At 42.0% G+C, this 122,268-nt stretch overlaps 4 protein-coding genes and 1 long non-coding RNA gene across 8 annotated transcripts; 1 reads left to right on the top strand and 4 right to left on the bottom strand.

Annotated features, from left to right (window-relative positions):
* Window positions 1-4,776: 4,776 nt before the first annotated feature.
* Window positions 4,777-22,183, top strand: LOC124145963. 3 transcript variants are annotated; one of them, XM_046515957.2, is made up of 13 exons: window positions 4,777-4,953; window positions 7,697-7,753; window positions 10,577-11,693; window positions 11,959-11,991; window positions 12,199-12,315; window positions 12,623-13,349; window positions 14,572-14,723; window positions 15,179-15,249; window positions 15,440-15,506; window positions 16,021-16,061; window positions 19,510-19,720; window positions 20,784-20,870; window positions 21,366-22,183. In XM_046515957.2, exons 4-13 carry the CDS (start codon window positions 11,961-11,963, stop codon window positions 22,040-22,042), a joined length of 2,181 nt encoding a protein of 726 aa, XP_046371913.2. In that variant the 5' UTR covers window positions 4,777-4,953; window positions 7,697-7,753; window positions 10,577-11,693; window positions 11,959-11,960; the 3' UTR covers window positions 22,043-22,183. The 3 variants fall into 3 exon arrangements, with proteins under 3 accessions (XP_046371913.2, XP_046371911.2, XP_046371912.2); XM_046515955.2 differs by having other exon boundaries at window positions 14,569-14,723; XM_046515956.2 differs by lacking the exon at window positions 7,697-7,753 and having other exon boundaries at window positions 14,569-14,723.
* Window positions 22,184-24,883: 2,700 nt separating this feature from the next.
* Window positions 24,884-26,450, bottom strand: LOC125377560. The gene is made up of 2 exons (XR_007219737.1): window positions 25,948-26,450; window positions 24,884-25,578 (listed from the first exon to the last, which is right to left on the bottom strand). It is a non-coding gene; the product is annotated as an uncharacterized LOC125377560 (long non-coding RNA).
* Window positions 26,451-26,505: 55 nt separating this feature from the next.
* On the bottom strand, window positions 26,506-39,554 carry LOC124145961 (laccase-1-like). The gene is made up of 10 exons (XM_046515953.2): window positions 39,343-39,554; window positions 38,508-38,728; window positions 35,503-35,669; window positions 34,040-34,290; window positions 32,902-33,139; window positions 32,009-32,186; window positions 29,783-30,064; window positions 28,813-28,998; window positions 27,987-28,134; window positions 26,506-26,991 (listed from the first exon to the last, which is right to left on the bottom strand). The coding sequence occupies exons 1-10, from the start codon at window positions 39,407-39,409 to the stop codon at window positions 26,711-26,713; spliced, it is 2,019 nt and encodes a 672-aa protein (XP_046371909.2). The 5' UTR covers window positions 39,410-39,554; the 3' UTR covers window positions 26,506-26,710.
* Window positions 39,555-48,723: 9,169 nt separating this feature from the next.
* Window positions 48,724-82,183, bottom strand: LOC124145941 (laccase-2-like). Of its 2 annotated transcripts, none has more exons than XM_048390920.1 (10): window positions 81,966-82,183; window positions 73,406-73,626; window positions 58,967-59,133; window positions 57,815-58,065; window positions 56,328-56,565; window positions 55,459-55,636; window positions 54,114-54,395; window positions 52,566-52,751; window positions 50,745-50,892; window positions 48,724-49,611 (listed from the first exon to the last, which is right to left on the bottom strand). In XM_048390920.1, the coding sequence occupies exons 1-10, from the start codon at window positions 82,030-82,032 to the stop codon at window positions 49,355-49,357; spliced, it is 1,995 nt and encodes a 664-aa protein (XP_048246877.1). In that variant the 5' UTR covers window positions 82,033-82,183; the 3' UTR covers window positions 48,724-49,354. The 2 variants fall into 2 exon arrangements, with proteins under 2 accessions (XP_048246877.1, XP_048246878.1); XM_048390921.1 differs by lacking the exon at window positions 81,966-82,183 and adding an exon at window positions 79,091-79,120.
* A 12,680-nt stretch (window positions 82,184-94,863) lies between these two features.
* Window positions 94,864-102,644, bottom strand: LOC124145940 (monocarboxylate transporter 12-B-like). Its single transcript, XM_048391133.1, has 5 exons — window positions 102,292-102,644; window positions 98,961-99,104; window positions 97,784-97,930; window positions 95,715-96,776; window positions 94,864-95,126 (listed from the first exon to the last, which is right to left on the bottom strand). Exons 1-5 carry the CDS (start codon window positions 102,515-102,517, stop codon window positions 95,014-95,016), a joined length of 1,692 nt encoding a protein of 563 aa, XP_048247090.1. The 5' UTR covers window positions 102,518-102,644; the 3' UTR covers window positions 94,864-95,013.
* Between the last annotated feature and the right edge of the window lie 19,624 nt (window positions 102,645-122,268).

The raw sequence follows: 122,268 nt of genomic DNA, 5'->3' as shown, positions 1-122,268 counted from the left end.
ACAAGATTTAAAGAAGGCATATCATTTCCATACGAATTAAATGTTATGAAACTGTTAGGGACATTCTATGGAAGAGACTATTTCCTCATTAAAACAACCGATAATAACAGTAAAAAACACATTAAAAAACATGTTTGAAGAAACTTTATTCATGAGAACATGTTGTTTACAAACCTTTTTGGGATATTCATTGCCATCCCCGTCTACCACCACCATAAGGATTTGGCCGAAGAGGATTTTAAAATCCATCAGAAAACACTCCTAGATTCTCCAGCACCCTTCCAAAGGAGAAAACAATGTCCTGACATCTCTGAAGTCAAAGCACACCTAATCATAGCAACTTATCAAACTTGATGAGATTCATTTCAGAACACACAATACATGAACCACTGTTTCTGAGCCACAACAACAATTTTCTTCACCACACTTGTGTTGAATCCGTGAAAACTGCAAATTGACAGGTCAAATCATGCAGATTCCTAGTGTCAAAATAGCCGACTTGTCCGCAGACGTAAAAGTGTCTTGTCTGCAGCCTGAAAAGCAGCTGTTCAGTCAAACTCCAGTTCCATTGGTAAACATATTGTACCAGCAGGCTGATTCCCAGTGAATCTACAGATTAATGTTGAACCACATCATAGAGCGGGGTTGTCATCCTGCTCCCTCTGCTGAGGCACAGAAAATGTAAACATTGTTAGCCATATTGAGTGTGAGTAACTGTGATGTAAGTCAAGTTCTGCCACATCCAAGTTTGGGGTGGAGAGGCGTTTATGTTTTTTTTATATATTATGTACTTGGGGTAATTGCTAACAAACTAATAAGACTTTCACATACTAAATATAAAGTAGAATGTTATTCATAAAGTTTGTTGTAGAAATATATTCGTTTAGCATTTTAAAATCTATTTCTACAACCACTCACCCATAAAATGGAAATGGCATGTTCGATTTCCAAGAAAATCCCTCCCGCGCTGGTTTCCAAGACATGACTTGGTCAGTCCAAACAGTGCACAGCAGGTTGTTAGAAATTAAAATATCTGCCATTGGACTAAGTTTGGAGGGTTATTTGTCAACTTCTATTTTTAAAACTATGTATTTTGAGCACTTATTTTGAACTACTCAAGACTGGTGTTTTTAATCTTGAACTTCAGTAATATTTGTTACATATATAACTACCTGTGACCACTTGTCGGAATGCTCTAAGATTGGGACCTTTGTACCGTGTGTTGTTACGCGTTGCAAGAGAGGACCGTTTGCAAAGCATTGTTGCCGTCATAGTAGAATGGAGATAAACATACTTTGTTTTGGAATATGATGTAGTCCCACTGTAGAGTAAATATCTCTTATTTAAATTTGGATTTCAAATGTATAAATAAGTCAATCAGGTCAATTTTTATATGACATCATGTTTGAGATGATGTCACGACTCCTGGCTGTGATGATGTCCATTACCCATAAATCATTTGAAAACGATGGAGCCGGACACCATAGAAAAATAAATAATAATCATTATAATATAATTCTTATTATTCTTATATAATTCTTATTATAATTATTATTCTTATGGGGATTCATGTCAGCAGAGGAAGAAACCAGTATCGAAACAACATAATACTGAAACGTTTTAATTAATATTAAATAAATCCAAGAAGTTCTTGTTAAGGCTCTGAATCCGAAGTGCAAAAGTGTGAAAATATTCAGGATTTTATCAACCCCGGCAAATAAGAGGATGGTACAGAAGGTGTTAGAAAATTATTTCTATGATGCAACAGGAACGTTTTTAAGAAAAGTACTGATATGCTATTCCTGCACCAATGATGCTGTTCCAAAGCGAAAATGATAAAAAATATCAAGAGAAATCACAACATTGATCATCGGCAGTCCTCTGCTGTACATATATATATATAGCGCTATAGAAATTATTATTATTATATGATTATTATTAAAATTGTATGATAATCTGCCTTAGATCTGAGTATGCACCAATATCTGCCCCATTTGTGGAATCAGCCACAGATCTGAGAATCCACCACGGATCAGAGTCCTGCCATAGACCCAAATCCCACATATATACTCACATTGTAACAACTAGACATGCGGTGTGAGGAAGTGAAATGGGGTTTAACATCGCTTTCAAGAGTATTTCAATCGTGTGTGTGTGTGTGCGTGTGCGTGTGTGTGCGCTTGTACTAGTTCAGACTAAACCAATTTTAGAGTGCTAGCACACTGACATACCATGCCACAGTTTAACATGAATGCCCCTCATCAGACAAAGTATACTGACTCGGACCTGAACAGTCCTTGTTTTATCGCTTTAATGTCGAGGGCCAGGCAGGGTACCAGCAACTACCATCTTTTAAAGTCTTTTGGTATGACGCCCCCGGGGATCGAAACCCCCGACCGTCCGCTCCCCGGGCAGACGTTCTACCACTAGACAACTGAGGCGTATTGTTGCCTCTTGGTAATATCCTTGCATTTCAGATATTCTTTCACTTTATTGTTTTCAAATTCATGGCCTTTATCTGACCTTATGATTAGGGGTAAAGTTGTTGTAGCACATGTATTCCTCAGGAATTTGACAACAAAGTCGGATGTTGTATTTGTCATGGACACATGTTATAAATACCGTGCAAATACATTGATAACCTCAAATATTTGACACCATAAAAGTTGTGTTTGACACATCAGCACAGTCAATATTTCAACGAGAATTCAGTCCAGAGGTTCTATATGACCCTCTCTTAGTATCTGTCCTAGGAGAATAATCTTAGGTTATTCCTGGCGCTCGAAGGAACCCTGCAATTTAAGATCTCATAGCCTTTGGAATTGATGTTTTGAGAGACAACTTTAATGGATGTAAAAGTCAAAGTCTATGTCTTCACCCTTGATGCAGTAGGCATCCGAGTATGAGACATCCCTAGATGGGGAGTCTGTCTGTAACCCAGGCTGTGAGTTTGTAGTCCTCGTAGATGAAGGGAAGATCCTCCACTCTGGTTGACTCATCTTCAAACAGTGTCTCGAACACATCCACATCCTGTAAAAGTAACAAGGAGTTGGGGTTTGGAGCAGTAGACGAACGGCATGAAGGACGTTGACGGGGTAAGCTGCGTGGAGACCTCAGACATCGACTGGTGTTGCTGCATGGCAAGTAAAACTTGTGTGACGCTTGCTACTAAATCAGAGTTAGTAGATGAAGCTAGTCTGGAATCTTACACCTGTGCCTGCTTGTAGACTTGTTGACACATGAACCCTTGCATGAAGGGTTGAAACTGCCAGAAGGCCGGATGCTGCGTGAAGGTCTGAGGCTGTGTGAAGTCCTGTGGTTGTGTGAAGATTTGTCCAAGATGAGTGGATGTGTCTGCGTTGATAGAGGTGTAATCTCTTTGCGAGATTGCGTGAAGGTCTTTGACTGGGTGCAGATAGACGACTGTCTTCTGAGACTTTGCATTGAGCTTTGTAGTGATGATCACGTTAGCTTAGACATGTTCCTTCTTTGAGTGAGCTGACTTTTCCCGAGGGATTGAAGATTCTTCTAAGTGTCATCATCTTCTTCTTCTGCTTCGAAGTACCCTCAGTAAGGGTGTCACCATTTCTGCTCAAGGGGAGACTGCTGAGGTAACTAGCTGGAACTGCAGCTCCCTCTCAGAAGAAGGTGTAGGCGCAGTAGTTAGCTTCTTTTACGACAATGAAGTCGTTTCAGAAGAGGATAAAACTGATCGAGATTATTCCCTCCTTTGGTCAGTCATGTTTCTTTTGACTGCAAATAGGTACGGAGGAAAGGGCACAGAAGGAACACCTCTTGTCTGCTGTACAGGCTTGAGGGATGCAGGTCGAGCAGATGAGCGTCCCGATCTGAACCACGGACACAGCAAATAGTACATGATTTTATTAGATAACAGTTCAAACAGTTTAAAAATATTAAAAACTTTAAGCCAAAATTACTAAATAATTTTAAGATGTGATAATTAAAAGTCTGAAGAATGTAATCCGAGAAAATGTTTGGATATGATGGCTCGGATGGCGCGACAATGAGAGAGTTACGAGTACAGCGGCTTGGTCACGTGTTTCCGGTGCGCATGCGCGGGAGAGGGGTGCGTTCTAGTGAGATGTTTCTCTGTTCTCCAAGTTTTCCACTACTAATCGGAACTGAGTTGAGTCGGACTGATTGTACTGCTAGTCGCGGGGTCGGACATGGCCGTCGCCTCAATAAGAACGTCCTTCGACGATGAAGAATCGCCGTCCGATTTCCTGTCTATGTGTAAGGGACAGGGCGGTTCTCCGCACCGGAAACACTGGTCACTCGGTCCCTGTGAGCATTCTGTACCGTTTTGACCTGTTTCAACATCTAACAAGAAACATGGCTGCTGTCTTCAACCCTGCAGCCCTGAGTTTTGTCTTCCGGCATCACCCTCTGAGGGCCTTCTTAGGGCACAACTAATACGCTCTTGGAAATACACATTTAGCTTAGGGATTTCCTTTCGTTAAGTTCTGGTTGCAAAGACGTCACTCCGACCAGAGTGCTCATTTGAACAACCCGTGTGGTATGCTGAAACACTTTACTCAGGAGACAGCAACATAATGATGTGTACATGTACGTAATTCAAGGGACGGAGCGTACGGTAAAAATATCAACACGTCCGAATGTATAAATATCTGAATGTGAAGAAAACATCAGCGAGCCTTAACCCGAAACCCGAATGTAAAACCGGTTTAATTGATCACCTAGATCATTGGATAACTGTTCGTACACGACAATGACAAACCGGTTTCTGAGCAAGCTTGGTAAACAAGAAGCACGGATGTGTTCGTACTTCGACTCGATACATTAAAACGAAGATGTTGTAGCCGAGATATGGCCGAGACAATCAACACCACGGCAGCGATTTCAAACGTGTTCTCGCCGACGATGTAGAGAATACATGTTCACCATCATTGCTGAATTGGACGATCATTCATGGTGAGAATATATTGGTGTCAACAAAATGCTACCACATTTTAAAGATAACTGATAAAATTGATATCCCGCTCAGACAAAGTATTCTGACTCGGTGCGTATTTTGGTATAACGCGCTAGACGCTCCAACACTAGACCACGGGGGTGGTCATATTCAGCTAAGTGCCCTTCTTATCCTGTCTGGTGCTCGGCATTAAGGGGCTAAAACAAGGACTCGGAGTCAGTATACTGTGTCTGAGTGGGGTATTCATGTTAAACTGCAGCATGGTATCTCAGTAGGCTAGCACTATAAATCGGCATCAGTCCGGATTTGACGCGAAGTTAAGCCCCACGTCACCTCAACCACCCAATAAGTCCCCGCTTGGATAGGTGCCCTTCAGGAAAAGATCACGGGGGCGCTCCGAACTTTTGTGGTATGCCTCAACCACCAAGTGCTGATTAAATTGATCGTAGCGACGACATTACCTCACGGATAAACATTACATGATTACAAAGTCATGTAGACTGATTCCAAGCATAAACTGTATTAACGATTTTAAAATCAAATAATCTTAAACAAATATTCATGAAATATCACGGATGGAGATGTTTTCAGATCTCGCGATCAAGTCCTAAACAATATCCCGGGGAAACATTCTTGATATCAGTTTCCTATCTCGGCGTCTCATTACAACAAGAAAATACTACTGTCGTCACCATGTTATGCTTCGCGACTTGGGATGATGAAACTAGACGCCAACTATGTCAGTTTGTGGAATGTCCAGGACAATAAACCGCTGTTCTATTTAAGTACACGCAACTGCCATAAAACCACTGATGCATTGACAGTAAGTGCGCCTCCGTTCTCGGATCGGTCTAAATTGTAAAGAGAGGTGTACAAGTGCAGTTATGACTTTTTGTTTGTTTGTTTGATTGTTGTTTAACGCCGCACAATATTCCAGCTATATGACGGCAGTCTGTAAATAATCGAGTCTGGACCAGACAATTCAGTGATTGATATCAATCCTATCCACGTAATTGGGATCGATGACATGCATCAACCAAGTCGACCACCCGATCCCGTTTGTCGCCTCTTACGACAAGCATAGTCACCTGTTACGGCAAGAATGGGTCACTGTTCAATCAGCAGCTAGCACTGACGCGCACAAAACCCTGGTTCGATTCTCAACGTGAGTACACCGTGTGAAGCCCATTCTTGGTGTATACCCCCACCCCACCCCTTGATCCCCGCTGTATACTGCGGAAAGAAGCAGTGAACCCAATTCTTCTACTACCTCTGGGTTTCGTTTATTATTTTATTTGGGGATCCATGAGGGTCTAGGATCAGTCACTATTATCTATTGTTTCTGTTGAAGTGTTGTTCTGTCAAACAATTTAAACGTTTTCATTTATTGTGAGGACATCCATCGTCTCCAGCGAACAATTTGTTTTTCAGTAAAACCTTAAAAAATCTCAAGCCCCCACCCACCTCCAACACTTGTGGGGCACGGGTGACCCAGTCGTCTAAGGCGCCGCAATTTGCTGTACAGAGTTGCGTCCCTTGGACACGCCAGAAACCTCTGATTGTGGGTTCGAATCCCGGTACGCCCCGATTGAGTTTCTAGGTTTGTCAGCACCATACCCGTGCTCGTGGGTTTCACCGAAGTGGTAAACGTCTGAGACCTGCATCACTTCGGGCTTTCCTCCCACATTAAGCTGACACACCGCGATATAACTGGAATACTGTTAAAAGGGATTTCCCTTCGTTAAGTTCTGGTTTCAACGAAATCGCTCCGACCAGAGTCCTCATTTAAACAACCCAATGTTTTTAATACCTACGTGTTTCGGTTATTATAGACACAAAGAAAAAAAGTTAAGTACACCCTGATATATTTCATTTTTATTTGGTCCCAATATTTGTAACAGTCATGAACGATATAACAGGGCCTACACCCCCAGGAACATTAAACCGACTATTGCATACGGCGGAGGCTCTGTCGTGGTTTGGGGGTGTATCTGTCATGATTGCAGGTTGGATTTGGTCACCATAAGGGGCACCTTAACAGAGGCTCAGTACATCCGGGACGTTTTAAGGCCAGTCGTCGTTCCTCATTGGAACCCCCTTGAACATGTTTTGGATATTCTGGGGCGGCGCATATAGGCACGAGATCCTCCTGTACAAGATTTACGCCAGTTGGAAGCAGCATTGCACCAGGAGTGGTTGTTGTTGACCCATCAACAGATCCAACGTCTGACTGGAGGCATGAGACGTAGGGTGGAATGCGTCATCCGGGCACGTGGCGGTTATACCCGCTACTGATCTGTTTCACGTGTCATGTCAAGTAGAGACTTTAAGGAACATTTTCACATGAAACATAAAATGTACTTCGTTTACTTAATCCTGCAGCTCCATACTTTTTTGTGAGGTATTGTCTAGGGTCATAAACAGTACATGTGTTACCATGATGTTTTTGTCAGTAAATTTCAATCACAGCTCACCAATATCTTCTTTATTTGTTGTCAAATGTTTGTTCTATCCGATGACATTGGTATCGCCCAGCTCCTGTGGTCAATCATCCCATGCCATGATTTTTGCCATTTGTCATGGTTCAGAAATAGGGGTGTGCTTAACCTTTTTCTTTGTGTACATTATTTAGGGAATCCATGAGGGTCAAGGATCTTTCACTATAATCTTCTTGTTTCTGTTAAACCCAGAAATATCAAATGGTGATCCATGCAATGTGGTTCTTGTATTTTCACTTTACAGCACAGGTGTGTACACAATGTCTTGCGAAAGAAAGAATGGAGGGCACCCATGACGACCGTGAGTAGTAATCGTTGAATATTGCAGACAGATATGATGATTCAAAATATGTACTAGACGTATAACATGATTCAATACTTTTGCTTTACTTACAAGGCCATCATAATAAAGCTTTGGAAACGTTTCATGGTAGAGATATGGATTGGCATTTCCACATTTGACACATCAGTGACCAGACCGCCTCCGTGGTCTAGTGGTAGAGCGTCCGCCCGGAGAGCGGAAGGTCCGGGGTTGGATCCCCGGCCGCGTCATACCAAAAGACGTTTAAAGATGGTTCTTGTTGTTACCCTGCCTGGCGCTTGGCATTAAGGGGCTAAAACAAGGACTGGTCGCCTTGGAGTCAGTATACTGTGTCTGAGTGGGGTATTCATGTTAAACTGGGGCATAGTATCTCAGTGTGCTAGCACTATAAATCGGCATTAGTCCGGACTAGTACAAGCAGACCGCCCCCCCCCCCCCCCTTCCGAACACACACACGCTATATAACTGCAGTAATCTTGGATGCGACGTTTAACCCTAGGTCACCTCACCTCACCAGTGACAGAAATACAAGCCTGAGGTAATTCCGTATTTTAATTTGTATCTTAGGTTCCATGTGTCGGCGTGAACAACTGATATAATCACTATTTTATGATTTGGAAAATAGGAAATATGCTTTGCGAGCTCGCAGGGCGTGAAATCACGCTATAAATATTTTCAGACAACTACGTAAAGTTTCAAGAAAACCTTTTCAGAAAAGATAACAACGTATCAGGACAAACAAAAACACAATCTAGTACAAACCAGGGCCAACCCTAAATTGTTTTGGAATATTTTTTGGAAGTCTAAAGTGTCATCACAGATTGCTCTTAACATAACGGCACAACTGTGGATGCAGCACTTTAAGAATCTACTCAGACTCATACTGTAACTAGCTATAATACCTTCATCAATGACATAAATATAGAAGAGGCTTTGACGGAAATATTGATGAAATAAATATGCTGTTTACTTATGAGTGTGAGTAAGTTGGGTTTAACGCCGCTTTTAACAGTATTCCAGTTATATCACGGCGTGTCAGTTTAATGTGGGAGGAAAGCCCGGAGTGATGCAGGTCTCAGACGTTTACCACTTCGGTGAAACCCACGAGCACGGATATGGTGCTGACAAACATTTAAACGTAATCGGGGCGAACCGGGACTCGAACCCCAAATCATAGGTTTCTGGTGTGTCCAAGGGACGCAACTCTGCACAGCGAATCGCGGCGCCTTAGACGACTGGGCCACCCGTTCCCCCTAAATATTTTGATATTGGAGCTATAACAAGTAACCCGTGACAAGTGGAGTTGGTAATGCATTTTTAAAATCTACAAAACATCTTATTACACCCTTACTTACTAAACTCCTCAACGGGATACCTGTTACTGGAACTTTTCCGCAACAACGGGGAAGAAGTATATGTCCTATTCCCACATCAGTGGACCAGGATATCACTGATGATTACAGGGGCATATGGAACGTTCTGACATATATTCTGGTTAAAAGACTACAGTCCTGGTGTGACATTAATGATATCATACACGAATCTCAAGCTGGTTTTAGACCCGGAAATTCAACAACTGATCAGCTTTTCACATTACAGGCAGCTGGACAAAAATACCTCTCCGAAACAAAGTGTAGATTTTACAGCATCTTTATTGACTTTTCAAAGGCATTTGACAGAGTTAATCATGAAGTTATATGGAGTTTGAGGAGAGTAGGTCTTAAATGCAACTTCAATCAATTACTTGTATCTATGTATTCTAATCTATCAGCACGTGTAAGAACACCAACCGGATTATGTGATTACCTTAAGTGCGACTTGGGAATCCGTCAGTGGTGTGTTTTAAGCCTCAAAAGGCTTTTCGACAATTTATTTCAAGACTGGCACTCATCCTATCAAAGTGAACAAATATAAACAACATACATCACTTTTCAATACTGAATCTTATCTGACAATAAACATACCCCGATATGTTTAGTGGCATTTATCAAAATTTAGACGTAATGATTTTGGATTACATGTTGAGATTGGAAGACACAATAATATTCCTCATGATGAAAGATATTGTGAATTTTGTTTCACGAAAAATGAGAAGTTTGTAGAAGGTGAATACTATGTGATGATGATATGTGAACGCTACTCCAAGCTCAGAAACCAATATCTACATCCATATTATACAGATTATTATAAATGTATTAACCTGATGAAATCTACAGAGACTGGCTATTTTTTACCAAAAGGTTTACAATGAGAAATGAGAAAAACGTTATAATAATACCCTTGTAAGCAGGATAAATAAATATTCATATTATTGTATTGTGGGCCGAATGCCTTTATCACTGACTCAATTTGATTCTGTCTGATAGTGATTCTAAAACACATGCTTATGATATAGTTGGAAATGTCCAATGTAACATGGAAAGGGTTTTGTCGGGTTTTTTTATGTTTCATTTAAAAAAAAAGTTATTGTAGGTACTGCTCGTTGGAAATCTTAGAATAGGTATTCAGCAACCCATGCTTGCCGTAAAAGGCGACAATGCTTGTAGTAAGAGGCCACCAATTAGCTGGTCAGGCTCGCTGACTTGGTTGGAGCATGTCATCGTATCCCAATTGCCTGAATCGATGCTTATGATGTCAATCACTGGATTGTCTGGTCCAGACTCGATAATTTATAGACTACCGTCTTATAGCGGGAAAAATGCTGTGTGCGGCGTTAAACAACAAACAAATGAACAAGCACAAGCAAACAAACAAACTTTGCACTCTGTTTTATTTAATTGCTCATCTTTCTCTGACCAACAGGTTGTTACATCTGTAAAGAACTCATACGAAATAAACAACAAATACTCATTCAAGAAGACAACTTCCTCACGATAGATGTCGTTGCATCTCTTATCAATAAACCAAGGAAGGCCAGTACACCAAAGGCAAACTGCACAGTAAAAACTTCAAAAGACCAGTGGAAAAAGGAAAGAGATCAGTTCACGCTGAAATTGAAGAGATATGTCTCAGCGCTTAGGAACAGCAAGGGAGGGGCAATACTTGTACACATAACTGATTTAGATAAGAAAGATAGAAATTTGGATCATTTCCATGAACTTGTTGATGCAAGACTCAATGAAATGATAGAAGATGGTTGCTTGTTTGTCCTAACATACAAAAAGAATTGGCTTCCTTGCTTAAATGACAACTACCAGTTTGTTGCTGTTGTTGTATCCCCGTCCACACTGGTCGTGACAGTTGACTTCAAAACAAAGACTCCCCTGGACAATAGCATCGTTGATCCTTCAGTTACGACCATACAGTATATGCTGGCGTCAAGTCAGACCTTTGGGTCTATTAAACCAATCCTTCGTGGTATAGACATCGAGGACATAGATGAGAGTCGCTGTATCCAGGCTAAAGGTTTTCAATCTTCATTCAGTGAACTTTTGGATGTTAGCAGGGTTTCTGAGTTTATTCAGTACATTTGGGAAAACTTAAAATTAAAATATTACGTGACCTCGTTTTCGAAAATAGATGGTGGGGGATCTTTCTACTTAGGGGTGGATGAGGTGGATGTGCAGTACTGTACCTACAGCTCAAAGGCTTTGCTTGTAAAAGGATTCGAATACCCCGAATCATTGCATACTGGTTTCCGTGAAGGTCTTATAAGAAAAGTACAATCTGAACTGCTAGTTCTTCTCAAAAACGATCGTGGTATCGTCTTTGTTGAGCCACAAGACTTGATAGCTGTATATTTTCATCCAGTCAATGGCAGAGATGAATCGTACGTCTTGGAAGTAGCAGTGGCAGCAGTCGAAGGGATTGTTTTCTACGACAAGGAGGGTCCAGAAGCATATCAAATTGACGATAGAGGATCTGTGTGCAGGATAGATAAGAAGGATTGGTATAGGCGTTTCAGGGGGCTTCAAGTACAGTGAGTTGAACATACTCCTCTTGTACCTTCTTGCATGCCAATTACAATGTTGTATTTTGATGATGGGAAGACGTGATTTTTATTTTAAAAGTTGTTTTTATGTGAACATCGAATTGTGTAGACACCCGTCAACCAAACAAATGAAGAAAACATTTTCCCCCATTTCATAATCAGTTATTTTGTAGGAGAGAAGATTTGTTACATGCATATTTTGTGTTCAATTATTGTGTTTGTTCAGTGAAGATATACCATCTTGTTTCGTCAGCGATGCAGTCAGGAAATGCGGTGTGTTTGAAAGGTAGTTTTTTTATTGACCTCTCCCTTCCAAATTCGTGTTTGTTCATTTTGTATTTTGATATTTATTTAAAGAGCAAAAACAATACTTTCACAAACGGTGTAGCTTTTAGTAGGACATGATCTGTCCAACCATTTGAGTTTCTGAATACAAAATGTTACGTGTAACCTTGTTTCATGCATTCACGTTCTGTATCCTTGATACTGATAGATCCTGTCACGAAAACACAAAGGCATGAGGTCAACATAGTTTCCTTCGATCAGTGCCCTCCAAATATAAAACAGATAGAAAACAGCATTGAAGACATTGAAGATTACGTACATAAAGGTCAGTAATTAAATTCTAATGTGTGTCAAACATTTGTTCATATCGGAATAATGCAAGATTATTTTGTTAAAAATTGAATGTCTTTTGATTATCTTTTCGTTTATTCACGCGAGTTACCCTCATGAAAGTGACAGTTTCTCAAACAAACTGGGGAGGTTTTAAAATTAAACAGGAACATGAAGTGTTAAATTTCTAGAGTTCATTTCACAAACTAAGTGTAAACATACTTCTAGATCAATATTTTAAATTTGTATACATGTTTGTAAACCTGTAATGTACAGCATTACATGTATTTCTTTATTTTCAGATACTTTGGTTGTATACCCACCAAGAATATGTCAACATCATTATGAAATATGCCTGTTCAAACGACTTGAAGAGCTTTCTGACAGAGGTCTTGCATATGTTTCAAATAACTTATCAGTGAGTGCAAACATAGAAACGGCTACCAGATCAGACGATGTTGTGCTTGACATCTTTCTCCTGTTAGAAGGTCATCCACCTTCAGTAATTTCTATCGTGGGGCGCGAAGCATGTCAAGACTCCACAGGTTTCAGGCAACGGGCCGCACAGCAGTACAATCTTTCCCTGACAAAGGGTCTCATTCAGGGTGTTCGTAATTTCACAAGTGAACAGTTCAGTGCTGTGTTCGGTGTTCTGACAGAAAGGGAACTAGAGACTGAGAAAGAGTTCAAGGTGGCGCTTTTAAACATACGGAAAAGGACATCAGGTCTGTGCGTTGCTGGTTCCCTCAGCCTAATGGAGGTCAAAAGAAAGAATCTTATTCGAGCATTTCTGTTGTCAGTCTCCGTAACTGCATCTGTTTCTACGGTGGAGGAGGACTACAGTTTGTGGATCCTTACTCTGGAACAATTCCGTGTCCTCACTGAGAACATTGACAAGCGACACGTCACTGTAAGGACAACACCGTCCACCGGAGGAAAGGTTTTGATGCGAGAGGTTGCTAGAAGACTTGAGAGATCTGGGCCAACCGTTTTGATCACAGAGACGGAGGAGCAGACACAGAGAGCCAGGTAATGAACCAAGCATCTTACGTACATGTAATGCACTACCCGTTACCGTCAAGAATCGCACAATGACAACATATGTATTTGAAAAATATTCGTTCGATATCCACGAATGCAGCTAGGAATGGACCACTATATTTTCAGTATGGGAAGAGAATGCTGGTTGCTGATGAAAAATGTTAATGCTATTTTATTGGTCCTATTTGTTTTGTAAAATTGCCTGCACTCTTCAAACCAAGTACAGTAAACTACGTTTAAAACGAACACGCTTATAACGAACTGACCGATAAAACGAACTTATTTTTTAGTCACGGCCATTATATATTTTATAACTACGATTATTACGAATTACAATTAGTGGTCCCTTTGAGTTCGTTATAACCGTAGTTTACTGAAAAGTACAAACATAAAAATAATATAATTGAAAATATTTAAAATCTGAGTGTGTGTGAGTGAGTTTGGTTTAACGCCACTTTTAACAGTATTCAAGTTATATCGCGGCGTGTCAGTTTAATGTGGGAGGAAAGCCCGAAGTGATGCAGGTCTCAGACGTTTACCACTTCGGTGAAACCCACGAGCACGGGTATGGTGCTGACAAACCTAGAAACATAATCGTGGCGAACCGGGATTCGAACCCACAATCATAGGTTTCTGGCGTGTCCAAGGGACGCAACTCTGCACAGCGAATCGCGGCGACTTAGACGACTGGGTCACAGATATAGGATATGACCTTCGAATATAACGTGAACCTGAGTTACGTGAATTCAGAATATATCAATAGCACATTTTCGTCCTAAATAATGAACTCTACTAAAGTGGAGATGAAGTGTTCGAAATAAGGGGGTGGGGTGGGGGTGGGGTGGGGGTGGGGTGGGGGTGGGGGTGGGGAAGGTGCCTGATTATTTTTCAATGACATTACTATCCGTGACTGATGAGGGGTGGTCGGGTAGCCTAGTGGTAAAGGCGTTATCTCGTCACGCCGAAGATCGGGTTCGATTCCCGACATGGGTACAATGTGTAAAGCTCATTTCTGGTGTCCCCCGCCGTGATATTGCTGGACTATTGCTAAAAGCGGCGTAAAACCAAACTCACCCACTCACGTGACTGATTAAATTTTATTTGGCCCAATGTCGATTATTTGCAAGGGCTGTGATATAACTGGAATAGCATTGTATGTCACATAAAACAACATATACTCATACGTTCATACCACATTCTTGCCCAGAAGGATGGAATTATGCTCCTTCATGATGACACTTGATACATGGAAAAGGAGACTAGCAGATGGGGGTCAAGTCGGCGGGATTAAGAATATAGTGACCAATTGTCTAGACTGTCCTTTGCTGGACAATTGTGACAGGTCGTGGATCTTCGTCTCAGGTGATTTGATAAACCCTCACTAGAAACTTTAGCTGAAGATAAGTAGGTCATCCAGGAAAAATACGACAATACATCAAATGATGTATATCATTCAGTTTTCTAGTTGTTAGTGTGATGTATAAATGCAGCAAAGATATTTTTTGTTCCTTCACATCAAATGTTTAATATATACATTTTAGACAAAAAGGTCCCTTTAAATATGGCTGTATCGCCTGTGTTGAAGGTTTTCACATTCGTCGTAGCTGATAACTGGACCGATATTTTCTACCAAATGCGTAGTATTTGTTGCGTCGGCCAGTGCAAATCTTTGCTTCTATTACATTGATTCATTTGGCTAAATTGGACGCATTTGTTTAGATCCCGAAAATAATATTTGGCGCCAGAGTTTATTTTATTTAGAGTAGGAGTTTCAAAAATGGTACTAATACCATTGTGCCTTCTTTGCACTTCCCTAGACGGGGTAAAAACACCAAGTCAGCAAAGTGAAGCTATGGACCGGGGTCTTGAAAGACAAACATTTGCACAGGTGAAACAATTTTAGTAAAATTTATCAATTTGGAATTCAAAACGTCAATCAATTTCAAATATCTGCCAAAACAGATTCCATAAGACGTAAAAGGCAAAATTGTGATGACAAATTTATAAATGCGCCGCGGAAAATGTTAGCCTCGTTTTGGTAATATTGAAATTGTCCGTTTTATTTTTATTTTTGTCAGGATTCTGGAAACGTCACTGATATGCCAAACGAAGACGTAACGAAAACCATGCATGTTCTTGAGAAAGGTAATCCTTTTTTCTCATTATTGTCACAAGAAAGTTCCCATAATCAGTAGACCCGTGAAGATCCGGGGTAGAATAGGTCTTCAGCAACCCATGCTTGCCGTAAAAGGCGACACGCTTGTCGTAAGAGGCGACTAACGGGATCGGGTGGTCAGACTCGCTGACTTGGTTAATGCATGTCATCGATCCCAATTGCGTGGAACGATGCTCATGATATTAGTCACTGGATTGTGTGGTCCAGACTCGATTATTTACAGATCGCCGTCATATAGCTGGAATATTGCTGAGTGCGGCATTAAACAACAAACCGACCAAGCAACCAAATCTCTCTCCCCCATTTGGTTTAGAAAGGTGACCAAGATTGCTGGAACGTTTGAGGATTGATGTGCGTGTGACAGTTAGGTCGCACACCTTATAGTGTCTCCCGACCGATGTTGCCTGACATAAATTGCTTCGTGTGTCATGTGCATATATGCATATAATTCAAATATGTAACATTTACTTATTTCATTTACAGACCTACAAAGACTGAAAACTGAAAATGAAGCCCTAAGAAAGGTAAACATTGACCACGTGACAAAATGATTTATTGTCACTATTGTCGTGTAGTGAATCGAGAGTATAAGCGCAACATTGTGCACGACAGTTAGGGCTGCAACGATACACCTAGGTCACGATACGATACGTATCTCGATACTTACATCACGATTCGATACGTATCTCGATACGCTACGATACACGTAGTGACAAGAGAAGACAACAGATAAATGAATTAAACTTAGTTTATTAACATGAAAAATTAAATGAAAGTTAATGAATGTTCATGAGTCATAAAATATATACTGTAATGAGTATTTTAACTTAATGAATCATCTGCCATTTCCATGTAATGGCTAGCAAACACAAAACTAACAGTTCTACATATTTGTGAGTTGTGACTAGATGGTAGATTCTAGGAGTAAATACTAAATACTAAATGTCCCAGTGTCCAGTAACTAATGATTTGCCATTTTCATGTATAAAGGCAAAAAAACAATTAAAAATAATTATAGCAACAGCCTTGTTATACACCGTTTGAAAGGTATAATCCTAGTGTTTATAAGTTATGTTTATCACATTATTTAAATAATGCATTGACAACTGAAATATTGTAAATAAAAAATGTAAGCTGGCACATTCATAACGTCCAGATTAAGGACCAAGGAAGCGAAAATTTGACGATTTGGGGCAAATGTAAGATTTCAAAAGATCTACTTATTTATTTTTTATTTTCATTGATTACGTAGATCTAATTGGAAAATTATTTTAAAAAGAATTATGAATAGCATCTCTTTTCACTCATTTCAAGTTAACAGCGGCTGTCCGCTCAGTAACATACCTCCGTTTTCGAATGCTTCGTATGAATAACACGTTTGTCGGTGTCTGACATATGACACATCGCTAGAAAGCTTGTTTTTTCATCTACACGCTCGTAACATTGCCTTGAGTCTTTTCGTAGCTTAACATAAGATTTCATTGGATAAAAAATGGTTTCTAATGACGCTTTCTTGCCGAAATCTGCTATAAGGTTCATGATTGGTCAAATTTGAGCACGTGACCTGAGGCAGGCAATCAAATTACAAATCCTCGTGTACGATGAATTTCAGATTTTTACGAAATATTTTGGTTAAATCGTGTTATTCTGAACGTTTTAAGCAGGAAATCGCGATCTATATTAAAACTATGGAGCTTCGTGGATGTATCATGCTAGGTTGCAAGCTATGACAAAGACTTTTCATGCATATATTTTGGCATTGAACATCGTGTCCGAGCCGAGAATTCGAGGCGCCGAAAGCCGAGATGTCATTTGACTAACATTACACGCGAACGCACGAAAAGTTGGAAATAATAACTTAGCTGTAAGTTTGACCACTTTTAGATATATTTATGTTGATTATATTTATCACTTTGTATGATATATTTAAAGATTTGCTTGAAACGTCTTTGTTTTGCTCTTTGACACTTTCGATGTGCACGTTGTCGAAGTGTATGTCCGAGAATCGTTTCAGCCCTAACGACAGTTAGCCCGTGAATAGCCGCAAATGTCTGATGTGACATGAAGTAAAATAATTTTATAATGTGGAGTTTATACGGCTTTTCCATTGGACGAGAGGACGGTCACATGACCGTGAAACTGAGGTTAAAAAGTGTATGAACGACACATTTGATGTTCATAGGGGTTTTTTTTAGCTAGCATTGGGAGAGTCAGGGAGTTTGACTGCATGGGCGTTCAACCCACCCTAGAGAACAAAACGAAGAAAAGCACTCTCAAAGTACCGTAGTGTCAACTCGATCCGTGTCTGGACTGACTGTCTACAGCAATCTATGAATTTACCGTATTATCTATAGGATACGTCTTTGCAATCACCTTTCAATGATCTGTCAATTGATCAGTGATGACTAACACTTGCAATAGCCACAGGTTCATTAACAACTTCGGAAATCTCACCCGTCAAGTTTATCGTGTCGTCCATTTTGACGTCTTGTACTTGATGTAAATGTATTACGACGTGTCACTTCTCGTTTTGAAGAACTATTCAATCTGCGATACAGCTGGTTGTTGTATGGCTGTCAGTGTCATTATGAAGTTACATGTATTAGGAATCGTGTTTAGATCAACAGTCGCAAGTCACTGTGAACTTACCTGTGAAAGTCCATTCTTAAATGTATCTAGAATCACAGGTTCTGAAAAGGTTTGTGCGATTTAAAATACTGCTTATGTTTCCGTTCAGTCGGACGAGGGAAACCCTGTCAGAATTATACTCGAAAAATGCCAACTTGTCATTTTTGAAATGGACGTATTGGGCACGTGGAATATTGATGCATCTTGAAATAGAAGGCAAAGCCATAGTGACTTTAGCTGAATGTCGCATTTATGCAGCCTTTGATATTTATGTTAGTGGGCTAGCCAGAAACTCCTACATTGTGCTGAGAACAAGTAAAAACTTAACGGTATTACTCATTGACGAGTAACATTTGAGCGCTACAATTCTGAACCGGTTCTCTATGTTCCAAGTTTGCTACAAAATATGTAAACATGGTAAACATGTTTGTGTTATTTAAGCAGGACTAACTACAAACTCTGAGGTGAGGTGAGGTGAAATGGGGTTTAACGTCGCGTCCAAGATTATTGCACTTATATAGCGACGTGCATGTACGTGTGTGTGTTTGTGTGGCTGCTTGTACTAGTCCGGACTGATGCCGATTTATAGTGCTAGCTCACTGAGATACCATGCCGCAGTTTAACATGAATACCCCACTCAGACACAGTATACTGACTCCGAGCCGACCAGTCCTTGTTTTAGCCCCTTAATGCCGAGCGCCAGACAGGGTAGCAACAAGTACCATCTTTTAACGTCTTTTGGTAAGACGCGGCCGGGGATCGAACCGCGGACCTTCCGCTCTCCGGGCGGACGCTCTACCACTAGACCAAGGTGGCGGTCCCTAACTCTGAGAACTAGTCAAATAAGGTACTATTATCCTCTGGACTAGCCTTAAAAACATAAATTTCTGGGTCTGTTTATGTTAGGAAGCGACCTTTTAATAAGCGTTTGGGAGGGTGGGGGACTGTTTGGTCTTTTTGCACAACACATGTTTTCAGCAGACATGTGGAGGACATTTACAAATTTGACGCTTTATTGACAAAAATCATGTCCGATGCAATTCCTTAATTTTTCTAGAACCAAATGTTCCCGTCTCGTTTTCAGGTGACCAATTGGCTTGCCTTTGCATGTGTTTGTGACATCGGTGGGGGCAGGATACGCTCACCATTTCGCGAACTCCTGTTTGATAGTGATGCATAAAAACCTGATATGGTCGGAATCAATACAATTGATATTTCTTATGAACATGTAAAGGGTTTTGTCGCTTTAAATTCAGGACAAATAACAATATTAATTTATATTTTCAAGTATTGGAAATCGCACCAACGACCATATGTCTTGTCTGTAATATGTATGTTTTCCAGACAGAGGACGACCTCACAAGGATGCTTGAGTCTGTTTCCCTAGGTGGGTTTTCCCTGGACAGCAATAGAAGCCGCTATTTCAAGAGTGGTTCCGGTGTCGGTAGTGTTCGGAGTCTTGACCGGCTGGCCGAATCAGACAAACAGAGCCGAAGCTATCATGCCTTGAAAAGTGTGAAAAAGCGGCTTACAGTGGGATTCGGGAGAAGGAAAGGTACGTAACATCTATGACACACTGAAGTGAATTTGTGGGTCCACATACTTGTTGAAAGAGGTTAATTTATGGATCGGTTGGTCAGCCTCGGAGACTTCGTTGATTGAATGTCACCGTCCCCCGAACATGGTGGACCGACTTAAGGAAGATAACGCATACATAACAAGTAGGTCCACATGGGAGCTTGTCGTAAGAGGCGACTAACGGGATCGGGTGGTCAGGCACGCTGACTTGGTTGATGCATGTCATCGTATCCCAATTGCGTGGATCGATGCTCATGACATAAATCACTGGATCGTCTGGTCCAGACTCGATTATTTACAGACCGAGGTCCTATAGCTGGAATATTGCCGATTGCGGCGTTAAACAACTAACAAACAAACAAATCATTCTATCAATCACTGGATTGTCTGGTCCAAACTCGATTATTTACAGACCGCGGTCCTACAGTGCGGCGTTAAACAACAAACAAACCAAACAAACAAACCATCTGGTAACCTAACAGTAACAACAGGTAATATGTCAGGAAGATGTGTTTTGTGTTGATATGATGTGATATATGTTCCAAATGATAAAAAGACAAATTGTCAATTTTAAGTTTTACTGAGTCACAATACATGCCCTATTTCCACAATTCTATTTACAATAATCGTATCCCATCACCTACAACAGTAGATATATATTCGCATTTACACGGTTCATGATATCAAGCACTGGGTGGTCTGGTCCAGACTCGATTATTTACAGACCGCCGTCATATAGCCGGAATATTGCTGAGTGCAGCGTTAAACAACAGACAAACAAATCATTCTATCCATCACTGGATTGTGTGGTCCATACTCGATTATTTACAGACCGCCGTCATATAGCTGGAATATTGCTGAGTGCGACGTTTAGCAACAGACAAACAAATCATTCTATCAATAACTGGATTGTCTGGTCAAGACTCAAATATTTACAGACCGTCGTCATATAGCTGGAATATTGCTGAGTGCGGCATTAAACAACACACCCAACCAAAACCACGTGTAAAGATGTCCTTACATCATGTTTGTTGTTGCAGCCCGACTTGATCCAACATACCTGCTGGAAAAGGATGCTGTGTATGTCATGACTGACGCGTTAAATCGACATCCGCTTTATGTGATCTGTAAGTGAATAAACATACGAAATTTTTATTCTGTGGAATAAGGCGCAGAACAGTCTGTTTCACGACCGATTCGCTGTCCAGAGTTGCGTCCCTTGGACACGCCAGAAACCAATGATTGTGGGTTCGAATCCTGGTTCGCCCCAATTATGTTTCTAGGTTTGTCAGCACCTATCCGTGCTCGTGGGTTTCACCGAAGTGGTTAACGTCTGTGACATGCATCAAGTCGGGCTTTCCTCCCACATTAAGCTGACACGCCGTGATACAACTGGAATACTGTTAAAAGCGGCGTTAAACCCAACTCACTCACTCACTCTAAAACAATCACGTAACTAAGACAATGATCCTGGTGATGATCAACAACGACCGTATTCGATTGAATATTTGCCAACATTCTTATGATAATGGAAACTATTTTGACCGTTTTGATACATCACCGTTTTGATTATGGAAAATGTTTTGCCGCTTTTTATTTATTACAACTTTTTTAATTTCCAGGTCGACAACATGACATGGATAACGACCGGATGAACAAGTACTACGGCCGAGTGAGCATGCACGGTCAACCTGCGACATCACAAGAAGCTCGGTTTTACATGTTGCACAAGGGTGCATGCGTCACACAACGCGTCACCTTGACGCCACCCCCTCCTACGCCCGCTTCTCTCAGCTCCCACTACTGGGAGACTCACACAGTGGTTGAAGCGAGGGAGCCGTACCGCTTGTTGGGAGTACCTCTGTTAGAGATGGGAGTTTCTGAAGAAAGCCACGTGCTCAATAGCAGCTGGGTTTACCAGCAGCCGGGCTCCTGGTCCATACGTGTGGTATTCTGTGACACCCACAGAGGCATCTGCACACAGGTATGGGAGGATGGAGAACGTATTGCGTGTTATCCAGGCACCATGTCCGATGCTGCTGGTGCACGTGCCACACTGAGGTATGGTCTAGTGGTGGACGGAAATGGAAGAATTGGATGCATCGACCTGGACAGACACATTGTGTTATATAAACTTGACACGCCCATCAGAAATGTATTTTACCCAGTGTTTGGGGTGAGCATATCCCCCTGCGTCACCATTAAGATGAGGATGCTCAGCGGGAGTGGAATCATCGTGACCGAAGAGAAGCAATCACTCATATACTCGGCATTGAGAGAAACCGAAAACAGACGTTGAATCCCACAATGTTCTCTTCCAACATTGGGGCGGTCGGGTAGCCTAGTAGTTAAAGCGTTCGCTCGTCGCGCCGAAGACCAGGGTTCGATTCCCGCCATGGGTATAATGTGTGAAGCCCATTTCTGGTGCCGTGACATTGCGGGAATATTGCTAAAAGCTGCGTGAAACCATACTCACTCACTCACTCACTCACTCACTCACTCACTCACTCACTCACTCTTCCAACATTGAACATGTACAAGTTGTCGCCAAACTCAACTTCTCCGACAACTACTTATGTTGATTTAAATAGTGGGATTTGGCACTGACGAGGTGAGGTGAGGTGAGGTGAGGTGAGGTGGTGTTTATTAATAATGATAATTCACTTATGCAGCAACGTGCATGCACGAAGAGACTGCAATTAAATTGTTTGACTTCTTCGTTTACTGAATGTGGATTGTACTAGTGACCGGTCCCATCCCCCTAGATAATAAAATGCTGGGTCCCTGGGTAACATGCGCCAGTCACCAAAACCCAAAAGAATTGGAAGAATTGGGTTCACTGCTGCTGGTCGGGACTTTATAGTGCTAGCCCAGTGAGATATCGTGCAGCAGTTTAATATGGATACCCCACTCAGACACAGTATACTCCGAGCTGACCAGTCCTTATTTTATCCCCTTAATGCCGACCTCCAGACAGGGCAACAAAAAGTACCATCTTTTCAGAAGTTCTGTTTCATATAAAAAGACGCTCTGGTGAGATTTTCCGTATCTTCACACAGCTCGGTGGGACTCACCAGGGATGTATAGTAACCTTGACCTTATTACGGAGGGTAGGACATGTTACAGGGGGTACGGAAACCCCATGTCGTAAAGTTCATATTTCGTGTCTACTGTTTGGTATCTTAAGTTTTGTTTGCATCTTGTCTTCTATACAGATACAGGAACGGACACACTAGTACTGAGGATTCTGACGTCTACGTTATACCTATTACATACATACATAAATACATACACACACACACACACACACACACACACACACACACACACACACATCAATACAATGAGCTTGGTGTTTACTTGAATTATTATCCAATGCAATGAAGCATGACGGTGTAAACCGTGTTTGTTCTAAATTTCGTTTGGTAGTTGTAACGTCCAGTAGATACATGTAAGGCTGTAGTGTTAGTACCTCATTCACAGGTTGCGGTATTTACCTGCCATTTATATATGCTTGCATCTTATCTTGTTTATACTCCTTACAGTGAATATGGAAGTTGGATACTGGTATTTGTCTAGGGCACCGTTCCACAAAGCGATCTTAGCGCTACGATTGTCGTAAGTCAGTGTTAAAGAATGGGCGTTACGACCGACTTAGCGCTAAGATCGCTTTGTGGTACGGGACACAGGCGTGTAGTTTGTGAATCTGAACTAAATGTCCGATTGGGAAATTGTTTTTACCACAACACTTGCAAAACGTATTTAGATACATGTATTAAACGATCTGGTCATGCATACACTGAAGTTGACTTAAGTTATATCTTTATTCAACCATATAAAAAATCAGAAGGAATGGGTGCATAGTCAGAAAGAAATGCGAACATTAGTGACTTGTAGTGTAACCATTGAGTTCTAGTACCCATCCGACCCGAGTACCCGAGTACCCGAGTTACCCGTCCCAGCCAAAGAACATATCACACACATATTAACATATATAAACATATTGGCAAGTTTCCTGGGTTACGGGCGGAAATCTTACCAAAAATATGAAAGCAAATTATCCTTTCGTCGACCATGAGGACAGTATATTTCGTTACAGAGGTAGAATGTGGATAAAAATTTCACCAGCAAAGTTCGAACTGAATAATTGCAGTAACTCAGTGTTTTTACTTGCAAGTTTAGGATTTTTGAGAATCTCCTCCCATAACTTGCTCTTTCCTTGTCCCGTCCGCTGACATCAGTCCAGCTTTCAAAACAGAGTACCCTCCCTTGTCGACACCTCTACCAAAACCACCTGTACTCCCTTAGCCGAGTTTATCATTCGTTTCTTGTCATCCATGTTGGACAGCTAGAGCAGACGACACGCGACTGCTGTGTTTACAGACAACCCGACTTTCGCATCTCCCATCGCTGAAGAGTTCCTGTGATTACCGTAGTACGGATAACGTGCGGGCGTCCCTACGACGACGGTCTTAGACTTACACTTAGCTAAGATGTTGCTAAGACCGTTTCATGACCCAGTCTATGGCCGAATCTTAACTTAAGACAAAATTCGTGCTAAGCAAAATTTGAGCTAAGATCACTTTCCTGATCCCGGGGCCAGGACAACTACATGTGATCTAGGACATCTGTACGGTGGCCCATAGGGGACATGGAGTCTGTTTTTCAATATTTTGATATTTCACTTACTGTTATCGTAACCATTTGCAAATTAACACGATTTGTCATACAAATATGTGATTAATCATGTATAAATGATTTAATGATTTATGACAAATTGTGTTAATTTGCAAAAGGTTACGATAAAAGTAAGTGAAATATCAAAATATTGAAAAACAGACCCCATGTCCCTTATGGGCCACCGTACATTTGCAATATTCAATGTTGAACAATATACTTGCAGTACAATGATGCATACAAATCGCAAGTACTGTTAAACTTTTGAAAAGTTTTACTTAGGTCTTGAATGTTGTAACCTTGATCAAACAACGTCTTGTAAACCTCTTTGACATTTTCGTTGAAAGAGCAAGCTGGATTGTACCTCAAAAGTTGTGAAATGTAGACACATTGCTCAACATTGATCGAAAGTTGACTGTAAAAAATACAGCCTTCTTGTCATTATATCATGTAGTGTTTTTTGTCAGTCTGAAATTGTATGCATAGTGCAAATTTGAACTGCTCCCTTTAATTTCTAGTACTTGAGCCAGCGTTACAGAGTCATTAAGCATGTATAAATTCTCTTTGGTTTTAACCAAATACAACATCACGACAAGTGAATAGCAGTAGATTTACGTCTGAATAGTTAACATATACTGTATCGTGTGTATATGCCTACTAGGGCAATGAATAAAATGCGAATATTAAACAATCGCTTGCAAATTGTCGTATGCAGATTATGATCGCGCTATATACAGTCAAACACCGTTGTGTCGAACTTTGAAGTGTCGTAATTACGGTTGTCTCGAAGGCAGAGCATTGTCCCTGTGTGTTCCGTCTTTACTCGCCATTATTTAACCTCTGATGTGTCGAAACTGATGAATTAGAAGATAGGGTTGTCTCGAAGTCTGTTGTCAGTCCCAAACGTACTTCCAGCACAATTATACTCTTTTAGTCGATCTCGCCTCTCTGTTTGTCTACATTTATTCAAACAATTTTATTTCCTCGTCGTTTGATGTCACATATGTTTCGTGTTATTCATTCTCATACCAATCGGTGTATGCCGCTTGTGTCGAACCTCGGATAACTCGAAGTATTTACGTAGGCAACTTCAACACATTGGTGTTCGACTGTTTTAATCATTATTTATCAATCTTTTTCATGTTCGATATATATGTTCTCCATTCATATAGACCGCCTCCGTGGTCTTGTGGTAGAACGTCCGCCCGGAGAGCGGAAGGTCCAGGGTTCGATCCCGGGCCGCGTCATACAAAAAGACGTTAAAAGATTGTACTTGTTGTTACCCTGTCTGGCGCTCGGCATTAAGGGGCTAAAACAAGGACTGGTCGGCTCGGAGTCAGTATACTGTGTCTGAGTGGGGTATTCATGTTAAACTGCGGCATGGTATCTCAGTGAGCTAGCACTATAAATCGGCATCAGTCCGGACTAGTACAAGCAGCCACACACACACATACACGTGCATGCACGTCGCTATATAAGTGCAATAATCTTGGACGCGACGTTAAACCCAATTTCACCTCACCTCACCTCCATTCATATATCCCTGCATATCTACAATTATTTTTAAACATCAATGGACTCTGTGCCTGACTAATAAACTCCTGTTTATACACTCATGTGTTTGTGTTTTGTGTAATAATAACAAAGTACATCGAACTTGTTTAACCACAGGTAAAAATACTTGTGCCGTACTGTACTCGGTACATGTCAATCCTAAACCCGCAATGTGAAAGTAGCGCGTGGAAGAAAAACCCACGACATTATAAACACAATGGATACACTGAAACATTTTTAATACAGATAAATAATATTTTTGAGGAGTAATTGCACATCAGAAAATCAAGTGCATAGACACTTAATTCTAACATCAAGTTTACATGGACGTATGTATATAAGTACCAATCACAAGTAGAATAGGTCTTCAGCAACCCATGCGTGCTGAAAAAGGCGACTATGTTTGTCGTAATGGGCGACTAACGGGTCGGGATTGTTCCTCATGATGTCAATCACTGGATTGTCTGGTCCAGACTCGATAATTTACAGACCGCTGTCATAAAGCTGGAATATTGCCGAGTGCGGCGTTTAAGAACAAACCAACCAGCCAAAACCAATCACAAGTTCAGTGTTTGTTTGTTGTTTAACGCCACACTCAGCAATATTCCAGATATGTGACGTCGGTCTGTAAACGATCGTGACTGGACCAGACGGTGCAGTGATTAACATCCTGAGTATCGATCAACGCAATTGGGATACAAAGTCAACGAGCCCGACCACTCCATCCTATCGCCTCTTACGACTCGAGTTCGAGTGACGTCAAGGTAGAATAACGGTTACATCCGACTACGACCATAGACCACACTGCAAGGAGCCACAACGATCCTTCATTAAGTCCAGCTCCGCTCACGGGGCACCTGGGCTTCTCCTCCTCCGCCTCCCCCGTGTACTCCCAGTTCCCACACCGGGGGAAGTGTTTGGGGGGTCGGGGCATCTGGTTCAGCTCCCCCACCTGCACGATGAGAGCCATCCCGACTGACACGTGGAATTCGATGTGGCAGTGCAGCAGCCAGAAACCTGAATAACAGAAATAAAGAATAATATATCCAAACTTATCCAAGCCCTCCACATTAGCACTGTACATCATCTACCAGCATTGTCAGCATGGAAAATATTGATGATTTACCAATTGCAATGGGATGATTGTGCAGAAATTACCCGGGTTATCTGACTCCAAAGTCAGTGAGATCACACATTGTTACCCTCAAATTTTGGTATTATTCGGCTCCTGCAACAGACTTGGTACTAGACTTGGTTTAATTCCACGTTAACAGTATTTTCTTTATTAAAGTGTATCAGCTTGATGGAGAAGGGAAACCCAAGGTTATGCATGCCTTAGACGCTTACCACAAGGTGAATGTTGACAAACCAAGAAACGTAATGAGGTGGAATCTTGGAATCGTCCTCAAGAGTCTCAGGTGCAGGAACGCCTGTGGACGCCAAAATTGACAGCCCCACCCCAAGCGATATAGAGGGTTTATATTGCATCTATCTATCCAGGAAATCTGATAATCTTGGACCACCTGCGCAACATATCAACCACCACCTACCAGGATTATTAGCATGAAATCATACGCTCGTCGACAACCTACCTGGGTTATCAGAATGAAATCATACGCTCGTGGACACCCTACCAGGATTATCAGCATGAAATCATACGCTCGTGGACAACCTACCAGGATTATCAGCATGAAATCATACGGTCGTGGACCACCTACCAGGATTATCAGCATGAAATCATACGGTCGTGGACCACCTACCTGGGTTATCAGCATGAAATCATACGCTCGTGGACAACCTACCAGGATTATCAGCATGAAATCATACGGTCGTGGACCACCTACCTGGGTTATCAGCATGAAATAATACGGTCGTGGACCACCTACCTGGGTTATCAGCATGAAATCATACGCTCGTGGACAACCTACCAGGATTATCAGCATGAAATCATACGGTCGTGGACCACCTACCTGGTTTATCAGCATGAAATCATACCGTCGTGGACCACCTACCTGGGTTATCAGCATGAAATCTGATGATTGTATACCCTCCATCCGGAACCGTAACAGTGTCTTTAGCTATCGGTGTTTCCAGGTTCCTTTGAATCAGACCATCTGCATCCATCTGTTTGATCTCCTCTAAAGAGGTTGATACGTTCACCTGCATCAAAGGATACGGCTTTTAACTGTACACACGTATAAAGCTTCGCTGAAGCTGATATCGATATTCCAGCCATATCGTGGCTTGGGGTCAGGACACTTGAAACTGGTGTCACGCTTTGAACCATGTGGGGAATCGAACCCGGGTATTCGCGTGACGAGCGATGCTTTAACCACAAGGTTACCAGACCGACCCCCCAAAACGGAAATGCGGGATATACAAGAGCAACGAATCGGATTCGATTATCTATAAAGTTCGAAAGAGTCCACACAAAGTGATAAAATTGATATAAATACTAGCACTTAGCAACACTAAACCCGTGAAGATCAGACTCGCTGACTTGGTTGATGCATGTCAACGATCCCAATTGCGTGGATCGATGCTCATGATATTAATCTCTGGATTGTCCGGTCCAGACTCGATTATTTACAGATCGCCGAATATAGCTGGAATATTGCCGAGTGTGTCGTTTAACAACAAACCAACCAACCAACCACTTAGCAACACTGGATGTTGCTATTCAGCCGTACTGGACGATCACCAGAGGTCCAGCTAATGCGACATCAAAGCCTCAAGAACTGATAACTTCACTTTGCCTGTGCATGTGTATGACCAAAGAGGGTTTGCAATATTAACAACATATCTGGCAATTGCATAATCGGCAACACCAGGACTCACTTTCTCGATAGCGACGACCCGGAAGTGATGGCCATGTAGATGCATCGGGTGGTTAGAGTTGTAGGTGACGCCCTCATCAATGATCACCATCTCCACGGTGTCGTCCAGGTCTACCTTGATGATGTGGATACACTCACAGAACTCCTGGCTGCAGTTCCTGGTGTTGTGGGGGCCGCAGAACATGTCCTACAGGAGAAGGTATCTGGACTAAAACGTTCCATTGTCTGCGTGACCATGTGTTTTAATAATGATCCTGTTCATTTGCAGCATAGAGTCTCTGAGATGGTAAGAACAGACCTGTTCTACGGGAGAAGGTATCTGGACTAAAACGTTCCTTTGTCTGCATGACCTTGTGTATGACCAGGCAATCCAGTGATTGACATCATTAACATCGATCCATGCAATTGGGATACGATGACATGCATCAACCAAGTCAGCCAGCCTTACCACTCGATCCAGTTAGTTGCCTCTTACGACAAGCATAGTTGCCTTTTACGGCAAGCATGGGTTGCTGAAGACCTATTCTACCCCGGATCTTCACGGGTGTGTAGGTGGTGCCATGAGCGGAGTCATCCTTAAAGACAAAGCTCTGGTAAGCCGTCTCATGGGCCGTGTAGTCGTTGACGACGTTAAACAGTATTTACGACTAATTTCTGAGGCCTCCAAAAAAGCCTGGAAGAAGCAGCTTAAGAGGTAATTGCTATGGCGCTTTTTACAAGGGAAAACGCGCAGACCTTAAAACATCATCTGAGAATAGTTATGCACCGCTTCCAGTAACATTCTTTCAATTTCTCGACGCAGGACAGAGAAAGGACAAATTATACCCATGTAGGGAATCGAACCCGGACATTATGTTGTCGAAATAAACCTAGGGCAAACACAAAGTCCCTCAAAATACCACTAGGACGAAATGAGCTTGTCATGACGTTTCACCAAAGTGTCTTACAAGATAATGTCATAATGAACGAACCTTCGGGATGTCATCATACTGAGAGAGTGGAGGGGACGGTGGTTGACGATGGGTGATATCATTTAACTGTGGCATATACAGCCTCTTGTCCAGGTTGACGGCAGCAAAGGGATAGAACTCTTTCCGGTGGAACACACCGTTGTCTATCTGGTTGAAGTCCATGGTGACATAAAACTTCTTATCGGGCACCTGTTTCATGTGGAGGGGGTCTGCCGGGGTGGTGTTCAGCCAGGACACGGGGGTCAGGTCAGGGGTGCCGTTCGTGTTCCAGGGGTTCAACAGCTAAAACATGGATTAGTCAATACAATTACAAGTTGAAAGCATATAGCTATTCAGCAGTATTGTACATGGCAGAGGGTGAAGGCTAAAGTTCTCGATTACATTAGAGAGTGAGTGAATATGGTTTTAGACCACATTTAGCAATATTCCAGCAATTTCATTAATATTTGTGACATTTAAAAATGGGTTTGACAAATTGGTCACAGGCCTTCGGCGTGTCAAGCAACGCTTTAACTGCATGGCTACCCCACTGCACCTCCTTTTTACATTAATGCATTGACAAGGATCGTGCAGTCAGCAGTATTCCAGCTATAGCACGAGACCATGTAAGCGGTCGAATCTGGACCAGGGAAACCAGTGACTGATCCAAAGCAACGGAAGGTGATGAGAAGAAACAGAGCTACCCGATTTAATTTAGATGCCTCTTCAGCTGACAAAAGAATGAAGTGTCCAGTCACCGAGCCTCTCAATCCAATCCACTCTGTCTCTAACATATAGATCACTTGAGACCTATTCAAACACGGAATAGGGGTTGGACATAAAGGAATTCTCTTTGATGCCTCGCCTTACATGACTAGAGTTAGGTTGTAGCCATGCTTACATGCGGACGGAAGGTCCGTGGTTCGATCCCCGACCGCGTCATACCAAAAGACGTTAAAAGATAGTACCTGTTGTTACCCTGTCTGGCGCTCAGCATTAAGGGGCCTAAACAAGAACTGGTTGGCTCGGAGTCAAATACTGGGTCTGAGTGGGGTGTTTATGTTAAACTGCGGCATGGTATCTCAGTGAGCTAGAACTATAAATCGGAATCAGTCCGGTCTAGTACAAGCAGCCACACACACACACATTCATGCAATAATCTTGGACGCGACGTTAAACCCCATTTCACCTCACCTCACCCATCATGCATATCACCTTCATGCGTCCCTTCCCTTCAAAATCAATGTTGGAGTTATATTACTAATGAAAAGAGTGGTAAGTTTAGAGTGTGGATGTGAATTGAACAAGCGTTTAATTCAAGACATCTTTTGAGCATTGATTGTATTTTTAATATCAGGCACTCTTAAACCTCCCTCTTCATAAGGTTTCATCATAACATTTCTACTGATTTTGTCTGGTTTATTTTTCCATATAAAACGAAAACACAGTGTTTCGAGTTCTTTTATAAACCTTTCACTGGGATTAGGTAGGGTTGAGAAAAGGTGGGTTAGTTTAGGTAAAATAAGACTTTTTAGTACTGTAATTCTACCTAATGGGGTCAGGTCACGTGCTAACCAAGAGTTCATGATGATTTTTAAACTTTTAAGTTTGTCCGTAATTTCTTTCTATTATTTCTGCCAAATTGTGAGTAAAAATAATACCGAGAGGAGTAAAACTTTTTCTTGGCCAATCTAAATTCCAACATTTGCACATAGTTTTATCAGAGAAGCGTTGTGAGCCAATCCACAACACTTGCGTTTTGCTTGTGTTAATTTTTAGGCCTGAAAAAGACGCATATGTTTGAAGAGTTGTCATGGTGTTTTGGAGACAATTTTCAGTTCCATCTAATATGAGAGATGTGTCGTCTGTGAAGTGTGAAATTAGATATTCTATCTCATCGATCTTAATTCCGTTTATATATTGATTAGTGCTAAGCCTTATTTCCAAAATTTCTGCTCATATTTAGAATATATAAGGAGATAACGGGTCACCCTGTCTACACCCTCTTGTTAGTCTAAAAAATCTGAAGCAAAACCGTTAACTTCAACACTAGATTTTATATCGTGATAGAATGTTGGTCCAAAATTAAAAAAAGGTCAAAGCTTCTTGGATGAAAACCCAGTCTACTGAACCGAACGCCTTTTCAAAGTCTATAAGTAACAATTATTCCCTTCTCTCCTCTCACTCCCATAGTCAGTAGGCCCACAAGGTTCTCCCTCCTGTCATGTATATCACTACCATGCTTACCTTCCCTCCTCTCCGCCCACTCTCATAGTCTTTGGATCCACTAGGCTCTGTCTCTGTGGCGTTCTCATACCTCAAGATTGCCAACTGTTTCGCTGACTTAACAGTGCAGTCTCCCATACCTCGACTTCGAATCCAGTAGTTGTCAACTGCCTTGTCAGCGTCCAGTATGAAGTCGTACCTACCAACACAGATAATTCACAGGATACAAGGTTTGACTTTAACAATTGAGGATTAACCCTGTAATAATCTGGTTTTGTATGTTAGAGACAGGATATGTTTTTGGTCACAGCTTCATGGCATACAACAGTTGTTCCTGAAGTTATTATTTACAAATTAAAATACAAAATGCAGCAAAGAGGGTTTGGGTGTTCCTGGCACAGTCAGGATGCTAAGGTTCATCACCAGATCAGCTCAGCTCACTGTGAACACTCCCGAACACTGCAGCCTTAGCATTACCAAGATTGTCAGAAGGGCTGTATTCCTGGTAGCAAACCCGGATACTCTCCCAATGTCAGACAACAGATTGGGAGGTACCAAACCTAAAGCACCGAGGACAATTGGGAGTCGGACAACTTGGTACTTGCGTGACATGTCGAAATTGAGGTTGGCATATTTGGCATGTTTTTCCTGCATCTCGTCAATCACATTAGTGTCATAAGGGACAGAAAACTCAATAATAAAAATGATCTCACTTGATTTATCAAAAAGGACAAGATCAGGTGTGGATACGTCTGAGGCTGTAAACGGGCCTATTCCAAAGGTTTTGTATTATTATTATTAGTATTATTATTATTATTATTATAGGTGGTGGTGGTGGTGCTGATGGTGATGGTGCTGGTGGTAGCAGTATTAATAGTATTGACACTCCTGCTTGCAAACCACAACTTTGGTACCTCTCTCCCGCCCAGATGTTGAATGAGCTGACAACGATTGGCTGGTGTGGCACACCATCTGTGGCAATCATGGTGATGTCGTGGTGGTCCACGGAGACCTGGATTGGGCAGTTCAGGATGCCGTTGCTGATGACGCGGAAGCGATACTTCTGGTCCTTCCTGACAATGAACACAGAATATGGGGTGTAGATGGTCTCGTTGGTGTCTGAAGTCGGGAACTCACGGAATGCTCCCCGACCTGGAAACAAAATGGAAACACGTGGAGAGCTCACTCCTACACGAGTGCTTCTACAAAGATGCCCAAATGACCAATTTTTTAACAGTTTGTCCGAACCACGTGTGTTAAGAAAAGTAACGGTATATCTACCTGTGTTAGTACAGTTTAAGTTATGAATGATTTCATATCAATTTATCAAAAAAGAAACACCCTGGTGCAGAAAAGCATACAACGCACAAATTATGTGACAAAAATAAAAGGCAACACATATCTCTATATTATTCTATATATTATATCAATGGGTATTTATTCCGCCCGCTATAAATGGTATCAAATGTACTCAGTATACCACTGTTTGGTTTGGGGGGCACGGGTGGCCCAATTGTCTATGCCGAGTTGCGTTATCGTTGGTTCGAATCTTTTACCAGCGAGTGAGGGCATGGGTGGCTACACGTACTTAAGCTGTTGGTTGGTTTGTTGTTTTACGCCGCACTCAGCAATATTCCGGCGGTCTGTAAATAATCGAGTCTGGACCTGACAATCCAGTGATTGATATCATGAGCATCGAAACACGCAATCGGAATCGATGACATACTTCAACCAAGTCAGCGAGCCTGACCACCCTCGTACGACAAGCATAATTGCTTTTTACGGCAAGCATGGGTTGCTGAAAACCTTTTCTACCCCGGATCTTCACGGGTCCGTACTTAAGCACCTCTTAAATGTTGTGGCCCTTAGACTTTCCATGATCCAACAATCAGTGGTCTGTCAGCACCACTCCCGTGTTTCAGCACGGGTAGACGCCTTCTATCTGCACCCTTTTCCTCCCACACCAAGCTGACGTGCCATGATATTACTGTAATAACTGTTGAAAGCGGCACTAAACCAAACAGTAATGAGTGATTGAAGATATGACGCTACCGTTGATAAGCATAGATGCGGGTTTGTTTTCGTATCCTGCGTGATGGTGGCCGGCAAACCTGTTGATGGTCAGTTTAACAAGCCAGTCGTGTACTATCATGGTGTGTTCAGGAAGGTCATGGTCATACAGGTGTGAGGATGGGTCACGTGACGGAGGTTCCCGGATGATCAGCGCCCCGAACAGACCGTCGGAGCGGTGGACGCCAGCATGACCGTGCCAGAAGTGAGTGCCTCGGTTACCGGCCTTGAACCTGCAGGAGCACACAAGATGAACAGTTACGGTTATGGAATAGCCTTTATTGTTGCAATATCTGGTTCAAAACAACAGCAACAACACTAATGATATTAACAGTAATAATTTTTAATGCACTGTAATCCATCAGATGAAGCATATTCAAAGCACTGCAATGTGCAAATGTATGACAATGATATACAAAGGAAGAATGGATAGATGATGACTGTGGACTAATGAGAAATATGAACACAATCTCAGATTAGAAGAGGTCTTCAGCAACCCATGCTTGCCGTAAAAGACGACTATGCCTATCGTGAGAGGCGACTAATGGGATCGGGTGGCCAGGCTCGCTGACTTGTTTGATGCATGTCATCGTATCCCAATTGTGTAGATCGATGATCATGATGTCAATCACTGGATTGTCTGGTCCAGACCGCCGTCATATAGTTGGATATGGTCGCTACCCTGTGCAGCGAATTGCTGCGTGAACCTTAGACGAGTTGGCGCTCGTGCTCCCTCTCCCAAAATGACAAGACATTTCGTAACACTTTTGCCCTTGCGAGATGTGTTGCAACTGATAAGTATTGCTCTGCTCATTGTACAAAATGATTTCCAGTACGATTCAATAAGTCGTTGACTATAAGATGGACAGAGGATGGGTGAGGAGGCTAGAACATATCGTGTGTGCTACGCAACAACGCACCTGTACTGGAACTTGGAGTAAGCTGACACTCTACAATAAGACAGGGGTAGATCCTCCAAGTCTCTTGACTAGAACATATATTTTGTGCACTACGCAACAACGCACCTGTCCTGGAACTTGGAGTGAGCTGCCACTCTACTTTAAGACAGGGGTGGGTCCAGCAAGTCTCTTGATCAGAACATATATATTGTGCACTACGCAACAACGCACCTGTCCTGGAACTTGGAGTGAGCTGACACTCTTCTATAAGACAGGGGTGGATCCAGTAGGTCTTTTGACCAGAACATATACATTGTGCACTACGCAACAACGCACCTGTCCTGGAACTTAGAGTGAGCAGCCACTCTACTATAAGAAAGGGGTGGGTCCAGCAAGTCTCTTGATCAGAACATATATGTTGTGCACTACGCAACAACGCACCTGTCCTGGAACTTGGAGTGAGCTGCCACTCTACTATAAGACAGGGGTGGATCCAGCAGGTCTCTTGGCCAGAACATATATATTGTGCACTACGCAACAACGCACCTGTACTGGAACTTGGAGTGAGCTGTTATTGGGCACTGGGTTACCATGCTGACGCCATCATGATGTTGATAACCTTTCTGGAAGACTCCGTGCCAGTGGATGGTGGTCCCCTCAGAACCTGCCAGCTTGTTGTCCACGTTGACAACGACCATGTCGTTCTGACAAACCTTGGGATAAGAGAAAAAGTTGGCGTGAACTAATTTTAATTGGAAGTGGATGTCGAGGCGATGAGATTTGAGAACCTGGCCAGACAAGGCGGTCGTTTCCTGCATGTGTGTGTGTGTGTGTGTGTGTGTGTGTGTGTGTGTGTGTGTGTGTGTGTGTGTGTGTGTGAATCAAACCCGGGACTGCGGCGAGATGAGCGACCACTTTAACCACCAGGCTACCCCACCGCCCTTCAGGGCTATGTCAGCTGGGAAAACAAAGGTATGCCGGTGCTCTCTCATGGTCAACTGTTGAATTATTCATATTCAATTATAATGATGTTTACAAAAGCGCTAATGTTACGTACTGAACACAAAACAAAATCCGTTTCGCAAACACCACGCTTACATCGGATGCTTGTAACGAACCTGAAACGGGACAAGTTCACACAATAATTCTTTATAGAGGGGCCATGCCATTCTGACTGTGAGGTACAGTGTTGTACTGGTGCATGAAAGCGTACGTTTATTGTACCAACCGTCACATAAAGATACATTTTAGCGTAGCTTGAATATGAAAATGTACTCTTGTTTCGATTCTCCCACAAAAACCTTCTCTACCAAGCCTTTTGGGGGTTTGTTATTTAACGCCGCACTCAACAATACTTCAGCTATATGACGGCGGCCTGTAAATTATCAAGTCTGGACCAGACAATCCAGTGATGGATATTATGAGCAACGATCGCTCTACCAACAAACTCCCTGTTGATCTCAAGATCTTAACTATTTAAATAAATCATTTCAAATTTTGTAGGAAAACATGCGATGCTAGCGGGGCTTGAACCGTTTCGTAAGATTTGCGGCCGTGTAATAGTCAAATTCGACTTCCGCGGCAAACGGAAGGACGATGTGAGATTAAGTATTTAATTTCAGATGAAACAAGATTGGATACTTGCTCCCCTACCAATCCCGACCCCACACCCCAAGCCCTGGTTGCATAAGTGTATACATAATTACAACACTTTTCATACCTTGATCATAAAACATTCGACCTTTCAATCATCGTGTGGTGCACACACTTTGCCAATCAAAAAATGACATTTCTGCAACAGTATTGTATTAAGTGGATAAATTTGAAAAGACGAGGGTGTACATATCAGTTTTGTTTGTTTGTTTGTTAATTAACACTGCACTCAACAGTATTACAGCTATATGACGGAGGTCTGTAAATAATCGAGTCTGGACCATACAATCCAGTGATTGACATCATGAGTATCGATCCACGCAATTGGGATATGATGACATGTACATATCCGTATTTTACTAATACAACCGTCGTAACTCTATATATTTTGGCCACTTTATTAAGACATGGTATTTGTCCTCTATATCGGTTTCACAAAATGAACACTATAATGTGGGACTCACCCATCCCCCTTTTAAATAATATGCGAGCCCCGTTAATTAATTCGCTGCTTAAATTCAGTAAAGAAATCCAGTTTCAGGTACAAGAAATTGACCCAGCCAAACATATCAGAAACCAAATTGGTTTAATATATTTATAACCAAAACGGCCCAACCTAATATCTTTTAAATAAATCTAAGTTGCCCTTTCAATTACATGCCTCCCTAAAACCCCGCACCTCACATCCATAGCACAATTGAGTTGAATTAATGATTGGAATAACTGGTACTGGATATCAACAGAAATATACTTATAACTATTAAAAACTCTATGCAATTAAAAAAAGCTTCCAAAATATTATACAGTTGTTTTTAGTTTTTTCGACATTCGAGAAAAACTACCAGAGGATGCAAACACAAGACCAAGATATTTTTAATTTAGTAACTACCTCTAATATATAGCCTCGTAAAACCATCTAGATATTTTTTTCTCCTTTCTTACAAATAACATTTTTAGTTTTCTCAACATTTACTATCAAACCCGACTTACTACAATACTCAAAGAGCATATCAAGACCTTCCTGTGGTCCATCAACACTTGTACTGAACAAAACCTTGTTATAAGCAAACAACAACAAAAGTGGCCGAATATTTAATATGTGGACACCCAGGTTCTGTGAAGAGGATAAATCTTGAGCAATATCATGCAGAAAGAAAGAGAATAATATTGGAGACGGATTCTCACCCTGCCTTACTCCGATACCAGAACTGAAATAATCCGAATGCGATTCATTCGCCATTTTAACGCACGACATAATTTTAAAATACATACTGCGTTATAAGTACAACATATTGTATGTTAACCCTGATGAATAAAGAATATACCAAAGAGCCTGAGTCTCATAATCGAACGCTTTGCGGAAATCTACGAATGCACAGTAAAATTGGGCACCTCTTGTTGGGCACATTCTAAAGTTCTGAACACGTTCAGGATGTTAACACATCTATGTGACAAGCCACTGACAAGGCAGGTGTTTAGTTTTATGATTTAAGCACACTATTGACGGTGTATCTGATGGATGCTGAATATGACTGAAGTGTATGAGAAAAACTTCTGATGTTATTGTCAGTATATTGACACTGGCATTTCTGCTATGACGCCGCTATGATGTCTACTGTAACCACAGAATCCCATGGCATGCCACCGTGGCGTTTCAAAGGCATATTAACAACTGTTACAGTTAGTATTGTTGTACCTCCGAGGACAAAAGTATTTCTTTGGGTACGACCCGTTAATATTTTCAGCCCAAATGGTTTCTAAAAAGCAGACTGTTCAATGGATGTCTTGAAAGAAATATTCCCCAAACACTCCACCATCAGCCTCTCCCCAACACACCGCACCCCACCCCCAACGCATCCCATCCCCCTCCCATAATTAAATCGTCGATCAGATCCTACTTGTATGGCAGGTCCTGGTAGCTTCCTGTTCGTCGTGATGATCCCCCTCCCCACGCCGTCAGCAGCAACGCAGTTGGGTCTGTAGCAGTCGGTGATGTTGTACGGGCAGTCGAAGCAGGCTTTGGTCAAGACGTAGTAGTATTCTACTGTGAAGTTGTACACGCAGGTCATGGTGGGCGCTCCATCCCCACACTCGCGCATACAGGGGTGGCTGGCATAATCTGAAATATACACATTGATGATAATTATTTACAAACATGTATTAGGCAAGATTTCTCAGGGGGACAAATTGTGCTCCTCTTCTTGCCGATCTGTTTCTGTATGCATATGAATCAGAATATCCACTAGGATCGGCAAATTCAAACCACGTGGATTTGACCAAGAAGTTTAACTTTAACTTCAGGTGTTTTTGGATTATCTGATATCGTTTAGTAATTGTAAAAGAAGGAAGAGAGTTTGTGGATGTCAACTTCTTTATTGTGAGGAACACAACGTTTCGGAGAATATACTTACTCCTTCGTCAGGTAAATAAATAATATAAAGCAGAGAATATATATATGTGTACCTGTAAGAACAACAAAAGTAATAAGATGACAAAGGTTGACACTTAGCAAGAAAAGCCAACAATTGCCGATAAGTGATAAGCTATGGACAAATGGAAGCCAACACTTAACAGTGACATGCGAACGCTTTACCCACTTGGCTACCCGATCGCCCCCCATAAGAAATGAATCAAGGTGGGTATTGTGATAATTTCAACCAAACGTTTCCTCTATAAATTGCATGGTTAAGATGGGGATGCATTCGCTGGTAAATTCAATTGCTAAACACTCACCTGATAGTTCGTATTCTCCTAAAGTGACACAAATTCCAGCAAATACCACAAACAATATACCAATCATGTTGGCAGTAACACCGAGAGGGAGGCGATTGTTCTACGGAGTTTCAGAGGTACCCGTCCCGTTCTTGCTACATGTAAGTGAATACTGTCAACACAAGACCGCCCGATATACGCCCGTCCTTGCTTGATACATTTGCATACTGTTAAGGACAGTCCTGATCAGTGCAGGTAATCTTACCCGACACCCATCTGCGCTTCCTCTCAAGAGTTCATAGATCATAGACAAGAGACTATATTCATGCAAGTGCACAATTGTAAACAAACATTTGTCACTTTGAGGTCAATATTTTCTCCCTCAGTATTACATCGGCAAAAAAATCTACAACAGACATGTAACAACTCTAATTATGTATTCAGTTCATGGAAACATAAGCGCAAATGTATTTGCCTTCAATCACTGTCAATAAATTATTTATATGAAGGTCAACATTAGAGGTCTGACAAATCTGAAAAGCTGGATTATATCTAGTTCTTTGTTATAATAATGACAATTCAATTCAAATGCAAAGTAGAAAGGCATTGAAAAATTAATAACGACCTTCAATGGGTCGTGTATTGATTAATTAAATGTCCTAATGTATCAGAGTGCCGGACCCACGACAACACAGGTAGTCTGTAAATACTCGTGTCTGGACCTGACGTTCCAGTGATTGACATCATAAGCATCGATCGACACAACTGGGAAACATCCATCAACCAAATGAGCGAGTCTGATCATCCGACCTCCTTAGTCAAGCAAGGGTTGCTGGGGACCAATTGTAACCTGGAACCTTCACGGGATCTGGTTCAAATGGGAAAATCAGAGGAAAAGATAAGTCCCATTAACCGACTTAACAGAATTCCCGTGTCTCAGAAAGTCAATCCGTGCAGAATTACCGATTCATAAGCATAAAGAAACAGATCGGCATTGAGAGGAGCACATTTGGTGCCCATAGTGATGCTTACTTTACCTTGTATCCGCAAACTTCACATATAACTTGTCAAGGAAGTCAAGCATGTCACAGATTGTTATCTCAATAAACACCAAATGATATTTGCTGTTATTTTTGGCATCAATAACCTTTAGGAAGTCTAGCATGTCACAGATTGTTATCTCAATAAACACCAAATGATATTTGCTGTTATTTTTGGCATCAATAACCTTTATACTACAATCATAAACAACCAGGTGAATCTGTGGAATGCTGACAAGGTAGACTTTTTTATAACGGTAATCCTCCATCCACTTTGATGAAGAAGTATCAGCATAAGTATGACTGTTGGGATGTATTCCTTGTCTGACACAATGTGAAGTCTGGTTTCTTTTATGATTGTTGTCATATACATGGGCATCACATGCCTGACTGAAATTATCAATTGCCTATATTATGCAAATGTAACTACTGCCTGGTTGGTAGAATATTTTTATTGAAGGATCAGATAGTTCATCTGTGGGGGTGCTGCGGGCAGATTAGGTCCCAAGATTAGGGGAGGGAGGGGGCTCATAATTTTGTGTAAATATAAAACTCATCCTCCATCAGCTTTATACAAAATTAAATCAGCCCCAATTAAAAGTCTCGACCACAGTATATCCATCCTCATCAATACAGACTATTTCGTGATCATTTCAAATCTTCCAATTCAAGAGGCCATAACAGTTGTTGACTGTGATGGACAATGACCATTAATTATCATATACCCTTACTTGGAAACAGGAAGATACTTGTGAGGTCAAAAGACATTAATTAACAACAACCTTTAACAACAACATTAACCTTAGCATGTTATTTGTCACTGCCAAACTGTTTGGGTGTGAATGAACAGTACATCGTTCCTTTTATATCAATATCTTTGTAGGCTGGCATGCTGCAAGTGCAGCAAAAGTATCACTTCAAACTCAACTTCCATTGATCTGGGTAATGTAGCATGGGCATTACTCAGCAAACTGCTGTGGTTGAGTTTGGGCAATTGATTCTCAACCATTTTGTAACATTATTCAGGGTTTTGGACCAAACATGTACAACTTTAATTTTGGTAGGGTTTCTTTTTTTCCGTCAGTTTACACCAAAAGACATGCTACTTATGTCCATCATCCATATCATCTTTATGAAGCAAACCCGTGAAGATTCCAGGGTAGAATAGGTCTCCAGCAACCCATGCTTGCCATAAAAGGCGACTATGCTTGTCGTAAAAGGTGACTAACGGGATCAGGTGATCAGGCTCGCTGACTTGTTTGATGCATGTCATCGATCGCAATTGGATGGATCGATGCTCCTGATATCAATCACTGGATTATTTACAGACCGCCGGCATATAGGTTGAATATTGCTGAGTGCGGCGTTAAACAACAAACCAACCAACCAACCAACTTTATGAAGCAACAAGGAATTGTTTGACTACTGTTCTCAATTTGACAGTTTTGGTTTATTGGAAGTTTAGAAGAACTGTAGTCAAGAGAACATTGAAACATGGTATAATGACTACCAGGTTTATGTTAACCATAAGGACTAAAGCTTCCTCGGTGGGGTTGCTGTGTGTATTCCTCCTGGACTTGGTCGTTATATCAAACATGTTGTTCGGGGCAGAATACATGTAAGTGCAATAATCTTGAACGCGACGTTAAACACCATTTCATCAACAAGCAAGGTATAATTATATGTATTTAATTCATAGACAAGAACATCTGATAATCAAACGTCTAAAATGTTTTTAAATATTTATGCTATATTTTACTAGGACATTTAAATGTGTATTTAAAAAATTCAATACTCATGACCAATGAACAACATTTACTTGGCCTTCTCTTTTCTCTGCACATGCATGGTGCGGTGAAATCTGACAGGAGATACATTCTAATGGAAGTTAAGATAATAATTATTGCAGTGAGTTAGTTGGTTGGGTTTAACGCCGCTTTAATAACAGTATTCGGGTTATATCGCGGTGTGTCAGCTTAATGTGGGAGGAAAGCCCGAAGTGATGCAGGCCTCAGATAATTATTGCAGACCCAGGTGTCGGAACAAAACGATACAGAATGTAACAATTATGTTGTTTTGGCTTTACAGTTTTACACGGCACTGTGGCTTGTAAATAATTGAGTCTGGGCCTGACAAACCAGTTCTTGATATTATGAGGTACATCCTGACTCAATGTTGTAGAGGCTTGTGGGGGTAGCTAAGCAGTTGAGGCGTTCGCCTGTTATGCCAAAGGCCCGGGTTCGATTCCCCACATTGGTACAATGCTCATTTCTGTTGTCCACTGGCATGGTGTTGCAGGCATATTCAATCAATCTCGCTATCAACATTGTTGGGCCGAGGTTGGTGTACGGGCCTGAACATTAATAACATTTTTGACATCTTACTGTGCCCCCTATAATGTCATGAAATTGTGAAATGTATGCAGCAGTGCAATATTTACTGTTCAAAATTGATACTGTCCGAATGTTTAGCACGAGTGGTTTCGTGTAGTGTTCTCCACTCAAATACACCAAGGTGCCCAAGATTAAGTAATACTTACTTACAGTGTTACTAAAGATTTGACAAAAAGCACTTGATCAGGAAACTTCACAGATCTATTAGGATCTGGTACTAATTATGATGAAGAAATCGTATTTGTTTTACTTATATCTCACAAAATAAACATCAAAAGTCATTGGAGACAAGCACCGAACGTTCATCCGATCTCCATGCATAAAACAGTCCGTGACGAGACACAATGATGGCACTCCCTGTGTGTTTAGATTATATAGTTGCCTTGTTGGTAAATATATTATATATCTGAGTATGTATTCAGTACCAATGGGATGAGCGACGGGACTGGTGTAACGTAACACATGTAGCCGAAATCCAAAACGACGTCGAACACTTTCAGTACGTTGACGATCTTTTTAAAATCATTTAGTGTAAAGTAAAGTAAAGTAAAGTAAAGTAGAGAATAGCAGAGTAGAGTCACATATGTCATGATGCAGATAATACGACGTACCTCAGTAAGTCAGTCACAATGACAGTGCGTCATAATACATTTACATCAAGTCCTACTACAAGACGTCAAAATGGCCGCCATGATAACCCTGTCGGGAGAGATTTTGGAAGTTGTTAATTAACCTGTGGCAGTTAAAATGGCCGCCATGATAAACGTGTCGGGAGAGATTTCGGAAGTTGTTAATTAACCTGTGGCGGTTGTGTTAATTAGACACTAAGGTAAATTCTTAGATTGCTGTAGACTGTCACTGTCATCCTAGACAGGGTTCGCGTCAATACTTCGATACTGTGGATGTGCATTTCTTTGTTTTGTTCATTAAGGTTCGGTCGTAGCGAGGATATTCGTAAACGATGATGCAGTCAATTTCTCTGACGTTGCTCAGTGTGCAATGAAACGCTGAGTTTAAGATTAAAGTGAGTGAGTGAGTGAGTTGGGTTTTACGCCGCTTTGAACAGTATTCCAGTTATATCGCGGCGTGTCAGCTTAATGTGGGAGGAAAGCCCGAAGTGATGCAGGTCTCAGACGTTTACCACTTCGGTGAAACCCACGAGCACGGGTATGGTGCTGACAAACCTAGAAACATAATTGGGGCGAACCGGGATTCGAACCCACAATCATAGGTTTCTGGCGTGCCCAAGGGACGCAACTCTGCACAGCGAATCGCGGCGCCTTAGACGACTGGGCCACCCGTGCCCCCTTAAGATTAAAGGGTCTAAATGATCAGAAAGAACGCTTCTGTATGTATTCGTGCAAGGGAATTCCCAGGGGTCTCCCTAGGAGTGTGGAAGTAGTCTGTCAGTGTTGTACACATTCCAAGAACACGGTCTCGAGGAAAAACGTACGAACGTCAAATTGTGTCGTTCAAACACTTATGAACGATAATTTTGTGGTCATGTGACCGACCTCTCGTACAATTGAAAAGCTGTAAACTTCAAATTAAAACAATTATGACGAATTGTACTAAAAAATGAAACAGTGTGACACCCATGAACATTACACATTATGTATGCATCACTGACGGGATCCAGATTATGTAAGAACGTGTTTTTGAATATAAACGTGTTATGTCTATTCGGATAGAACTGTCTCATAATCAGCAAGCATGCTATGTTTATGTATTGCTTTCTCAAACCGAGAAATAAAATACCTGAATACATATTAGGGTCACAATTGTATGTACACAAGGTCAAGGTTTCTTTGGGGAGGTCCTCGTTGAAAGTATGTGTCAGTCGATATCACGTGTTGTGTGAATGCCCTCTAATTCTGTATAGTCAGCTAAATTAGTACTCTAAGATGCTTTGCTAAAATACCAAAGATGCTAAAATACACGTGACTAGGGGCTGACGTCATGACGCTGTTCGACTTACCTCCCGCCGTAAGTTAACATACCCATGGTAACGTCATTACCTTGGTTCTGTCATTCTTTTTAATCAAGATCAATTATCGATCCAGGATATAGCTTCATTTAAAGAAACAACTTGTTGGGTCATCAGCTAACATTCCCAGGGATGAAATATGCCAAGGAAGTTCATTATTATAAAACTAAGGAACTGGTTGCCGTAAAAAAATGTACTCAAGCACAAATTAGCCTTCGGTAACAATGCCCGCAGCCAGATGCTGACATGGAGAATCCTCATATATCTGAGACTAATGTTGAAACATGTCTTATAAATGCCAGAGAAATTAGATAAGATTTTTGCTGTTTTCCCGCCATGTTCGTCCCACGGTGATCGCCAATTCACTTCTGGTCACCTCGTCCCAACCCGTCGATTAATGTCAGTCAGGATAAAGTATCCTATATCTGCCTTTATTCCTCCATAGGAGAGTACACGATGAGGTATTAGTGACTAGTGAAGAAGAACGATTTTACATGGATTGAGGGTCGCTTTGGAAGTAGTGTCTGATTTTAATACCGTTAATTGGAACAGTCCTTGGTCCTCATTGGGCAGAGAAACAAGGGGATTGGCAGGACAGGAGACTGCAGACAAGATCAGTGTCGGATCTGTCTTGGAATTGGACACTGAGATCAACAGGACCGATGTTGATAATGTCACACCACAATATGTGTTTCATGATGCTTACATAAAGGCTCACATTGACGCAGGACGTGGGTCAGAAGAAACAACGTGGAAAACGTGGTCATAGTGATGCAGATGACTGAAACAAGGACAGCGTCGTGACTGTATAGGCACGCTGTCGAGCATGCAATACTGGAGTCGTCGATGTAAAGTGTAAGCACGTTTGGCCACTTGGTTAAAGAGACGATTTTGAAAACCTCAATGTTTAAACGGGTAAAAGATAATAGACAACTTATCATGCAGCACAAGCTCAGGTCAAATGAGTGGCATGTGTCAGTAGCAGGGGGTACGGGATGTTAGCAGATGAATGGACACTTGCCGTGACAATTTACCATGCTATAAGCTCGAACTTAAGTTTACTTTCAGATCATATGAAGTACACGTGTCAGTACCGGGTGTACGGGATGGTAGCAGACGAATGGACAATTACCGTGACAACTTACCATGCAATAATCTCGAACTTACGTTTACTTTCAGATCATATGAACTACACGTGTCAGTACCGGGTGTACGGGATGGTAGCAGACGAATGGACAATTACCATGACAAATTACCATGCTATAAGCTCGAACTTACGTTTACTTTCAGATCATATGAACTACACGTGTCAGTACCGGGTGTACGGGATGGTAGCAGACGAATGGACAATTACCGTGACAACTTACCATGCTATAAGCTCGAACTTACGTTAACTTTTAGACCATATGAACTACACGTGTCAGTACCGGGTGTACGGGATGGTAGCAGACGAATGGACAATTACCGTGACAACTTACCATTCTATAAGCTCGAACTTACGGTAACTTTTAGACTATATGAACTACACGTGTCAGTACCGGGTGTACGGGATGTTAGGAGATGAATGGACAATTACCGTGACAACTTACCATGCTATAAGCTCGAACTTACGGTAACTTTTAGACCATATGAACTACACGTGTCAGTACCGGGTGTACGGGATGTTAGGAGATGAATGGACAATTACCGTGACAACTTACCATGCTTTAAGCTCGAACTTACGGTAACTTTTAGACCATATGAACTACACGTGTCAGTACCGGGTGTACGGGATGGTAGCAGACGAATGGACAATTACCGTGACAACTTACCATGCTTTAAGCTCGAACTTACGTTAACTCTTAGACCATATGAACTAAACGTGTAAGTACCGGAGTGTACGGGATGTTAGGAGATGAATGGACAATTACCGTGACAACTTACCATGCTTTAAGCTCGAACTTACGTTAACTCTTAGACCATATGAACTACACGTGTAAGTACCGGGGTGTACGGGATGTTAGCAGATGAATGGACAATTACCGTGACAACTTACCATGCTATAAGCTCGAACTTACGTTAACTCTTAGACCATATGAACTACCCGTGTAAGTACCGGGGTGTACGGGATGTTAGCAGATGAATGGAGTGGAGGTCGAGATTGAAGGTCGAGAGGTGTACACGAACGTTCAGCTCGTAAAATCCCGTACAGCACTGACAACATGGAATATATTTATCATGAGGTGTTCACAAGTACAGAGATTATTTTGTGAAATATGTTTGTGACAAGACCCGATCCGAATTACGACCGCCAATGGGTCAGTAAGGTAATTGAAGCTCTGTGCAGGGTCGATAATCACGACAAACAGATGACGTTATGATGATGACGCCGGCCGACTGAATCGTATGTCTTAATTTTCAAGCGGGTAACTGTCCAATCAGATTGTTGGATTTGACGAGGAATGGGAATTGTGGATGACGGGAATTACGTATAGGATCTATGAATCGATACATGCTTGAGCATTACCTCTGAATACAGGTATAGGGCCATAAACAGGGCATACGTATACTTCATTGATGAGTGGAGGGAAATGACTCGTCCTTACTTCATGGAACTTTATGTAAAGGTAGTCCTCGAGTGAAAATGTTAAGCGCATACTCACAGTTTCATGGTATTTGTATGACCACTAATGTTTTCTACATACATGTTCTAAATGGTATGTAGTTATAACACTGCAATTTACAGAAAGGGAATTTATTGTGATTTATTTAAGGACATGTGTTAATTCATGTCTTCAAGCCTGTCGGTGTCGCTCGATTGAGTCCTCTAAAACAAGTATCAACATAAAGGTCAATGATGCATGATGAACATGTTGTTCACGACATAAATGTCATCCACTCTAATCAGAGTGTACCCAGTGGTTAAAGCCTTCACCCGAGACGCTGAAGACCCGGGTTCGATTTCGCAGATGGGTACATTGCGCGTAGCCCATTTCTGGTGTGCGGGAATATTGCTAAAAGCGGCGACAAACCGTACACACTCACGTTGGAGACATACAAGTTCTGTCACATGCTTGTACAAAGTAAATAAATATTTTATTAGTCATGTATACATGATAACATACGTGTAAGGGATGACAACAGCATAAGCTCAATGCACGATCAAAAAAGGACATATTGCAAAACTATCACAAATCTCAGCCCGAAGTTCTTTACAAATGATATACTGCACACTGAGGACTGGATTTCATAACTCTATCATTATACAGTGAACCCGAGCGTTGGGATTCAAACCACCGACGCCTGTCTACATGACAAAAGTGGAAGGTCTAACCAAAATTAATATAACGATGACATCTTTGAGATGGCTGTACACCTCGCTTCAGAAACGCTGTGCACTGAACACGTACAATCATCTTCCCATGTAACAGATTTCCAGCACACAAACCAAACCGATCCCCAACCCCACCCCATCTCCCCGTAATAACATGTAGGTTATATTTTTTTCATTACACCTCTCCCTATAATACATGAGCAGTCCTTAAATAATGTTTAAATTTTAATATTGTTTTAAAAACATGTGTCCGTTTTTCATGCCCAACCCCCACACACCCCTACAGTGTGATAAATCTCCCCCCCCCCCCTCTTCCTGTGTCCTTTTTTCATGACCACCCAGCATCTTAGTCCCCCCCTGCCAGCCAAACATCCGACCATCCCACCCCCTCCAATCCCCAATAATAAATTACCTGTCCCTAGCTACAATAAAATTCGATGTAAATGAAATAAATTCTGATCTTCTTCAACAGCAAGTACTGTACCAGCGTATCTGCATGACCACTGAGAAAAACGCCTTGTGAATTCTTAATTAGTAACAGCGGCTGGTTAACCTCGAATTTACTATCCTGCCTGGTATAGAGCGGGTATATTTCATGTTGAATGTACATTGATGGATTTTGACAGAATAAAAATATGCAGAAATACTACATATGACAGAATAAATTGGTACTTTGGATGGTGTATGTTGGATTTCTTTCGTAATATGTGTAAATGTATGACAGAATAAAAATATGGAGAAACCCATGTTTCAATATTTTCTTTTCTTGACTAATGTCTGAAAAGTGGGGTATATGTGGGTGATATCATTCCGATGAAGAGTTAGGTAGATGTAATAGTGCAGTGCATTCAATCATGTCTTTCATTTGTTTAAGCTGGCTGGAGATTGACCAATATTTCAGTGTCGGCGCCAAGACCACGTGACACTGATCACTTCCCCCTTGACCAGTGTCTCGCTCGCCATTTTGAGACAAGTCGATGATTATGAGTCAGAGTGTTAGGCAGATATATTGGCTTTGTAACGTCTTAATGTTATTTTTTCACGACTGGCAAAATTATAAACCTTATAGCACGTGCTCAATGAAGAAGGAAGGTTAGTAAAGTTTGCCAGTGTAAAACAATATTTTTTTTGTTCTATTTACCTGTCAACTACTTTTTGTTGTATTGCCAAAATGAGCCTAAAATAAACTGAAAATCGTTATATGTTAGCTTTCACCAGTATTATTTATGGCATTTGTTATTTTTCTTGTTTTTTTTGCAAATTGTATTCAGAAGCTTGTAAGTTGTGAGTTCAGTGGCATCTAAATGTAGAAATGGCTATATACGACTACGAATATACACCACAATGCTGGTAGCCACAACGATTCTTCATTAAGTCCAGCTCCGCTCACGGGGCACCTGGGCTCCTCCTCCTCCTCCTCCCCCGTGTACTCCCAGTTCCCACACCGGGGGAAGTGTTTTGGGGGTCGGGGCATCTGATTCAGCTCCCCCACCTGTACGATGAGACCCATCCCGATTGACACGTGGAAGTCGATGTGGCAGTGCATCAGCCAGAACCCTGAATAACAGAAATAAAGAATAACATATCCAAACGTATCCAAGCCCTCCACATTATCATCGTGCATCATCTACCATAACATATTGAGCATGTATCCCCCACCCGAAATATAGAGACCACCTACATAGGTTATCTGCATTTATTGTGATGTTCGTGGACCACCTACATTGGTTATTTGCAATTAATGTGATGTTCGTCGACCACCTACATGGGGTATCTGCAATTAATGTGATGTTCGTCGACCACCTACATGAGTTATCTGCAATTATTGTAGTGTTCGTCGACCACCTACATCGGTCATCTGCAATTATTGTGATGTTCGTGGACCACCAACATGGGTTATCTGCAATTATTGTGATGTTCGAGGACCACCTACATGGGTTATCTGCAATTATTGTGATGTTCGTGAACCACCTAAATGGGTTATCTGCAATTATTGTGATGTTCGTGGACCACCTACATGGGTTATCTGCAATTATTGTGATGTTCGTGGACCACCTACATGGGTTATCTGCAATTATTGTGATGTTCGTGGACCACCTACATGAGTTATCTGCAATTATTGTGATGTTCGTGGACCACCTACATGGGTTATCTGCAATTATTCTGATGCTCATTGACCACTTATCCGGGTCATCTGCAATTGTTTCTGATACCCGTAGACCACCTATCAGGATTATCCTCAATTGTTGCGATATCCGTAGATTACCTCCCCGGATTATCTGCAATTAATCTGATGCACATGGACAACCTATCCGAATTGCTTCTGATTAATCTGATGCACATGGACATGCTATTCGAATTATTCCCGATTAATCTGATGCACATGGACAACCTATCCGAATTATTCCCGATTAATCTGATGCACATGAACAACCTATCCGAATTGCTTCTGATTAATCTGATGCACATGGACATGCTATTCGAATTATTCCCGATTAATCTGCTGCACATGGACAACCTATCCGAATTGCTTCTGATTATTCTGATGCTCGTGGACCACCTACCGGGTTTATTATCATGAAATCATCCACTCGTGGACCACCTACCAAGGTTATCAGCATGAAATCATCCACTCGTGGACAACCTACCAGGATTATCAGCATGAAATCATACGCTCGTGGGCCACCTACCTGGGTTATCAGCATGAAACCTGATGACTGTATACCCTCCATCCGGAACCGTTACAGTGTCTTTAGCTATAGGTGTTTCCAGGTTCCTTTCAATCTGACCATCTGCATCCATCTGTTTGATCTCCTCTAAAGAGGTTGACTCGTTGACCTGGTTAATAGGATCTCTGAATATCAGGGGAACATCACCGTGACATAGTGTAGAAATAGGACCTTGTAATTTGCTTTTCGGTGTATGATCAATTCATATTTCTGCTAACTCCAAACATACTAGACATATAAGGACCATTTGAACCAGTTCATTCTTCTGAGGGGCGGTCGGGTAGCCTAGTGGTTAAAGCGTTCGCAAGTCACGCCGAAGACCCGGGTTCGATTCCCGACATGGGTACAATGTGTGGAGCCCATTTATGGTGTCCCCCGACGTAATATTGCTGGAATATTGCTTAAAGCGGCGTAAAAACATACTCACTCACTCACTCATTTTTCTGAGGTTCGTAAGTCACATTAATGTCACCATTTATTGAATAAAAGAAGGAACTTTGGAAATGTTTGTTTGTTGTTTAACAATTGTAATTCTAATAATCGTGCTGTACCAGACAATCACGTTGTTGATAGCCACGCCATCGGGTACGATGTCACGAAGTCCCAATTTGAGTCACCGAGCCTGACCACTCAATCCATTATGTGGGAGACCCGTGAAGATTCGGGGTAGAATAGGTCTTCAGCAACCTATGAGTGTGTGTGAGTTGGGGTTTAACGTCGCTTTTAACAGTATTCCAGTTATATCACGGCGTGTCAGCTGAATGTGGGAGGAAAGCCCGACGTGATGGAGGTCTCAGACGTTTACCGAACACGGGTATGGTGCTGACTTGCCGTAACAAGCGACTATGCTTGTCGTAAGAGGCGACTAATGTGATCAGGTGGTCAGGCTCGCTGACTTGGTGCGGCGTTAAACAACAAACAACCAACATTATGTGGGAACTATTTAATCCGAAATCCTAACACGATGTTTTTCGGAAGTGAGATTAATCCCAAATAAGTTTCTTACTTATTTAAAGAGATTACAACACGAGTGTCAGTCAGATAGCATTTATAGTATCTAACGAGCAAAAGCAGCATTAATACATAACACAACGGTCATGAATACTGTACCTTACTGTTTGACAGAAGCACGAAAAACGTATCAATGACCAATGAAAAACGTATCAATCAGAAAAGAAGTCCCTCATAATCGGACATTAGGTGATCACCATATCATTGAGTAGCCAATCGCGGACCTGGAATTTGATCTCACACATATGATTGATACCAATTATCTCAAATCCTTTTCTCACCCATAGGTCTATGAGCAAGGTCATTCTTAAACTCTACAACAACGTTCATAACCTCTACTAAGCTATGAGTGAGTGAGTATGGTTTTACGCCGCATTTAGCAATATTCCAGCAATATCACGGCGGGAGACACTAGAAATGGGCACCTTCTACCCATGTCGGGAATCGAACCCGGGTCTTTGACGTGACGAGCGAACGCTTTAACCAATAGGCTAACCGACCGCCCACTAAGGAATGCGGGTGGTGCTTTATAGCTAACTGTTCGTTATAGCTAAATTTAGTGATTTGAAACAAACTTCCGAAACGGCATCATTTACAAACGATCATCCGTTGTTGACAGGCGTTTATTGTTTGTTTGTATATATTATGCATAACTTTAGTTCGTCACGATATGGCCTCAAAACTGCCGATGTGACTATAAATCATAACTCACTCACTCACTACAAACGATCTAATGGATACTGTCACTGACAGCTTCATATTATGGCTCACCCTGTCCATAGCGACCACCCGGAAGTGATGGCCATGTAGATGTATGGGGTGGTTGGCGTTGAAGGCGACGCCTTCATCAATGAGCACCATCTCCACGGTGTCGTCCAGGTCCACCTTGATGATGTGGATACACTCACAGAACTCCTGGCTGCAGTTCCTGGTGTTGTGGGGGCCGCAGAAACTGTCCTACAGGAAAAGGTATCCGGACTATAACGTTCCAATGTCTTCATGACCTTGTGTTTTAATAATGATCCTGTTTATTTGCAGCATAGAGTCTCTGGGATGGTAAGAACAGACATGTCCTACGGGAGGAGACATCTGGACCTTACAAGATCTATATAACCTCATGTGTGGATAATGATCCTGTTTATTTGCAGCATAGAGTCTCTGGGATGGTAAGAACAGACATGTCCTACGGGAGGAGACATCTGGACCTTACAAGGTCTACATAACCTCATGTGTGGATAATGATCCTGTTTATTTCCAGCATAGAGTCTCTGGGATGGTAAGAACAGACATGTCCTACGGGAGGAGACATCTGGACCTTACAAGATCTACATAACCTCATGTGTGGATAATGATCCTGTTTATTTCCAGCATAGAGTCTCTGAGATGGTAAGAACAGACATGTCCTACGGGAGGAGGTATGTGGGCTAAAGCGTTCCTTTTTATATTTACGATTTCTTCTTTGGTCGATGTATTTTAAGGCATACTTTGTAGTTTTTCGTGCCAAAGAAACAGTACTAGTGAAAATGTAATATGTTCCCGAAAATGGTGAAAAATGGTTTTGTAGTGTTCCAGAAAAAACCCAAAAAAACCAGACATGCTTCTCCTTCTGACGAAATAATGTTTTGAGGGTCTCCAAGTGTGTTGAAGTGCTGTCTGAAAAACATATTTTTTCTCAAATATAAAACCCAACGAATCCCAAAAATATGAAACAGTTGATGTTTCACATAGAAGACATCATGCCATTCATGTTTCGTCAAGCTGGATGAGGAAAACACTGCAGGGCAAAAGAAAATGTCACCCACGTTTGATGGTGGCTAAACATGAAGTTCACAAGAAATGGTTAATCGATGGTGATCTATGTGATACGGGTACCACAGCTGTGCTTTTGACCTTGTGTTTTCAGTGTTTCGGCGACTGTCTTCATGGAATCCTTTTATGGCCATTTTTTTTCATACTATCTTGAAATTTCAACTTAAGTCTTCTATATCTTGAAATTTCAACTTAGAATCTTGAAATTTCAAGACAGCATCTTAAAATTTCAACTAAGTATCTTGAAATTTCAAGACAGCATCTTGAAATTTCAACTTACAATGTAGTATCTTGATATTTCAACTTCTTTATCTTGAAGTTTCAACTTAGTATCTTGAAATTTCAAGGTAGTATCGAAAAAACAAAAAAACAAAAAAACAAATGGCCCTAAAAGGCTTCCGTAGCCTAGTAACATTTTGATGACATTTTTATTTTGTTTTTGTCAAATCCAGTTTTCAAGTGTATACTTTTTTTTGCCCCGCAGTTAAGTAAATGTTTGTTTTAACTCACCTTGGGTATATCAGCAAACTGGGACAGTGGCGGGGATGGCGGTTGACTATTGCTGATATGATTCATCTGTGGTAAATACAGCCTTTTATCCATGTTAACGGCAGCCAAGGGATAGAAATCTTTATGATGGAACACATAGTTGTCTATTGTGTAGAAGTCCATGGCAGTGTAAAACTTCTTATCGGGCACCTGTTTCATGTGGAGGGGGTCTGCCAGGGTGGTGTTCAGCCAGGACACGGGGGTCAGTTCAGGGGAGCCTTTTTTGTTCCAGGGGTTCAACAGCTAAAACATAGATTATTCAATACAATATACAGCTTGAAACCGTATAGTTCACAATGAACCTTAAATTATCGGTTACATTAGTGAGCGTGAATATGGTTAAGCACATTTAGCAATATTCCAGCAATATCATCGCGGGGGAAACCAGAAATTCGCTTCACAAATGGTATCCATGTGCGGAATCAAACCCGGGACTTTTTAACGCTTTAACCACTAGGCTACCCTACCCTTGACAAGGACAGGGAGAGGGTGGTGACTCATTGTTGTTTACCGCCGCAATCAGCGGTATTCCAGCTATTTCACGTCACCATGTAAGTGGTCGAACCTGGACCAAGGAAACCAGTGGATGATCCACAGCAACGGAACGTGATGAGAAGCAACAGAGCTACCCGATTCAATTTAGATTCTTCTTCAGCTGATAAGTAAAGAGGTGATAGAAACCTATTTTAAACTCAGTTCAATTCAGGGAAGGGAAGAGGAAGCTGCCTTTCGGGAAGGTTTCGGACCTGCTTCACAGTCTATAGGAAACATTTCAGGCATGTACACAGATATTGAAGAGATATATACACATGCTCACAATTATAGTCACCCATTTACTAACAAGCATTACATCTAAGGGTTACAATAATTATCAGCATGGGTATACTCGAGAAACGGACTGAGCCCTCAAATGCAGGTATTTCTGGACGTCTCTGGTGTAGAAGTGTTACCATTCGCATAAAGAAAGGGTATGTTTTTGCATCAGAGTTTATAGCAGACAATCCATTGATTGATATTATAATCACACGCCGACAGTTGCGTCCCTTGGGCATGCCAGAAACCTATTATTGTGGGTTCGAATCTCTTTTCGCCCGATTTTGTTTCTAGATTTGTCAGCACCATACCCGTGCTCGTGGGCTTCACCGAAGTGGTAAACGTCTGAAACCTGCATCACTTCGAGCTTTCCTCCCACATTAAGCTGACACGCTGTGATATAACTGGAATACTGTTAAAAGCGGCGTTGAACCCAACTCACTCACTCACTAGTATAGTTTGCAGTCATGTATGTGACCTCTGTCGTGATTACCTTCCCTCCTCTCCGCCCACTCTCATAGTCTGAAGGTCCACTCGGTTCCGTCTCTGTGGCGTTCTCATACCTCAAGATGGCCAACTGTTTCGCTGACTTAACAGCGCAGTCTGCCATACCTCGACTTCGAATCCAGTAGTTGTCAACTGCCTTGTCAGCGTCCAGTATGAAGTCGTACCTACCAACACAGACAATACATTCCATACAAGATTGAGTGTTAAGGGTAAACCATAAACTATTCTGGTTTGGGCGTTGGAGACATTTTTCTGTCAAAGCTTCGTGAGAAAACATACAATTTCTTTTCCGGAAAAAGAGAAGCATAATACAGTGGACAAATAGATTTCTTTTATTAAAACCCGAGGCACACTTATTATTTGCATTATTTTCTACAACAGACGCTCGGTCACTAAAGTCCCTGAATTACATTCAAGCACTTAATGTGCAGGTTCGATTGGGAAGTATGGAATGGTTGCTAAAACAATTGACATAAAGAGATCTCATATAGGTGTAACATGTCTTTTGAATGTCTAAGAAGGGATACTTAGGTGTTATGGTTAAAAGTTGCAGAACCCATTTCAGAATTAGATAGCAATTGATTTTCCATGATTATTATTATTTGCAGATTAAAATAAAAAATGCAGCAAAGAGGGTTTGGGTGATCCTGGTCAGGCTGGTTAGGCTCATCGTCAGCTCAGGGCCCTTGCCCCTCCACACGCAGCCCAGACAGCGAATGTGCCTTCTCCCAGGAAGCCCTGCCTAGTCAAACCCACCTAGGACGTTGCGGAGAATGTGAAGACTCCCCAACACTACACCTTTATTATTAAATATGTCACCAGATACTTCTGCTTTCAAAACCACAACCATGGTACCTCTCTCCCGCGAAGATGTTGAAAGAGCTGACAACGACAGGGTGGTGTGGCACACCATCCGTGGCAATCATGATGATGTCGTGGTGGTCCACGGAGACCTGGATGGGGCAGTTCAGGATGCCGTTGCTGATGACGCGGAAGCGGTACTTCTGGTCCTTCCTGACATTGAACACAGAATACGGGGTGTAGATTGTCTCGTTGGTGTCTGAAGTCGGGAACTCATGGAACGCTCCCCGACCTGGAAACAAAATTATGAGAGTAAACTTCTTCATATCTGTGTGAATACAGGTTATTTTATGAACAATGTATGTAAATTTATGGAAAAGGAAACTTACAACGGTCAAATTATATGGCAAAAATGAAAAACAACAGGCATCTCAATATATAAGAATACTACACGATAAATCGCAAAAAACAATCAAGAACGAAGTGTGGTTTATTTCTCGATAATACATTGTTCTATCATGGCGTCATTTCTGGAGATTCGAACATGCGCTCGCAACTTGATGACGTCGTATATCGGACGACCTTATTTTTGAGAGGGGAGTGCCTTGTGAGGTGTTCCCCATAGATGTAGCTGGGTAACGCGATGGCCGACCGGTCGCATCCAAAAACTGGAGAGGTATTGGAGAAAAGGTACAGGTAACCGACGTGAGGATTGTGAAAATATGTGGGAAATACCCACATGTGCATTAAATGAACTTGTCCGACATAGCTTGGTTCGGATTATATTGAGTGAGTCATCATTATTTGAATATTGGAAATGTTTTTAAAGCTTGAATTGTTTTTGTCATTCTTATAGAGGCTGTACTTAATGTTGATATAGCATATGAAAATAACGACTCGTGGTCGTTGTTTATTGTACAATAAAAGACTGCAGGAAGTACTAACCACTCGGGGCTGCGCCCCTCATGGTTTATTCTCCTTGCAGTGCGTTATTGCAAGATAAACAACTCTCACTCGCTCTTCATTTATTAATTAACGTGCCTGTATACTGCCTTCCATAAATCATATCAACATGTACCCAGTAAGCTTCTGTATGGTCTGGGGGGCACGGGTGGCCCAGTGGCCCTGTGGTCTAAGGCCCTGCGCTGGTTTGAGTACCAGAAATCTATTGTCCTTAGTTCGAACCCAAGATTCGCCTCTGGTTCTTTTCGATGTCTAATTGTTGGGAATCTCCACGAAATGTATTCAATTTGCTATAAAGTGACAACAGTTTTTCCAGCGAGTAAGGACATGGGTGGGTGGGTGTTTTGAGACCCTCATTAATGATTGCGTCCCTTTGTCACTACACGATACGATTATGAGGGGCTTGGTCAGTGGTCTGTCAGCACCTCTCCCTGATCGCGTGTTTCAGCACGGGTAGACGCCTACTATCTGCATCCTTTTCCTCCCACACCAAGCTGACGTGCCATGATATTACTGTAATAACTGTGGAAAGCGGCACTTAACCAAACAGTAATGACTGATTGAAGATATGACGCTACCGTTGATGAGCATAGATGCGGGTTTGTTGTCGTATCCTGCGTGATGGTGGCCGGCAAACCTGTTGATGGTCAGTTCAACAAGCCAGTCATGTACTATCATGGTGTGTTCAGGAAGGTCATGGTCATACAGGTGTGAGGATGGGTCACGTGACGGAGGTTCCCGTATAATCAGCGCCCCGAACAGACCGTCGGAGCGTTGGACGCCAGCATGACCGTGCCAGAAGTGAGTGCCTCGGTTACCGGCCTTGAACCTGCAGGATCACACAAGATGAACAGTTACGGTTATGGAATAACAATAACAAAAACATTAACAACAACAACAACAATAAGAAGAACAAAAATAAATAAATAAATAAATAAATAAATAAATAAATAAATAAATAAATAAATATATGAATGAATGAATAAATAAATAAATAAATAAATAAATAAATAAATAAATAAATAAATAAATAAAATAGTTATGCGCTATGATCCATCCGTTCAAGCATGCTCAAAGGGCTATAATGTACCTATGTATGATAATGACACTTACAGGAAAAATGGAGAATGAGAAATATGGACACAATCTCTGATAACTTTGTGATACATACAAAATGTAACCCCAAACACATTTCGCTTTTATTCCTTGCCTGTTTCTGTCAGTATGTATCGATTTAACAATAGCATCGTGGTTCTATATTGATATTCACGAATGATATTACAAAACTGATCGACAATTACCTGAACATCTAAGTGCAGAGTATCTGTTCCTCAAAACTGACAAGCGTGCAGAGCATGCTTTACTGTGTGAATATTGGCGCTATACAAGTGAATATTTTATTATTATTAATAATAAAAGTATAGTTAACCAGATTACACGGTATCTGGTGCATTACGTTACAACGCACCTGTCCTGGAACTTTGAGTAATCTGACTCTCTACTATAAGACAGGGGTGGATCCAGCAGGTCTCTTGGCCAGAAAATATATATTGTGTACTACGCAACAACGCACCTGTCCTGGAACTTGGAGTAAGCTGACACTCTACTATAAGACAGGGGTGAATCCAGCAAGTCTCTTGACTAGAACATACATATTGTGTACTACGCAACAACGCACCAGCAGGTCTCTTGACTAGAACATATATATTGTGTACTACGCAACAACGTACCTGTACTGGAACTTGGAGTGAGCTGTTATTGGGCACTGGGTTACCATGCTGACACCATCATGATGTTGATAACCTTTCTGGAAGACTCCGTGCCAGTGGATGGTGGTCCCCTCAGAACCTTCCATCTTGTTGTGCACGTTGACAACGACCATGTCGTTCTGACAAACCTTGGGATAAGAGAAACAGTTGGCGTGAACATAACCAACAGAGGTGAACGTTAAAAAACCCTACATAGTTCAATATAACCGTTACTATAGCCTAGTGATCAAAGCTGAGTGTCCTCCCCCATCTTATTGTTTTTATGTTATCTTTCAATACATGTGTTATGTTCCTTATATTTGATATATACTATACGGAATCCCTTTTTCATATAATACTGTTTTTAAAATAGTCGATGTTTAGGCCTTAATTTCCCTCAATTCAGCAGCTCCAGAAACAGCGTATGAATACAGTATTTGAGTGAACCGTCCTTCTTGTCATAAAGTGCCAAATCATTGCAACAACGGCATCGGGAAATCCCTTATATAGACAATAGGAAGTATAGTCAATGGTTTAGTGAGAAAGCAGGCATTGAATCGACGTATGGAGATTAAAAATAGTTCCTGCTTGGTGACCTATTTGCATATTTATCGGATCGTGATGCAAGTTTATCGGATTGGATTATCGCATCAATAACACGATCCATTACATGTTAAACCATAATATAACATAGCTTGTTATTATACCGTACAGATCCACGTGAATATAGCCAAACTGACTAGACGACCTACATATTGTGAGATGTGACACCGCGTATGCAGTTACTGAAAGGGGAGTAACTCTTGACGAGGCTGAATGGTTTCAGTATCGGTAGCCAATGAGTGGCACGTTGAACAAAGACTAGTGCATAGTTTAGTACCCGAATTATTTTGTATGGCATTTTTTACCAGTACGACAACCATGTGTGCTATGTCTCCTCCAGCAGCACCACGGCAAAACAAGCATGGGACGCTGTGGATATATTCTGCCCAGAACCACGACGGGGAAGACAGATATGGGACATTGGATCTATTCTGCCTTGAATCAATTTGGGAAGACGGATATGGTACATTGGATCTATTCTGCCTTGAATCAGTATGGGAAGACAGATACGGGACATTGGATCTATTCTGCCTTGACTCACTATGGGAAGACAAATACGGGACATTGGATCTATTCTGCCTTGACTCACTATGGGAAGACAAATACGGGACATTGGATCTATTCTGCCTTGAATCACTATTGGAAGACGTGCATGTGGGTTTATTCTGCTCTCTGTCCCCACGGTAAGACAAGAATAGCACAGGGTGGATGTATTCTACTCTGTATCCGCACAGGAAGAGGTTTATTCTACCTCCGTTTTATTACGAAATGAATGAGTTGGGTTTAACGCCGCTTCGAACAGTCTTTCAGTTATATTGCGGTGGGTCAGCTTACTGTATGTAGAGCCTCAAGTGGTGCAGATCATTGACGGAGACCAGGTGCTGGAGACCGAACCTCCGAATAGTACATTATATGAAGTTACTCGACTAAGTGACACAACTCTCAGTTGAAGCCTTAGATCATTCCCTTGCTCCCCACGCTGGATACAGCATCTGTCATGTGTATAACAGATCTCGCGAGATTTCCGAAGTTAAGACGCCCGCCTGACTCGCCAGACACGAATGTCAGCATTTAACCCAAATACAAATTGAGCAATCTGAAGGACACACACAATGATTTATGATACCATGACGTCCTTACAGGTATCACAAGCGACTGCTTTTTATGTGACAGGGTGAAAGTGTAAATGTCACTCAAAATGATGCCCTTTCATCTGAATATAGTGACCCCACTATGTGTTAAGCTATCGGAGAACTGGCTAGATGCGGGCGCCGTTTCCTGTATATATTTTGATGCATGTCATCGTATCCCAATTGCGTAGATCGGTGCTCTTGTTGTCAATAACTGGATTGTCTGGTCCAGACTGGATTATTTACGAACCACCGTCATATAGCTGGTATATTGCTGAGTGCGGCGTTAAACAACAAACAAACAAAACACCTTCCAACAATGATAAATTAAACTCATATTTCTATATTTTCTGTTATATTTATAACATAATGTGATTCATAATTTAATTATTGCGTTGCTTTCTTCCCTGTCATTCAATGTACATGTTCAACCCCCTAAACTTTTAATATTTCATTTTTCACAAATGGCTACGTTAGTGAGTTGCCTAGATCTCTCGTTACCTACTCACACGAACAGATTAAAATAATTTGTTTTACTATCATATTTCTATTTATCTAATTCATAATACGAAATTGATAATTCATTTATCACAGTATAGATCATATTCGTTTATATCACTATCTGATGCTAAGGTTTTATTGCAGAAATTATAATTAATTCAAAATGTAGAAAGCTACACAATTTGCCATTATTTGACTTTTAAACTGTACAAAGTATAATAAAATGATCAGAATGCCAGTAACGGGTAGTATTTAAGAAAGAAATATTTGTCGATAAGTCCCATTTTTCAGATATGCCCTTCAGTAGTATTATTGTATATCTCCAAAGAGAGGTTTACATTGTAGTTATCATTATTTGTGGATAATTCAAAAAGCAACATAGAAAATATATATGCTACCATGACGAAAGAATACAGAGTATACTTAACTCGCAATTCTCCAAAAGAGATTTCAAATCACAATAACATATCTGATATAAAGAGAGGTGGTAATGATTTAATCTCTACATTGTGTCCTTGTTCGTGAGCCCTTGACTATTCAGCAAACAGCCCAAAACAGAAACTCCACAACATATCCGATTACACTGATTTAGGCTGTCCCATTTCTCTATGCGATACTGACGCCCGTTCGTCTGATTTAAACATATTTTATTCAGATTGAAATGGATTGGGAACAAGTTATCCAACTTAGGACTCCCTCTCTCGTCTCCCAGACCATAGAGAATAAATTTAAAAGGAATCCAGCTCAAGTCTAGAACGATTTGGCAAGCCTAGATTGCCTCAATTCTATCCATGAAAGTAAGCATTAATAAAAAAATATTGTTCTTGTCTGCTTCAGACTATATTTTGTAGAAACATATTTTTAACTAAGAAAATTGTACTGACACCGGCGCTGTCCCTATTGGAGCTATTTATAAGAATTTCGAATTGTCGTCCATTGTTTGATGTCAATACATCGATGACAAGTGAGGATATCATAAAGTTATCGTTGATGCCGCGCTACACTATAATAAAAATTATAATCAAGTTGACTGGTGTGTACATTACTACAGTGAACATGTACATGATCATGCCCTAATAATCAAATGCCGTAATGTCAAATACTAATATATTATTGTGTGGTGAATTTAATTGGATCAGTGGTAACATGTGATATTAATATTCCATCAATTTCTCTCCTGGTTGGTCCATGTCTACAAAATGAACATAATACAATTAAAATGGAGCCTAGAACAATTCTTAATTTCAGGCTAGGGCTGTGGAAATCTAGACTTTCCCAATCATTATAGACTTGAGTTGGTCTCATTTTTCACATTATTCTCTTGGGTCAACGCCACAGCTCATACCATACACTAACAAGACCAGATTGCCCCCCGCCGGAGCTCCTGGATTTTGGTTATATCATCTTACATGGCCAACTCTGCTCTTAAGTAAACAAGAACCTAATCAGCGAGGGGTCCTTTATCATCCCTATGTGGCTGCTCATAAAAATCTGATATCTCTTCCCAAAGACCTGGTTAATAATATATTTTCTGCTGGATATTCGAAACAGAGTGAGTGAGTTGGTACTACATATGTTTACGGTTCTATTTTAAATGACTGCAGCGCTCCATTATGAAAACAAATTGTTTTAACGCCGCTCTCAGCAGTATTCCAGTGATATATGACGGCGGTCTGTTGTATATGAAATAAATGCAAATTGAATCTTGAATCTTGAAAGTTGTAACATTTCCGCTAATAAGTATCACATGCAGTATACAGTATATCAACTGCAATATACTGTATACAACATTCAGTATACAGTGTGTCGCGAGCTTTGCGCTGGGCTGGAGCACACATTTCCTACCCCTCTCCCTTCGGCAAACACCTCATGAGGATTGCAACGAGGTCACAGGTCAGGCGTGCACTCGTCAGTTGTCTAATGCGATCAAGAGTAGATCTTCCGGAAGACCACTGCACTAGAGGTATGTGGATTGTTGATGAGGTACTACGTGTTTGGAAATGGGAGTCGAACACTAAGCACTTTTAGAGAAGAGCTCACAATAAAACGTTATGGACTCTCGGACGGACTTGTGTTTTCATTTCAAGACTTACATGTATCAGGTTGAACTTCTACGACAGATGTAACTTGGTTACCGCTTTCTAACTGTAACATTAACTAAACTTTACGCCTTTTATACACATTTGTGATGGGGCGACAATGCGACAACGAGACATATTTTGACCTTGAAAATGTCGCGTTACGGCATCGTCGCCCTTTTGTAAAATAAAGAAAAGGATTATTCAAAGAGTGACAATGCAAACCCGCGACAATGCGACAAATGGCCAATTGTCGCGCTTTTGTTAATTTTGACACGTTTTGCTTGTTTTTGTAAGGGCGTCAATGCGACAATGCGACAACGCGACAATGTCCCTTCTATAGTGATCCGTGCAAATAAAACTGAGTTATGAAATGGAAGTCTGACATGCCAATTAAAAGATAAAGTGTTGCAGCTTCTGATTTCATAGATCTTCAAGAAGGATTATCAATAATGGGATGGGTGATGAGTTCAACTGCATGCCGAGTCTATATGTTGTGATTAACAATAATGCTCCGAGTCAATACATTTTGTCAAAATGTATGACATGTATTACGTGAATGAACATATTGTTTATACTCGTCCATGTTTTTGACGGACAATATAATTTACATGCTCGGTAAAAGTGAGGACGGGCATCATTGTGTGTTTCCGTGCTTTGTTCAGGTGAACAATTGACTTGTCCTTGCATGTGTTTGTGACGGGTGTCACTTGTGTGGCAGGATACGCTCACCTTTTCCCGAACACCCGTTGGATGGCCTGAACCAATTCGGATTTTAATCCCACATCAGTCTGTACACCGTGATGTAACTGAAATACTGTAGAGTTGAAAATGGTGTTTAATGCGATTACCGTATATATATATATATAGATATAGATATAGATATAGATATATAGGTAGATATATATATACAGATAGATATATATATACGCGTAGTGTGTTACTGCAACTGTTCAAATGTTGTGCAGTGCTGTTAGGAATATGTAAAAGAAAGCATATTCAATTATCCAATTGATTTGAATAGAATATACTTGCGTCAGTGTATTTTATTAACGCCCCAAAACCGTAATTTAAACACATATAATAACAGATCATATACACGCATGGTGCCTTGACTTACTGCTAACTTTAATAAGCCATCCCGGAATAAAATAGTTCCCCCCCCCCATGTTTTAGTATGTTTACAAGAAATGTATTCCAAACAATATCCACATTAGATGAGAAGATATTTTTCAGAATTACCTCAGTAAGTCAATTACAATGACAGAGCGTCGTATTACATTTACATCAAGTACAATACGTCAAAATGGCCGACACGATAAACGTGACGGGAGATATTCCCGAAGTTGTTAATTAACCTGTGGCTATTTCAAGCCTTTGTCATCACTGATCAATTGGCCGATCGTTGAAAGGTGATTGTAAAGATGTGTCCAATAGATACTAAGGTAAATTTATAGATTGCTGTAGATTGTCACTACAGTAGTATAGAACGGGTCCGCAGGAACCTTTTTTGGTTGATCTGGTTGATCCAGGCGGATGCGAAGGTGATTGGTTGATCCAAGTCACGTGATCGGATAGGATGACTCATGCATCAACAGCGCGTCGGGAAAGGGTGGGGAATGAAAGGTTTGTGTTTATAAGGCAGAAAAGAATTCATAAGAAAACAAAAGTAAAGGGTTATGAATAGAGCTAAATGTATAGCGTGCTGCTCTGAATAGACAAGCAGCCAGCCCAGTTTGAATTGAGCGCGCTTGACAACTCACGTGGCCTCGTCGTTTAACCCCGCGCTCGCTAGAGCGTGCGACCTGGTTTGATGAATACAGGGTGTGTGTTGAAAGTACATCATACCACAATAGAGACGGGTTGTGTCAACACGATATACGCCGGATAATGAAAAAAAAAATGTACGTCTAGCTAGATCAAATTCATCGTGTACAGTCTACACGTTGTACACCATGAACGTTAGACAACCTGTATGAAAAAAAACATAGAAGAAATAGATAAGACTATACAATCAGTTAGCTAGCAGTGTCGTTTAATTACATTTAGCGCGCAAGAACGAGGAAGTCACGTCACCCTGCATTGACTATAACGCTTAAGGCAGCCGTATTTTCTGCATACTATTGTGAACCATTTGTAAAGAATTATTCAGCCCTGTCCCGACTTACATAGTTGATGTTTCAATGCTAGGGTTTCCTTTTAACGCGATGACAAATAAGCCCTTGAGTTTTTAACCGTGTAACATGATGTGCACAGTTTTACTTCAGAACGTGCTATTTTGAAAATAGATAGAAAACTGATAAGTACATGTACCAGTGTGACGGCATGAAGCTAGGTTTGTTGGGAAAGTGATGGAAGCAATCTATAGGACATTTTCATGTTTACAATACTCACCCTTAATTCGAAGAGAGAACAGAGTTTATCATGGAAAATTGTTTGACGTGGAAAATGTTTTATTGGAAATATATGTCGAAGCAGGTTTATTAACAGCTAATGTATAGCAGAGAGACTAAGGGACCGACCGCCCATAACAATGTCAACATACCCCGGCCTTACAATTAATGTTAACATACCAGCCTCGCCTGAAGCTTCCCATTCATAAATTGTGTGACCAGTGTCCCGTATTCATGATATGTTAGGGAAGATGTGTTGTACATTTGTTATTTTTAAAAGGAGTTATTTCAGAGAGGCGGGACTGACCAACCGATCCCCGTCAGTCGCCGATAAGCATGGGTTACTGGGCCTGCTGCCTGTGGAAGCCAAAGGTGAAGACCATCAAGGATTATTTACCAGTGTGTATTGTAAAACCAAATTAAAATACACATACTGATCGCTTTTTTAACATACTCACAAGTGTGCTGTGAAGAAAAGAGTGTCTTCCAAGATTCCCTGCACGTGTAAGACAGTATAAACTCTACAGTAGTGTGGCCCGACAAACAGTTTTACTCTCGCCAGCAAACGGATTGGACGTGAACAACATGAAGAAAGCATCAGAGATTAGACTTGACCCTAGAGATATATTTAGGAAGACTACGTTGAGAAAATCACAACAGAGAAAGAAACCACAAGCAGCCAAGAAGTCGACGCTGAAGACAAAGAAGAGACAGGTAACACCTAAAATGAAAACGATGACAACCAAACAGGGATCGAAGACTTTTGAAGCAATCTATAGGACATTTTCATGTTTACAATACTCACCCTTAATTCGAAGAGAGAACAGAGTTTATCATGGAAAATTGTTTGACGTGGAAAATGTTTTATTGGAAATATATGTCGAAGCAGGTTTATTAACAGCTAATGTATAGCAGAGAGACTAAGGGACCGACCGCCCATAACAATGTCAACATACCCCGGCCTTACAATTAATGTTAACATACCAGCCTCGCCTGAAGCTTCCCATTCATAAATTGTGTGACCAGTGTCCCGTATTCATGATATGTTAGGGAAGATGTGTTGTACATTTGTTATTTTTAAAAGGAGTTATTTCAGAGAGGCGGGACTGACCAACCGATCCCCGTCAGTCGCCGATAAGCATGGGTTATAAAGAGTGTCTTCCAAGATTCCCTGCACGTGTAAGACAGTATAAACTCTACAGTAGTGTGGCCCGACAAACAGTTTTACTCTCGCCAGCAAACGGATTGGACGTGAACAACATGAAGAAAGCATCAGAGATTAGACTTGACCCTAGAGATATATTTAGGAAGACTACGTTGAGAAAATCACAACAGAGAAAGAAACCACAAGCAGCCAAGAAGTCGACGCTGAAGACAAAGAAGAGACAGGTAACACCTAAAATGAAAACGATGACAACCAAACAGGGATCGAAGACAACACCCCAACCCGTGAAAATACAACATGTGTCGGAGGTGAAGGCTGTGGTGGAAAGGGCACTTGCTGCCTTGAAGCGTCAACAGAGTCAAGGGTATAAAAGAAAGCTTCATACCCTCTAATCGCACACCGTATTGGATCACCATGGGGATTGCCCCCTGTCTGAACTGTGAAAAAATGTTTGAAGGAGAGATGTCATGTTACGACACAGGAGAAATAAACATAGCATACCGCCGCCGTTACAAGCATGGGTTACTGGGCCTGCTGCCTGTGGAAGCCAAAGGTGAAGACCATCAAGGATTATTTACCAGTGTGTATTGTAAAACCAAATTAAAATACACATACTGATCGCTTTTTTAACATACTCACAAGTGTGCTGTGAAGAAAAGAGTGTCTTCCAAGATTCCCTGCACGTGTAAGACAGTATAAACTCTACAGTAGTGTGGCCCGACAAACAGTTTTACTCTCGCCAGCAAACGGATTGGACGTGAACAACATGAAGAAAGCATCAGAGATTAGACTTGACCCTAGAGATATATTTAGGAAGACTACGTTGAGAAAATCACAACAGAGAAAGAAACCACAAGCAGCCAAGAAGTCGACGCTGAAGACAAAGAAGAGACAGGTAACACCTAAAATGAAAACGATGACAACCAAACAGGGATCGAAGACAACACCCCAACCCGTGAAAATACAACATGTGTCGGAGGTGAAGGCTGTGGTGGAAAGGGCACTTGCTGCCTTGAAGCGTCAACAGAGTCAAGGGTATAAAAGAAAGCTTCATACCCTCTAATCGCACACCGTATTGGATCACCATGGGGATTGCCCCCTGTCTGAACTGTGAAAAAATGTTTGAAGGAGAGATGTCATGTTACGACACAGGAGAAATAAACATAGCATACCGCCGCCGTTACAAGCCCACCCGACGCCGCAAGTCCACCCGCCATTACAAGCCCACCCGCTAACGCCGCCGCCGCCGCAAGTCCACCCACCGCCGCCGCTGCGTTGAGCCAACCCGCCGTTACAAGCACATCCGCCGCCGCCGCCGCAAGTCCACTCGTGGCTGCCTCATTTACCATGTATATCTGATCTTCGAGAACAATTCAAGTTCCTGATTCCCTCAAATGCGCTCGTTGTTAGACCCAGTGGTTGTGGAAAGTCTGTGTTTACCTCTCATGTACTCCGGCATGGCCTGATCCAACCCCAACCTACCCGCATCGTTTGGTATTATACTCAATGGCAGCCATTATATAAGGACCTCGGTGAGCAGCTGCCTCAGCTGACCTTTGTAAAAGGAATTCCCTACGATATCTTGGACGAGGATTACTTTGATGCTCGTCAACAGAACGTGTTGGTCCTGGATGATTTCCTGGCCGAAGCAAAGCACGACAAGCGTATTTCGCGGCTGTTTACTCAAACCTCACATCACAAGAATGTATTGATCTTTCTCTGGATACAAAATCTGTTTCCGAGAGGTAAGGAATCGAGAGACATTGCTTTGAACGCGCATTATGTCACCCTGTTTCATTCCCCCATAGATAAACAGCAAATCAAACTCTTCGCTCGTAGAATTTTCCCCGAACATATGGATCACTTTTTGGCTATGTATGAAAAGGTTGCTGAAACACCCTATGGACAACTCACCATCGATCTAAAACCTACCACCAAAGATAAGGATCGACTGCATGTTAACCTCATAAATAAGGAAAACAGGAGAACAACAGCACAGTCTGAACCTGATCTGCGTAGGGAGAAGTTGACTACAACAGAATCTCTGGATCGTCCTCTGACACAAGAAGAGAGATTGCCCCAACATCAGCTCACGCCAATTGAAACCGATTCAGACACGAGTAGTGAGACATCATTGACTATGGCCACGGCTTGCGCAGATTGCGGGGTGCTGATAGATAACATGCACGATCTACAGCGACATATCAAACACTGGTGTCCGGCCAATAGCCTTCAACCTAAGAGAAAGTGTGCCAGACTCGAGAGTGATGACGATGACAGTGACTTTGACGACCTAGCCTCTTCCCAGAAAGGCAGTGGTCTTGCTGTCAAACCTCCACGTGGGAAGTCAACATTCACCAATATGGAAGCCGAGGAGAGGCAAAATGTAGGCTTACAGCGCATCTGGAAGCAGGTGTTCGATACGTTTCATGACAAGATGAAACTGCAGAAAAAACAGTACAAGCGACAGGGACGAACGCAAGAATGGATTGAGAGAAGATTGAAACTGAGGTGGGAGGATCTAGTGCACAGTACTCTCAACTATGCGATGGAATATACCACGTACTTTAAAGAGGCACCTCTGTTTCAAAACATGCTATACAACCTGGGAGACATGAATCCTTCCACGGAACAATCCGTTCTCAAAAATAAAATCAAACTCCTCCTAAAACCCAAGATGAAAGAGATCCTGCCTTTGATGGATATGCCGGAAATAGAAAGTGAGACTGAATCTGATAGCGTTGCAGAGGATAACGACGGTGATGACGAGGAGGAGGATGATGATCGTGAGCAGAACGATTAGGCATAAATACCTATCACTACTATATCAGTCTAACAATCAGAAGAGAATGCCGAGTCAACGCCACGCGTCTAGTTTGATTCATATTTTGAAAACACCTCGTAAACTGAGGCGTTTGAACGATAAGAAACGCCGAATTTCCCTGTACGTGAGAGGAATTGTGAAACTGGGACCTCCTGGACGGAAATCGTTACAAGCAATGGATAAAGCATAGACTATAGACAACCATTCAAACTTAAAACAGTGTAGAAAAGGAAACATTCAACAGTGCGAAATGTGTTTCAAAACATGGACTCGCTGTTTAAACAATAGGGCCTTCGAGCAGCAGAAGCATGTGTATATGAGTGACTAAATAATGTTCCAGAGTGAATACTATTGTCCATTCGTATATCACGGCTTTGTATGGAACCGATTGACTCGAATCAATAAATGATACGAATGAATTGTTTGGTTTTTTTCTCAGTTTTTGGCATATTAGTATATAGTCTTCGTCATAATACACCCGTCAAGGTCTCGGGTTATAGAATCGACCTTCAGTAGCCCATGCTTATCGGTGACCGACGGGGATCGGTTGGTCAGTCTCGCCGACTCGGATGACACGTGCCATCGGTTCCTAGTTGCACAGATCGCTGCTCATGCTGTTGATAACTGGATTGTCTGGTCCAAGCTCGTTTATTGACAGACCACCGTCCTAGAGCTGGAATAATGCCGAGTGTGGCGTAAAACTAAATTCACTCACTCACTGATACCAATACATCTAAAAAGTAATGTCATCGTTTAAATGGTGAGTTTAAACGCATATTTTACCCTTACAAGGACGAGTGCATTCCACACACCCTTCCTGTTATCCAATGTGTCACTGTTTACAGTTCGGGCGAACATAACCCTATAGACATGTGTGCGGGCGAGTTCATCAAACAATTTTCCATGATAAACTCTGTTCTCTCTTCGAATTAAGGGTGAGTATTGTAAACATGAAAATGATGTCCTATAGATTGCTTCCATCACTTTCCCAACAAACCTAGCTTCGTGCCGTCACACGGGTACATGTACTTATCAGTTTTCTATCTATTTTCAAAATAGCACGTTCTGAAGTAAAACTGTGCACATCATGTTACACGGTTAAAACTCAAACCGTAGGGCTTATTTGTCATCGCGTTAAATGGAAAAGCTAGCATTGAAACATCAACTATGCAAGTCGGGACAGGGCTGAATAATTCTTTACAAATGGTTCACAATAGTACGCAGCGCGGGTGATTCGAAATCCGGTTGCCTTCAGCGTTATAGTCAATGCAGGGTGACGTGACTTCCTCGTTCTTGCGCGCTAAATGTAATTAAACGACACTGCTAGCTTACTGATTGTGAAGTCTTATCTATTTTGTCTATATTTTTTTCTATACAGGTTGTCTAACGTTCATGGTGTACAACGTGTAGACCGTACAAGATGAATTTGATCCAGCTAGACGTACATTTTTTATTCCTACATTACCCGGCGTATATCGTGTTGACACAACCCGTCTCTATTGTGGTATGATGTACTTTCAACACACACCCTGTATTCATCAAACCAGGTCGCACGCTCTAGCGAGCGCGGGTTAAACGACGAGGCCACGTGAGTTGTCAAGCGCGCAAACCTTTCATTCCCCACCCTTTCCCGACGCGCTGTTGATGCATGAGTCATCCTATCCGATCACGTGACTTGGATCAACCAATCACCTTCGCATCCGCCTGGATCAACCAGATCAACCAAAAAAGGTTCCTGTGGACCCGTTCTATACTACTCACTACGATAGTTTGGATGTGTTTTTCGTTTGTTTTTTCTCTGGGATGGGTTGTAGCGAGGGTATCCTTAAACGGGCATACAACCAAGGGTTTTCCCCAGGAATGTGGAAGTAGTCAGTGTTTACGCCATTTCAAGAATACAGTCACGTGAAGAACGTCATGTTGAATGTCTTTCAGAGTTGGGTAAGTCAGTGCGTGATGTCATTGGTAGAATGAACAAACTGACCCATTCTGACCCAGCCAACTGTAATCACGAGTATGGCTAACCCACCTGAAAAGTTAGTAGTTGTTCCCACTGACAAGGCCTCAAATAACATAACTATTATATGTTAGTATCATTAATTGTTTGATCAGGGAACTTGGTATAAATGTCTTATCAAATAATGCCAGTATGTTAACTGAGAAAGAAATCTGCCAAAATCATAAATCAGTACTGTCAACTTTTGACCTGACTCTTAAAACTGACGACATGTCCATTCCTCTTTTGTACTGTATTCCAAAGCACCCTAAAAACCCGTACACAGAGAGATACATTGCTGGGACCGGCAAATGTACCACCAAATCATAGAGAACTCATGTCCAAAAGGGTAACCATCATCCCTAATCCGACCGCCTCCGTGGTCTAGTGGTAGAGCGTCCGCCCGGAGAGCGGAAGGTCCAGGGTTCGATCCCCGACCGCGTCATACCAAAAGACGTTAAAAGACGGTGCTTGTTGTTACCCTGTCTGGCGCTCGGCATTAAGGGGCTAAAACAAGGACTGGTCGGTTCGGAGTCAGTATACTGTGTCTGAGTTGGGTATTCATGTTAAACTGCGGCATGGTATCTCAGTGAGCTAGCACTATAAATCGGCGTCAGTCCGGACTTGTACAAGCAGCCACACACACACACACAAACACACACACGTACATGCACGTCGCTATATAAGTGATCTTGGACGCGACGTTAAACCCCATTTCACCTCACCTCACCTCATCCTTATTCCAGTCAAGGAGGGTTTTCTTTACATTCTATATTTTCTTTATATTTGAGCAAGTGGAGTTAATATCACGTGGATTCTCAAAAACTCGAAGGATTTGCTTGACCTTTTGCAACGACAGAAAAGAACCAAGTTCCATTCTGTCAAGACATTTGATTTTTCAACTTTGAACACCACTATTCCACATGACAAATTAGGGGGAAACTTCATTCCTTGATCCATGGGGGCTTTTGTTATAAAACATTGCGAACACAGATACAGTTACGTATCTATATTCAGAGGTTCAGGACAGTTTGAGAAAAATGAAAGCAAATGACATCTGAAGTTTACTGAGAAAACACTGTGTGAAATGCCGGACTTCCTCACTGATAACTTAAAAAAAAATTCGGTAAGACATTTAGGCAAGAAGTAGGGCACGAATTGTGCTTCCCTTCTTTCGAATCTGTTTCTTTATGCATATGAATCGGAATTTCTGTTCGGATTGGCAAAGTCAAAACAAGGTAATTTTGCCAAGACGTTTATATTCAGGTATATCAAATAGGCCATCCCCTTCCACTGATTTACCCACCTGAACAAGTAAAAAAGAAGACGAGTGAGACGGCCTCATCTGTTTCATATTTAGATCTATGCCTAAAGATTCAGAGTGACAAAACACTCTCCACAAGACTGTATGACAAAAGGGATGACTTTAACTTTCCAATAGTCAACTTTCCCTTCGTATCGAGCAATATTCCAGCAGCTGTTTGCTGTTTACATGTAACAACGTTTGAGATACAATCAAGCATGCTCTTTCTACCAAGATTTCAAAGAGCGCCAGACGACTCTTGTACAGAAGTTGTTTCATCAAGATTACAACATTCGAGGCCTCAGTTAGGCTTTTAAGCTTGATATTTTGCTAAAAGAAATACAATTCAGCAAGCAAAAAAAAAGCAATAACTGACAGAAATCCCCCTCCCCTATCCCATTATTAAATGTCGGTTCCTCATATCCTACTTGTATGGCAGGTCCTGGTAGCATCCTGTTCGTCGTGATGATCCCCCTCCCCACGCCGTCAGCAGCAACGCAGTGTGGTCTGTAGCAGTCGGTGATGTTGTACGGGCAGTCATAGCAGGCTTTGGTCAAGACGTAGTAGTATTCTACTGTGAAGTTGTACACGCAGGTCATAGGGGGCGCTCCATCCCCACACTCACGCATACAGGGGTGGCTGGCATAATCTGAAATATACACATTCATGATTACTATGCATTGACATGTGTTCAGACAAGAAGTAGGTATCCCCCATGAGCATCAGTTATCCTCCTCTTCTTGCTGATCTGTTTCTTCATGCACATGAATCACAATTTCTGCTCGGATTGGCAAATTCAAAGCAAGTGAATATAGCAAAGGGAATTTAAATTAAAGGGGAAGTGTACACGCAAAAATCACTTTCTTTCTTTTTCTAAACAAAACGCAATTTTAGAATTAATTAGTATCTGTGTTTGAAAATATACACTCATTTTTTTTTCACAGTGAAAGTAGGAAGCTCACAATAGTGTTAAAATGATATGCCGTTATGAGGCCTTCGTTTTTCGAGCTAAACAGGCCTGAGTTATCCCCCTTAGATTATGACGTAATTGGTGCCAATTCAACTGGGTCCCTGTCTATTCTCAACGCAAAAAATATCAAGTACCAGTTTGCGGTAAAACAACATGGCCTACGACACACTCCGGCGCAGTGGTGACTCAGCATATCACTATGCTGGCTGGCATCTGAGACGCTAGAATCACACACCTAGACCTACACCACGTGAAGCGGCTCTAACAAAGCATGATGACGTCATAATGTTTATCAATTGGCACCAATGACGTCATATTGCAAGGGGCATAAGCCATGGTGTTTTTGTTGTGGAAATAGAACACTTGGTAAATGTGAAAAATATAAATCATTTTAATGCGAAAAATATGTTAATTAATTGTGATATTTTTATATTTTTGTCTATGACACTTCTGGGTTAACACTTTTAATGTGGAAAAAGTACAAGAAAAATATGTTAATTTCCGTGTGAACTTGCCCTTTAAACTTCAGGTATATCGATGATTTGATATCGTTCAATAATGATCAAATAGTGAATCCCTTCTATTGATTTACAAACCTGAACTAGACGTAAAAGAGACCAGTGATACCACCCCATCTGTTTAGGTTTAAATCTATGCATGAAGATTTATAGATGCATGAGTTATAAGGCATTGGCTACATTTGTTATGACTTCAGGAGCTCCAGTCTTATGTCTTCACTTATAATCTCTTACTGAACAATCGAGCATAATCTTTGAGCAACAATTTCAGAGTCATACTCTTGCTTGTGTTTACTCAGGCATTGGTTAAGCTTTCAAAACGTTTTGTGTTTGAAATGTGAAGGTCATTTCAAAATTTGATACCTGAAAATTATGCCCGATGCAATTCCATATTTCGACTACCATATACATGAGGGATGACTTCAACGTTCCAATAGTCAACTTTCCCTTCCTATCGAGCAATATTCCAGAAGCTGTTTGCTGTTTACATGTAACAACGTTTGAGATACAATCGAGCATGCCCTTTCTACCAAGATTTCAATGTATGCATTGCTTCAGGTGAGCACTTGTGACTTGCCTTTACGTGTGTTTGTGACAGGTACCATCGGTGGGGCAGGATAGGCGCACATTTACTGGATACCCTTGTTTAACTATTATGTGACACGTGCATAATAGATAGTCGTATCTGTTTGAAGCAGATTTCTTTTGTGAATACACAATGGCAAATGTAATATTTGGTATCACACTTTCTTACTATGCGGAGTTGCGTTCCTTGGGCACGCCAGAATCCTATGATAGTGGGTTCGAATCCCGGTTCGCCCCGATTATGTTTCCAGGTTTATCAGCACCATATTCACCGAAGTGGAAAACGTCTGAGACCTGCATCACTCGGGGCTTTCCTCCCACATTAAGGTGACACGCCGTGATATAACTTGAATACTGTTAATAGCGGCGTTAAACCCAACTCACTCACTACAAACTTTAGTAGTTTTGGGGTTGAGTCCCGTCCGGGATTCGAACCCATACTCTCAGAGTGAGGCACCTAATCGTCAGCATACAAAACCAGGGATCAAACCCACTCTGCCACTGTATTGTGGAGGCCTGGATGATTGAGTGTTGGCTGGGTTTGTACAGTTTGTAGATGGTCTATATGTGGCTAATATTTATACCGTTTGTTGGTGGCTTGAAAACATGAATAGTATGCGGACAGTGTGCAGGTGGATGGTTTTCACGGATAGTATTCAGGCAGTTTATAAATATACTGAATACAAGGATATTAGAAAGACAGTTTGTAGATGGATTGTTATATACATGTATAGATTCTACTCAGACAGTGTGCAGATGGATTGTATACACAGATTGCATAAATGGAAGTTGGGTATTATGTGAGTATAATCTATCTACAGACGTCATAAATGCAATCCATATATAGTTCATCTTCAAGTACACAAGTGAGGTGAGGTGAGGTGAAATTGGGTTTAACGTATATTATTGCATAGGTGTATATACGTGTGTGTGTATGTGTGTGTCTGGCTGCTTGTACTAGTCCGGACTGATGCCTATTTATAGTGCTAGCTCAGTGAGATACCATGCCGCAGTTTAACATGAATACTCCACTCGGACACAGTATACTCCGAGCCGACCAGTCCTTGTTTTAGCCCCTTAATGCCGAGCGCCAGACAGGGTAACAACAAGTGCCATATTTTAACGTCTTTTGGTCTGACGCGACGGGGATCGAACCCTGGACCTTCCGCTCTCCGGGCGGACGCTCTACCACGAAACCACGGAGGCGGTCACTAGCATACATGCATACAATCCACCTACAAACTGTCTGAATACTATCCTTGTATACAACCAATCTGCAAACTGTCTGAATACTATCCGTGTATACAACCAATCTGCAAAACTGTCTGAATACTATCCGTGTATACAATCCATCTGCAAAAATGTCTGAATACTATCCGTGTATACAACCAATCTGCAAACTGTCTGAATACTATCCGTGTATACAATCCATCTAGAAAACTGTCTGTTTCCTATCCACTTACACAAACGCCACTACAAACTGTCTGCATACAATCCGTGTACAGACTGTCTAAATATCACATTTGTATACAATAAATTTATAAACTGCCTGAATTCTATCCGTGTCTACAATCCACCTGCGCATAGTCTGAATACTATCCATGTATGCAATCCACCTCTAAACTGTCTAAATATACATACATAGTCCATCTGCAGAGTGAATACTGTTCATATATAACGTCCATCAACAAACAGTCTAAATGCAAGCCATCTACCAATTGTCTAAATACTATCCATATATACAGTCCATCTAAAAACTGTCTGAATACTATCCATTAACACAATCCATCTACAAACTGCCTGAATACTATCCATACATAATCTATCTACAAATTTTCTGAAACTGTTTAAATACTATCTATGCATACAATCAATCTGCATAATGTGTGAAAACTATCCATGAATGCAATCCATGTGCATACTGTCTGAACACTATCCATATGTACAATACCAGTGAAGATCCGGGGTAGAATAGGTCTTCAGCAACCCATGCTTGCCGTGAATGGCGACTATACTTGTCGTAAGAGGCGACTAACGGGATCGGGTGGTCAGACTCGCTGACTTAGTTGCATGTCATCGATCTCAATTGCGTGGATCGATGCTCATGATATCAATCACTGGTTTGTCTGGTCCTGACTCGATTATTTACAGACCGCCGTCATATAGCTGGAACATTGCTGAGTGCGGCGTAAAACAACAAACCAACCAACCATATACAAGTATACAAACCATCTACTACACTGAATACTATCCATTTATGCAATACATCTACAAACGAATATTATTTATTTATTCATGCTAGCGTATAATATATACTGTTATTTGACCACCTCCAGGTTAATATTCATATTCATTTTGCCTATTGAAACTTAAAACGCCCTCCAAAACAATTATATATTTACTGTTCCCGAACAAATATAATGTGGACTTTACATTGGTACTATTTTGAAAAGCAAAAGTGTTGTTGAGTATTAATATGAGACGTGGCGATGGGGTACACGAGGGGGTAGTAACGCGGGGCATGTGACACATATTTACTCAATGGTTCATTATTATTCAGCTCCCGTCCCGCATGTGGAGGACTGGAAGGTCCTTGAGGCTATATTACAAATACAACAAAGGCTATGTTACAAATACAACACAACCCGGTGTTTACCCCCGTCGCCCCAGCTCTGCGGTTTGTGAATACTAAGAGGGTATGTTTTATAACAACTGTGTTATGGGATTATTAAACAAAAGCACCTTACCGTATATAATTGCATTAACGTCTTTCTTCGTTTATCGTTAACAAATGCGAATATTATCTTTACGTTTTACATTTCTTCTGAAAAACAGTGTTGGAATTATCTTTTAAATATTATGCGTCAAGAACAAGTCGTCACGCCAAGCACATTTCATCCCCATCGTCATCATCACGTGAGCACTTGTCCACTTTGGGTCATTATTGTTCTATATCGTCAGTCAAGTTGGCGGGACACCAAATGAACACATTCTGCCATCCTCGATTGTACAGGGTATTATATCTCCATTCTATTGTGATAAATACCCTGGACCCCTTTGTAGCCATAGCTTCGTTTAAGCTAGATTCGAATGGAACAGTATTAAAAATACCTGTCAAATCAATCTACAAGGTGAGGTGAAATGGTGTTTAACGTCGCGTCCAAGATTATTGCACTTATTATAGCGACTGCATGTACGTGCCTGTGTTTGTGTGGCTGCTTGTACTAGACCGGACTGATGCCGATTTATAGTGCTACCATGCCGCAGTTTAACATGAATACCCCACTCAGACACATTATACCGACTCCGAGCCGACCAGTCCTTGTTTTAGTCCCTTATTGCCGAGCGCCAGACAGGGTAACAACAAGTACCATCTTTTGACGTCTTTTGGTATGACGCGGTCGGGGATCGAACCTTCCGCTCTCCGGGCGGACGCTCTACCACTAGACCACGGAGGCGGTCAAAATCAATCTACAAATCCAAGTGAGAATTTTTTAGAAACACGAGAAAGTACGAGATTGAATGTGTGATGGTCAAAGGTATTTATAATAGAATGTAACTGTAATACCCTGCATTGTCGAGGATAAGAAATGTGTGGTTGTGTTCGTAGGTCAGGCCAGAATACAAGGATCCAAGGATCGTAAGTTAAAGTTCACCCTTATTAGATTTGTTTAATTTGTCAGCCCCACACTCGTTCTTGTGAGTTTCCCTGAAGTGGTAAATATTTAAGACCTACATCTCTTTAGGCATCCCACCCACGGAAACGCCGAATAATGGACGTTGAACCAAACAAGTACAATCAATTTGTAATGTGTTGTTCCAAGAACGCTCACACTTTTAAATCAATAAATTGGGATATAGACATGACAGCTTTAATAAAGATTAGGAATTAAAGAGGGTTTATCTTTACTGCCTTGTAGCGTCAACAGATGAAGGTATAAAGTCACCTGTTCAAACCAGTTGATGCCAATTCCTTTATAGCAACTAATAACTTCATATTTTATAATCTTTTCGATTTCGCATTAAGAAAAGGCACTTACTGTGTCAACCGTCCCGCCCTAATATGTCATATAGTGGCTGGGATTGGTTTCATGCTGAAACAAGATGAAGTTGACATTCTGAAGCAGTGTAGGACATCGAACTCGATGGTAATACTCCTTTAAACAATATTCCGGACACATCGAATGAACTGGTTGTATTCATTGTACTGATTTCAGCAATAGGCTCGCTACTACCCTTGTTGCTCTAGACACGAGGGGGCACGGGTGGCCAAGTCGTCTAAGGCGGCGCGATTCGCTGTGCAGAATTGCGTCCCCTGGAAACGCCAGAAACCTATGATTGTGGGTTCGAATCCCGGTTCGCCCCGATTATGTTTCTAGGTTTGTCAGCACCATACCCGTGCTCGTGGGTTTCACCGAAGTGGTAAACGTCTGAGATCTGCATCACTTCGGGCTTTCCTCCCACATTAAGCTGACACGCCGCGATATAACTGGAATACTGTTAAAAGCGGCGTAAACCCCAATTCACTCACTCACTATGATATAAGGGTAGCGCTATTTTTCAGGGCATTATCATTTGCAGAAGCCCGAGGTCTTCCATTAACTCCATTAAGACCGAGGGCTTCTGCAAATGGCAATGCCATGAAACATAGCGTTACCGTTATTATAGCTAAAATGGATGGTATTTGATATCAAATAAAAAGAAACAACAATGTCGATTTTGAAACATTTACTGCAATCAACACGATTGTCACTGACCCACTTTTACAAATATGGAAACGTCATAGAACAAACCAGATGACGTCACTATTGAACGTTACGTCACCTATCCCTATCCTATGACGTCACCTAACAACGGGCGTGATAATGGCCCGTCGTCAAGTAATATGAGGGCATTATCAAGTTACAGTGGCCCGCTCATTTCTGATAACATGCGGGCGTTTTTATGACAATTCTATACATTTTAGCTATAATATTGCAATATTTTAAAAAGAAAGAAACGTGATGGCATATCCATCCTATCTATCTCATCTATTCCACCCTATTGATAGGCATATTTAGTTCTCGTAAACTAACAACATCATCATCCAGTATTGGTGTCCACGTACTCAGTTGCTATACAATGGTTTGATGTCACTCGAGGTCGTGCTCGGCCATGTTTTCCTTCTTCGTGTGTGTACTTACACACTAGGTGTAAATGTGTGTGTGAGAAGAATATGACGCCAGCATTAGCAATTCTGAGGAACACCTGACATTGGCCACACCACCTTACAAATGGATAAACGTTGTTGCTTGGCGGGCCGAGCCAACGTATTAACTGTGCTACACAGTGCAACATATTTCGTGTAATATGCGGAATCAATAAGAGTGAGTGAGTTGGGTTAAACGCCGCTTTTAACAGTATTACAGTTATATCAAGTCGTGTCAGCTTAATGTGGGAGGAAAGCCCGAAGTGATGCAAGTCTCAGACGTTTACCACTTCGGTGAAACCCACGAGCACGGGTATGGTGCTGATAAACCTAGAAACATAATCGGGGCGAACGGGGATTCGAACCCACAATCATAGGTTTCTGGCGAGCCCAAGGGACGCAACTCTGCACAGCGAATCGCGGCGCCTTAGACGACTGGGCCACCCGTGCCCCCGGAATCAATAAGAAAAAGGCCTGTTTGTGAATTACTAAATATTTTACCTTTAATTATGAAGTATTTAAATTAGGTATGAATATTTTATTATCCGACATACGTCCTCTCCCTCTTCCTTTTTATACCGTATTTACCGTGCTGTATTTATCTAATGTATGATATAGCAATACTCCAGCCATATAATTGAGAAGGGGACACCAGCAATGGGTTTTACATATTGTACATTGGAATCGAACCTTTGTCTATGGCGACGATCCAACGCTCTAACCATAGGTTTCTAAACGAGGCTTGAACATTCCTTTGACATTAAGAATTTGATTGATACATGAATATCAATATATCAGACATTAGTTCCCTACAGGTAGGCTTTCAGAAGTTCCCATTTAACTCAAGTTTCAAGGTCACCCAGCTGGTCATGTTTCTTACCTTGTAGCTATAACTGACACAACCAGCTTGGCTATGTTTGAAATACCGCTCTTAATATTTGAATTAATATGTTCACCATGTCAAGCAAATGCACTCTTCCTCAATCAGACTACGTGACACATACATGAATGTCATTGCTGCAGACAGATTTGTGAAGACTGCCTGCACGTCACGTTCAAACAAGTCCAAGGTAAATGCATTAACAGAGAGCAACTCGGTGCATTGCAGAAATATACAATGACAACATTTAAAGTATTATAAGAAGACATGTATACATAAACGTAGGCCAAATAACGTGCCAGGCTATATATTTGTGGCAAAATTTTTTTTCTTTATTATTCAATAGCGACATCATTTAGTAATACATCCGCCCACACAAGCCGCCTATTCACTCGTTTGGGACAAATGTTAAGAGAGCATGAAAGAGAAGCCATACGGTGGGTATTGCGATAGTTTCAACAAAATGTTTCCTAAAAAATTGCATGAGTGAGTGAGTATGGATTTACGCCGCTTTTAGCAATATTTCAGCAATATCACGGCGAGGGACACCAGAAATGGGCTTCACACATTGTACCCATGTCGGGAATCGAACCGGGTCTTCGGCGTGACGAGCGAACGCTTACCCCTACAGACTTTGCACCCAGATCGCACACACACACACACACACACACACACACACACACACACACACACACACACACACACACACACACACACACACACACACACACACACCAAATGAATCAACGAGGGTATTGCAACAGTTTCAACAAAATGTTTCCTCTATAAATTGCATCGTTAAATATGGGTATGCATTCACTGGTAAAATCAGTTGCTAAAGACTCACCTGATAGTTCGTATTCTCCTAAAGTGACACAAATTCCAGCAAATACCACAAACAATATACCAATCATGTTGGCAGTAACACCGAGAGGGAGGCGATTGTTCAGAGGAGTTTCAGAGGTACCCGTCCCGTTCTTGCTACATGTAAGAGAATACTGTCAACACTAGTCCGCCCGATATACAGCCGCCCTTGCTTGATAGAGCTATATACTGTCAACGACAGTCCTCCCAATATGCGCAGGTAGTCTCACTCAACACCCATCTGCGCATCCTCTTTCATGTGTGAAAAAAAGACATTACACAAGAGATTATATCCATGAATAAGTACAATTGTCAATGTGAGGTAAATATTTTTTGTCAATAATACATCGGCACAAAATCTACAGCTGACTTGAAACACAACAGACATGTAACAACACTACAGCAGGCATGTAACAACACTACTAATATCTGTAACAGCACTACCGCATACCTGTAACAACACTACAACATACATGGAGCAACACTTCAACAGACCTTTAACAACACTTCAATATGCCTGTAACAACACTTCAATATACATGTAACAACACTACAACAGACTTGCAACAACACTACATCAGACCTGTAACAACATTACAACATGCATGTAACTACAAATACATGTAACAACACTACATCAGGCATGTAACAACACTACAATATACATGTAACAACACTACAACAGACTTGCAACAACACTACATCAGACCTGTAACAACATTACAACATACATGTGTAACGGCCATAAAATGTCCGAGTCCCGTGATGGGATTCGAACCACGGACCTTCTGATCACAGGTCGGACGCCTTGTCCACATGACCAAAGAGGTTAACCCCGTCAACAAGCTGACAAGGTAAGGATGTCATCTGTGGGATGACTCCACGCCCTGCTACATACTCCCCCGTCAACAGAAGGCACGTCCCGGGCCGCATAGTAGGGTACTGAGGCTTATTTTGCTCAAATGTAATATGAACGTGCTCAGCCCCACGTTGGGCGCCAATGTAGCGGCCATAAAATTTCCGAGTCCCCTGATGGGATTCGAACCACGGACCTTCTGATCAGAGGTCGGACGCCTTGTCCACATGAACAAAGAGGTTAACCCCGTCAGCAAGCTGACAAGGTAAGGATGTCATCTGTGGGATGACTCCACGCCCTGCTACACATGTAACACCACTACAAATGCATGTAACAACACTACATCAGACATGTTACAACACTTCATATACATGTAAAATCTCGACAACATGCATTTAACAGCATTACAACAGGCGTGTAACAACACGTACAACCGCAAGTACAGAATCTGATAGTACTGGTGCGTGATTTAAGAGATTTCGTCCTCAATTAACATATACTGGCCTTATATGTGGGCTTATGTTTTTTTTATCAAACAATTAATGTGACTGTATTAAAATGTTTATGCCGTTTGGGGTCTTATCAGTGGGGACAACAACAAGACCAACCAGCCAGGGATAGTTGAAGACATGTCCCTCTTTTTCAGTCGGTCGGGTAGCCTAGTGGTTAAAACGTTCGCTCGTCACGCCGAAGACCTGGGTTCGATTCCCGACAAGGGTACAATGTCTGAAGCCCATTTCTGGTGACCCCCGCCGTGATTTTGCTGGACTAGTGCTAAAAGCAGCGTAAAACAATACTCTCTCACTCACTCACTCACTCACTCTTTTCCAGTTTGTCCATTTTACCAATGAAGCACTTGCTCTTTTTCAGATTGTCAGCAGGATCATCTCCAAAGGGTACAACGAATGAAACAGTTGTTAAGATGCATGGTAGAACACTGCCCATAATGGTAAGTTTTCCGGAAAGGTTTTGAGATAATAGTTTGATGATTACTCACTAAAAAATTATTACTCACTTGATTCACAGCAAACACCCATGTTTGAACAGTTGTCTGATACTACCATCTTGATATGTGCATTAAAAATGTATGTTTGTTATTTGATGTCTTTCCTTTCACAAACTTTATACATTATTTACCATTGATACTACGATCATAAACAACATAAGGTGAATCTGTGGAAAGCTTACGAGGCAGTAATCCTCTATCTACTTTGATAAATAAGTATCGGCATCTGGCAATCACTATCAACACGAAAATACATAGTTCTGTGTGCTTGTTGGGTTTCAGCGCCGCTTTTAACAGTATTTCAGTTATATCACGGCGTGTCAGCTTAATGTGGGAGGAAAGCACGAAGTGATTCAGATCTCAGACGGGTATGGTGCTGACAAAACCTAATCGAGGCGAACCGGGATTCGAACCAATCATAGGTTTCTGACGCGCCCAAGGGACGCAACTCTGCGCAGCGAATCGCGGCACCTTAGACGAGCGGGTCACCCCTGCCCCGCCTGTTAACATGGTTACAATCATCATATATGTTATAGACATAATTATTACTGATGGAATTTATTCCTTTATGAGAAATCGAGAAAATGAGTGATTAAAGTCATTAAGGTATATGCACTTTGTCAGTTAATGTAAATTATTCCCCTCTGGTTTCTTCTACGGCTGGTTGTCATATGTATGCGCGTCACGTGCCCGACTGAAATGATACATTGCCTCTAGATTATGCAAACGTAGCTACTGCTTGAATGGTAGCATATATTCAGTGGATTAGATGACTTTGTGTAATTCCACATGATTGTCTTCCTGTTGGCGTTTCATGGTAGAATGGGTCCCAAGAATGTCGTTATTGTCATCCTGCGGGTGTCGCAACCAGAAACGTCCTAAGCACCTTAGGATTGTCCTCCTGTGGGTGCTGCGGGCAGAATAACCCCAGCACGTCGTGATTGTCTTACTGTTGGTGTTGCTGGCAGAATGAGTCCCCAGCACGACGTGATTGTCTTACTGTGGGTGTTGCTGGCAGAATGAGTCCCCAGCACGACGTGATTGTCTTACTGTGGGTGTTGCTGGCAGAATAACCCCAGCACGACGTGATTGTCTTACTGTGGGTGTTGCTGGCAGAATGAGTCCCCAGCACGACGTGATTGTCTTACTGTGGGTGTTGCTGGCAGAATAACCCCAGCACGACGTGATTGTCTTACTGTGGGTGCTGCGGGCAGAATGAGTCCCCAGCACGACGTGATTGTCTTACTGTGGGTGTTGCTGGCAGAATAACCCCAGCACGACGTGATTGTCTTACTGTGGGTGTTGCGGGCAGAATAACCCCAGCACGTCGTGATTGTCTTACTGTGGGTGCTGCGGGCAGAATGGGTCCCCAGCACGTCGTGATTGTCTTACTGTGGGTGTTGCGGGTAGAATAACCCCAGCACGACGTGATTGTCTTACTGTGGGTGTTGCGGGTAGAATAACCCCAGCACGTCGTGATTGTCTTACTGTGGGTGCTGCGGGCAGAATAACCCCAGCACGTCGTGATTGTCTTTCTGTGGGTGTTGCTGGCAGAATAACCCCAGCACGTCGTGATTGTCTTACTGTGGGTGTTGCGGGCAGAATAACCCCAGCACGTCGTGATTGTCTTTCTGTGGGTGTTGCGGGCAGAATAACCCCAGCACGTCGTGATTGTCTTACTGTGGGTGCTGCGGGCAGAATAACCCCAGCACGTCGTGATTGTCTTACTGTGGGTGCTGCGGGCAGAATAACCCCAGCACGTCGTGATTGTCTTACTGTGGGTGCTGCGGGCAGAATAACCCCAACACGTCGTGCTTGTCTTACTGTGGGTGCTGCGGGCAGAATAACCCCAGCACGTCGTGATTGTCTTACTGTGGGTGTTGCGGGCAGAATAACCCCAGCACGTCGTGATTGTCTTACTGTGGGTGCTGCGGGCAGAATGGGTCCCCAGCACGTCGTGATTGTCTTACTGTGGGTGTTGCGGGTAGAATAACCCCAGCACGACGTGATTGTCTTACTGTGGGTGTTGCGGGTAGAATAACCCCAGCACGTCGTGATTGTCTTACTGTGGGTGCTGCGGGCAGAATAACCCCAGCACGTCGTGATTGTCTTTCTGTGGGTGTTGCTGGCAGAATAACCCCAGCACGTCGTGATTGTCTTACTGTGGGTGTTGCGGGCAGAATAACCCCAGCACGTCGTGATTGTCTTTCTGTGGGTGTTGCGGGCAGAATAACCCCAGCACGTCGTGATTGTCTTACTGTGGGTGCTGCGGGCAGAATAACCCCAGCACGTCGTGATTGTCTTACTGTGGGTGCTGCGGGCAGAATAACCCCAGCACGTCGTGATTGTCTTACTGTGGGTATTGCGGGCAGAATAACCCCAGCACGTCGTGATTGTCTTACTGTGGGTGCTGCGGGCAGAATAACCCCAGCACGACGTGATTGTCTTACTGTGGGTGCTGCGGGCAGAATAACCCCAGCACGTCGTGATTGTCTTACTGTGGGTGTTGCGGGCAGAATAACCCCAGCACGACGTGATTGTCTTACTGTGGGTGCTGCGGGCAGAATAACCCCAGCACGTCGTGATTGTCTTACTGTGGGTGCTGCGGGCAGAATAACCCCAGCACGACGTGATTGTCTTACTGTGGGTGCTGCGGGCAGAATAACCCCAGCACGTCGTTATTGTCTTACTGTGGGTATTGCGGGCAGAATAACCCCAGCACGTCGTGCTTGTCTTACTGTGGGTGCTGCGGGCAGAATAACCCCAGCACGACGTGATTGTCTTACTGTGGGTATTGCGGGCAGAATAACCCCAGCACGTCGTGCTTGTCTTACTGTGGGTGCTGCGGGCAGAATAACCCCAGCACGTCGTGCTTGTCTTACTGTGGGTGCTGCGGGCAGAATAACCCCAGCACGTCGTGATTGTCTTACTGTGGGTGCTGCGGGCAGAATAACCCCAGCACGACGTGATTGTCCCCGTGTGGGTGTTGCGGGTAGAATAGGTCCCAAGCACCTCGTGATTGTCCCCGTGTGGGTGTTGCGGGTAGAATTGGTCCCAAGCACCTCGTGATTGTCCCCGTGTGGGTGTTGCGGGTAGAATTGGTCCCAAGCACCTCGTGATTGTCCCCGTGTGGGTGTTGCGGGTAGAATTGGTCCCAAGCACCTCGTGATTGTCCCCGTGTGAGTGTTGCGGGTAGAATTGGTCCCAAGCACCTCGTGATTGTCCCCGTGTGGGTGTTGCGGGTAGAATAGGTCCCAAGCCCTCGTGATTGTCGTGAGATGGTGTTCGATGGTGTTTGGTTTGTCATACTGCGTGACTTGGTTGACTGCAGATCAGCATATCGTTGTTCATGCTGTCAAGCACCTGTTCCTGTGTAGTTTATTAACTGATGTGATATTACATATATGGCAACATATCCGACGTCTGAACTTAATGTCGGAGGAAACCTTGAATTGGTACATTTTGTTGGTGGTTACCAGCTGAGAGAACCCGATGCCAAGCAGAAGTATGAAGCTGATCTCATCTGATCTTAATCGATTATGAATCTGGATTCGACTTTCGGCGCAACGCACTACTATGGCCCTTAGTCATGACCAACGACACCTGATGTTGGTTCGTTGCTTAACACCGCACTCAGCAAAATTCCAGCTATATGACGGCGGTCTGTAAGTATTCACGTCTGGACCAGATAATCCACTGATGAACATCATGAGCATTAATCTACGCAATTGGGATACGATGACATGCATCAACCAAGTCAGCGAGTCTGACCACCCGATCCCGTTATTTGCCACTCAGGACAAGCATCGTCGCCTCTTACGGCAATCTGAAGAACAATTCCGGCCCAGTCGTCTAAGGTGGCGCGATTCGCTGTGCAGAAACCTCTGATTGCGGGTTCGGATCGGTTCGCCCCGATTATGTTCCTAGGTTTGTCAGCACCGTACCCGTGCTCGTGGGTTTCATCGAAGTGGTAAACGTCTGAGACCTGCATCACTTCGGGCTTTCCTCCCATATTAAGCTGACACGCCGTGATATAACTGCAATACTGTTGAAAGCGGCGTTAAACCCAACGCACTCACTCACTCTGTTTTGTGATTTTTGAAGTGGAATTACACAAGGTAATCCGATAGTGCAAACCAACCACGCCCACCTACCCGTGGCTGTGTTATGACAACCAAGAGGACAATAAAGCCCTGGTTACCTACATATAATAGCCACTTAAGAGTGCAATTCACCGGACGGAGCACAGTTAGTATGTAAAGCCTTTAATGTGGTTACGCTTGTGTAAGCATCGACAAGTATGTTCGACAAGGATGTATATCTCACACAAACATAGATCGAATTACACATGATGACATATATACAGAGAGAAAGGTGTTAACAATGAGCAGGATATATCTGTTTTTGCATCCCCCTGCCGACAGCTCACCATCTTTATAATACAGTGATGAATATATACTCTAGCATTTATATACCAACGGAAAAAATTACTGTGCTTCACATAATATAAGTGTAACGCTATTTTCAGGGCATTGTCATTTGCAGAAGCCAGAGGTCTTCCATTTACAGCCCGACGAAGGAGTGCAGTTGAAAAGACCGAGGGCTTCTGCAAATGATAATGCCCTGAAAAATAGCGTTACCGTTATTATAGCTAAAATGGATGGCATTTGTTATCAAATAAAAAGAAATAACAATATCGGTTTTGAAACATTTACTGCAATCAACACGAAAATGTCATTCAGCGCTTGGAGAACTCGAGCTTGACACAATGTGACCACGAATATTTCACTCTGGAAGGTCTAAAGGAAATTGTAAGTGTAAATACAGCACTTAAGTGAGTGAGTATGGTTTTACGCCGCATTTTAGCAATATCCCAGCAATATCACGGCGGGTGACGCCAGAAATGGGCTTCACACATTGTACCCATGTCGGGAATCGAACCCGGGTCTTCGGCGTGACGAGAGATCGCTTCAACCACTAGGCTACCCGACCGCCACTGCAGCACTGAAACACCCGAGGATAATTTTCCCTTTTACATAATACGTCATTCTTAAAATAGTCGAAGTTTAAGACGTATCCTCCATGTTTTCCGGCTCAGCCTGGAGGGAACCGCCACGAACCTGCCAGCCGCAGACAGTATATGGCAGTGGATCGGGGACAGACTTTTGAACAATAAAATATCTTTGATGGAGTTTTCTGATAGAGCGGCACATCGTCTAACTAGCAAAGTCACTTATCCCTGACTGTACCTGGTTGACTAATAGTTAATGTTTGCCTGTTTCAAAACGAAGAGGTTTGATACCGTTTTCAGTCCCTGAATTTACCTTGAAAGCCGCGGGTATTGGGAAAGGTCCCTATGATCATAGAGTACCAAATGATTTATCAATCAACCTACAGACTCTCGAAGAAAATACTTAGGACACACAATCATCAATAATCTTCATTTCGTTTTAATACTTGTTCGGATTTTCAAGATGGTCCACATTTTAGGCTTCACATTCCTCACATCGGCCCGAATTATGACCTTGACGTGTTTGGGTTGTTTCTCATTGAGACTCGGGTATTCGACCACGTTTGTACGAATATCTCCCCAACACATTACTAAATACCATGGTCTCAAGGCATTATAACTCGAATTCCAAAATGTGACACTACAGACCCTACAGATCCCCTCGCAATCGTATATAGGGGTATCAACCTGACAACGTCCAAATATACTCAACAACAAAAGTTCCTTTGACACCAATATTGTAGTGTATTTTTCAAACAAGTAAAGTTTGCTTTTCAATATTGTATTACATGTGTGGAATCAAGTCACAAAAAACGCAACTGGTACAGAAAAAAGCATGCATTCCATGCAAAAGTTGACTTTTATGCAAGCCCCATGCATTTCACTACCCAAGAATGGGTATAAAAACATGTGCGTTAACAGGATTCCATATACATTGTTTAGCATCGTGCTGACAACAACCACTCAGAAAAACAACAAAATAACGCAATTATTCAACATTACGAAATGCCACGCCTGTCCAAAAATGAGCGTCTGCGAGCCATTGGTATGCTTGAAGCAGGATCGAGTCAACGTGATGTTGCAAGACAATTTAACGTCCACAGAAACACCATTTGGTGTTTATGGCAACGTTGGCAACAGACGAATGCAGTCAGAGACCATCCTCAGAGTGGCAGGCCACGCGTAACCAATAATCGACAAGACAACTGGATTCGAACGACACACCTACGTAATCGATTCCAGCCAGCAACAGTGACTGCAAGAAACATCCCTGGCCTTCGACGAATATCTTCACAAACCGTACGTCGCCGCCACAGATGTGCAGGAATTGTCACCAGAAGACCCACCAGACGTTCCATTTTGACAGGAAACCACCGTCAAGCACGTCTACAGTGGTGTAGACAGCGTCTACGCTGGACGAACATGCAGTGGGGACAAGTTCCATTCACTGACGACTTTCGTTTTCACCTTAGCCACAGCGATGGACGGATTCGAGTGTACCGACGTCGAGGTGAACGTTACGTCAATCATTGTGTCATGGAAGAAGATCGGTTCGGGGGCGGAAGCGTCATGGTATGGTGTGGGATTACAGCAAGACAGAGGACCCGTTTGATTGTGGTAGAGGGAAATCTCAATGGACAGCGCTACCGCGACGAGATAATCGGCCCTGTTGTTCACCCTTTTTTGCGTCGTCATGGCCCAGGCATTACCTTTCAACACGACAACGCCCGGCCTCATATTGCTCGACTTGTTCAGGATTCTCTTCAACAAAACAACGTGAATGTCATCCCCTGGCCGGCTCGCTCCCCTGATCTCTCACCAATCGAGCACATGTGGGATGAGATGGATCGGCGCCTTCGACGTCAACCACGTGTTCCACAGACCCTCCAGGAACTTCGAGACATGCTCCAGCAGAAATGGACGAATATCCCACAGGACTTTTTGCGACGCCTGGTCCATTCCATAAGACGAAGATGTGTTGCTTGTATCGCAACCAGAGGTGGACACACACGCTATTGATTTGTAAATTAACATTTTGGCATGTTCATGTTTTTTTATGAAATCACGCATTTTCTGAAGTCAATATGGCAAATTACACCATTTGAACACTTACAGGGGTCTTTTATCTGTTGCAAACCGAAATTGTTTCAGATTTGGTAAATAAAATTGCAGTAAATCCTATTCAATGTCACAGGAACTTTTGTTGTTCAGTATACATTCACCGACAAAAGAAAGGCGAATACCATACATTTCGGTTAATATATGAAGCATTACTCATATTCAAGAGATATTAGATTCGTTCGGCTCACAAACGAACATCCTGGTATGTTGTGTGAATCGCCGCACGTGAACGCATCACATGTGACGTTATGGATCCATGATCCTTATTCTCAGTAAACCGAGACCTTCAACATGTCTGGCTGTTGCCACCTCCAATAATCAACCCATGTAGTGATGCAGTAGTAAATACTTAGGTAGTCTTAACCTTGGGACAATGTTAACGATATGCTGACTATTTGTATTCATGTTTGAGACCAGACCTATCTCACCTTCTGTTGGATGTTCTCCATATATCATGGCGTTGTACAAATATGTTAGAAATAAATACAGAAAATTGCACATTATAGAAACCTGTCTGTCCAACAAACGAAGCATGTATTTACTATTGGGAGCATTTAGAATTTTTAAATAATTATGATTACGTAGGTTTGCTGTTCACAAATAATTACACTTTGCCGCAGCAGCAAAATCAGTTTCAGAGTATAGACGGTATGTATTTTCAAACCAATTCCTAATTGTACGACAGTATGGTATGGTGGGTCTTCAACTATGGGGTAGCCATCTCGGAAAGTAAGGATAAGTCTACTCTGAATCCTGAATGCTGTTCATAACAGGACGTTTCATCTTAGGACTGCTGAAATATGCCCATAATGTTGTAAATAATTGGATAGATACGACCTTTTTAAGACTATGCTAGAAATGTTATATAAACATAGTTGATAGGGTGGGGTGGGGGTGTAAGACTTGATATATATTTCATTTTGCCTGAGAGACTTGTTGACTACATCTGTTGAGCACTGTAGCTGTGCGGTCACATGCAGTTCTAAACATGTTTTAATGAATATGTTTCTTGGTGGAAGCTGCGTTAATTAAGGAGGAAGGAAGAAATGGTGTGAATAAATTTACAGGGTATATATACACAATATAAACAGATGTATGCTACTGCAGCTGATGCCACGAACAATATCCCCACTAAGGTTGGAGCTTGCTACGTTTAGATGTGGAGAGGCCCAATCAGAATAAAAACTGGCCGGTATGAAAATACACCTGTATAACGGAGGATGGCTTTCAATGTTGTGAGTTAATAGACGATGTGTGTTGTTTCACTGAGTTACAGAAAGCAGCATTTTAATGCATGTGGTGTTACATTCCCAGTTGTTTCAGAGAAACCTGATATCGACAAGCTTTGTTTTATATTTAACAATACCAGTGTTTATTTTGCCAAAATCTGTTTTTAATGCTCCATCGGAGTTTACATATTTGTATGGCTTATTCTATCCTATTTGTTTTCAAATAGATACTACCAAAAAAGAAACGCACAGGTATATTTTCCAAATACGTCGACTTTATTTCAAATGATATTTCTGAAACGACGCAAATATCCGTGAAATGTCAAACTTGACATGATGAAAGCCAAATCTGACTGCAGGGGAGGTTGGAGAATTTCATTTCAGTAGTGTGTTGCTGTCAAATTGCCTTGTGCGTGCACCGGGTTGGTTCTACTTGTGTAGGATATGGCTGCCCACATCATGAAACTGCCACCTGAAGATCCGGGGTAGAATAGCTCTTCAGCAACCCATGCTTGCCGTAAAAGGCGACTATACTTGTCGTAAGAGGCGTCTAACGGGATCGGGTGGTCAGGCTCGCTGACTTGATTGATGCATGTCATCGATCTCAATTTCGTGGATCGATGTTCATGATGTCAATGACTGGATTGTCTGGTCCAGACTCGATTATTTACAGACCGTCGTCATATTGCTGAGTGCGGCGTTAAACAACAAACAAACAACAAACAAACTAGTACAGGGCCTTTGATAGTCCAGTTGAGGCCCACGGTTGCTCACTATTATCTTCCATCATAAGGTCACCTCACATATCAGAAGTTTCTAACAGTGCTCCCTTAATGCCTCATTGTGCAGTTTTTCAGTCTGCCATACATGAAACAAGTTGGATAAAGCAGCTCCAGAAAAGAAAATAATATCCACCGGCTCTTGTGAATGTAACATAATGCTTCTGAATTCAACGCTGAACAATTTGACAGTTTAAATATTACTATTTTTCCCGTTTAGTAACATGCATTGTGTCTTTCTGTCCCTTGTAAACCCTTCAATTACTGGTGAGAAACTCTCTTTTAAGCTGGTATTGCAAAGTCTGAACTTGAGTGTAATGTCCTTTCATTTTGTGGTTTCAAAGAGCGTACTTCCAATTAAGGGGTCATTTCCTTTCATCGGCTCTAAAAGGGATCACGTTGGCCACAATCCATCCCTTTACTTCAAACGTTCTGGTAACGTTCATTATCCAGACTTACAGATATGGGGACTTCTTCTGTCCTGAACCCCCCCCCCCCCCCCCCCCCCCCCGACCTTCCGAAGGTGGAACGTTCTTTGAGTGTTTGATGATATAAAACAATGCAGGGGTGTAAGTTCGAGCAAACTCATTCAATCTCAATCACATTATGTCATGAGTGTCAAAACCATATTCCATGAATGTAGCAGACTCTGCTATGATCCGATGATGTCAGCACAGGAAGGGAAAAAAACTGACCATTAATGAATTTCGAATATGTATTGTTGTTGGTTTTAAGGTTAAAAGATTTGTTCTTTTTTTATAGTGGAACATATATTTTAGGGTGATATGATCTAGGCAGCCTAAAAAATGCACCCATAACTCCCATCTTTTAATAAATATGAAAAAACTCACGTGATCCGTGTAAGATCATGAAACTTCTTTATTAATACAGAAATCCCTTTTGTAAAACATTGTTGAAATGTACATGTTGAAGCTCTTACAGCTTTCTGTTCATCAAATCTTGCCATATTGAACTGATGGATAGAAAAGAAGCTGTTCAAGTTTAACCAATTTGTTTTCTGAAAAGCTTCATACATAAATCACAGATTTGCCTTGTGGAGATGTTTTCCAATTTGTCTACAGGTTCTACTACACCAATCAGTCATTTGTTCGAGCAAGCAGCTTGATTGTAATAAGACTGAGAAATCTGACAGCTGTGATTGTTGGATTTTGTGTAGGATTTTTATGTTTTTAACTCTACACTCACCCACTGGATAAAACTGACCATGTTTTTTTCAATATTTAGAGTTGTCCTTTTTGACATGCTGACTTATACTGACTGTGACCACAGATAGTTTCATGCACTTGATATTTGGTGCGGAACTGGGGTGGTGCGCTTAGCTTCCTGTACGTGGAAAAGAGCTGGCTACCGCAGGCCAATTTTTCGTGATTTCATTGCTGCCTTGAAGCCAGACTGCACACACATGAACATGTAATAGAGGTTGAATGCCAATTTATGTATGTACATATAACACGTAACTATTGATGTCTTTTTGAAAACATTTAGTTTTGTGTAACAAATGTCTGATTGTCAATGTCTGATAGATATCCATCACACTTTAAACAAAAATATTTAAAGTGCTATCCATGTCGCCAAGCCGAATTGACCCTTTTCAAAATTTTGCGTAATGAAAAGTATTCATACGCAGTGAAACGTCCAATTTAACATCGTTTTTAGCCAAACAGAGTGCTGCATACATTCGCATTCGTTATACTATGATGAATATATGATGATGATTGACGATAATAACTGATTACCATTACATTTCAGAGTAATTATCATAATAGTGAGTGAGTACGGTTTTACGCCGCTTTTAGCAATATTCCAGCAATATCACGGCGGGGGACACCAGAAATGGGCTTCACACATTGTACCCATGTCGGGAATCGAACCCGGGTCTTCGGCGTGACGAGCGAACGCTTTAACCACTAGGCTACCCGACCGCCCAATTATCATAATAGAATGACCATATAATACACTGGATAATGAAGAATGCTTCCGGACTTGCACTCTGCTATTAATTTGATGACTAGGTGTTCCTCGTGAGTGGTTTGATCAGCAGCAAAACAGCGCCAACATACAGCCCCGCCCCCTGGAGATGGCACGATGTTATGTAGTTTCCGGTCAGGTCACGGAGAATGCCTGAAACACGCGTATTGTTAAAGAGTTATCAACAGAACAAAAGATTACAAAACATACATTCCCAGCAACCCATAAGATTTGTTTGTTTGGTTGTTGTTTAACGCCGCCGCAATATTCAAGCTATATGACGGCGGTTTGTAAATAATCTAGTCTGGACCAGACAATCCAGTGATTGACATCATGAGCATCAATCCACACAATTGGGATCGATGACATGCACCAACCAAGTCAGCGAGCTTGACCACCCGATCCCGTTAGTCTCCTCTTACGACAAGCACAGACGCTTTTTACGGCAAGCATGGGTTGCTGGAGACCTATTCTACCCCGGATATTCAATGGTCCAAACCATAAGAGGATCAAGTGGTGAGGCTCGATGATCATGCGAGTAATCCATATCATTGTATCCCAAGACGTGGTTTGGTGCTCTTGGACTATTTTGTCCAGACTCGATTAAACACTGACCGCCGTCTATAGCTGGAGTATTGCTGAGTGCGGCGTTAAACAAATGATTGTGAAATATTGCCAATATTAACTGTTCAATGCGGACAGGCATAAAAAATCGTTTTCAGACTAAATGACAAGACTTACCTATTATTGGATAACTGACTGTGATTACAAATCCATGTGCAAACTGGACATAACCGAGGACCTTGGCAAATCTTTCTGCCCCAAAAAAGTCAACAGCTATGATGGGATGCAGGGAGTAGAAGGACCCACTGAACATGCCAAACATGACCACGTACATTACCATCAAAGGAAAGGATGTATAGTAGCGGACAAACTGGTACAGTGTCCCTAATATAAAAAAGGCCACGGCCAATATTTTGTGTCTCTTAAACCATCCCTGGTCAGCTATGAATCCTGTACATGTCCTACAGAACAGATCAAGTCCAGCGTGGATGGTGACAAGGAGAGCACCTTGTCCATCGCCTATTCCATTTTCCATGGCAACCGATGGGAGGAAGGATGGATATGACATTACACCGATGCTGAATAGATGGAAGCACATGAAGACATAGAACAAAGGATTAGTGAACAGGGACGTGTCCATCATGTTGCCACACTTGACAAGTATGCTTCTTCTGCTTTTAGCGGCGCTAGTGTCTACAGGGCTTGACTTCGAATCAAATGCATACTGCTGGTCATGTTCCATGTTTTGTTTTCCATTCAACTTCGACGGTAAAGAAGCTGACAGATTGGTGTTTGTGAAACCATAGTTCAACGTAAGGACTTCTTTGTCAGGCTGATATGTGGTTTGAAACATACTTTTCAAATCACACATACTTTGCGACATTTGGCCGACTTTAAGTCGCACTAAACATTCATTCGAGGTGATTTTATTTTCGGTAGTTGGGTTAATGTCAATATCCTGACCATGTTCTGCATCCTTGCAGTTGTCAGGGTGCCTCTTCCTCTTTGGTTTGATGAATAACATGGAAGCTGGTATCAGGTGGAGATGCAGCCCTCCCAATATCAACATGGCTCCTCTCACTCCATAAATGTCCAGAATGTACCGCGTAAACGGGGGATACACCATGCCGCCAATACAACCCCCGCTGTATGCTAACGACATGGCCAGTGCTCTGCGCCTTTCAAAATGTTCTCCAAGAAAAACAATCCCTGGCGCAAACACCATCGAGTTGCCAATTCCTGAAAGTATTTACAGGGTATAGAACACGTACATATGTTAATGTTAGATGAAATGCATGGTGTGAATCTCTTGCAATCATACTGTGTCGTCTTACCAAGAGTGAGTTCGTAAATCCTGCTTGCAACTATTCAAGGCGAGCATGTGACAAAAAGCTGTTGGATTAATGATAAATGGGTGAGTTAAAGTAATATTACACTGCTGTTCTATAACAAGAGAGCTTTGGAGTTGCTGCAAGTTGGAAATATTCCTTATTATGTTTTATAATCTTTGTTTGTTGTTTAACGCCGCACTCAGCAATATTACAGCTATATCACGGCGGTATGTAAATAATCGAGTCTGGACCAGACAATCCAGTGATTAACATCATGAGCATCGATCTACGCAATTGGGTCCTAATTATGAGTCAACATCACTAAATGACAGAAATGTTTTAACTCACTATTTTCAATTTCTATGTTCAAAATATTTCATTCATAGGTGGAAATGTTTGAGCTACCTTGAGTGTCAGTAATTTGGCACTAACTGACAGCAGATTTTCACTTAACTCGACACGAAATATTTTTTTAAACTTTATGAATTAAGTAAATGTTGGAATACAGCTGTGGTAGTCTTTATTCAGCTATCGTTTTCCCCGCAAGGAATTCCTCTTTAACAGTTTGGACCAACCGACAGTCTATTTTCGACTTTTATAAGAGACTTATTCTTAGCTGTTCAGCATTGCGTGTCGTTTTACGGTAAGTCTTAGACCCATCATTCTCGCAGATTAAATTTTAATTTGAAAAGTATATGTCACTGAGACTTTTGTGATGTTCGACATCACTTATATTGTTTTTGTGCACATTAGGAAGGAATCTAGACATTTTTCGCCCCAAAAAGCTGCAGATTGCTATTTCCTCACTCACTCTCTCACTCACTCACTCACTCACTCACTTGCATGACTGTAGGGATTCTTTTCAGCAATCCCCAAGGTTGGTCAGATGGACGAGAAAGAAAGAAATGTCCTTACCGACGCAAACACCGGTCGTGAACATAAGGAAGCCGATTGACTGAGCGAAGACACCCATCCCAACACCTAGAGCAAACAGGATGCCTCCAGCCAACGTCACCGTCCTTGCCGACAACTTCTCCAGGAGGATGTTGCACGTGAACAGGGCTTTGAAAACATGATAGGACTGTCTATAATTGATTTGACTTGTTTGACATTTCATTGCAAAAGCTTATACGCGCATTTAACACTGCTTCAGCAATATATGGTACGGCGGGAGTGATGGGTCTACATTTAACATATGTTGGGAATACAACCCAGGCCATCGTTATGGCGAGTAAACACTCCCATGACCTTTAAGCTTTACAAATGCATATGGTGCTACCTGTTGACGGAATTATGGAAACAATGTTCGTTGTAAGAATTCATACATATATTCATACAATTACGTTGACGGATAAAGATAAGTTTAACCACCACTTAATACCTTTTAGATGTGTTACCAACTCGAAACTCCAATGGGTTCAACATCAAGAAGGCGTCTTATTTTACCAACAAACAATAAATTGCACGAGATGTGATACATAGGCAATTTATGTAGCTTATGTTCAGATTTGAAAGAAACTATTGAACACATATTTCAGTCGTGTAGGAAGGTGAGCTTTCTTTGGATAGATTTAGGAAATGGATATTAAATAGAACACAGGTCAAATACGAATTACTAAAGACGCTGTCTTAATAGGTTATCCAGCACAGAACTATAACACAATAAATGTATTAAACATTGATAAACATGATATAAATGTTTTAACAAACCACTTGCATTAACCTTAAAGAGGAGTTAACACAACATTACACGACCAAGTACACTGCATCAATATATGCCAACAAACATATTTTAGACATATTTTCATCAAATTGTTACTCATTGTTTAGTTGGCAACTATTAAGTGTTGTGTAGCCAATGTCTGTGTTTTTAGTTTAATAAGACATTAAATTGCAACAGAAACTAAATAGATGAATTAGAAAAAAAAGAGAAAATGAATTCATACATATATTTGTAAGTCTCCAGAAATGATGTCATGATAGAACAATGTTCTGTCATGAAATAAACCACACTTCGTTCTACGGTTTTCTTTGCAACGCGATTTTAAGCAAATAATGAACAAACAAGCACATACAAGATACAGTGACTCACACATGATGCTGAAGACGACGGCGTAGACGGCCATTATAGACGCTGTGACTGACGCCGAGGACGCGAACTCTTCCTGGAACGCCAAGTACAGGATGCCAAAGACACGCAAATAGCCTGTGCTCATCAGCTGCATGAAGAAGACGGCTGGGGATAAACATGGAAGGTCAAGTGTGTATCCTCATACAAGATACTTGTTGCAAGATTATACATGTGATATCTAGTTAAGAAATTTATGACCAGTGGGAGTTTATTGTTTCTCATATGAGATATCAGTATTATGTACAGGCTCTTTAAGGCTGTGAAAATATTTACCTGTATTTACATAATGATGACTCTCTGAATACAATCCGACCTCGGCAATGTCGGACAAGTCCATTTCATGAACAGGGGAATTAAGTATTTCCTGAACAGGCCCACAATTTTCACGGCGATCATCTGTACCTTTTCTCCAATTACTGATTGTCATATCTCTCCCACGTTCGGATGCTATCGTTCTGCCATTGCCTTTCGCAGCGCTGCGTTGCCCACCCACATCTTTGGGAGAGAACCAAACAGACACTTCCCCCTAAAAAAATAACGTCGTCCAGGACGACGTCATCAAGCTGCGAGCGTACGTTCGAATCTCCAGAAATGACGTCATGATAGAACATTGTTTTGTCGTGAAATAAACCACGCTTCGTTCTTCATTGTTCTTTGCGATTTATCGAGTAGATGTTATATTTGCGGAAAAGCAAACCAAAGACAGACATTATCATACAGAAGAAGGCAGCAGTATGCCATAGCATAAAACCTGATGAGGATGCAAATGTATTGGAATGTATCCCAATGAGCCCCAGGTAGATGGTGGAACATGGTAACAACACTATATACCTGACTAAAGGGATAGCACAGATCGTGGTGGAGTTTCTAGCTTGAAGCAAAAATACCGAAATCACCATGAGCTCCAGCATTGGTTGCTATGGTAACCTTGGCTTCAATGCTTAGATATACATTATTATTCAATATTTTCGTACTAATCTTGTTATATTTAATACCAACCCTGTGATATATGTCCTTTGTCTACTGGTAGTTAGTATAATTATTAACCTGCCATTGGTATAGGGTTGAAGTATTGCTCACTGTTTGTTCTTCAGAGGGGACGGGTGGCCCCACTCGTCTAAGGCGCCGCGATTCGCTGTGCAGAGTTGCGTCCCTTGGGCACGCCAGAAACCTATGGGTGTGGGTTCGAATCCCGGTTCGCCCCGATTATGTTTCTAGGTTTGTCAGCACCATACTCGTGCTCGTGGGTTTCACCGAAGTGGGAAACGTCCGAGACCTGCATCACTTCGGGCTTTCCTCCCACATTAAGCTGACACGCCGTGATATAACTGGAATACTGTTAAAAGCGGCGTTAAACCCAACTCACTCACTCACTCACACTGATGTGATATTGTACAGTCTGTTCAACAAATCGTACTCCGAGCCTCGTAATGAATTAAGTGTAAGTTTGTTTCATGCAAAACCTACATAACGGCGGCCTGTAAATGACTATTGTGTACCAGTCTATCCAGTGATTGATATAACGAGCAACTATCTGGCCATCCGATCCATTGAGTCGCCTCTGTGCTCGGGGCTACATGTACTTCTACCGAGGACGGGGAAAGGTTGTGTGAATGGTGGCAACGGAAATGACACATTTTGGTAGGTGCATCGTTTGTGCACCACTAGAGTACAATAGGTATGCTACCAAATAATAGTGTGTGAGTGAGTTTGTGAGTTTGGTTTTACATCACTTTGAACACTTTTCAGCGCTTAAGTATTGAACACTTATTATATTCTTACTCGTAATCATTCTTGGATATTGGGGGGCGGTCAGGTAGCCTAGTGGTTAAAGCGTTCGCTTGTCACGCCGAAGACCCGGGTTCGATTCCCGACATGGGTACAATGTGTGAAGCCCATTTCTGGTGTCTCCCGCCGTGATATTGCTGGAATATTGCTAAAAGCGGCGTAAAACTATACTCACTCACTCACTCTTGGATATTGGTATTTATCTTTGAGGTATCAACATAATTATGTTTACTCCCTTGTGCCAAATCGATTGGGTATTTTTAAACAAATGAGTATAACATTTCCTCAAAAAACTGTTCCAGATGACTTCTTATTTGCATTCAAAGCATAAAGTGTGTCACATGTCCCATAAGCATGTCCGATAAACATGAATAATTCACAATAAGCTAAACATATTTCAATGTTTAATTATGATGTCTCTATTCAGGATCGGTGGTTTGATGGACTGCGTGTGTAATCACACTGCGTTCATCGTTTCTCATGGAATCAACAGAGGTTATCACGCGAGTGTTTGGGGATGGTAAATATCTTGTATAAAGGAATAAACATTTTACATGGTGTTTATTCCTAATACAGGATATTTACCATCCCCAAACACACAAGCGTGATAATCTCTTTATCATATGATGTCATTCTTCAATTCTGTGTTCAAAATCTCTTTCCATATCTCATAGACATTACCTAAACATGCACATCTTCCTGGAATAATTTTTTTTTATTACGTCAGAGGGTAAGTGATGTGTCAGTGACAGTAGCCAAAATAGTTCCAACTGAAACATGTTTCTTATACAGTTGCGCGTAACTACATACATGCAAACAACAATTTCCTACACAAATGTTTTTACTTGCCATTTGCGGCTATCCATCGGTCTGTCGGATAGTGTAACTGCCCTTTATCAAAGGGAAGCTACTCTAAACGTAGTCTATGAAACATATTTTGACCAAATCCAACTGTTTTTAATTTGTGGAAAAGGTTCCAAGCCGCAGAGGTCTACAAGGATAGCTATGGAAGGTGATCCCGCTTGGCTCGTGCCCTCGCAAAATTGTTTTGCAATTTATATCTCCAAAAGTTGCCAAAACTTGTAAAAAAGTCTTAGCGACGTGTATGTCACAGTTAGACACTGTTTTTTCAGTATATTAGACTGTTCTTTTGATAATGATAGCAATTATCCCAGTAGTTTCTCCAGATTCCCGATGGTTAATTCTGACTCGATCGCTGAATGACCAGGGCGACGCCATGTTCGTTTGTAAACACTGAAAGTAGTCCCTACTTGACCTTTGATATTTGCATCTCAATCCGCATATGACCCCACCGGATATCGTTTTTATCCGTTGGCTTTATCCTGCCGAGAAACCTACCCATTATATGATAAATAAGCGGTTCGTGTAACTCGAAATAAACGCAATTGATATACCAGTTACTTGCACACTCCCGTTACACTGTGGAGTTTGACAATGAATAAAACAAACATAATACCAGTACTCAAGTAACTGTGGTACATACCCGTACAAACGACCCATGCGTAGCCCGTGTCCTTCGAAGTGACGTAGATGTAATTATGTTCGTCGTTCTGAATGCAATGACCAGTTGAGGCATTCAACATGGTTACATTCAGATCATCGTTGTCAGTTAATACCTTGGACATGGTGTCATTGTTTTCACAAAGACAAACTGAATCTTTGGGTACAGTTTCATAATCGCGGGTATTGTCGGCTCCAGTTCCCGACATGATAACACATGTACGCTACTCGGATGCAGCCACTGCCGCCAATGTTCCCAGCATAAATATGTCGTAGACAAGGATGACTACATAAACATGTTGGATGCGAGTAGTATGTGGTTAACTGAGCAGTAAATAGTCCATGTAGGTCGTGGACGTATGTTCTCTTTACTTAGTTCAAACAGACGTATTAAAACAGATCACATATATAGGACAGACGTGACTAAAATGTATTAGCGTAGAAGGTGCGCATCGTGGTGTTACTAGATACAGCTGATCTCAAACAAATGGCTTTAGAAATTGGGTCGTTGAGGTAGCTTTGTGGTGGAAAGCGTCGGCGCATAAATTCAATTCCATGTCTGATATATTTCAATATATTTGTCGCATATGATGTCCGTTGATGATTGAGAGAGAAAGAATGTGAAAGAGAGCGAGACAGAGAGAGGGAGAAGGGAGAGAGAGTGAGTGACAGAAACGGTGGAACAGAGAGATTAAGGATTTGTTTATCCTACTTATGAATAAGTGGCTTAAATTTGTCTTTGGGAGAGAGATAGATGGAGAGAGAAAAAGAGAGAGAGGGGGAGGGGAGAAAGAGAAACGGAGATGTGAGAGAGGGAGGGGAAATGAGAGAGAGGTGAGAAGGGGAAAGAGGAGGAGAAAGAAACAGAGACAGATCAGAGAGCCGCTGCGATTTGTGTCAGTATGATCCATTTACTACGGTCACGGTGCTATTCGTCTTGGTCTCTGGTGGGACGTCATCACTCTTTATCAACTTGTTCACCATCCCACTGTTGTCATCGGTCGTCAAGTCGGAGGAGCAGCAGGAACGGCCCTTCCGTCCACTCTGGGTAACTCAAAGGGTATCAGTGAAATCCATGCATTAAAGTTCATGAGGACTATCTTCAGTAGACACCGCCAAGGCCGCGGTGCACCCCGGTCTCAGGTGTGATTCCAACGCTACAATCACCTTCCCGGTCACCGTGATCGAATGTGTACCATTCAACCACAATCGTGGCAAACAGCCGACCAACGGGCATTGACACTCTCCATTCCATTCGTGACCAACTCGTGTAGTTCCGGGACAAGCCGAATAGCGAGGCGTGCCCCTCTCGTGGCCATTTTTGCGACCGGATTCCGTCTTAGCGCAAACGGGCATACCTAAAACAATTGTCAACTCTTTGCGAAATGGTTCACATATATTTCCCCTTAATTATATATATATTTCAGATGCAAGTTACAGCACAACGGGACATGCGAAATTATACAGTAGGATTGAACACATTTAACTGTGTCTTGGGTATATTTTAAGATGCAAGACATATATAAAATCAAAACTTATTTCTGAAGGATTTTTTGACGAAGAACTTGAAATCATACGCGCATTCTGATTGGTTTGTCGTTTTTTCGCACATAACATTCATCGATAGGGGGACGAGTCTTCTTCCAGGTTACGGAAAGGGGCGAGTGGTGACGAATGTCTCCATTCTGGACTCGAGGTTATGTCAACACCACAAAGAGCTTCGTCGTCATCGCGGGGCGGTCGGGTAGCCTAGTGGTTAAAGCGTTCGCTCGTCACGCTGAAGACCCAGGTTCGATTCCCGACATGGGTACAATGTGTGAAGCCCATTTCTGGTGTCCCCTGCCGTGATATTGCTGGACTATTGCTAAATGCGGCGTAAAACGATACTCACTCACTCACTCACTCACTCGTCGTCATGGCAAGCGTCTGTTCATTTCACTGCCACCGACGACACCAACAGAGGTCTAACCCACTGCAGCATCCGTGTGGATTCGTTCTTCTATTCTCCAGGGCCCTGTTCCACAAAGCGATCTTAGTGCTACGTTGATCGTAAGCCTATGGTAAAGTATGGGAGTTACGACCAACTTAGCACTGAGGCCGCTTTGTGACGCTACTCGGATGCAGCCACTGCGGCCAGATGTCCCTGTCTTATTATTTAGTAGTAAAGAATGGCTTGACGTAAAGGGCAATGTACTGTGTACGAGCAGCCGGTGTTAGAGTATCACTAACTAAACAAGTACGAGTATTCCATGTACAAGGAGGTCGTTGGCATATGCTCTCTTATCTTAGAGTGAGTGAGTGAGTGAGTTGGGTTTAACGCCGCTTTTAACAGTATTCCAGTTATATCACGGCGTGTCAGCTTAATGTGGGAGGAAAGCCCGAAGTGATGCAGGTCTCAGACGTTTACCACTTCGGTGAAACCCACGAGCACGGGTATGGTGCTGACAAACCTAGAAACATAATTGGGGCGAACCGGGATTCGAACCCACAATCATAGGTTTCTGGCGTGCCCAAGGGACGCAACTCTGCACAGCGAATCGCGGCGCCTTAGACGACTGGGCCACCCGTGCCCCCTCTTATCTTAGAGCTCAGGACACACAATATAGGACACACTTGTTGTTGTTGTTGTTGTTTAACGCCGCACTCAGCAATATTACAGCTATATGATGGCGGTATGTAAATAATAGAGTCTGTATCAGACAATCCAGTGATTGACATCATGAGCATCTACCTACGGAAGGTGAAACCCACGTAAACGGGTATGGTTCCGACTAGCCTTGAGTCATATTTGGGTCGAACCGGGATTCGAACCCATAATCATAGGGGTTTTATACAAAACAAAAAGAGATAGTGATCATGAATATTTTAGGGATATTCGTTTGTGTTGAAGACTGAGCACACACTTTCATAAACATATTCCCAAAACTATTCGTGATCCCTAACTTTTCGGTTCAGTACAGTTCTCGCATATGACGTTCATCTTCAGTCTGTTTTGCGACTTATCGCTTGAAACCGTATTAAGTACAGTATAGCGCAATCCTCGAGGGCGATACAGACTTTTCAGCTATGGTCGCTGCATATCGCCGGAGAGGGGCGCTAACCGACTTCCATCCGCATGTGCATGTGCATCCCGAACTAGGTGAATAGAGCTGTTAATTAGTACTACACATCTTCATGGGTCTTTCCCTTCAGTTTGTGCTGGTTCCCACCAGCCGGGCCAGTCTCTCTTGTTGATGAGGTGTGTGGGTCAGTGATCAGTGATGACCCTTTAACCAGGGATTGGTGGGGGTGGATTAAGGTATGTTCTGTTCCACACTTCTTTATCACAGGTTCATATATGACAGGTTCATATATCACGGGTTCATACATCACAGGTTCATATATGACAGGTTCATATATGGCAGATTCATATATGAGTGGTTCATACATCACAGATTCATATATCACAGATTCAGATATGACAGATTCATACATCACAGATTCATACATCACAGTTTAAAAGTGAATTTGGACTGGGGACATTTTTTACAAAATATCAGTATATTTATCAATGCATTTATTTGTATATTTTGTGGCAAATTATAGTGCAATGCAATTGATACAATGGATACTTCTCACTGTACAAGACGGATGATACATACAGGTAATACAGGGCATCACAGAAGCTCACCTAGACGGAGAACTAGTCTCTGAATGAGTGAGTGAGTGAGTATTGTTTTACGCCGCTTTTAGCAATATTCCAGCAATATCACGGCAGGGGACACCAGAAATGGGCTTCACACATTGTACCCATGTCGGGAATCGAACCCGGGTCTTCGGCGTGACGAGCGAACGCTTTAACCACTAGGCTACCCGACCGCCCCTGTCTCTGAATGAACATATTATAAAAAAAACAGTTGTTAAATAATAGTTCAATAATATTTTGAAAAGGAGACAAGATTCTCTCTCCATTTTCAGCTAGAAACTGCAGTAATCTAGACTTGCAAATAGTATAGTCTCGCATGAGCTGCATTGGAAATATTTGTTTCAGGGTCTGTATGAGTGAGTGAGTGAGTGAGTGAGTTTGGTTTTACGCCGCTTTTAGCAATATTCCAGCAATATCACGGCGGAGGACACCAGAAATTGGCTTCCCACATCGTACCTATGTCGGAAATCGAACCCTGGTCTTTGGGGTGACGAGCGAACGCTTTAACCACTAGGCTACCCGACCGCCCCCTTCGCCAGAAGAGGTTAAAAAGGGTACGTGTTGGTACTCTGTTCGGTGCTCGGCATTACGTGTGTGAGTGAGTGAGTTGGGTTTAACGCCCTTTTGAATAGTATGTCAGTTATATCGCGGCGTGTCAGCATAATGTGGGAGGAAAGCCCGAAGTCATGCAGGTCTCAGACGTTTACCACTTCGGTGAAACCCACGAGCACGGGTATGGTGCTGATAAACCTAGAAACATAATCCGTGCCCCCTCGGCTTTAAGTCTAAAATGAGGACTGTTCGGCGTGAAATCGATCAGTGGGTGTGAGTGGGGTATCCGTGGTTAAAGCTGCGGCATGGTATCTCAGTGGGCAAGCACTATAAAACCGGCACGAGTCCGGACCAGTATAAGCGGGCCTACACGCACGCACGCACGCACGCACGCACGCACACACGCACGCACGTTGTCTTATGTGCATCGGTTTTAGTATGTAGGCGCCCATGCAATCACCATTTCTACGTGTACGTCATGCAAAATAGGCTCTTTTTCAATTTACCTTCCGGCCCGTGAAGATAAGGGGTAGAGCTTCACACATGGTTAAAAAAGACTCGACTACATGAAAGATCGACCCGTGAAGATCCGGGTAGAATAGGTCTTCAGCAACCAATGTAGTATGCGCCATGTTAACGACACGTGTTGCTCTAACACTTATAGACAGCTAACCAGTCAAGCCTTCACTTTTATCGGTAATGTTGTTGCTGGGCCTAAAAAATATATTTTCTCATATCCTGAAATATATGTTCCGTGATTGAGTGATACATAAGACATGACCGCTTATATTGTAACAGTAAAGCACTAGATGATCGTTCATTCTAGGTCGCTTTGTTAACTTTAATGATATGGCATCTATAGTTGATGGTCTACGCGCCATTTTGTAACGTGTCTAAGGTTGTATTTCATCCATATTATCAAGTTAACACTGGTTTCCTTAGGTTGAATCTACTCAACCCTGGTTGCCACAAATGTGATAACCTCAGTCAACAATATGTTAATCAAATTTGGTATGAGTTAACCGAAGTATGAAGTAAGTCAGTTAACATGCGTTACCCTGACTGGCGCTCTGCGTGGGGTATTCATGTTTAACTGCAGCATGGTATCTCAGTGAGCTAGCACTATAAATCGGCATCAGTCCGGGCTAGTACAAGCAGCCACACAAACACACACACGTGCATGCACGTCGCTATTTACTCGTAAGTGCAATAATCTTGGACGCGACGTTAAACCCAATTTCACCCCACCTCACCTCACCTTCTTTTCTCAGCTTAATACACCCTGTGTACATATGGACAAAACCTGTTAAGGACAACAGGGCTTGTACTAGTCCGGACTGATGCCGATTTATAGTGCTAGCCCACTGAGATACCATGCCGCAGTTTAACATGAATACCCCACTCAGACACAGTATACTGACTCCGAGCCGACCAGTCCATGTTTTAGACCATTAAAGCCGAGCGCCAGACAGGGTAAAAACAAGTGCCATCTTTTAACGTCTTTTGGTATAAGGCGGCCGGGGATCGAACCCCGGACCTTCTGCTCTCCGGACGGACGCTCTACCACTAGACCACGGAGGCGGTCTTGAGAAAAGAAAGGACATACACACAGAAAATACGCTATTTAAAGTTACGTAATGTACACATGTAATCTCGCATCACTTATTAAAAGACCGCGGTTATGTAGCTGGTATATTGTTGAGCGCGTTGTTGACCAACCAACCAACCGACAAACAAACAAACAACAGAAGCTGTCTACAGTGTCATCTACAATAGGTGTGTCAGGACACAATGACGTCATCGATGAAGCATGTGTCTACCATGGAACAAGAACTTCTAACGTGAGGTCTGGTTAATGGTGGGGCGGTCGGGAAGCCTAGTGGTTAAGGCGCTCGCACGCCACGCCGAAGACCCGGGTTCAATTCCCGACATGGGTACAATGTGTGAAGCCCATTTCTGGTGTCCCCCGCCGTGATATTGCTGGAATATTGCTAAATGCGGCGTTAAACCATACTCACTCACTCACTTAATGGTGTGACAACCAGTAGGAAATCACACACGATATATGTTCATTGACAACTGCTCCACCACCACGCCTCTATCGCGCTACGAACGCGATACTTTTTGCGAAATGTATGCGCCACTTTCGCGATATTATCGCGCCATTTTCGAGTCACTTTCGCGTTACTTTCACGGGACTATCAAACTAGATACTGACGTACTTCAACGTTGCAGCTATGGATGCGACCGTTGTTATTTTTGAGCAAGATGACATTGACAATTTTGATGCCCCCTAAAAAATCTGACTGAATTGGGGGGGGGGGGGGGGGGGCTCAACATTCGAGTATACAACACAAGATAAGTTTTCATATAGAGCCTCAGCATTGACTGACACGTGTGAGGACAGTGAAGGGACTTTTCCTCTTCATTAAAGAATCTCGTATGAGGTTTGTCCTCTCAAAACACCGGCACATCCAGTCCCTAAGAGGCTGCTGTTGTTGAATGGCATGCACGCTTGCATCGGTCAAAGGGTGTTTCCCACATCAGCCACGCACATCAACATCAAGGGCGGTAATCACTACATCCTGTACAACGTCACCCTCGAAACTAAGAAGGCAGGCATTACATCCAGACTGTTCCCTCGAAGAGTTGAAAAGGACCTACCAGAACTATACCACCCAGTCCCAGCTACATAGAAGATAACGACACTTTGACCAAAGAGAAAATGACACAAGAAATTGCCCTGTTGTCCTTAACAGATTTTGTCCATATGTACACAGGGTGTATTAAGCTGAGAAAAGAAGGTGAGGTGAGGTGAATTTGGGTTTACGTCGCGTCCAAGATTATTGCACTTATATAGCGACGTGCATGCACGTGTGTGTGTTTGTGTGGCTGCTTGTACTAGTCCGGACTGATGCCGATTTATAGTGCTAGCTCACTGAGATACCATGCCGCAGTTTAACATGAATACCCCACTCAGACACAGTATACTGACTCCGAGCCGACCAGTCCTTGTTTTAGACCATTAAAGCCGAGCGCCAGACAGGGTAACAACAAGTGCCATCTTTTAACGTCTTTTGGTATAAGGCGGCCGGGGATCGAACCCCGGACCTTCCGCTCTCCGGGCGGACGCTCTACCACTAGACCACGGAGGCGGTCCTGAGAAAAGAAAGGACATACACACAGAAAATACGCTATTTAAAGTTACGTAATGTACACATGTAATCTCGCATCACTTGGCATATCAGTATATTGTCCAACTAAAAGCTCGTGTGAGGAACTTTGATAGAGTATGTCTACATACTGATACAGTTCAGCGTACATGTGTGATAATATATTTTATAATACAGATGTCTGGATGCAGATAAAGATTGACAATAGATGTGCAAGTACATATCCCTTATCCTCTGCGTAAAAGAGTGTATAAAATGAGAATTAAAATTTGCATTTTGTTTATTCCATAAACATCCAAAACGAGGTTTATGTATAGTTGTCTTCCATTTGTAATCCAATTTCTTTTTTCCATTTAAATCATACACTAACATCATATTACAACACAACTTTGGATACCTCATGGTGAAATATTCATTATTCATAACCACTAATTTACGAGCTTAATATAAGAGTCGATGTGCATAGGGTACCTGTAACATTCACCATAACCATGGAGTGGTATGTCTGATATACATACAATAATCTGTCTGAGTCCCTTGAATGAACAATATATCCGATCCTTGATGTCCTATTCTCCGCTGAGACACCCCATCTGCATCTTGTGTTCTCTGTACTATAGAGGGCATGGGTGGCCCAGTCGTCTTAGGCGTCGCGATTCGCTGTGCAGAGTTGCGTTCCTTAAGCACGCCAGAAACTTATGATTGTGGGTTCGAATCCTGGTTCACATCGATTATGTTTCTAGGTTTGTCAGCACCATACCCGTGCTCGTGGGTTTCACCGAAGTGGTAAACGTCTGACACCTGCATCACTTCGGGCTTTCCTCCCACATTAGGCTGACACGCCGTTATATGACTGGAATACTGTTAAAAGCGGCGTTAAACACAACTCTGTACTATATTTCGGTACCATGAAGCCATTATTTCCGAATTTCTTGGTTTTTTCTCAGACCAAATGAGTGAATTCAGGGGAGGTAACTAGTCTTTATTCTAGTCCGTATCCTCCAGTCACACTTTCTGCCGAGTGCACTACCACCCAAGCCTGAATAGACGGTATATGTATTGATCTGCAGTGATTATTCCAATTGAAAAATGTATAAAGAATGTTTCTATTTCTTACCCTTTGGTATAAATGATATGTTTAACTTGTATTCTATCTCGTGTATGCTGTCTATCTGCTCAACCTTCCACCTTTATATCCACTGTTTCTCTGCAGCATCTGCTAGTAAATACAAGGACTGACACAACGTCCTGCACACACAAAAACATGCACAATCATAAAAGTTGTTTTCCACAAAGCAGGATATATTTCAACACTAAACCTAAAGATATTAGATATTTAGAACATTCTGTAACGCCCTAAATTTGACTAACAAAATGCCCAACGAACATATATGTAATTGGGCCCCTTATTATTTTGGCCAACATAAACAGTTCTATTGTGTGAAAAATCATACTTGGGACATGGATCTTGGGTAAACCTTCCACTAAATGGACATCAGTCTCCTTGTGTATCAGGACACCGCAATATAACTGAGTTCAACAATAATTTCTACAATATAACTGATTGTATTAGGCCACTTTCCGCAATATAACTGAGTTCAACAATAATTTTCTACAATATAACTGAGTGTGTTAGGCCACTTTCCAAATTATAACTGAGTTCAACAATAATTTTCTACAATATAACTGATTGTGTTAGGCCACTTTCCGCAATATAACGGTGTGGACACCAAACGTAAGCTTCACACATGTCGGCAGTCGAATCCTTGCCTTCATCTTCCAGCAAAACGCGTTATCCGTCACCCTGTCTCTGCGAGGGTAAAGTTGTTTGGTCTTGCCACGTTCGTTATGTATTTATTAATATTTCAGAAGATATAGAGGCTGTTATTTATTTATCACACGGAGACCAAGTATCTGTTTGAAGCCCTCTCTGATGGAGACTGCATTGATGTTTCCTCTCTTGTAAAACGTCAACTTCATTGCTTCAAAAAATCGGTTGGCCGTGATAACGGTTTCATTTCTCACTGCTAGGAAATATATTGTTTTCAACGAACGAACCGCTTTCATGTGACGGATCTTTTCGGTGAGTACGTCATACATATTTAAGCCGTTGGAGAGGAAGTATATTTTACCTGAGCTAACTGCCACCCACTTCTTTCTATTAGTCATGACGCGATACAAGTTAGTCAGTATGTTGGTGTCAAGGTTGTATCGCTTCAGTACTGATCGCGACCACCAATACAGGCTCATGGTGTCTTCGTCATACCACAGAATGCGAATATTTCTGTCTGCATGGTTTTTGATGGTCCGTTCCTCCCGGCCATCTAGAGACAGTGATATCAAACGCCGAGAATAGTCAGCTTTCAAAATAAACATTCTGTTTCTCATCCAATCAAGAACAAAAGAGAAAACCTGTTTGTAGAATTTCTCTTTCATAACCGCTTTTCCATTTCGTATCCCATATCGCCACATATCGAGTTTCTTCTTCACCATCACATAGACCTGACACTTGGCGGAATCCAGCTGCACATCAACTGCATTACTGATGCCCAAGCGCAGCTGCTTGTAAAGTGCATAACTCGAACTGGTATATGCTCTGAAGTTCACATATGTCCTTTTTAGCAATGCAATTATGAACAATGACACTGAACATTTGTGATCCTGAAAAAGGCAGCATCCGACCTTAGAAGTCATCTTAACATGCAAACCTGATCGAACTGTTTCCTTCCGAACTGAAGGAGAAGGATATCTTTCTGGTTGTTGATCGTGTTCTGTCAATTCCGGTGTTAGGCGTGACATTATCTTCGGTCTTTCCTTGTTCTTTGCAGCCACTTGTGAAACAACTCTTGTGCAAACTTGTACCATCCATGGTCCACGTTTACAAGTTGTCTGATTCTGCAGCAGCCGACACTGATGCTGCAGTGTGTTTGGAAGATTTCGCTGAGTCAATGGGTTTGATGATTCGAGAGTATCCAGATACATCGTACCCGATACAAGGAATACGATCTCCAACCAAAGCAACATCGTCATGTAGAATTTTCAGAATGATACAGAATATGTGACTGATAGATAACGGAGGGAAGTCCGAATGAACTGACATTCGTGGCCTCACATTAAGCCGTTGGACTTACGAGTTAATCATTTATCAGTTGGCGTTAGAAATGGGAGGAGATAGTGTCAGATGACATCTCATATGCTTCTTATAGATATTGTTTATAAATATTGTATATAAAAATCAGTAAACAAATGTTCTGTTATTAATTATGCATGATAAGCCGGTCAACTTACATTGAAAGTGACAGGAATACTGATTGTGTCGTGTGGAGACCAAATATATGTCAAAACATCAAACCTAATTCAGATTTATGACACACACTAAATTAGTGGAGATGTCTGATATCTTAAAATGAGATGATCTTAAAGATTTAGTTCTGGAACTTTTATTGTGAGATGGGGTAGCGAAGCACCAGAAAAAAAGTAGCACTTTTAAGACATTTGAGCAAAATTATTTTTTAATGTATTCATGTGAAAGGAAAAACTATCCTAAACAACAAAAGTTCCTGTTACACCAATATTTTAGTGTATTTTTCAAACAAGTAAAGTTTGCTTTTCAGTATTGTAGTACATGTATGTAGTTACAAAAACGCAACTGTTCCATGCAAAAGTTGACTTTTATGCAAGCCCCATGCATTTCACTACCCAAGAATGGGTATAAAAATATGTGCGTTAACGGGATTCCATATGTATTGTTTAGCATCGTGCTGACAACAACCACTCAGAAAAACAACAAAATAACGCAGTTATTCAACATTACGAAATGCCAGGCCTGTCCGAAAATGAGCATCTGCGAGCCATTGGTATGCTTGAAGCAGGATCGAGTCAACAAGATGTTGCAAGACAATTTAACGTGCCATTTGGTGTTTATGGCAACGTTGGCAACAGACGAATGCAGTCAGAGACCATCCTCGGAGAGGCAGGCCACGCGTAACCAATAATCGACAAGACAACTGGATTCGAACAACACACCTACGAAATCGATTCCAGCCAGCAACAGTGACTGCAAGAAGCATTCCTGGCCTTTGATGAATATCTTCACAAACCGTACGTCGTCGCCTCAGATGTTCAGGGATTGTCACCAGAAGACCCGCCAGACTTTTGACAGGAAACCACCGGCAAGCACGTCTACAGCGGTGGAGACAGCGTCTACGCTGGACGGCCATGCACTGGGGACAAGTTCTATTCACTGACGAGTCTTGTTTTCACCTCAGCCACAGCGATGGACGGATTCGAGTGTACCGACGTCGAGGTGAACGTTACGTCAATCATTGTGTCAGGGAAGAAGATCGGTTAGGGGCGGCAGCGTTATGGTATGGGGTGGGATTACTGCAAGACAGAGGACCCGTTTGATAGTGGAGGGAATCTCAATGGACAGCGCTACCGCGACGAGATCATCGGCCCTGTTGTTCTACCGTTGTTACGTCGTCATGGTTCAGGCATTACCTTTCAACATGACACCGCCCGGCCTCATATTGCTCGACTTGTTCAGGATTCTCTTCAACAAAACAACGTGAATGCCATCCCGTGGCCGGCTCGCTCGCCTGATCTCTCACCAATCGAGCACATGTGGGATGAGATGGATCGGCGCCTTCGACGTCAGCCACGTGTTCCACAGACACTACAGAAACTTCGACACATGCTCCAGCAGATATGGACAGATATATCACAGGATTTTGTGCGACGCCTGGTCCATTCCATGAGACGAAGATGCGTTGCTTGCATCGCAACCAGAGGTGGACGCACACGCTATTGATTTGTAAATTGACATTTTGGCATGTTCATTATTTGTTTTATGAAATCACGCATTTTCTGAAGTCGTTATGGCAAATTAAACAATTTGAACACTTACAGGAGACTTTTATCGGTTGCAAACCGATATTGTTTCAGATTTGGTTAAAAACATAACTTTGCATTAAATCTTATTCAATGTCACAGGAACTTTTGTTGTTCAGTATATTTTACTCACTTGTGAGTGTCTAGTATCGACTGGCTTGCTTCTGGGACTTGTATCAAGGGTCTACTGGGATGCAGCAGGTACTTGTATCTAGGACCAATTGGGTTTGTGTGTTTGTTTGTTTGTTCACGATAAGACATTGTTCTATCATGACGTCATTTCAGGAGATTCGAACATATGCTCGCAATTTGATGATGTCGTATATTGGACGACGTTATTTTTACAGGGAAGTGTCTTGTGAGTTGTTCCCCATAGATTGAACTTGGCAATGCAGGCAATGCAGTGTCAGAATGATCGCATTCCAATCTGAGAGATATATGACAGAAGGTATTGGGAGAAAAGGTACAGATAATCGACGTGAGGATTGTGAGAATATGCTGGAAATACCAAATTTAACCCACCCGTTCATAAAAAAATGATTTAATGGATCTGTCCGACATTGCCGAGGTCGGACTCTGTTCAGGGAGTCATCGTTATTAAAATACGAGTAAATATTTTCAAAGTGTGTACATTTTATGAACATCCTTAAAGGGGATGTACAAAAAGCTAATATCACATATAAGAGTGAGTGAGTTGGGTTTAACGCCGCTTTTAACATTATTCCCGTTATATCACGGCGTGTCAGCTTAATGTTGGAGGAAAGCCCAAAGTGATGATGGTCTCAGACGTTTACCACTTTGGTGAAACCCACGAGCACGGGTATGGTGCTGACAAACCTAGAAACATAATCGGGGTGAACCGGGATTCGAACCCACAATCATAGGTTTCTGGCGTGCCCAAGGGACGCAACTCTGCACAGCGAATCGCGGCGCCTTAGACGACTGGGCCACCCGTGCCCCTTCACATATAAGAAATAACGACTCGTGGTTGTTCTTTATCGTACAATAAAACACTGCAGGGAGAATAAACCGCTCGGGGCTGCTCACTACATGATTTATTCCCCCTGCAATGTTATATTGTACGACATACAACTCCCACTCGTTTTTTATTTCTTAAATAATACATATTTTTATGAAGTTTGACAACAGTTGTGCAAGTTCATATCCTTTCATACTTGTGTGAAAGATACATATATAGCCATAACCACTTTCAAGTAATAGTGTTTTTCCATTAAAATCATACACTAGCATCATATTACAATACTACTTTGGATACCTTATGGGTGAAATATTCAATATCATATCCACGATTTCATAAACTTAATATACTAGTTGATGTGCACAGGGTACCTGCAACAATCACCATACCATTTGGTGAATTTCTCTCAACACCAAGATACCTTGTTCAAGCACATAATTCACCTTTTCTTGTGAAATTATCGCAAATTTGTAGAAAACCCATACGTCTGTCCTGTATAATACTATTCGATGTATTTTAATATCAAATACTTTAAAGAATGTGTTAGAGACTAGTTTTGCAAGGACGTACGTACTTTTGAATATACCTAAGATATGTCTAGTCTTCCTTCAAAATCTCCAAAGAATACCTAATGGACGTCCCTTACTGATGATTGAAAATAGAAAGGGGCTTATGTATTCAACCTGATGTAACACCAAGATAATTCTCCCTTGTATCTAGCATACACTGGTATGCTGCTGCAGGTAATAGTATCTAGGATCTACTAGGTTGATGAGGGTGCTGGTATCTAGAATCTACTGGGTTGATGAGGGTGCTGGTATCTAGAATCTACTGGGTTGATGAGGGTGCTGGTATCTAGGATCTACTGGGTTATTGGAGGTGCTTGTATCTAGGATCTACTGGGTTGATGAGGGTGCTGGCATCTAGGATCTATTTGGTTATTGGAGGTGCTTGTATCTAGGATCTACTAGGTTGATGAGGGTGCTGGTATCTAGAATCTACTTGGTTATTGGAGGTGCTGGTATCTAGATTCTACTGGGTTATTGGAGGTGCTTGTCTCTAGGATCTACTGGGTTGATCGAGTGCTGGTATCTAGAATCTACTGGGTTATTGGAGGTGCTTGTATCTAGAATCTACTGGGTTATTGGAGGTGCTTGTTGTAGGATCTACTGGGTTGTGGGGGTGCTGGCATCTAGGATCTACTTGGTTATTGGAGGTGCTTGTATCTAGGATCTACTGGGTTGTGGGGGTGCTGGTATCTAGGATCTACTGGGTTATTGGATGTACTTGTATCTAGGATCTACTAGGTTGATGAGGGTGCTGGTATCTAGAATCTACTGGGTTGATGAGGGTGCTGGTATCTAGGATCTACTGGGTTATTGGAGGTGCTTGTATCTAGGATCTACTGGGTTGATGAGGGTGCTGGCATCTAGGATCTATTTGGTTATTGGAGGTGCTTGTATCTAGGATCTACTAGGTTGATGAGGGTGCTGGTATCTAGAATCTACTGGGTTATTGGAGGTGCTTGTATCTAGATTCTACTGGGTTACTGGAGATGCTTGTATCTAGAATCTACTGGGTTATTGGAGGTGCTTGTTGTAGGATCTACTGGGTTGTGGGGGTGCTGGCATCTAGGATCTACTTGGTTATTGGAGGTGCTTGTATCTAGGATCTACTGGGTTGATGAGGGTGCTGGTATCTAGGATCTACTGGGTTGATGAGGGTGCTGGTATCTAGAATCTACTGGGTTGATGAGGGTGCTGGTATCTAGGATCTACTGGGTTATTGGATGTATCTACTGGGTTGATGAGGGTGCTGGTATCTAGAATCTACTGGGTTGATGAGGGTGCTGGTATCTAGGATCTACTGGGTTATTGGAGGTGCTTGTATCTAGATTCTACTGGGTTATTGGAGATGCTTGTATCTAGAATCTACTGGGTTATTGGGGGTGCTTGTATCTAGAATCTACTGGGTTGATGAGGGTGCTGGTATCTAGAATCTACTGGGTTGATAAGGGTGCTGGTATCTAGAATCTACTGGGTTGATGAGGGTGCGGGTATCTAGGATCTACTGGGTTATTTGAGGTGCTTGTATCTAGGATCTACTGGGTTATTGCAGGTAATTGTATCTAGGATCTACTGGGTTATTGCAGGTGCTGGTATCTAGGATCTACCTGGTTATTGGATGTACTTGTATCTAGGATCTACTGGGTTGATGAGGGTGCTGGTATATAGGATCTACTGGGTTATTACAGGTGCTGGTATCTAGAATCTACTGGGTTATTACAGGTGCTGGTATCTAGAATCTACTGGGTTGTTGGGGTGCTTGTATCTAGGATCTACTGGGTTATTGGATGTACTTGTATCTAGGATCTACTGTGTTGATGAGGGTGCTGGTATATAGGATCTACTGGGTTATTACAGGTGTTGGTATCTAGGATCTACTGGGTTGTGGGGGTGCTGGTATCTAGGATCTACTGGGTTATTGGATGTACTTGTATCTAGGATCTACTGGGTTGATGAGGGTGCTGGTAGATAGGATCTACTGGGTTATTACAGGTGCTGGTATCTAGAATCGACTGGGTTATTGGAGGTGCTTGTATCTAGAATCTTCTGGGTTGATCAGGGTGCTGGTATCTAGGATCTACTGGGTTATTAGAGGTGTTTTTATGTAGGATCTACTGGATTGGTGAGGGTGCGGGTATCTAGGATCTACTGGGTTATTGCAGGTAATTGTATCTAGGATCTACTGGGTTATTGCAGGTAATTGTATCTAGGATCTACTGGGTTATTGCAGGTGCTTGTATCTAGTATCTACTGGGTTGATGAGGGCACTGGTATCTAGGATCTACTGGATTGTCAGATGTACTAGTATCTTTTGGAATTTACATCCCCTACACACTGAAATGTAACATTGGTGGGTTGCAACACAGACAAGAATACGTCTACTGTTCCTGGAGTCGCACAACCCCCTCTGAACTAGGGATATAGGTGAATTACCTTGTTTTTCCAAGCAGGGGGGAAGACAATGGTCATTAATAAGTATGTATACTTCCTAGGCAACTGAATACGCAGACTTGATGTAAGGCCAAACAAGGGCAACCAGTTCAGCCACTTGAATATCTCTGTGTCGCCAGGTCAACAGAGCGAAGCCTTACTACTCTTTAAATACAGAGATGGGTAGCACTGAATGCAGATAAAAACTTTGGTAGGGCAACAGAACACCAGCCGACCAGCAGCACCCAGCGAGAGGGTCCCGAGCAATCAGGAAAAACCGGCATTCGAACCAACGAACGCAACACCAAAGGGACGCAACTCTGCAAGGCATAACTGTAGACACCTGGCGAACCCTTCCCTTTTCAACCGAGAATCCCGCCGCAGAAAAGACGTCAGGATAGTAATGGTCTTCGGGATGCTTAACCCTGAAAATTGCTGGACCTTCATGTGAGGGGCCATCTAGTTAGTAGAATGGGGGCCACTCCGACAAGTGCAAATACTACACCTCTATCACATAAAGACAGTACGTCGATGTTTTGCCACCTATCTTCATGGTTCCTTAACCGTAATAGTCCCTCTCTGAACTTCATTAAAATATTTCGAAGCTTTTATTCGCTAATTGCATAAAGATACTTTTCCGATTCTAACAAACTGTATATCTTGAACTGGTGAACTGTTATATATAGCAGATATCAATTTTGAGTAAATACATCAATAGCACAATCCTTCAACATACTTATAAAACATTTTTTTTAAATCATCCAAATAAAGTAAATTGTACGCTTTTTTTTTTGGGGGGGGGGGGGGGGTTAGGGGGGGCGGTCTTCATGCATTCATAATATTTTACACCAGTAACCATCACTACGTCCAAGTGAGTTGAGATCGGACATCGGCCATATTCACCATAAACTATAGCATTAGGTGTTTTTGGTCCCATTGTAAAGAAGTTGTTGCAAGGCAGTAAGTGGATTTTAACTATGCTCTCAAATCTATTGATCCCACAAATTTCAGATGCGTACGAAAGAATCGGACTTGTCTGACAATGAAATAACTTAAAGAACACGTCGGGGACAGTAATAGATATGTTTCTAGTTGCAATAAGTAACTCAAATAAAGCCCTTTTGGCACGAAGAGCAAGATCAGCAACATATTTACTTAGACTAAACTTACAAGTGAAGACAAATCCCAAATATTTATAGTGAGTGAGTGAGTTGGGTTTAACGCCGCTTTTAACAGTATTCCAGTTACATGTATATCGCGGAATGTCAGCTTGATGTGGGAGGAAAGCCCGAGGTGATGCAGGTCTCTGACGTTTACCACTTCGGTGAAACCCACGAGCACGGGTATGGTGCTGACAAATCTAGAAACATAATCGGTGCGAACCGGGATTCGAACCCACAATCATAGGTTTCTGGCGTGCCCATGGGAAGCAACTCTGCACAGTGAATCGCGACGCTTTAGACGACTGGGCCACCCGTGCCCCCCGGATATCTTTAAGTATTAACCACCTCTACAACTTGTACTCCATAGTACCTTACTTCTTATGTTGATACGTTTCCTCTTCTGCTAAAAACAACATGAGATTTGTGCAAGTTAACAGTCATTACCCACTTATCTGCATTTGAAATCTAGAATATTTATCTGATGCTGAGAACCACATATAGAATCAGAAACCATAATAACATCAGCAGCAAATAACAACATTAATACTTTCACTGTAATACTATAATTCTACTATAATGAATAAAAACGTTAGTGAATATCATTAACTAGCTGATATAATATATAGTATACATCTATTTTTGACAAGTGTTTGCAAAATTTGACTTTCAATGTGACCCGTGAAGATTCGGGGTAGAACAGATCTTCAGCAACCCATGCTTGTCCTAAAATGCAACTATGCTTGTCGTAAGAGGCGACTAACGGGATCGGCTGGGCCGGATCGCTGACTTGGTTGATACATGTCATCGTATTCTGTCTGTATTAGGTATGACCTTTACGCGTGGTTAACAAAGACTCGACGACATGAAAGATCGACCGGTGAAGATCCTGAATAGAATAGATCTTCAGCAACCCATGCTTGCCGTAAAAGGCGACTATGTTTGTCGTAAGAGGTGACTAACGGGATCGGGTGGTCAGGCTCACTGACTTTGTTGATGCATGTCATCGTATCCCAATTGCGTGGATTGGTTCTTATGATGTCAATCACTGGATTGTCTGGTCCAGACTCGATTATTTACAGACCACGTTAAAAAAGAACAAAAACAACAATGTTTCAACTTTAACGATGACTGCTTTACTTACTTGTCGTTTTACATGCTAAAAAGTTCCATGACCGCTTTGTCTAACAATAAAACACTTGTCACTCTCTCATAGTTATAGAATACACGTGGCTGTTGTGTTTCTCCTTCTTCTGGCAGACATGTTTTGATATACAAATGTATCTAAGGTTGCATTTCACGCTGAAGACCCGGGTTCGATTCCCGACATGGGTACAATGTGTGAAGCCCATTTTCTGTGTCCCCCGCCGTGATATTGCTGGAATATTGCTAAAAGCGGCGTAAAATCATACTCACTCACTCACTCTTTAAAAAAGCGAGACAAAAAGGCGTAAAACAATACTCACTTGCTAGGGTTGAATTTGTTGCAGCATTTCGTGTGGGGTGTTGCCCCAAGTCATTGTGTATTAACACTAGTGAACTCAGGTTGAATCTAGTCAACCCGGTTGCTAGAAATGCGGTAACCATGGTTGACTCAGGTCACTCATTATAATCGAACACAAGTAGTTCAGCATAAAACATCCACAAACTAATATCTTGAGACGTCAGCCTTGTGGATGTCATCAAAAACTCGCTTGAAACGAAAACGCGAAAGTGTTTGAAACACACGTAAAATATAAATCTTCATCTTGAGGCTAGTTGATTGTTTTCGAAATAAATAAATGTACTTCTGTGTTCTCTTTGTTCTTTGGGGGACACGGGTTACCCAGTCGTCTAAGGCGATTCGCTGTGCAGAGTTGCGTTCCTTGGGCACGCCAGAAACCTATGATTGTGGGTTCGAATCCCGGTTCGCCCCGATTATGTTTCTAGGTTTGTCAGCACCATGCCCGTGCTCGTTGGTTTCACCAAAGTGGTAAACGTCTTAGACCTGCATCACTTCGGGCTTTCCTCCCACATTAAGCTGACACGTCGTGATATGACTGGAATACTGTTAAAAGCGGCGTTAATCCCAACTCACTCACTCACTCTTTGTTCTTTGATGCACAGTGAGTATGAAGGTAAGATCAAACGGGACGATTGCTGCCTTCAGCGTCAAACAACAATAACTCCCTTACACACTCCTTCATCCTTGGTTATTTAGCAACGTGCCTATGCCTTTGGTTTTTACGATAACGTGTTCGACCCAGGCCTGCGTCACAGTGCGTTCGCCTCCTGCATTTAGCTGTACCCGTTGTGTTATAACTGGATCTGTTTTTAAACTTACAAAATTCAAATATGGCGAAAGATGGACCCCATACGCTGTCTCTGTTCTTTGGGGGACACGGGTGGCCCAGTCGTCTGAGGCGATTCGCTGTGCAGAGTTGCCTCCCTTGGACACGCCAGAAACCTATGATTGTGGGTTCGAATCCCTTTTCGCCCCGATTATGTTTCTAGGTTTGTCAGCACCGTACCCGTGCTCGTCTTAA

Source organism: Haliotis rufescens, unplaced genomic scaffold (genome assembly GCF_023055435.1).
Source record: "Haliotis rufescens isolate VD_foot unplaced genomic scaffold, xgHalRufe1.0.p SCAF_9, whole genome shotgun sequence".
Classification (NCBI taxonomy): Eukaryota; Metazoa; Mollusca; class Gastropoda; order Lepetellida; family Haliotidae; genus Haliotis; species Haliotis rufescens.
This window is presented reverse-complemented; position numbering and strand designations above follow the sequence as displayed.

Excerpts from the sequence above, each read along its gene's own strand:
- LOC124145961 (XM_046515953.2), bottom strand. The coding sequence starts at position 39,409 with ATGATTGGTATATTGTTTGTGGTATTTGCTGGAATTTGTGTCACTTTA. Across the intron at positions 32,187-32,901 it reads AACATCTGGGCGGGAGAGAG|GTACGACTTCATACTGGACG; the intron begins GTACCAAAGTTG and ends CTGTGTTGGTAG. Across the intron at positions 28,999-29,782 it reads AGTATGATGACATCCCGAAG|GACATGTTCTGCGGCCCCCA; the intron begins GTTCGTTCATTA and ends CTTCTCCTGTAG.
- LOC124145940 (XM_048391133.1), bottom strand. The coding sequence starts at position 102,517 with ATGTCGGGAACTGGAGCCGACAATACCCGCGATTATGAAACTGTACCC. Across the intron at positions 99,105-102,291 it reads CGCATGGGTCGTTTGTACGG|CCGTCTTCTTCATGCAGCTG; the intron begins GTATGTACCACA and ends GTTTATCCCCAG. Across the intron at positions 96,777-97,783 it reads CACGACCGGTGTTTGCGTCG|GAATTGGCAACTCGATGGTG; the intron begins GTAAGGACATTT and ends AAATACTTTCAG.
- LOC124145963 (XM_046515956.2), top strand. The coding sequence starts at position 11,961 with ATGCAGTCAGGAAATGCGGTGTGTTTGAAAG. Across the intron at positions 13,350-14,568 it reads GAGCAGACACAGAGAGCCAG|AAGGATGGAATTATGCTCCT; the intron begins GTAATGAACCAA and ends ATTCTTGCCCAG. Across the intron at positions 15,250-15,439 it reads AAAGACAAACATTTGCACAG|GATTCTGGAAACGTCACTGA; the intron begins GTGAAACAATTT and ends TATTTTTGTCAG.
- LOC124145941 (XM_048390920.1), bottom strand. The coding sequence starts at position 82,032 with ATGATTGGTATATTGTTTGTGGTATTTGCTGGAATTTGTGTCACTTTA. Across the intron at positions 52,752-54,113 it reads AGTTTGCTGATATACCCAAG|GACAGTTTCTGCGGCCCCCA; the intron begins GTGAGTTAAAAC and ends CTTTTCCTGTAG. Across the intron at positions 49,612-50,744 it reads GTTTCATGCTGATAACCCAG|GGTTCTGGCTGATGCACTGC; the intron begins GTAGGTGGCCCA and ends TCTGTTATTCAG.